Source organism: Tyto alba, unplaced genomic scaffold (genome assembly GCF_018691265.1).
Source record: "Tyto alba isolate M040663 unplaced genomic scaffold, T.alba_DEE_v4.0 Super-Scaffold_30, whole genome shotgun sequence".
Classification (NCBI taxonomy): Eukaryota; Metazoa; Chordata; class Aves; order Strigiformes; family Tytonidae; genus Tyto; species Tyto alba.
The window spans coordinates 3270802-3386189 of record NW_024881305.1 but is presented as its reverse complement, the minus strand read 5'-3'; the positions used below and the strand labels follow the sequence as shown (position 1 = coordinate 3386189).

The 115388-nt window shown below is 54.8% G+C and overlaps 6 protein-coding genes across 17 annotated transcripts; 2 read left to right on the top strand and 4 right to left on the bottom strand.

Annotated features, from left to right (window-relative positions):
• Nucleotides 1–20032: 20032 nt before the first annotated feature.
• Nucleotides 20033–29587, top strand: HMGA1 (high mobility group AT-hook 1). Of its 4 annotated transcripts, XM_042800255.1 has the most exons (6): nucleotides 20041–20130; nucleotides 20373–20587; nucleotides 25466–25583; nucleotides 26394–26477; nucleotides 26975–27025; nucleotides 28365–29587. In XM_042800255.1, the coding sequence occupies exons 3-6, from the start codon at nucleotides 25482–25484 to the stop codon at nucleotides 28419–28421; spliced, it is 294 nt and encodes a 97-aa protein (XP_042656189.1). In that variant the 5' UTR covers nucleotides 20041–20130; nucleotides 20373–20587; nucleotides 25466–25481; the 3' UTR covers nucleotides 28422–29587. The 4 variants fall into 4 exon arrangements, with proteins under 4 accessions (XP_042656191.1, XP_042656190.1, XP_042656188.1 ...); XM_042800257.1 differs by having other exon boundaries at nucleotides 20033–20587; nucleotides 28368–29587; XM_042800256.1 differs by having other exon boundaries at nucleotides 20034–20587; nucleotides 26397–26477.
• A 387-nt stretch (nucleotides 29588–29974) lies between these two features.
• SMIM29 (small integral membrane protein 29) lies at nucleotides 29975–31848 on the bottom strand. 2 transcript variants are annotated; one of them, XM_042800253.1, is made up of 5 exons: nucleotides 31813–31848; nucleotides 31248–31405; nucleotides 31111–31136; nucleotides 30911–31016; nucleotides 29975–30409 (listed from the first exon to the last, which is right to left on the bottom strand). In XM_042800253.1, the coding sequence occupies exons 2-5, from the start codon at nucleotides 31356–31358 to the stop codon at nucleotides 30347–30349; spliced, it is 306 nt and encodes a 101-aa protein (XP_042656187.1). In that variant the 5' UTR covers nucleotides 31359–31405; nucleotides 31813–31848; the 3' UTR covers nucleotides 29975–30346. The 2 variants fall into 2 exon arrangements, with proteins under 2 accessions (XP_042656187.1, XP_042656186.1); XM_042800252.1 differs by lacking the exon at nucleotides 31813–31848 and having other exon boundaries at nucleotides 31248–31684.
• Nucleotides 31849–35370: 3522 nt separating this feature from the next.
• NUDT3 (nudix hydrolase 3) lies at nucleotides 35371–68260 on the bottom strand. 2 transcript variants are annotated; one of them, XM_033009566.2, is made up of 5 exons: nucleotides 67758–68260; nucleotides 53817–53927; nucleotides 45787–45831; nucleotides 44909–44993; nucleotides 35371–44099 (listed from the first exon to the last, which is right to left on the bottom strand). In XM_033009566.2, exons 1-5 carry the CDS (start codon nucleotides 67854–67856, stop codon nucleotides 43930–43932), a joined length of 510 nt encoding a protein of 169 aa, XP_032865457.2. In that variant the 5' UTR covers nucleotides 67857–68260; the 3' UTR covers nucleotides 35371–43929. The 2 variants fall into 2 exon arrangements, with proteins under 2 accessions (XP_032865457.2, XP_042655832.1); XM_042799898.1 differs by lacking the exons at nucleotides 35371–44099; nucleotides 44909–44993; nucleotides 45787–45831; nucleotides 53817–53927 and adding exons at nucleotides 65064–65413; nucleotides 65593–65685; nucleotides 66419–66518; nucleotides 67268–67598 and having other exon boundaries at nucleotides 67758–67824.
• A 2378-nt stretch (nucleotides 68261–70638) lies between these two features.
• Nucleotides 70639–77036, bottom strand: RPS10 (ribosomal protein S10). Its single transcript, XM_042799899.1, is given in 6 exon segments — nucleotides 70639–70727; nucleotides 71293–71348; nucleotides 71739–71816; nucleotides 75205–75390; nucleotides 75826–75982; nucleotides 76925–77036. Coding segments are annotated over 5 exon segments (519 nt in total). The 5' UTR covers nucleotides 76925–77036; the 3' UTR covers nucleotides 70639–70685.
• Nucleotides 77037–78064: 1028 nt separating this feature from the next.
• PACSIN1 (protein kinase C and casein kinase substrate in neurons 1) lies at nucleotides 78065–95635 on the top strand. 4 transcript variants are annotated; one of them, XM_033009374.2, is made up of 10 exons: nucleotides 78065–78208; nucleotides 90392–90524; nucleotides 90914–91070; nucleotides 91213–91448; nucleotides 91617–91772; nucleotides 92123–92298; nucleotides 92615–92735; nucleotides 92819–92943; nucleotides 93257–93450; nucleotides 93806–95635. In XM_033009374.2, exons 2-10 carry the CDS (start codon nucleotides 90462–90464, stop codon nucleotides 93913–93915), a joined length of 1338 nt encoding a protein of 445 aa, XP_032865265.1. In that variant the 5' UTR covers nucleotides 78065–78208; nucleotides 90392–90461; the 3' UTR covers nucleotides 93916–95635. The 4 variants fall into 4 exon arrangements, with proteins under 4 accessions (XP_032865265.1, XP_032865266.1, XP_042656015.1 ...); XM_033009375.2 differs by lacking the exon at nucleotides 78065–78208 and adding an exon at nucleotides 78261–78279; XM_042800081.1 differs by lacking the exon at nucleotides 78065–78208 and adding an exon at nucleotides 83985–84045.
• A 1222-nt stretch (nucleotides 95636–96857) lies between these two features.
• On the bottom strand, nucleotides 96858–112108 carry SPDEF (SAM pointed domain containing ETS transcription factor). 4 transcript variants are annotated; one of them, XM_042800331.1, is made up of 6 exons: nucleotides 111804–112108; nucleotides 100740–101216; nucleotides 99624–99821; nucleotides 99485–99532; nucleotides 98886–99029; nucleotides 96858–98794 (listed from the first exon to the last, which is right to left on the bottom strand). In XM_042800331.1, the coding sequence occupies exons 2-6, from the start codon at nucleotides 101185–101187 to the stop codon at nucleotides 98616–98618; spliced, it is 1017 nt and encodes a 338-aa protein (XP_042656265.1). In that variant the 5' UTR covers nucleotides 101188–101216; nucleotides 111804–112108; the 3' UTR covers nucleotides 96858–98615. The 4 variants fall into 4 exon arrangements, with proteins under 4 accessions (XP_042656265.1, XP_042656268.1, XP_042656266.1 ...); XM_042800334.1 differs by having other exon boundaries at nucleotides 98886–99026; XM_042800332.1 differs by having other exon boundaries at nucleotides 100740–101213.
• Between the last annotated feature and the right edge of the window lie 3280 nt (nucleotides 112109–115388).

Genomic DNA, 115388 nt, shown 5'->3' with positions numbered 1-115388 from the left:
GCCCAGCAGCGCCGGGCGCGACGGGCTGGAAAAGCGCTGGGAAGGGGGATGGACATGGCCCCTCTCATGCCCTGCTGCCCCCAGCACCTCTCCCCTCCCCGGGTCTTTGCATCCCGATGGATTTTGCTTGTACTTGTCCTTCTCCCCCTGCCCATCACATACATCGCGGCCATAAGCATGGCAGCAGGACTGACGGAACCTCCAGACCCCGCGGTACGAAAGACCTTCCTGCAGATCATATCCTCTAATTTCAGCACTTGCAGAAGCGCAGGCCCACGACAGCTCCCACGGGTGCAAATGCACCAGCCTTTGCCAAGCCCTGCAAGAGCGGGGGACATGGAGGGGGCACAGGAAGGGTGCCCCACGCCAGGCTGCTGCGAGGCTCCAGCTCCCACAGCGTGCACAAGCAGCCATCCCCAAATTTCCCCTCCCCATGGTGGGAGCAGCTCCTCGGGGCAGCGATGAGGGAGGAGGCTCAGCACCCCAAGCCCTTGCCCTTCTCTTCAGCCTCCCGTAAAATTATGCCAACACCCTGCTTCGCACATGTGCCTGCAGTGCACGGCTCTTGCAGCGCCTCTTTTCGCTATCAAACCACCACCCCCACCAGGCCCCAGCAGCTCCGAGGAGCCCATCGTGGTGTGTCGATTCATTAATCCAGAGAAAACACAGCCCCCTAGTAATGGCCATTGACACATTAACTGCTCCGATCCATCACGGTAATGACTGCGAGATAATCGGTCACCGGAGCGGTTAGGGAGTACACCTGCCAGCACGCGGGGCTGCGAGAGCACCCAGCCCATGAGGGGACCCCGATCCCTGCACACAAAGCGGGGGGTCTGGCTGCGGGGAGGGCTCTCTGCAGCTCCGCCTGCCCCTCTGAGCACCAAAAAGCAAAGCACAGCCCTTTCCAGCCTCGTCTTCCCTAAGGGTTGATTTGTGTTGCTTGCTTGGAATAGTGAAATACCAGTCCCGGGGAAGGAGGGTGCTGCTGCGAAGGGCTTGGCACGGGCAAGTGCAGCCCCGTCACCCAGATCCCAGTTAGGAAGCTGGAGATGAGCTGGTTTTCCAGAAGCACTCAGGACTGCCCGGCTCCCAACACAACACCCTGGCCGGGCCTTTGAAGGAGCTACGTGCTCTCCAACGAGATGCACTTGCCTGAAAAGCTGGCCAGCTGCCCTCCTGCCATTAAAATAAGTGGTGATATTCCCATGGATTCAGATACTCGTGGGATCATGCCCAGAGCACTGTCTCCTGCGGAGAGACCAGGCTGTTGCAGTGATTTCATTTACAGCGAGAGCCGGAGCAATTCTCATTGTTATTCTGCTCTGGTGCAGGGGAGGGCAGCCCCAGGAGGGGGACAGCCCCTTCCAGCCCCCCCATGCGTGCCCCCATGGTGAGCAACCCTCATCCACAGCAGCACTGGTGCCAGGGATCAAAGCAAAAAGATGGGGAGGGGACACAAGGATGGATGATGGTGACAGCCCAGCTCTTAACTGCCATCTACCCCACCAGGAACCACCTCCTGTCCCCAAGCCGGGCTCCAGGGCAGCAGATTTCACCCAGCATCTCCCTGTCTTGGGGGTCCATGACTTATTTCCAAAAGGCTCTCAGAGAGGGGTGGGGGACAAAGATGTGCCTGGACCCTTCTGCATGGGGACCAGAGCAGCTGGTGGGAGATCCAAATGTCGAGGAGCCACGTTGTCCCCACCACCGGCAGCAGCTGAAACACTCCAATGGGTTTAGGAGAGCCCCCTGAGACCCAACCAAGGACCCACATCTGGAATCACCTGGTGACCCGATGGGGCTACTTGGGCTGGCATGATGTAGGGCAGAGAGTCAGGTAGGGGTTTGCACCCACCAGTGCCCAAGGCTGCCAAGCCCCTGGGACAAGGGGAGCCCCCACCTGCCCCAAAGAGCCTCGGGGCACACCGGAGGCACCGGGCAGTTCCCCAAGCTGGTGGGTCACACACAAAGCTGGGGCTGTGGGGGCTCCAGCCACCACGGGATAAGCTGGGCACAAATCCCTTCACCAAAAGCAGCTCTCAGAGGCATCCTCAGGTCAAGCTCTCTGCTCCAGGTCGGGTGAAGACCTCAGCTCCAGGGGATTTCTAAGACATGTGTTTTGCCTTCAAGGAGAAACAAGGGCATCCCGCTCACAGCCTGGGGTCTCGCAGCACTGGGGCAGGGCTATGCCCGCAGGCCAGCCTGCTCTGCTTTGCCCAGGTCCCAGAGAATCTCTGGAGGACGGTAGCTGGGCTAAATTACGTAGAAATTTGGGCTGAAGCATCACCTGAATTTCTCTGATGGAATATAATCACCATCTGACCCCTCCACCCGGTATTGGGAACCTAAGGCCCAGGGGTTTGGGGGATCCTCTTGCCGCTGTGGCTGCAGCTGGCAGCATCTCTCTTCTCTGAGCCTCATGGACCACACACCTCCCCTTCTCACGCCCCTCTCCCTGCCATCAGCCAGAAGCCAAAATATCATCAGCAGTCGTGTCACCGTCGAGAACATCAAAGCACAATTAACATTTAGAAACGCGGCTAAAGCCAATGCCGCCGAGCTTCCCTTGGCACGACGGGAAAGGGCCCACCGTGGTGGCTGAGCAGGATGGGTATGAGGGCAGAGGGATGGACGGGAGATGCCCCAGTGATGCCAAGGAAGCAGCTTGTTCCTGGGGTTACCCTGTGAGCAGTTCAGCAAATCCCACAAAGGTTGCTGCTGCTGCTGCGGCCAGGGCTCCTCCTCGGCACGTGGGACAAAAATGATCAAATACTCCAGGAGAGTTGGATACCGTCAGCAAATGGATGCAGTACCATCCTCCGCAGGATCAATACGGCTTCATCAGGCTCAAAACAAGAGGAACTGAACAAGTGACTGCCTCTTCCATCCTGGAGGCAGGGTTGGAGCCATACACCCCGAGCCAATTCCCAGCTCCGTGTTTATGGCCATCCAGGGATTGCAGGGTGCCCCAGCATCTCCAGGGCCACCAGCAGCCTGTCCCTGAACCCCCAGGGCTTGCAGAGCCCGGGGTGGGAGGCTCTGGCATGCCCCGAGCCCGCTCAGCCCACGGCTGCCTCCCAGACAGGCACAGCTCCAGCCACGAAGCATTCAGCATCCCACTGCCCTGGCCCCCATCCAGAGAGGAAGGTCACCGTGTCCACTGCTAAAGCCACTGAGCACCATCAGGAAGACATGCTGATTGCAATTTTTTTTTTTTTTTTTTTTTTAATATAGGAAAACATGAAACCACATCTTATGGACTGGACTTTCCGGCTCGGCTCTGCAAAAGGGCTTTGAATAATTTATGGCCAAGCCACTGCCTCCTCCTTCCTCTTCACGGGTCACTCGTGTCAAAGAGGCAGGGGCTCAGGAATCACACACGGTCCTTTTTACCTGTGGGTTGCGTTGCCAGAGCCTTCAGTTGCGTTGCGTGTGGATTTAATTCCCTCCTGGATAGAAGGGTGGGGAAAATAAATCTTTAATTCAAAGTGAAATATTAATAGAACTGTAATTAGCTGCAATATCTACACAATTAAAGAGCAAGAGTCCCAGCAAGAGCTATTTTTGTGTGTATTTAAAGCAAAATAAGTTTGCAGGGTAAGAGCAGGGGGGAGCTGGGGATGTTTTTCTGGTGTCCCACTTGCCTGGGGGAAAATGTAGTTGGGAGGAGTGTCAGTGGAGGGAAATGGTCTCCAGCAGGTCAAGGACTCCTGGCCAGTGTTGGAGACACAGGAGGAAGTAAAAGATGGGTTTGCAAGAAAAGAAAAGAGGAGGAGAAGGATTTAAGAGGGAAAAAAAGAAAGGAAGAAGAACATCTCAACACTTTTGTCCTGCTCCTTGGGGTGTTTCTTGCAGCAAAGCCTTAGCAAGAGGATGGGGAATGGGAAAAGTCTCTGCTGGAAGTCTGCAGGGTGTTCCAGGCTGGATACGGAGCAGGGTGGCCCAGGCTCAGCCCCTGCTCCAGCCATTTGCCAGCAGAAGTTGCATGAGCTGCTTGCAAAAAGCCATTGAGTTATCCTGTGTGGGCATTTAAAGCCAGAGATTGGAGTTACTGAAGGAATAAACAAAATTGCAAGATAAAACCAAACAACAAAGGAATTCAGCTTGCCCCCTCCAAAATACCTAAATAATAGGCCTGGAAAAAAGAAAAGTCAGCCTTGGATTTCTTTCCACAAGAAAAAGACTCCTACACACAAACAGCACATGAATATGGGTAATAGATATGGATATTTCAGAGAGCAAAAATGGTACTGACTGCGCTCTTATTGGATCAACATTCACACATCGAGTCCATGTTTCTCTTGAGGAGTGAGGATAATGGGATGCCGAATGTCAGACCATTTTAAATATATATAAAACTCATTATACGCTTCATGACTAACCAGATTTCGATGGAAGGAGTTGCATTTTAAAGAAATGGGGGGGGGGGGAAAGCCCATCCGGGCTTGCAGGGGGGAATTAGCGACAGAAGAGGGATGATTCGGCTACAGGATGTGAGAGATGACAACTCCTCCTCCTCCTCCTTGTGAGGAAGGCTGCTGCAGCTGTGCCAGCTCCCTGGCAACCCCCCTGGTTGCCCCTTGCCCATGTTGGGAGCTCCCAAGCCCCCACCAGCAGCTTTCCTGCAGCCCAGAGTCCCGCCTGGCACCCCCATCCCACCCGGCAGATGCAGGACCCCCAGGAAAACCCTGTTTGAGGCCAAGCAGCCAGACCTGCCTCTTGGAAGCCACCAAGGGGGGACATTCCCTGGGCTTGTGGGTTTTTCCCAAAAAACCCCATGCCAGCACTGAGGGGATGGAGTGTGCACTGGGGACCCAGCTCCCTGAGTGGCCGAGGGCAGCAGCAGGCACCGCTGCTTCGTGGCAATACCCATCCCTGGCCAAACCTCCTCCAGCTGCAAGGGCAGAACCTCTTGTTGGGGATTTATTCCTCTCTCCTGGATGTATCCAGCCTAAAAATTCCCCCTTGTATCTCTATGTTTCAGGAGGACAAAGGACTCGTGCCTGGGTTTCGCCACTCAGGGAGCCCGGATTCGGGCAGCACCAGTGCTCTTCTCCTCTACAACACTTCCACCTAATGGCAAGAGTGCCAGCAAGGAGACAGCCCTCAGCAGCAGGGCACCCACCCCACAGCCACCTCAGCACCCACATCACACCCCCAGGTGCTGAGCAGGGGCTGGCACAGCTCACTGCCCTGATGGATCCAGCCAGGCTCAGACCTCAGTAAAGAAAAAGCTGCCAGTTTTGCCCCCGGGACTGACCTTGTGAGCAGGTACCAGAGGTTCCAGCAATGGGGAGTTTTTCTCGATTAAACAAGCAAGTCAGCTTTGTGCTAGAAACACGCTGACCTGGCACAGGTTGCCTGGACGGCGTGACACTTCACCACATGCTTTGCCACCTTTTGGCACTCCCCGCATCACCGGGGCTGCATTTATTCCCCGCACAACCCATAACTCATATTCCCATGTTATATCCATCTGAGGCCAAGCCCTGCACCCACAGCCCTTCCCCAGGGAGCCGCAGCAAAGCCATAACCCTCACAAATCGGGTTTTTCCACCCCGTTGCTCCAGCCCTCGGCTGGCTCCATCCTTCCAGCAATGCCCTGCTTCCCTCTTGTGGCTGCTGCTCCAGCATGGCCACACCAGGAAAAGAAAAGGGATTTGGGAGCCTTGCACCCCACTCTTGCACCCCGCTTTGCTGGTCGCTGGAGAGCACGAGCCGTACTCTCCAGTTTGACCCACTCAATGTAACTGGTGTTTTGGTCCCAGCCTAGTCAGAAGCTGTTGCTTATAAATGAGAGTGAAAAGGAGCCATTGCCTAATTCACTAGGGCTCCCCCAAATCCAAGCTGCCAACCTGAGTGCTCAGCAGCTGGGCTGGTGGCACAAAAAAGCACAGGGTTATTTTACCCACCACCAGCACGAGACAGGCTGGGACATCTCCAGAGAGAGTCAGAGTTGTCCATGAACACACATGAAAACTCTTCGACAAAATACACTGATTTAATTTTTCCCCCCTCCCTACCAGGATCCATGGCTGATCAAGTTGCCAGCCCTCACTTGGAGGCAAAGAAAACTGGAAATGGACCCAAATCTCCCCCCCTTCCCAAGAAAGCTGATGGGGAAAAGAAGGGAAAAGGGAGAAGACTGGTTTCTGGTCCTACGAGCAGCTCTCTGCAGCAGGATCCGGCCCTGGCATGAAACATCATCGACCCTTCTCCAGCTAACACCCCAGAGCAGCTTCCTGCTCTCGCCTCCTCTAGTATCCATCTCTCCTCAATGCTAAAACCCTTTAAACAGTCTTCAGAAACAAAATAGCCGTGACAGATTCAATGGTTTCAGAGGAGTTGCCGTATGTTGGAGAGTGCAGGCCCAGGGACACAGATGAGCAAGTGATTACTCCGGATTTGGGGTCTAAACAATACAGAAACATGAAGAGCCGAGGCACAACGTTACTTTGGAAAGCTCTCATTGTGCATCTTCAGCACCTTTTTTCACTGGTGCTCCAGAGAGCCCAAGACCCACCTCTGAACCGGCCCAGAGACGGCTCAAACTCCTCACACCCGTGCTCAGATCACCCCACGTCCCGCAGGAGCACAGATCTGGGGATGCTGGTGATGCAGCTTTGGCTGAAGCCACCATCCTGCTGCCACTGCAAAGATGTGTGGCCGACGAGGATTGTTAAGTAAGAAGCAGGCAGCACTGGCCACACTGGTGTCATTAGCACATGTATTTTTTGCTAAATATCTCACCAAGCAGAAGTCTATTTTACCTGCATTTGAAGCAGGGCTGGAAGCAATGAGGGTGGGATTTTATTCCCATCCTATTTTTAAAGCTTCATCTGGCAGCAAGAGCCTGGCACAGCACAGAAGTCACCCCCCCATATAGCCTCAGAGGCGCTGGGGTCCCAGCAATGCTGCCCTGCTCCCCTGGACCCACCTTCCTTTTCTCCTCCCCTCAATTTTCTCTTTAAAGCCAGAGATGTTCCCCTGTCCCCTGTGGAACATCCTGGGGGCACAGCCCTGTCCCTTCCCCAACCATGGCATGAGGGGGGTGTCCAGGAAAAGAGGGGCAGACAACTCTATCTGCATTTCCACCTGGATACAGGAGGGGGGTTTTCCACCCACAGGGATCATGGGCAGCTGTCTTGAAACAAAGAAGAAAAAAATAAGAGAAAAGAAAGGAGAAAAAGGAAGGACAGAGTACATTTGGTGGTAAAATTAACTGTGACAGCCAGACAGCACATACTCCCTCTGAATCAAAAGGACAATTACAGGAAAATCTTTATGTATTAACTAATGTGAAAGCCACTGGTAGTGTGGAGAGTTTATCCCCGTCCTTTCTGGCCAGACGTGCCAGAGCAGAGCAGCAGCAGCGGCCGGGATGCAGGACAAGGGCAGGGGATGGGGCGGACCAGAGAGCAGCGCATCACCAGGTCCCAGCCAGAAACAGCCACGAGCCGTCAGGGAGGGACTGGCACTGGGAATGGCGGGATGCAGGATGGGCCCAGCGCTGAGCATCGGCACCTCGAGCACCCGGCCACGCACGAGGACACACACACGAGATGGGGGAAAGCAAGGACGAGAGCATGGAGCAGGCCAGGGAGGCTGCTGTCACCTTGCTTCTCCCCTCCAAGTGCCCGGGGAAGCCGCCGCCGTACCCCTCTCAAAGGCAGCTGAGGCATTCGCCCCGCGTCCCACCCCGGGGCAAAAATCACCCTGTTCACTCTGCATGCGCTAACCTGTTCTGCTGGAAAGCAAACTGCCCCAAATTGGGATGGCTTTGCACCAAGGGCTCCTCCAGCACCCCCCTGCCTGCTGCTGGGGCGGGGGACAGACCTCTCCCCCCACCCACCCCAGGAAATGGACCCCAGGAAAGCAAAGCCCTGCAGCACCAGGGCAGCCTCCACCACCGAGCTCACCCCGTCGAAACAACACCCGTCTTCTCCTCCCGACTTTTCCATAATTCATGCAACAACCTCCTGAAAGAAATATCTTCCTCGGGCATAAAATATTCATGGCCTCATACTTTGCAAGGAAACACTGTCTTCCTTGGAGCGCGACCAAGCAGTCAAGGCTGGCACGGATTTACCTTTGCAAGAGCAATTATGTTCCTCATCGATCCGGTGCTGCAGCGAGAGGGGCTGCGTGGGGAAATCGGTATCAGTGTGTCCCCCCACCCCATGCAAGAAAGCAGCTTTCAGAAAAGGCATAAAAGGGCTCAAGAAGAGGTGGGGGCTGCACCATGAAGTGGCATCCCAAGAGATTCCCCATCTTCGTGGCTGCATCTCTTTCCACCAGCAAAGCCACCCCAGAAGGGACCACCTCCCCCCCGACATCACCCCAGATCCGATCCAGTCCCATCCCGGCCGTGCCCACCACCCCTCGCACACACGCACCCCCACGTGCCTGTAATGACACCCCTGCCACCGGCAGTGCCCCCAGCCCCCACCTGCCTCTTTCTCCTCACAATTTGGATGCTGGTTAAGCTCCTTCCTATTTTGCTCCATTTGCAGAGTTCAGCAGAGTGTCCCAGCCCCATTCGGCTGCACAATATTTAATTATTATTTTTTTTTTTTTTTGCTTGCTTTTTCTCTTTCTCAGCACTGTCAGCACCACAAGCCATGAGGGTGTGGGATGGGGAGGTCATGCTATGAAGGGAGCAGATGGCCGTGAAGGAGCTCACTTCTGAGCAGCATTTCAGGACAGTGAGGGTCCCGTGTCCCCAGCCCAGGACCCCACTCGTGGCACAGAGTGGCCCCGGTGCCCAGCCTGGCAGCAGCCAAGGAGCACTGAGCAGCCTGCCCACAGCAGTGCTTTTCTCCTTTGCTCACCTCAGCTCAGCACGAGCCGCTGGCGCTGGCTTTGCTGAAGCAACAGCAGATGAAGCTGCAGCCCTTGCAGGGCGCTCAGCCGTGCTGCATCCGTAAATTTAGGGATGGCACCATCAGCTGAAGATGCTTTTATTGCCAAGAGAACAGCTTCCCACAGAGAAAGTGTTCTGACCTAGCTATTAAAATTAACTAATAACAAAGTCTCACCCATAACCCGATCAATCCCAGGCAGTAAGCCAAGCCCCTGCTCAGGCCAGGCTGCCACGGGAGGTTCTGGCACCCAGATGTGCTCAGCAGCCACCAGGCACCCAACCCCTGGGGCAGGAGGGTCTGGGGACCGCTGCCATGGAGGGGACACCTCCCCGGCCACTGACAGGGTGTGCTGGGGCACGTGGGGACACCCACATTGAAGCAGAGTCCCCAGCCTGGTGACAGAGGGATCCTTTAACTGCCACTGCTCGGGGACAAGCCCACGCTCGAGCGGGGCTGAGCAGCAGCGTGCATTTAATTACTCCCATCTTGTCCGGTGTAATATGCACTGTAATAAAACACGGCCCAGATTTCACGGTTCTTCACACTATAAACCAATTGGAAAAAAAAAAAAAAAAAAAAAAAAAAGGCTTTGCCACCAAGCCAGGCTTCTGCAGCCAAACCTCAGCCCAAGCCGGGTGCTCTGGCCATGCCAGGGTGGCACAGCTCCCTGCACCCCGGGCGAGGGGCCCCAGGGGTTTCTCCTGTGCATTGGCTGTAGCAAGGGCCAGCAAAGGCCCCATCTCCTGGGACACAGGGGGAAGATGAAGGTAGGTGTATTGCTCAGCTCCAAGGGGGCTTGGCAGTGGGAAAGGAGGGGGGGGGGGGGGGCTGCAGGAGTGAGAGAGGGCACCCCCGCAGCAGGGGACGGGGTTTCCAAGGAGGGAGGGCGCTCAGCATGGTGGGTTGGTTTTCACCAAGCGATGAAAAACAATCCAGAGAAATCTGTGCAGCAAGGATCAAAAGCCAGCCTTGGCCAGGGCTGGGAGCAGTGACGAATGGGTCCCACGGGAGCATTGCCAGCCCCCAGGCCCCCCAGGCTGCCACGCACCCCAACCCACGGCCACGCTCCCCGCACCAGCGCTCCAGTCCCAAGTCTGGACTCAGCATCTCACATCTCTGGACTCCCAGCAAAAGGCACCAGTGCCTTCCTGTGGCAGCCGTCCTCACTGCAGCCGTGCAGTGGGATGGATCCAGCCACGCTGGGCTCCCTTCGGGCCAGGGGGGAAAAGGGAGGAAAGTTTTGGGGGCGATTCACTGGCCTAACACCCCACGCACAAATGGCTGAGGTGGGGACCGTCCCCTCCTGCCCCACATGCAAAGGGTGTTGCGCAGAGTGAGCACGCAGCTCCCGTGCAACTGGTTTCCCGTCACCCTGGGGCAGCGGGTGAAACACAAGTCACATCCTCAACACCCCCCACCAGGAGCCTGCCCTAAATCTTCGGGGGAAAATCCCCCCACCTCCCAGCCGATGCACCCCAAGAGCTCTCCCCAAGGATGCTGTGGAGCAGGGACCCTCCAGGCGTTCATACACCTTTCTATTGAAGGGTGTTGCGTGGGTGCTGGCCAAGGGTGGGCTGGTTCAGGGGTGTTCACCCTCCACAGGGACCCTGGGACCTCTCGCTGGGAATGGGAACGCTGCTGTCCTCCCCCAGCTCCCAGTCACGCTGAGCCACCCCCAAACCCGTGCCGTCGTGACGCTCCCCTCCGAGGGGAGACACGCGGGCTCCTCTTTGGGCTTCAGCACCTACCTACGGATTAGCAGTTGCTAAGCGAGCAATTAATCAGGCCCCAGAGCTGGCTGGGAAGGTGGGTGACAGCCTTGAAAACTCCCACCCAGCTGCTCTCGTGATGGAGGGAGGGGGACCGCGGCATGCGGGGAGCCTCCTGCCCTCCACCATGAAGGCAGCAGGCGCCGTGCGGGACCCCCCCCCCCCTCCTGGGTAGGGGCCGTGGGGGTAACCACAGCCCACTGCGTCCCGCTGTGGGACTGGGGGCATGGAGGGGTGGGATATTCAGCCCCATGGTGGCTTCCAGCTTTGGGGACCCCTCCCCAGCCCTTCACTCCTTCCCTTTGTGCCTCCCTGCCCCCCCCCCCAAGGTCCCCTGCCAGTGTGTCTGTGCCATTTGAAAGGTGACCCCCCTGGCATGGCCGGGCAGCGCCTGAGCCAGGCGCCACGTAACCGGAGCTGGGAGCGACCAGTGACCACCCGGCTCGTTATAGCTGACCCTAATCCTCTGGCCAGGCTGGATGTCACGTCCCCAGCCCCCCTCTGGGGATGGACAAACCACATCACAGGGTCAGGGACGTGCCCCATGCCTGGGCGTCCCCTGCTAGGGACAAACACGCTGCCCCTGCGGTCCTCAGGGGGACAAAGCAAGCAGCCTGTGGAGGGCTGTGCTGCCACCCGGATCACCACCATCCCCCTGTCTGTCCCCTCCCCAGCGGACTAAGCAAGCCCCCGTGGGGACTGACACGGGTGGGCTGCCTGCTGGGAGGGGCAGGGATGAGTTTCAGCCCCCTCTTCCCCCCAGCACTATCCTGCTCCCCAGGGAGGGACGCCAAGACTCACCGCAGGGACGGGCAGTGGCAGGATGTGGAGCCCTGGGGGACAGGGCACAGGGCCAGGACTAGCCAGGGTGAGGTGGCCCCTGCCCACCCTGCCTCTGGGGAGCCAGGACCAGCTGCAGGTGCAGCCCCAGTTTACACCGCTGTGGGCTCCCAGCTGGGCTCCATCTGCTGCTCCCACAGCCCCAGCCCCAAGGTGGGTGCAGCTGACCCAGCTGGAGGGTGCTCAGCAGCACCCACGCGTGGGCTGGGATGAGCACCAGGACAGCCAGCTCCCTCACCAGCCGCAGTGCAATCAGCCCCTCGCAGTGTGCCTCAGTCTCCCCTCGCCGCAGAAAACCGGGCACAGCTCCAAGGTGATGCTCCCTTTGCTCCGGCGTGTCCAACCGGCTGCAGGGAGGGGACAGCCCTCGGGTGACTTGCACCCCCACGGCAGCGTGCACCCACCCCACGGGGAAGGAGGGCCCCGGGGAAGGGGTGTCCCCCCGCCAAGCCTGTCCGGCTGCCCAGGGGCCTCTCCCCATTAGGTGGCAGCAGGGACCGCGGTGTCACCGCCGGGCTGGCGGAGACACCAGGATCGGGCCCCGGCAGCCCTCCACCCCGGGGAAGGGGGGACGAGGCCGCATCCTGCCCGCTGGCGCTGGGGTCACCAGCTGGGTGGGCACATGGGTTTTCCTTCCACCACACAACGGTTTTTCAGCCCCCGTCAAAACATGCCTTGGCGAGGGGAGAGTGCGTTCCCCTCCAGGAAAACCTGACGGTTACATCTCATCCCATCCAGCCCGGCTGCATTTGGGATCATTTATTGGATCCATAAGGTGCTGCACCCACTGCCTGTCGTCACCCATCTCCCGTTAATTAAACACCCCGGGGGACACAAGTCACAGCGTCTGCAGCAGAGACCGGGGCTGCTCTGGCTCCCGGCTCCCTCCTTGGACATTTGGCCCCGTCCCCCATCCCGTCACCTCCGGCATCGCCTCTTCCTCCTCCTCCTCCCGTTTCCCTGCCTCTGTGGTCACCCCGGGCCCCCGCACGCCTCCGGAGCTGCCAGCGGCTGAGTCACGCATGACCACCACCTGAGTCACCGGGACGAAGGGAAGTCCCTCGATCCCGGATGCTTTTCCAACCGGAGCTGAGTAAAAGGGAAAGTGTCAAGGAATTTGGCTGGGAAAAGTGTTTTCTTGGAGCCTCGACAAGCAGCAGCCTCTCCGGTGCGTCCCCTTTGCCACAGTGAACTTGGGGTCACCGGCAGCGAGCACAACCCCAGGCAATCCAGTACACGGTGCCTGTGTCTGCACCCCGATGTGTGCAGGGGGGGCAGTGCCAGGGACACCCCTGGAGGGGTGGGGGGGATGTGGAAGTGACAGCGAGCAGCAGTGGCTCCGGACATCATCATCCCCTGAGCCGGGTCTCCTGTCCCAGATGCGACTGCAGAACGTCCCCTGGGGCGCTGCCCCGGGTGGGAGCTCAGGGCATGCCCCCACACAAAACTGGGTGCCCACTGGGAGCAGCTCAGGGTGCTGCCAGTGTCCGGGGGGGCTCCTTCCCCATCGCACGGGACCTGCAGAGACACCCGGGGCCAGAGGAGCAAGCCCTTTGGCTGGGAGGGGCAGGAAAAAACATGTCCCTTGTCCCTTGCACCGCATGTCCCCCATCCCCTTGCACCAGACATCCTCCAGCCCCACTGCAAGCCCCTTGCACTATGTGCCCCCACCCCTTGCAGCACCTCCTTCCCACGTTGCCTCTGCCTCGGCCCGCACGGGGATGCTGTGCCAGCTGCTTCGCTGCCCTGTTTAGTTTTGATGTGCCACTTGCAATAAAATACCTTGATTAAAAAAAAAAAATAAGGCAGCCAGACTCCCCTGCGAGCCAGACAGCAAGTCCTCAATTAATGACCCTTCGCATTCCCTTCCGCCGCGTTCCCCTGTTAATGATTTACAGCGGTTACTCCCCAGCCTTGTTACCCCCCCTCTTTTTTAGTCCCCAGCCCCAGGCAGGCTGGGCTGGGGCTGTAGAGGGAGAGGGGGGTACAAGGAGCACCCGAAGGTATTTTATCACCCACTGGCACGCGTTCTGGGTGCCCCCGGGGAGGACTGGGAGCAGTGGTGGGGAGCTCTCGGTCTGCTGGGGATGAGGAAGGTGCTGGAACCCCCACCATGGGTTGGCCGCATCCTCGCACGGAGGCTCCCACCAGCGTGGGAGCAGCACACGGCTCAGTTCGTGGCGGTCCCCTGATTTATGCCACCCCCTTTTTAGCAGGAGCCACACGATGCAGGACCCCGGCTTGGCTGGTGGCCGCCCACCACCCACCTGAGCCCCAACACGCTCAGTGCACGTGTGCCAAAGCTCGGAGGAGGGAGGGGGGGAGAGAGCTGAGAACAGGGCTGGAACTGCCCCCCCCCCCGCCCCCCAGCAACCCCGGGCTTTGTGTGCGGCAGGCAGCCCCGAGGAGGTTTCATGTTACTGGGAAACTGGGATGGCGGGATGTTCCCGGGGCAGCCCCGCAGACAAAAGGCCATTGTGCGCGGCAGCCATGGCCGCAGCCCCCGAGCATCTCAGCTCCCCTGCCAGGGCCAGAGCCCAGCAGCCCCCCCAGACCCCAGGAGCTGGCACAGCCGGGCAACCCGCCTGCACGACACCGAGCAGCTCCCCAAAACTAATGGGATGCTCCACTTTGGGGTGCCTGAGCCAAAGCAAACCCCCCCCCAGGCTTCACCCCCCCCTTCCCTATCCGGCTGACAGTGGCACCCAAAGCGCATCCTCGCCAGCCCAGGGGATGGGAGAGGCCCACACTGGGCTGAACTGGGTAAACCGGACCCTGGTGCAGCCGGGCAAGGGGGGACAGGCGGGGACACGTCCCCAGGGGTGCGGGCAGGTCGGGGTGGATGCCCGGGCACGGTAGGAGCGTCCCTGCCTGAGCCAAAGCTACTTCCCAGCCCCCCCCCCCCAGCTCAACCTGTGCTGCGCGGGCTGCCGTGGCTCAGCGCTCTCCGGGAGCTGTGTACCAGGGTGTTTATGTCTATATTTACATACATCGGGTTATATATACATTACAGACCCTGGTAGCACCGAGCCCCTCCAAGGCCAGCTCCTGCTGGCAGGGGATTAAAAGCAAATCTTAATTTTTTGTTTAAAGGAAGGGGGGAAATTAAACCTCACTTCTGGGATCGAGGGGGATGAAGCCCCAGCCTTGCAGCATAGAAGGCAGCAGCTCAGCACCCAAGGGTGCTCAGAACTCCTGAAGCCAGGCTTTTTAAGGACTGTGAAGAAGAGGAAGGATGAGACACGGTGTGTGTGGGGACAGGGACAGATCGATGGTTTCTCTGGCTCATCAGGGGATCAGGAGGCCATGCCTGCCCCCAGCTTCTGTCCCCCCATCAGGGACGTTGTGCCATGGGAATGAGGGTCGCTTCACCTCTGGTTCCTCTCTCCTCTAAATCCCCAGCTCCCGGAGTCAGGGGATCCAGCCCCCATCTCCTCCCAGTTGCAAACACAAAATGCTGCGTCCAGCAGCGTGGCTGGAGGGACAGGCGGGGGGAGCACCCAGCAAACACCCGGCAGCGCCGGGACCAGCCTTGTGACTCTCCGCCCAGGCGGCCAAGCCGTCCCAGGGGTGACTTCCCAGCAGAGCTTTCAAAACAAGACAGCACCTGACATGTTTGGCTTGGTCCGGACAGATTTGGCCACGTCTTTCCAGGCACAAAGGGCACCCACGTTCTTTGTCAGCCCAGGCCCCTCGACGCTGGAGGGCTGGGACAGGCGTAAGGCATAATTTTCCCTTTCTTCCCCTCCAACTTTGCCCCAAGGTGGGCTCCACAGACCCACACACACCCACAGCAGCCCTTCTCCCCAGTGCTCAGCCCCCCCATTTCCAACCCCATTTACCCACCCTGGGCTCAGACGGGGGGCAGGCTCTCAGCAATCTGGACACCTTGGCCCCGTACCACTCTCCAAAAGTAATCAGAGCAGCCAACTGCCAGAAATGTCTTTTCCTGGGGGCTAATTATTGATTGTAGCCAGTAATAAATATTTAAGCAGGGATTTGCATGCAAGCTGCGAGGTAAGAGCAAGGGGAGGTAGGATGGGTCTTGTGTGCCCCACTCTACTGCTGCTTCTGCATGGACCTGGGCAAGTCCTTCTGCTTCTTGGAAGAAGAAGTATTTCTTCTTGTCTGCTGGGAACTCTTCAGGACATGGCGAATCTCGGGAAAGCCCTTCCCAAGGGCTGTGGTCTCAGGATGCTCCACACCAGAGGTGTCCTCCCAGGAGGAGTTCAGCCCTGAGGTGTCTTGAGAAAGTCAGAAACATGGAGCGTGGTGAATGTGATGCTCACCGTATCACACTGAGCAAGAATTAATGTAGACAGTTAATCATCTCGGACCCATCTGCAGAGCCCTCTTGCTTGTGCAGCCACTTCCACTCATCCCTGCTGCGATTGGAGGGACGCTGGGTCCCTTAGAGCTGTGAATGTTGAGCCTGGTCACACAGAGCTCAGCCAGCTCCTGCATTGGAAAACGAACGTGACCAAAGCAGTAAGCCCAGCCCTGGGTCAGACCTTGCTGCTGTCCTCCTGTTCAACCTCAGGCACCTCCTGCACCTGAGATGTGTTTTCCCTGCTAAGACACGTCCCCTCCCTGGAGATACCAGGGGCATCCGAGAGGCTGCAGGGATTATATATTTATATATATATATATATATATATATATACTTGCTCCTATATAGAGAGGAGCCAAATACATGCTTCCCTGTCTCCCAAGGATGCTGGAAATGAGAAAACTCAGCTTCAAGGCAAGCCAGGTCCTGCCTGCCTCTGACTTTGTGTTTTGCAAAACCTCTTGCACAGAAGGAGAATCTTCAGCAAATGCTCCTTACAATGCAGCCGGAACTGGGGTGGTGCACAGGGATGCTCCAGGCACAACGGGAAACTTCCCTGGCCAGCAAAATCCTGGCAATGCTGAGTAAATACATCTACAAGGGACATGGTGCAGCCTGAGCACTAGACCAGACTCTAACGCCAGTGAAACGTGCTCTTCACCTGGCCTTGAAGAAGTCTCACCACCTCTGATCCGCACGTTTCCCCATCTGTGAAATATGGGTAACGACACCTGTCTCTGCAAGGCCCAGAACCATGAGGATTAATTAACTGTTGTTCAAAAGGGCTCTGGAGGTGACAAACACACCACGCTCTTAATTAGTCAGGTAGCCCTTCCAATTACCCAGCAATGTGGGCTGAGATTTTTTTCCAGAGCTGCCTTAGAGGATCCAGTTTCCCCTTTCCCAGGGAAATTAGCAGGAATTAAGCATCCAAATCCTGAACGCAGCTTTGTGGGGCTTGGTGGCAGTCACTGGGGTGTGGGGCAGCATGGGACAAGATGTCCTCCCCCTCGGGGCCACCCTCTGGTCCCCATATACCCCCCCCCCCGAGGTAGCTGCATTTTGGGGGCGCATGATCAGTGCCTGCAGTTTTATAGAGCCCTGCTGAGCTGAAGCAGCAGGGAATGATTTCAAGCACCTTCTTTTCAGGGGAGCTTGCAGAGGTGCAGCTTTTCCCAAACACAGGGCACCCATTTCCCCATCAAATCTCCTCCTAAACCAGAAACATTGGCTAAAAAAAATAGGGATACTCAATATTACATGTGTGCACCCCCCATCTGCAGCACATGCATCCCACAGTGCCGGCATCAACCTGCAAGCTCAGGGCTCATGCTCTCAAAAGCAGCAGCCTTAAGCCTATAATTTATCAGGTGATTTAGGAATTTGTCCCCGGAATAGGGCTACAGGAAAATACTGCGCTGGTGAGTGTTAAATCCGCCCTGCCTTGGTGGGTGAGAAGGAAGGAGCTGTTTAATGAAATTAAAAAGGCTGTTTCGGGGTGGGGCTGGGGCTGTTTGGCCACATGGGGCTTCATCAATGGGGCCGTTGGGAAACAAAGCCGGGAGGAGAAACAAAGGCCCCGTCCCTGTCCCCATCCCCATCCCCTCGCGCCATGGCCCCGCAAACACCCCGAGCGGGGCCACATCCTGCCCGTGGCCCAGCCGGCTTCCCTGGATAACAGCGGGCAGCACCGCGCGGGGGGATGACAACCCCAGCACAGCACAGGCTGCTCCTCTGTGCCCTGCATCAGGCGGGAAATAAAAGAAAAAAATTAAAAAAAAAAAAAAAAAAAAAAAAAAATCACTTCTTGTTTCCCTGTTTCCAGCCATTTTCACTTTCTGGTCTCGCTGCAGAACTGAACTGCAGGTTGGGTGAACCTCGCCAGTCCTGCTTGCGAATCCGCACGAGCCGCAGGCTCTAACTTGGGAAAACTGCAAAAACAAAAGTGAAAATGATCTGCCCGGGTTGAAGTCCTGGGCCCAGCACTGGGCTCTGCACAAATCCAAGCGGCCTTGCACTGCTCTGCATCTCACCTTGCTGCGTGGGCATCGCACATACAGATTTCCTTCTATTTGAAGCGGGGGGCACTGCCCTGTGTCCCCCTCCCTGCAGGTGCAGATCTTGCTGCCAGGCTATTGCCAAAATCCCCTGGGTCCTCCCATCTTGGCAAACACTCTCTGAGCACCAAACAAATCCTATTTCCCCAAATCCCAATTTTTTCCCCATTTCCCCTCCCTGCACTCAGTCGTGTGTCAGTTTCCCATCAGAGCATTGCTCCCAGCTGCTGGGAGCATCTCACCACCTCTCTTTAGTTTCAGGGGACCGTGGCAGCACTATTTTGCTTTAAAGGCCAAATGGTCACTCCACGGGTGAACCCACCCCAGGGAGGCACCGGCGTGGGCTCAGCAAACGGGGAATTGCCAAAAATTTCAGGGATCAAAGCGAAAAAGAGCAGCCCCGGTTGTTTGCAGCAACCCGCTTACAGCCATTAAGTGCCACAGCAGAATAAATAACGAGGGATATTAATAACAACAAGCCTCTGCCAGGGACAGAAACCAAATTCCTCGCCAGGCTCATGGCAAAGGGGGGAAGCCTGAGCGCGGCCACAGGCTGGGCTGGGCAGAGGGTACCCTGGCACCTCCAAACCCAGGCAGGGCTGTCTGCAGCCAGAGAAAACACCGATTTTAGCCCCCAAAAATAGGGTACTCAGGGTCTGAAAACAACACCTTGCTGGGATGCAAGATCCTCAGATGGAGGAGATCCACCACCATTCCAGGGTCGTGGAGCTCAGCCCCAAAACGCAGCGGCGCAAGCGGGGCGATGCCTGCTCTTTTTGCAGGCGTTTGAAAACAGGTCAGCCTCTTACAACGGGTTTTTTCCCCTCTCTTTGCTTTCGTTTTTTAGTTGTCAGAAAGGGACACTGTTTTGATAGCGTTTTAGTCAGGGGAATTTGCAGGGGATTTTAAAAATTCAAATAACAATTAGCCAAAAAAGTGCCACAAGCCTGGCTCCATTTGATTTGTTTCTTTTTACAGCGTAAATCTTCCCTGCTGATGTTTCACACACACAGATATTGATACTTCCAAGTTTCATATTTTTCAAGGTGCTTTTTTTTTTAATAAAAACTTGCCTGAAACTTAAATCCAGCATCAGCCAGTCTAAAGCTCAGCTCCTAACTCCAGATTTTTGACCTTTGGTGTCAGGATGGTCAAAAGCACCGAAATTGTAGTTTCCATTAAATTTGTGACTGGAGTTTCTGCAGGAGTTTGGGGGAATTTTGCACAGCCCTGTCACCGAGAGGATGCTGAGCTCTGGATTTCCTTGTATCCCATCAAAAAAACCACCATGAGACCCCAAATGCCTGCCCACGCCTTGGAAAACCTTGACACAACGAGGGTCTGGGTTTTGGGGTACCTACCTGGAGAGCTGATCTTGGCTCCCATCCCAGACTGACCTAAACCACTTCCAAAACAGATCACAGGAATTCAGATAAAGATTTTTACTGCAGACCAAGTCCATCGTCTGATGAAACCCCGGGAGAGCCTCAGGGCCGCTCACCGGCTCCTGAAACCCCACGGTGCCGAGCCGTGCGGGACTCGCTTCCACACCGGCCTCCCATTTCTGCAGTGGTGCTGTAATAAAAAATAAATACCGTGACAAAAGCCAGCCAGGCCTGGGAGGCCCCGGGGCTGGAGCCCCCACTGCTGGTGCCTCCAGATGGGGACCGGAGGCTCTTTTGGGGGGGTTAACCTGGCAGGGAGGCAGCGAAAGGAAAAAGCATCGTGTTTTGCCCACGGGTGCTGGATGTGGTGTGTGGCACAGCCCTGGCCAGTGTTTACCCCCACGGTGATGCCAAACGCACTCCCCCCCACACACACACCCCCCATGCCAGCCCAAAACACCACTGCCCACTCTGCGAGGAGCTGGGGGGTGGAGGGGAGCAGCCGGGGGTTGATTTACTCGGCGGCATCGCGGGGTAACCCGCGCCCCACCCACACCCCACACACCCCCCCCCAACCAGGAGCATCCCCGCAGCATCCCGGGGGGGGGGGGGGGGGGGCAGGGGGGTTCTCCATCTGCCCCCCGGGGGACCGGAGGCTGCGGGGGGGTGGGGGGGAGAGGAGGGGGGAGCAGCCGCCGCCCGCCCGCCGCAGCCCTTTGAACGGACCTATCGCTCCCGGCCCCGCCGCCGCCCGCCCCCGCCGTGATGCAGCCGGGCTCCTCCTCTCCCCGCTCCGCAAGGGCTGGGAGCTCCCCTTAGCCTGTTTGCCCTTATTTAATTTCGAGTGTGATTTTGCTATTTTTAGCAGCTGGATCCCCTCCAGTAAGGCTGGGAGCTCGCTCCTTTTTTATTTCCCCCCCCCCCTCCCCCCTCCTCCCCCCCTCCCTTTCCTATTTTTTTTTTTTTTCCTCGTTCCCTGCAAATGATTTTGACCCAGCTTCCTTCCTCCTGGAGCATTTTTTTTTTTTCTCTCTCTTTATTATTTATATAAATAAGAGGGGGGCCTGGCTGAGCTGTGGATGCGTGTGTGAGTCGCAGCCTCTCTCTCTGCCTTCTCCTTTCAGATCCGCATTTGCGAGCAGCAGCAGCCGCCGGGAGGGGGGGGGTTTAATTCGCTTCACAACACAGACACGCCAGGAAAAAAAAAAAAAAAAAAAAAAGAAAAAAAAAAAAGGAGAAAAAAAAAACAAAAACAAAAACAAAACCAAACCAACCTAAAAAACCAAACCACTCAAAAAAAAACCCACCCCAAGCACCCAGCTCCGAGATCAAGCTGACTGTGAGTGCCGGCCTTCCTCTTTCCTTTCTGCTCCGGGGGGTGCGGGGGGTGGCCGGGGGGTGCTGGGGGGGGGGGGGGGCCGGGATTCTGCTCCCCCTCTCTCCGCATGCTGTGCACGATCGCCCCCGGTTTGCTCTGTATTTGCAAGGACGCGTGTGTGCGTGCGGCGGGCCGGCTCTGCAATGCCTTTTTTGATTATTCTTGTTATTAATTATTGTTATTAATAGGGTGATGCACCTGGCGGGGCTGCGGGGGGGGAGGTGGGGTGGGGGTCCCCGGTGTCGGTCGCTCCCGGCGTGGCGGGACTTTTCCTCCACTTATTCGGTTTCGGGTGATGCAAACGCCCTGCACGGCCCTGGGGGTGCCGCTCCCCCACCCGTGCCCGGGCTCGCAGAGTGCGTGGGGGTCGGTGTAGGGTGCGTGGGGTCGGGACCGTGCTTGGGGAAGGGAGGACCGTGCAAGGTGCGTGGGGCCGCGGGCGGTGCGTGGGATCAGGGACCCGTGCGTGGGGCTGGGCCGGTGCAAGGTGCGTGGGGCCGGTGCAAAGGGCCAGGCCATGCCCGGCTCGCGGCGTGGGGGAGCTGAGGCAGGGGTTGGGGTGTGTGTGGGGTCACACATACGGGTCGGTGCAAAGTTGCAGTGCTGGGGCTCAGCCGCCCCCCAAGACAGCAGCCCACGCTGCTCCCCGCTGCGAGACCGTGGGGCCCCGCACCCCCGGCGGTGGCGGGGGGGGGGGGGGAGGGTGATGCCACACAGAGCTGGCTCCACCCGGGGTTTTATTATGCCCCGCAGGACAGGGGCTTCACAAAGCGTGTGATGGTGCCCTTCCTGCCTCTTTTCTTTCTCCCCCACCTCCCTCCTTCCTTTCTTTTATCACTTCCTTTTATTATGCATGCCCAGGAAGGAAGGGGGGGGTGGACTTTCCTTAATAGCAGGCCGGGGAGGGGGGGGGGGCTTCAAAGCAGCCCCATGGAGGGCTTGTCCTAATGAGGAGCCGCGCACATCCCTTCCCAGCCCTCACCCCTGCGGAACAGGCTCTTCAACTTCTGCTCCACTATTTCTTCCCCTCCTCCCTCTCCCGTCCTCCCTCTGCCAGGAGGTGCGGCCGGGATCCTTCTCTAGCTGCAATCAGGCTAGATTTCCTGGGCGTGAAGAGATTTTTTTTTTTTTTTTTTGTAAGATCTAAGCCACCGCCTATCTCCCTGGTTCTCCTGGGCTGGTTTGTTTAATCTAAGAGTAGGTGGCGGGAGCAGGGGATTTGTGGGGTTATTTGCAGGGAGAGGTGTAAGCCAGCGCGGGCGGGTGGGGGAAGGCAGGAGCAGGCCCAGGGGCAGCAAGGAGCATCGCTCCGAGAGGCCAGGTTGTCTCTTTTGCAACCCAAACAGTTGCTTGGGCTGCTGAGAACGGCCCAGCTCATGTCACAGAGCAGAGGGAGCGATGGGGCTGGGGGAGGAGAGTCCTCCAGCATCCATAGGGCTGGAGAGGGGAGGGGTGTTTCTTCCCCCAACTCCATCGATCGAGAGGCAGATGTAGCCCCCCCACCTCCACACCTTGCAGAGATTTATCCCTCCCAGCCTCAGGGAGCCCAGCAGCCCCCCTGCCCTCGTCTCCGACTGATTCTTCCCTGCATGGAAAGGTTTTTCTCTCTCAGCTGCTTCCTTTCCTCCATGGCAACACAGCTGCTCCCTCCCTCTTTTGATGCGTGCGAGCGGGGCCCGAGCTGCTGCCCGCGGGGTGCCCGGCCCCAGCGCGGGGTGCTCCGGGGGCCAGGCGGGTGCCACTAAGCCGGGGAGCATCGCACCCAGCCAGGGCCGCTCTTGGGAAGATGGGTGCTGGCTGGGGAGGTGCTGGGGTGGGAGAGAGGAGCATCCCCATCTCCCACTCGGGCATCCTCCTCATCCCCCGCTCTGCCAGAGCGGGACATGGAGCCCCCCGGTCCCCTCGGGGTGGTTTTGGCTCTGGAGCCCCTGGGGAGAGCTTGGAGGTGGCGGGGGGGCCGGGGGGATGCGCACGTGCTTTCCCCAGCACCAACAACTTTGCAGCGGCAGGCTCTGGCTGGGGGGGCCATACCCGGTGGCATCCCCACGGCAGCGAGGGTCCCCTCAGCACCCCCAGAGCCGCCGCGTGGGGGCCGTGCCCATCCCCAGTGGGGTGGAGGAGAGCACGGCAGGGTGGGGGCCATACTGGGCCCATCTGTTTCCAGCTCCAGGAGAGGGTACAGCAGGGCTCGGAGGCTGCGTTTCCTCTGGCAAAGATTGATTTTAAAAGAGACAAACCCATCCCAGCCCCCGGTCAGCCGGCCGGCGTTTTTCTTTCCTAAATCTAAACCATACTTTTTTTTTTTTTTTTTTTTTTTTTTGTCTAAGAGACTCCTTGAAGGGCTCTGGGATGCTGTGAGTAATATTTTCGGGCTATTTACACAACAGCATGGTTTCTGTCTCCCAGAAAAAAAAAAAAAAAAGGAATCTGAGGGTGGTTTTTGTTGTTGTTGTTTTGCACTTGTGAGTCACTTCCAGAGGGGAGCGGGAGCTGACGTGTGTTTTTTAAAAAGCCTCGAAGGTCTGAGCACAGGACACATGGCTCCTCGCACCGCACCTCTCGCCCAAGCAGCCATCCTGGCAGTGCTCAGCATCCTTGGGTGGGCTCAGCATCCTTGGGGGGGGGGCTCAGCACCCTGCCAGCCCCCCGCTGCCCCCAGTAGCACTGTCCCGGCAGCTCTAACACCATCCAAATAGAAACCAGTTGCTCAAAACGAAGCGTTATTAACCCTGTAGGCAGAGGTAGGGAGATTGTCTCCGTCCTTGCAAGCAGACCAGGCGCTCAACCCTGTACCTCTGGGAGAAGCCGGGCCGGGGGGCTGCTGTGCTCCGGAGATGTGGGTCAGACCCAGGGCAGGGGTGCAGGGACTGTCCCCAGAGGGAGAACTGGCCCCGGGGGGTTGGGGTTGCATCATCCATCCCAGAGCAATGCTGTGATTTTCTAGCCGAGTCTCCCAGGCAGCTCCGAGCCCCGCGCTTAGGGGCGGCGGGACCTGGACGCTGCTCTCGTGGCCCCATTTCTGCTGGGGAACATCACATCACTGCTCTGAGCAGGTGCCCCCCCCCCCCCACACCCCTCATGGCCATAGTCACCCGACCGAGGAGCAGAGCAGGAGCCCTGCAGCTGGGGTTACCTGTAGGTGCTGGGGCTGTGGTAGCAATCCAGCCTGGAGCCCATCCTCCTGGCTCCTGGGCTGGGAGCTGGGTGTGGAACCGGCCCCACTGCTCTGGAAAAGCAGGTTTTCCCTACGCCCCTGGGGGAAGCATCCAGGTGGAGAGGGGAAAATGGAGCCTTTTCCTCTGTGGGATTTCGCCTTGAGCAAGGAAAGCCGTCCAGCCCTTTGGGACATGCACAGGGGAGGGGACAACCCAGCCTGTCCCTAAACCCAGCCAGGGTGGCAGGGGTGCAGCATCCCGCCCTGGGTGCCGCGGTGCCGGGTGTCAAGGCAGGGTGGGGGGAGCAGGGCTGTGGGAGCCTGCACCATCCCCCCAGGGCCCTAGGACCCCCGTGGGGATGCGCGGAGGCCCCCCCCCCCCCCCCCCGTGCTGTGCCACCACTTGTCCTGTTCCAACTTGCCGGTGCCGACGGTGTGTCTGGGATCCCAAGGACTCCAGATTAAATCTGGAACCGCTCTCCTCCTTTTGAGGAAAGGGGATGGGCTCTGCAGGAGGGCCCGGCCAAGCTGCTGCTCCCCAAATGCCTGCTGGGGACCCCGGGAACTTCCTTAGCACCGGGACACCCGCTAATTCAGCGGGGGGTCCGTGCCATGGGCTTGGGGCAGGATCCTGCCTGGCAGCCGGTTCGTTTTGCTCCCCAGCCGGCGATGAGAGGGTGCAGTTTGCATCCTGGGGAGGGACGAAGCTGCAAACCCACCCTGGGGGAAGGCAGGGAGCGGGGGACGAGTGGGACAGGGAGGTCTGAGCACCCAGAGCCTTACCCAGCCGGCGTCAGAGCAGCAACCGCCACACCATGCTGGTCTTTCAGGCCACGAGAACGGGGAGCAGCCCTGGGGTCCCGCTGCCAGGGGCCGTGTCTGCAGCCTCAGACACGTTGCTCCATCCCCGTGGGTCGGCGCTGGCCCGGGCGCGTTGCACCCGGACATCGTCACAGTGCCCCGGCGGTGCGAGAGGACGTGCGGTGGGGACCGTCGCGGGCCAAAGGTCTGTTTGCAGGAGGGACACGGGTGCAGCAGGGGAGGTTTTGCAGATACCGGCTTTGCAGCAGCGGGAGGGGAGTCCTGCCTGCCCAAGGTGCTCCGCAATGGGCTGGGGGGTGTGTGTGTGTGTGTGTGTGTGTGCCAGAAATACAGGGGGGGAGGTTCTCTTCTAAGCATAACTCTTTGTGATGCTTTTGATTTCTCCCCCGTCGGTCCTGGCAGTGCTCTGGGCACAGGCTGGTCCCTGCTCCGCGCGGAGAGGAGCAGGATGCGGGCAAGCCTCCGGGAAGGGCTGTAATGGGGCAGAAGCTGCTCATCTTGGCTGAATTTTAATTCTAAGAGGCATTGTTAGAGGGAGGACGCTAGTCCTTGTCCACCTCCTGTCCATGCTGGTACCTCACTGGCCACCCCCAGCCCCACAAAGGGGCCAGGCGGCAGTTGGGGGGGCCAAGCATCCTCACCTGGGGGGGATCGGGCATGGCGGGGGGGATCGGGCATGGAGGCGGCCGGGTTGACCCCGTGAGAGGCTCCGGTGGCTCCTCTTGTCCCTCACAGCCCCATGAGTCACTTCTGTGACCACCAGCTCCCGCCTGCCCTGGGGGGAGGGCTGGGGGGAGAGGCATCGGCCAGCGTGGTGAGCCACTGCTGACCGACCTTCCTCCCCCCCTCCCGCTCCTCCTCAGCGCTGCTGGAAGGACGATGAGTGAATCCGGCGCCAAATCCAGCCAGCCCCTGGCCTCCAAGGGGGAGAAGGACGTGTCGGAGAAGAGGGGCCGGGGGCGGCCCAGGAAGAAGCCCCAGGTACGTGGAGTCCCCTGGGAGGAAAGAGGGAGGGGGCACCCCCAGGCTACGGGATGGGGAAAACCCCCCCACACTTGCACCCCAGCAGCACCCCCTGGGCAGGGACAGGGATGCTGATGGGGATGTTCACGGTGCAGCCCCCATTACCTCCCTTCAGGCAGCACCTCCTGGGTCCTCACTGGCAATAAAACCCTCCTGGGGGGGGCCTCACAGCCCCCCCACCCCCAGCCCGGCAGCACCCCAGAGCTCTGGGCCTCCCCTTGCTCCTCCCCAGGCTGCAGCTGAACCTGCCTTTGCAGCCCAGTTATTTAAAGCCCCATTAGCAAAAGCTGCTCAAGGGGATAAGATGCTGTTGGAGCCTTTATAATGCCAACAGCCCGCCCCCCCCCCACCCTCTGCCGCCCTCCCCTGAGGGCAGGTGGGGTTTGTGCACATCCTTTTCCCACAGAAAAGGGGATTTGCTGGTTCCCCAACACTTTGCCCAGGCAGCGGCACTGGCATGAGCTGGGATCTGGGGCTGAGGAACCGGTGGGGACCGTGCGGCTAAGCCGAGCGATTAATGCCAGGGTGGGACAGGTCACGTACGTGCCCGGCTGAAGGACACGCAGGAGCCTATCCCAGTGCAACCAGTGGTCTCAGTACCACACGCAAGAGCATCCTTGCCCTGGCAGGGTCTGCTGGGGAGAACAGGACTCCCAACCCAGAGCATCCTGGGGTGCATTGATACACCGGGAGCTGCTCTGGGCATGCATCCCCTCCTGGGGACCCCTAATCTGCAGTGACACCCCCCCCCCTCTGCTCTCCCTCCAGCAGGAGCCCAGTGAGGCCCCGACCCCCAAGAGACCCCGCGGACGGCCGAAGGGCAGTAAAAACAAGGCCACTCCGAAAGGCAGGGTAGGTGGCTGGGGATGGGGACTGCTTCAGCCAAGCAGCCATGTGCTGGGACAACGGGTCAATTCTGAGCTCAATTATAGACAATTCAGGGCAGATCTACCCCTGGGAGGGGGGTGTCTCGGCGCTGGCCCCCAGGAAAGGGGGTTGGGAGCTGGGGAGCGGGTGTGTCAGCATGTGGACACCCGTGATAAACCTGTTTGCAAAAACACGCGACTCACATCCTGCGCCCACCTTGTGAGTCACGGGGCTGGGGCTGCCCTGGGGCTGGAAGCTGGGGGGGGGGGGGGATGGTGGTGAGGGGGGCCCGGAGCGGGGGCCTGGCTGCAACCCTGGGGCCACCTGGCTGCAGCAGCCCAGGAGATGCCACTGGGGTGATGAATTTGGCAGTCGTGGGTGGGAGGAAGGGGAACACCACCCGCCCCCCGGCAGCATCCCGGGGACAAGGGGACAGCCCCAGCCTGACCAAAAATGTCCTTTTTTTTTTTTTTTTCGGTCAGAAAGCTGCAGTCACACCAGGGAGAAAACCTCGAGGCCGACCCAAAAAATCGGTGAGTGGGTTTTTCCCTCCCTCCTCCATCCTGGCAGAGTGCTGGGCGCCTTAGGGGCACAAGCAGCCCCCCCGGCTGTCCCCACAAGCGTGGGGTACCTATTGCCAGGCTGGAGGAGAGCAGAGCAGTGAGCAAAAAGGGGACAAGGTGCGGCACAACGTGGGCTCCAAACCCAGCCAGACCGTGCCCTGGGTGCTGGCACTGGGGGGGGCTGAGCTGCCCCAGCTCCCCCACCTCCCCGCAGCCCCGGGAAAGGGAGGCAGGAGGCGGCTGGTCGTGCCTCGGTGGCACGCCGGCACACGCCAGCCCGGGTGCTCGCTGCGTCACCGGCGCAGCATTCCTGCAGCCTGCGTGCGCAGCAACCCCCCCACACCCCCCCCCCCCGCACGCTGCAGCCACCCTCTTATTTTGTGCTTTGCCTCCTCCGTTTCATTTTCCACCCCCCCTCTCCACCCGCCTCGGTTTGCAGCCCAGCGGGAGCTCAGGCAGCTGCTGGGCACCCACAAGCATCACCCAGACAGTCGGGAGAAGGTTTCATCTCCCTTCCCAGCGTGCACACCCCCCCTGTCCCCAGCCACTGGGACACCCGAGAGCATCCTCAGCACGCGGCTGCTCAGCCCCACGCGGGGATTTCCCCCTTCAATTCCTTGCGGAGGGCGAGGGGTTGAGACCAGCCAGGGCTGCAAAACAGGGAGGGGGGTCGCACCCTGCAGTCTCCTGCGCTGGGTCTGAACAGCACCGGGGGGCTGTTTTGGGGGCTCCAGGGCAGGGAGCTGGTTCGGAGGGGTGAGACCGAGCCCATCCCATGCCGGCAGGGCCGTGGCAGGGACACGGCGTCCCGCTTTGGCGGCAGCCGCCGGCCGCGGTGGCTTTTTTTTTTATGAATGAAGCGGGAGGAAGCGGGGGCCGGCGCTGACTCACGCTCACACTCAGCCCTGACTCACCGCCGCGTGCGGGGCCACCACGATGCTCACGGCCGCCCGCCCCGGCGTGCGGGGCCAGACACGGACAGGGGGTCCTGCCATCGCCAGCACCCCTCTGGTGCTAACTGGGGACGCGGCAGTGGCGCTGGGGACCGCGGTCTCAACCCTTGCAGGGTGTGCGAGCCCACCCGGCGGGGGGGTTTGGGGGGGTCGTGCGTGTGCTTACCTGGGATTTAACCCATAACGGTTAAACGTGGAGCAAGGGGCTGTCCCCAAATCCAGGAGGGTGCTGGTGCCTCAGTTTCCCCTCATTGCACATGGGGTGGGACGTGCCTGGTCAGCCCTTCGTCCAGGGATGCTGGGGGGTGCCTGCAGCCCCCGGGGCACCCCCCCGACCACTCTCCCTTGCCTCGCAGCAGCAGGACGAGGAGGAGGTGAACATTTCCCAGGAGTCATCCGAGGAAGAGCAGTGAAACCTCCCGAACCGGCGCTACCTCATCACCCGACGGTCCCGCGTCCTCGGCGGCCGGGGGAGAGGGACAGGGAGAAACCCACTGCGCCGCCCTGGCTTTCTCCTCCTCCCTCCTCCCCTCCTTCCTCACCCTCAGACAACGGCAGCACTGGAAAATGGCCCAACCCGGGCGGCCCCAGCAGTGCCCCCGCTCACGGGGTGGGGTGTGGGGGGCACCCACCCCAGCTCCCCCCTTTCCTCAGCGTTGGGTTTTGGGGCAGCCCCGCTGGCCAAGGGGGTGCCTGGCAGAGAGCCGGGGCTGCCCCCCACCCAATGCAGTGATCTCACCCACCCAAACCGGGTGCTGGTTGCCCCCCCACCCCCCCCCCAAAGCACCAGGTTTTGCCCTGGGGCCTCTGCAGGGAAGAGACAGGGGGTCAGCAAAGTTGAGACACCCTCCCCCCCCTGCCAAAAAAAAATGCATTACACCTTTGCTCTGGCCTGCTGCTACCCCAGGCAAACCCCCCCGCGTCCCCCCCAGTCCTGGGCAACTGCACTGTGTGTGGGAGAGCAGCTCCCGTGGTGATGCCGGGGCTCGGTGCCCGTCCCGGGGGTGCCCGAGTGGGGCCGGCTCAGGGTTGCCCTTTCCTCATAGGTTCCGGTATATATATATATATATTAATTTTTTTTTTTAGTACTTTTTTTTTTTGTTTTTTTCCTTTCATTCACAACTACCTCTGGATATTTAAGTTCCACTCTCTGAACTCACAGACATGCTGCTGCTGTGCCGGCTGCCGGGGCACCATTGGCTCCGTGTTTCCTTTTTTGGGGTGTCGCTGGGGGCCGTGGGGTATTCTTTTTCCCTCCCCTTTTTTTGGGCTTTTTTTTTCTTTTTTTTTTTAAAAAATGTTATTTTAAGGTCTAGGCTGCTCTGCTGCTCCAAGGGATAGAGGCTGGCAGGATGGTGGGGTGGGGGGGATCGTGGGTTGCTCCCCCTACCACACCACCCCCCCTGCAGCGGGACCGGAGGTCAGTGCTGGGCGGCCCCAGCGGGAGAAAATTAGGGTTTGGTTTTGGTTTGTTTTGGGGTTTGGTTGGTTTTTTTTTTTTTTTTTTTGGTCCACTGTTAACGACCTTTTGGTTTCCTATTTGCAGTTACTTGAATAAAACATTTTATGGATGTTTGAAGCCTCTGCCCTGGGCTCTGGCTGGGGTCCAGCCCCCCCGCAGTGGGGTGGGAGCAGGTTTTCCCCACGCAGGGAGAGCCCACCAGCACAGAGGTACCTTCTCCACGGGGACATCCGTGACGGTGCCAGCCATCCAGCCATCCTCGGCGGGGACGGACGGGAGCTGACGATGGAAAGAGAAACAGGCAAAACCCCACTGCTCCCACCCCCGAAACTCCCATCCTCAGTGCCTTTTTATCACCAAACCGAGTCACGATGCTGCTGAGGCAGGGAGGTGTGATGCTGGACCCCGCCCCTGCCCCGCTGACATCGAGCTTGGCCCGTGCTCCGGCAGCGCCGGCGCTGCTGAAAACCCTCCCTGCCCGACGCGGGAGGCTCTTGGGCCGAATGCAGAGAAACACATTTATTTGCTCCAGCACCCGCCGCGCTGCTCCTGCCCTCCGCGCCCTGCAAAGCCCCCGCAGCCCGGCTGCTCCCCCTGCCAGGGTGCCAGCCCCAGCCGTCCTGCTCGGTGCATTTTAAGGGGCTGGCGGGGCAGTTCAAGCGAAAAAATGGGCCAAAAGAGGCGCCGAGGTAGGAGATAACCCGTTATCGTCAGTGCTCACGCAGGGTGGGCTCGCTCCCCGGGCAGCGCCCACCAGCATCGCCACGCTCCCGCAGGAGCATCCTGCCCTTCCCAGCAAAGGTGGCAGCGCCGGTGCTGACACCGTCCTCCCTTGGCTCCCGCGGGCAGGATTCGGCCCCAGCTCTCCGGGCAGCATCAGGCTTTCCAGTCCCTGCGTGGGGGCCGGTGGGGCGAGGGCCCCCCCCAGCCGGGCACCACCTGCAAGAGAGAATGTGTCCTCAGCACGCCGGGCAGTTTTGGGAGGGGACAGCGGGTGGCCCCAGACCCCCCACTGGTGCTAAATGGGGGGGGGGGGGGGCGGGCAAAGCAACCCCAAATAGCGTCAAGGTGGGTGGAGAAACCCCCGGCTCGCAGGTACCGGCTGCACAGCCCAACCTTCCCCAAAACCTCTGGATTGTACCCAAACTCTCGCCTGGCTCCCAGAGCCTGGTGCTCCCGTGGGGCAGGTTGACTCTGTGGGTTCTTCCCCCCCGCGGGGGTCAGCACCCCCCTCACGAGCTCCCGAACATGGTGCTGCTTAACACTAATTCTCCATGCCAAAAAAAAAAAAAAAAAAAAAAATAACAACAAACCAAAACAGAAATAGCAATTCCCTGCAGCACCGTGCGTGGCTGGCAAGGCGTCCCCCCACAGCCACCTCACATATAGCTGGTCCTCAAAAACCAAGCTTCTGGCCCCAAAACGCAGCGGCTCACTCACCCGGGTGTCCTCTGCTTCCACCAGCAGCTCCTGCTCGGACTCCTGCAGCTCCTCAGCCGGGTCGTAGCTATACATGGGCAGCAGCCGGTGGCGCAGCCGGTCAAACCTGGCAGGGGGGAGAGTGGTTTGAGCAGTGACAGGTCCAACACCCCCCTCGAAACCTCCCCCCCACGCACCCCCACACCCCCCCATGCACCCACCTCCGCTTCTTCTGGATGTACATCACCTGCAAGGAGAGCAGGGGAAGGCGTGAGTGGGCGCGGGGCTCTGGATGGTGTTTTGACACCCCCCCACTTCCCCGCCCCCCCCCCCCCCAGCCCTGTGCCCACCCACTCACCGCGGCCAGGAGGGCGCCGAGGAGGGTGACGAGGAGGAAGGGTCCCAGGACGTAGCCCACCAGCGAGTCACCCGCAGTGCCCGGGGCCGTGGGGGCCGTGGCGTTGCTCATGGCCCAGCACCGGCTCCTCTCCGCATGAGGGGGGGGCCCACGGGTGTCTGTGAACCCACAACCGCCCCGGTAACAACCCCCGGGGCCGGTACACGCACCCCGGGCGGGATGATGCTCCCCGGGACACGGCAAAGGGGTGCCCGGCCCCTGGGGAGCCCCACTCGGGGCCTGCCGGAGTGTGTGTGTGTGTGGAGGGGGGGGTCACCCCCCCGCCTCCCCGCAGCGCTGGGGTTCGGGGGGCTCCGCCTCCACGAGCAGCAGGACGGGAGTTGGGGGACACGACCCACGGGCGAGGGCCGGCGGCATCCCCTCCCCCCCCAAAACCGTACGCGGCGCCCCTCCCCCTTCCCTAATTCAGACACTCCCCCCCCATCCCCCCCCAGCACCTCAGTCGTGCCCCCCCCCACCCACCCCCACCCCGCGCATCCCCACGCGCGGCCCCGCCCCGCCCCACCTGCGCGCGCCGCGCACCGCCCGCACCCGGAACCCGCGCGGCGCGTGATGGGCGGGGCGCGGGTGGGCGGTGAAAGGGGCGGGGCTTGGAAGGGGGGGGCGTGGGCGGTGGCAGAGCGCGGCCGGTAGGGGGCAGCAGAGACCGGGCGGGGGGGGGGGGGGCGGAGGGGGAGCGGCGGGTGAGGGAGAACGGGCGAAAAGGGGAAAGGGCAAGGAAAAACCGGAAAAAATGGAAAAATGCAAAACAGGGGGAGGGAGGGAGGGAAAAAAAACGGGAAGAAAAGAGAAAAGGGAGGGAAAGGACACGGGGGGGCACAGGGAGGGGTGGGGGGAGAGATAGAGGAGCAGGGGGGTGCACAGCTGGGGGCACAGAGAGGGATGGATGGGTGATGGACAGATGGACGGATGGTGGACGGACGGATGGGTGCACACCAGGGTGGGTGGGTGTGTCCCTACACTGATGGACGGACAGAGGGATGGGCAGATGGATGGATGGATGGACAGATGGATGGATGGATGGACAGAGGGATGGATGGATGGATGGATGGACAGAGGGAGGGATGGATGGATGGAAGGATGGATGGATGGATGGATGGATGGATGGATGGATGGATGGATGGATGGATGGATGGATGGATGGATGGACGGAGGGATGGATGGATGGAGGGATGGATGGATGGATGGATGGATGGATGGACGGAGGGATGGATGGATGGATGGATGGATGGATGGATGGATGGATGGATGGATGGACGGAGGGATGGAGATGTAGACACAGGTCGAGGTGACAGCCCCGCGGGAGCAGGGGCAGGCCGGGGTCCCAGTGGGTGCCCTGGGTCCCCTCCCAGTCTGGGGGCTGGTGCTGTGGCTGATGCCCCCGGGCAGGGGCTGCCGAGGTGCCGCGGGTGGGTGCAGCCCCGGGGTGGGGGCAGTGTCCCAGCCCTGATCCCCGGCCGCAGGGCTAATCCGCTTTGCCCGCACGGGGACCAGATGGCCCCGCTAACTGGGTCAGGCGGAAGCAGGGGACACTGGGGAGCAAGGAACCCCGGTTTGCTTCCTGATAGCTAAAGAAAAATAAGAATCAAGTGAAATGAGGTGGAAGAGAGGAGCATGGGAATGGTGGAGCTGAGGGGACACGGCCCCCGGTGTCCCCACAAAGCACCAAGAGCGGTGGGATGGCAGCGCTGGGGAAAAAACAGTTCCTGCTCTGCAAAACCCTGGGGTGAAGCGTCCCAGAGAGAAGCCACCAGCCACGGTCCTCCTCCTCCTGCTTCTACCATCCGCCTGTACCGCCTGCCCTCACCCCCTGCCCAGCCCACCCCAGGTTATTTTCACCCCCTGGTCCCTGCACCAGCCCCAGGACAGGGCTCGGGGACGCGCTGATGCACCATGGCCGCAGGGGACTGGGGACACGGGAGTGGAGGTGCCCTCAGCCACACGTGGTGTGGAGTGGGGGATGCCAGAGCCCCTCGCAAAGGGTGGGAAGGGGTTGGGGTGACGTGTCCCCACACTGAGGGATCCCCCAGCCCAGAAAAGGGCACCAGTTGCCCTGAGAGCCCCTGACCCTTGCTGTTCCCAGTGTCCCATTTTCCCCAGTGGTCCCACTGGCCCTGGCAGCCCTGCTCTCCCCTCGCTGACCCAAACAGCCTTCCCAAACCAGCCACAGCCTCAGCACCCGCCCCCCCGGCCCCCCACATTCCCCAGCCACGGAGCTGGAGGAACATCACCTCCACCCTAGCACCCATCTCACCGCAGGGCTTTGGTACCGGGGCGGGGGGAGGAGGCAGATCTTGGGGGTCAACGCTGGCGTGAGGGGTCTGGGGGAGCCTCACACCCTGAGTGGGGCAACACCCCTGTGTGAGCAGCAGCAGTTCTCCTTGCAGCCCGTCCTCATCCCCTCCTTCATGCCCAAAGGGGTCGGGATCTGGCCGGCACCGCTGCTAAGGGGGGAAACACAGAGTGGGGCTGCACCCCCCAGCACCCTCCAGTCACGGCAGGAGCTGGCCACGGCGGTGGGAGCGCATCCACACCCCGTGGGCTTCCCGCTCCGCCGCCACCCGCCGCTGCCCATCCCCTCCCAGCCCGGCGCTGCCGTGCTGCGGCTAAAAATAAATCCAGCAATTTCTAGGAAAGTTCCTTAGAGAGAGCAAGCGAGCGGGGGCTGGCGGGAGCGCACTACCAGCCCGGCCAGGCTGGAGGAGCCTGCGGGGGCCTGGGGGAAGCGGGGTGCTTTGGGAACAGACCAGGGGAGTCACCAAGCCCCTCTGCATTGCCAGAGGCAGCCCTCGACACTTGCAGTATCCCCCAATCCCAGGTGAATATTTTTTCTCCATCCACCACTGCCCAGAGCATCCAGATGGGGAAAAATGGGAGTCGAGGCTGTGGCAGCACAGGGGCTGCTCCTCCTCGGGGAAATCTCCCCGTTACTTAACCCCAGGGTGGGGGAAAGATGCTGGTGGGCTGAGGGGCAGCACTGCCACCCATCCTGGGAATTTCACCTTTGCGACTGGAGTGGGAAGGGGATCAGCCAGAGGTGGCAAATTTTTAGCAGGCAATGAGAGCTAGAATAGTGCCACAGGGTATTTCTCCTCCAAAACCTGCTCTGAGAGACATCAGCCTCCTCTTCTCTGCTGCTCAGCCCCCAGCAGATAATTGGGGACAGCTTTGCTGAGCCACTAAGCTCCAGTTTAAACAGTTAAGCACAAGTGGCTGGATTTCCAGCCAGCACATCCCTCCGGCTGCTCACCCAGACAGAAATACCCATGGTGGGGGAAGCACCGCTGCCCATCCCCACAGAGGCACAGCCTGCTCCAGCTCTGCCTCGCCACTCGCCTGTGAAGGCATTAACTCTGCCGTCAGCAGAGATTCATTTTAGCCTCAGCTCCACGCCGCAGCTGTGAACGTGAGGGCATTGTGCACAAGCCCGTGTCTTTTCCCTCGTTGCAATAATGCGGTGGAGGAGGAGCCCGGCTGCATTCAGATCCCAAAGGGAATTTGCAAAGACGGGGAGTGGGAGATGGATCTCCAAACCAGGACACGTTCACTTCACAGATAAACGCAAGAGCTCCCATGGCTGGATTCACAGCCTCGCCGCTGCGATCGGGCTGCACGTCAGTGGATCCTGCCCAGCGTTTTGTTTCACATCCCAAAAGGAGAAGAAACCCCCATCTCAGCTGAGCGAGGGTCAGAGCCCTGGAGCTGGGCAAAGCCGGTTCATTCTCCCCCAGCTGCAAGGCAAATCTGCGGCACTGGTGCAGCAGCAGAGCCTGGACCCCAAATTGGGGAGAAACGGGGGTGTTTGGGGTAAAGGACCACTCCGAGAGGCCGCGTTGGGCACCCGTGGGGACACGAGCCACCCTGGCACAGCTCTCCCCACAGCACATCTCGACATCAGGCTGTTGGCAACATCCTTCCAAATTTTCTTCTTCAGACTGTAAAGGTACCGAGCCACTTCAGGGAGGGCTTTCTCCTCCAGTGAGACTTTATGGACCAATCTCCAAGTTCATGTACGAGGGTAATGGCACCGGGAAGAAGAGAGACCACGCAGAAAGCAGAGCCGTGTGTGAAATACTGGCGTGTTTATTGGTTGGCACTAGATTACAGCCTACACTCTTGTCAAACTTGCATCCATGAATTTTTTTTTTTTTTTTTTTTTTTAAAGACAGTGATGACCTCCCTCTCACACACAACTCAAACAGAGGAAACACCTTGAGAAGGGAACCAGACTGGCAGCGGCCGTACATCAGCGCAGCTTCACGCCGTCTCAGCATCTGGCTCAAAACACGCCAACGACTCATTGCAGAAGAGGGACGGGGGTTTGTAACGACACCAGAGCTGAGCGTGAAGCGGACAGAGCCCTCCGGTCTTTCTGGAAACACTATGGATGAAAAGGTCAGAATTATGTAGGTATACACTATACCTGCCAGACTAAGCAGGAGCAAGAGAGCACCTGCATTATTTGTAGGCTCAAACTAAGATGTGAACATCAAAGAAAACAAAATGTGTTTTCTACTAAATGCATTTGACTTTGAACAAATGTGTCGTAAGTAAGAACAAGTCCAAGTCAGTAAGAAAAAGCATCAGCTGAAATGCTAGATTTCCAAAGTGCCCTTGCAGTTGTAAAGTGTTTTTGCAAATCATTTCAATTTAATATATCATAAAAAACAACACATTAACTTTACCAGAAGATTAGAAACACAAAGCACTGGAGTGAGGAACAGAAATCTGCAGCCAGAAAAATAAACCAAAAGAGATTTAGGGAATTGCAAGACCAAAACCACCTAGAATTCACAGAGAAATTAGTATTTGTTACTCATGATTCAATGAAAATCACTGACAATCTCAGGCTTCTTTTAACCCTAAGAAATTAGTAAATTTGTTCTCTCCACCAGTTTTCCTCCTCTGAACTCCCTGACATCTCCATGTGAAAGCTGGGCAGCAGCAGCAGCAGGACCAGGAGCCTCCGCTGAGACGCGCCGGCCGACACCACCACGTCACGCGGGAGCGGGACACCCCGGGAGGTCACTCACCGCGCCCTGCTGCTGCCATCGACCCCCCCACCCCGGGCCTGGACGCTTGAATGACTTGGAAAATTATCTGCAAGGTTTAAAACCCCATTTTCCAGCGGGACCGCTCGCACCGGCGCTGCCAAGGGGGGTGGGAGTGGGTCGGTACCTGGAGCGGTAGCAAAGTCCTCGGTCGCGGAGGCGAATTCAAACGTCCCAGCTCAGACACGAGCAGAAGAGTCGGTCAAAGCCCCGCAGCTTTCATCTTGGAGGTATCTCGGTTCGCTAAGGAATGGAAAGGCCTGAGGTGGATATGCTCCTACCCACGGACACCCAGCTCGTGCCAGGCGTGGGGTGATGAACCCCGGTTGTTTGTCCCACTGCCAGGCACACGCGTGGAGGGGGTTTGGGATTCGGCTCTCCCGGCTTGGGGGTGCTCCCGGGGAGTCGCTGGCACAGAGAGTTTGTGAAAAGACTGAGCAGAAAATGCAAAGTGATCGTTCCAGATCTTCTGATTTAATAAATAGAAAAAAGGACGTACAGCAAGTTCAGCAAACACTCTTGGACCTCCCAAGGTTAATGTCTGAGGCAATTCTAGAGCCGATTTCTCAAGTATAACTTCAAAATTCTCACTTATCCACCAAAAAAAAAGAAAAAAAAGAAAAAAAAAAAAACCCTATCAACTAGCACCAAAAAGAGATTTTATAAATCTCCTAAATACATCTTCAATCCAGTTAAGTGTTCTTTTTCACCCATCTACACCTCTCTCAATTATGTACAGACCTCATGACACTATACCCAGTAAAACACTACAGGTATCTACACACCACCTCCCACCCCTGAAGCCGAGAGCCCTCTCTAACTGTATTAAATTCATTCTACCACTGAGAAAAGTGAGGATCATATATACATACAGGTATGTTATAGTCTCCAACACCGAGACAAGATGCAAGCATCCACCAGAAGCAAGGTGACCCGCATCCCCAGGCTGGGATGTAGCCTGTAGCCACTAGATGATGCTGTCTTATTAAGCACTAAGATCAGAGCCAGGAGGGAAAACACATTTAAAAGCAGGACCAGAGCAGTGAGTGAATTACCCAAAGTTCTTGAGTGTCTTTAGAAGATAAAAGCTCTTCACACCAACGAGCAGCTCAAACAACTCCATTTCTTGCTGCGAGTTTGGCTAAAGAGACCGACAGATTTTGATCCCCTCCCCAGAATCGGCACCAGCTGTAGCTTCCACTGTGGGAAAATTATGTATTCAAACCTAACTTTCACAAACTCCCAGATCACCCACGTTTGCTTTTACTGGATGCTTTGCACAGGTACAAACATTGCATCTGGCTGCCTGAAAAGCACAAAACATTATCAATTTGGGATAAAACAGTGTTTGTAAGAACAAGCAAGAAAATCTAGAGTTGTTACAATTGGGAGAGGCGAACATTTGATCTGTGCAGATTCAAATATTTTGCTCTTCTGGAGCAATCAGTGCATTGGAAAATGGTGAACACATTTTCTGCATGGAAAAGTTGAGGCAGAGACCCGAAGTTCAGGCTAGATCTGGGAAAGGAACTGAGGATTCCTGACATTCCCTACCCACATTTTCAGCCACCGAATACTTTGTCTGCACAGGGGAAAAAGCAATACTAGCAGATTCCAATCCCTCTTAATTTTTCAGTTTATAGAATTTGCTTTAAGGCACATTGAAGGTCACGCCGAATTGAATTGCCTTCTTGCTCAACAAAAATCTGGGAAGTGCACACAATGTCTATCTGCTGAGTGAAAAAGCTGATGTGAATGCTTAAATTGCGGTTCCTTTCCAGCCCCCAACCCCTGCTCTTACCTTCCTCCACAGCAGCGAGACCGAAGGCCACCAGCAGAGGAAATGCCGCAGGTTGTTCGGGTGCAACCCACCCGGGACAGGCTCTGCTCCTTCCCCACCAGCACCACTCAGCAGTTTTATTTCACAGCACAGCCATTAGAGAACAGACCTGCCTTGCTAAGCTGGAACAAGATCAACCTAAGAAGGAACCGTGTCCCCAGAATGGAAGAAAAAGGGAACATAATCCCAAAGGATGTAATTTAAAAAAATGCAGAGACAGCACATGCATTCACCTGTCCGTGCCACCTTCCTACAGCAAAGCAAGGCAAGAGATGTTATCTGAGGAGAGCCTGGCTGGGCTCGCTTTACCTGTAAATCTAATAGTTTCTTATAGTGTAACGTACACAGAACTCAATCAAATCACAGCAGGTTTACTATCAAGAACCAAAGGCCACTCCCAATTATTTCTTGCACCTTACTGTACTGAATGTGAGCAAGGGACGGGGGAAAGAAACAGCAAGACTTTAACACGCCAGGTATACTCTCCCCATCTGATCCACGCAGCAGCTTAAAAAAACGCATTATGCAGTGCCTCTCTATTAAAGCCTCTATTTTTATCTCCTTCCATTTGGTTTTCATTACAGTTACTGGCTAATGGAGTTTTATCAATAATACCAGTCTATGACTTTAGCTCTGTTTAACAGCATTAAACACAAACAAGTGAGCTGACTGACCATCAGCAACTTCCAAATTATCTTTTTGCTACAGGTGATGCAACTGCCCCTACACTTACCAAACAGCCTCCTTCCAATACTCACTCTTTGACAGATTCATCTCAAGATATTTCAGCTGTAAAACTACTCAGAGGCTACAAACCTCGTTCTGAGAGGTCGAAACCACACGCAAGTAATATTTACCCTGTCCAGTGCTCATGGCACAGCAGCCAGTGAACAAGACTGCCATCATGTCCTGCACCCTCTCAGCTGTCACCACCTCAGTCCCGAAGAGTTTTTACAGTTCGAAGTCTAACGCATTTTCAATTTGAAAAAAATATCTCATTTTTAGTTTGCAAAGCAGCCATTAACTCGAAGGAATGTTTTGCCAAATGGTATACCTGGAGAGGCAAATGCCAAACGCTCGTACTGACAAGAAATCCCTGCAGTTCTGAGCAAGGGTTTGCTGAGCTCTGCCAGAGCAGCTCTGGCTAACCCTGCAAGAGCACAAAACAGCTCGGGAAGTGCTGGTAAGAAGGAGAAACACTCTGCAAAGATAAAGGAGGAACAAGCCTCCCCTGGCTTTATCACAATACCGAGTTTCTCTATCGCCAATGAACTACTGTCTAGAATTAAATAATCCATCTTTGTGAAGCGACCAAAAGTACTTTAATAGCACTGAATGCTAGATTTCAGGGAGAATGGAAAAAAAAAAAAACCAAAACAACTTTTCACTCTTCTCTAGGCATCTCCCAGGAAAGGTGTCACCTCCCGGGCCCAGCAGTGTCGTTTCCCAGCCTCCCACAGCCGCCCCAACACCAGCACGCACAGCCCTGCCACACGCCTGTTAAACACAGGGAAAGATTCAGCAAGCAGAAAATGGTACGTTACTTCTAACTGAAAAAATGTGCTTCCTTTTGAAACGTTCCTTTGAAAAGCCTCAGCATGAGCAAAGTCAAATTTGACACCCAAAACCCATCTAACAGCAACCACTTCAAGAAAAAGGTGCCATACATTTTCTACCACACGCGATTTCTAAACTGACATTAACGGATGCATCGAAATCCCTGTTCCACCAGACCAAAGCCTTATTTGAGAAAGATCTCCTAGAGCTCGACAGGTATGATTTCAGCTCCACTAAGTTTAATTACACTTGGCACTCTTCTGCAGAGGGACATGCACCTGCCTCTTGAGTTTTGCTCATCAGTTAAGGACATCAGAAAGGTACGGGATCTGACAAATCCTGCTGGAAGAACCAAGCAGCAGCTGCTGGAGACACTGATACCCCAGGGGTGACTTTTTTTTTTTTTTTCCTGCTCCCATATTAGAGTCAACAAATGCCAGGACTCTCCCCAGCATCAGCTTAAACCACCAGCTAACATTTATCCTGCCACAGCAGTAATCCAAGCTGGTCTGTCAAACACTTCTCGTGACAGAGATCCAGATTTCCGTAAGTATTTTGCGGTTTAAAAGATCATCACACTAAGCAGTCGTGTCTGCGTGCTGAATGCACTTCTCACATTAAGGTCTCAAACACGTTTAAAAATCCAGATGGCAGAATGCAATCTGCTATATGAGGATTTCTAATTTTGACAATACCAGAGGAAGTGAATGAATGCTGAAGAGCAGGAATTGCTCAGAGAACCTCCCTGTGCTGAGCAGCGAGTCTCCCTCTTTCTCTTACTTCATCACTCAGCTTGCAACCCTGAGATGACACTTAGGTGCATAGAGAAATCCAGTACTTGAGTGTTTCAAGGGCCCATAATTTTCCCCCTCTTCCTCACTGCAGGCAGACTTGCTTTGTGATGTATCAAGAGTGAGGTGTCCCTGTATATACTGCAAATACATGTATGAAAAGCAGCAAGGGAAAAAGTAATCTTACTAGCAAAATGACTCTACCCCTCAGAAGTTGCAGAGGGCACTGCAAGTTTTTCATGACATCCCAGAGTTCAGGTGTGTCACAAGGTAATTAACGATAGCCCCTCTGAGGTGGATACTGTGCATCATCAACACCCCTGGCATTTATCCCAAACCAGATTTCAAAGAACCAAGACAAGCGTCAGAAACCTGCAACTTGAGTGTGACTTGACATGGTTGCTGCAAACTTTCAGGATGTCTCAGTGAAGCATTCGTATTCCTCTGTTTTACCTACAAACACATCACTGCCAAGTATGATGGAAAATAAGCTGAAAGCCAAACTAAGAACATTATTCTTCAATGGGAAGCTGAGACACTTTGTAATGCTCCATTTAAGGGGTCAGGCTAGACACTACATTGTCTGAGGTAAGAATCCCACTATCTCCAACACTAGGCTCAATATAGCACCAGTTTTAGCAACGCTGGAAGTCTGAGTCTAATCCTACAGGGTTTTTTAGCAGTTGGTCATAACAGCAGCCCTAAGCAGTTTAATCAAGCAGGCACTAGTCTTTACTGCGAAACCCAGAGCACGCGCCGTCCTTGGAACAACTCTTTTGTCACTAATAAAGGTAGTTTGATTGTCGGTCCCGAACCAATTTAACATCATTTTGGATAAAATCATTTAAACTGCTAGGGCACACAACTATACCAGTTACTAGAGAAGAACCTCAGATGCTGAGGAAGACGGGAATTCGTGTGGTGCAGGGAGAGATTCACAGGACTAAGGCCCATTTTGAAATCCACGTCTGTTGAGTAAAGGCTATTTCTACCCCAGGAGCTATTTCCAGTTAAGAAGGCATATTATCAGCCATTTGATGTTATTGTGTTAACAGCATCAATTCATGCCACATTAAAACACTTTCTTGGCACAATTTATTTTTCTGACCCAAACAAATAAGCCATTAGCAAGTCATTAACAATATTCTACCCTAAACTGTCAGTTTAACAGCCCTGTAAAAACATTTTTAGTTTAAAAAGAAAAGTGTGTATGCTGTTGATATTAAAACTGCAGTTACCCTTTCAGGAGTACCAGCTGTTTTGTTGCAAACCTTTTTCAACACACTAATCTGTACAGGAAAGACAAAAACACAATTGAAGGCAGTAGATGGCTGTGCTAGGTGCCACTCACAGCTCGGTAACAGCAGACTGTCTGAATTTCTTGTACACTTCCAGATACAATATTCAAGCCCTTTTGAGAGTTTGGTTCAGGCCGATCAGCACAGAGTAAGAAAGTATTGTACATTCGTCTCTAAGTTGAAGTGAACTGAACTGGTGTAATTTAGGCTCAATTCCAGATGCTCAGTTTCAAGCTACTTCTTGAATAATGCCTCTCAGCTTTTTCTTATGCATGGTTTTTCATGTTAGTGATCACTGGCACTGCTTTTGGCCTTGCTACTCCACACTGATGAAAGCAAGGAGAACAAGTAAAGGAACAGAATAGGATCTTAAAATGAACAGCTTCTTGCCAAACCAGCAAGGATACCATTCCCCCTTGTCCCAGGCTCCATGGATATTTCTATTAGATTTTCATATTGTAAGTGCTTCTCGGGAACAGAGAAAACTCTGGAACAGTGAGTATTTATTAGAATATTTTTTGTTAAATAAAGAGGAGGAAAAAAAAAAAAAGAAAAAAAAAAAAAAAAAAGAGTACTGCAGATTTAATTTCACATCTTGGCTATGCTCCGACAAAGGAGAAGTTACTGCATTCAGCAACTACTTCTTGTCCCAAGCCAGGGATTAATTAATGCCCCTCCCAAAACTTGTACCTGTCCCAACCCACCCCCCAGCCCCAACCCTTCCCACTTTATTTCCCAACTAGACAACACTGTTGGCAAATCAAGACAGCATGAAACTTACATCAGTAAAAACAACAACAAAAAAAAATAATAATGTGAAGCGTGCCAATGCATCAGGGGAACTACCCTATTAAACGGTGTACTTCTCTAACTAGCAATTCTGCTCAGGAGTCAGCTGTACCTTTCACAGAGGGAGAGTTTAAACATTTTGAGCGTGCTCCATGGTGCAACTGTAAGTGCTGCAGAACCACAGGACAAGAGATTGAACACCTGAATTTTTCCCCCAGGACTTCTTTTCAGGGACACACATGGTTATCCAACCGAGGGTTCATGCAGTAACACTCAGTAATTACAATCCGACGCTTTAGCACAAATTACAAGTATCCAGTTCAGCACGGTATAAGGCATGTGGACAAGAAGAGACATCAGCAGAACACAGCAGGATCAGCAGAACAGCATTGGTGATCGACGCTCCAGTTTGTCAGACTTTGACCCCACTTCGAATCCCCAATTCCTACCACAGACAATGAAATTCAGTTTCTATCGTAGCATTTCTGAGGCTATTTATTTTTGGCCAAGTGTTAGAAGACCAACTCCTTTTTGTTTCATTTTGATGTAAATGCAGAAACATTGGCGGAAGCTGTAGGAGAAGCAAGGGAGCAGCAGGGATGTCTGCAGGTGATCAAAACTCTGCCCTCAACTTCAAGTGTCACTGCACTAAATCAGGAGATACTGAATGGGGAGTAAACTGGCCCAGCCACTAGCACTGTCACAGAACGTGTATTTTTTAAAAAACAGAACAAAAGGCAAACAGATTAATTATGAACCCTTCTTTTCAGAAGCAAACAAGGATTAAAAAAATTCCCACAAAATTAAAATGTTAGATTCTCCATCTAAAAAAAGTTTATACATATGTGCTGAAAGTGACCACCACGCAGGTCTGAACAGCACCTTACAGTACAGACTAAGACTTAAAGAGCTGATCTCACATTTGAAGTCTCTCAATTAAAAAAAAAAAAAAAAAAAAGTGGCTATGGCTGGGATGACACAAACGGGACACTTCAGAACACAAGGCAGAGGCGAAACTGGCAGCCTCGCTCGCCAGCCCATGGAAGCGGTGTAACGGGAAAGGGGCACTTCATGCACAAAATGTATTTTACAAAATACATATCCAAAAAAGCAAAAAAAGCCAACAAAAAAAAAATCCCACCTTGCACTAAACTGCAGCACTCTTAACACTTGCTCTGCCACAGGCTGCTGCCCATGCCTTGTTTGATAGAGGAGGCATGTGAAAAAGGGGAGAGGGGAGGGAAATCCATGTTTCAGTCTTTTTCTCAAAATTTCTCTCATAGGGGATGTCTTCAGTCATCTGATGTCAGACACGGAGCTCTCAGAGTACGTCGTGGTCATGACAGGAGTGCCGTTGTTTGCCAAACAACCTTGCCTCAAGGTTTCAAAATATGAAGCCTGCACTGGTTTATGATACTGCAGAACTTTTATGGCATCTTCTATCTTAAACCATTCCCTTTTCCTTCCTGTGGGTAAAAAGAAAAATCAGTAGATGCAACAAAACAACGCTATCCTATGTTTAAACATTACTGTTGATTAGCTTTCAATCATTATCACATGCACTAATGCTGCAACAACAATTTGTGTAGCAAAGCATCAGTTCAAAAGACACTGGGAAATTTTCTCTTGGGTTTCTCTGATCTCGAGGTCCATCTACTCCGAACACCATACTGACAGCCCCTCTACCCCCACAACCAGGTATCTGTTTAGGGTAGTACATCCACTGTCCAAGCAAACCGGTATTGCCTGTCCCAATTTAAAACAAATAAAACAAACCCCCCATGTTTATTTTGCTATTTCTGCAATTTCTGTTCAAGTCTTCATACACAGCCTGAGGAAAGTCAAGTTACAGGTGCTACAGTGCTATTGACAAACCTCCTGCAGAACAACACGTTCATTTTCATTTGAGAATCCAATTTAAACACAAATATTTCTAAAGACAATGAGGAATAATTAGTCCCACACTCCCCAGACATATTTTCTTCTAGTCTTAGAAAGGACAGCTCTTCGTGCTCTTTGCTTAGTATCTTAAAGTGCAAGAATTAAATACAAAATTGCTGTAGAGGCAGCTGTACAGCTGAATTGACTTCTCTTGGGCCACATGGGTTACAAAAGCACCAATTTGACCAAAATTTTTTTTTCACAAGCAACCAAAGGACACACCACTGCAACTGTTCTTGACCACTCTCACAAGGATTCCAGATCCCAGAGGGATGCTAAGCTGACGCGTTTTGTCTGCACCAAACCAGTTAATGCCAGCAAGCACAGAGTTTACCTATATTGACAGAGTCCTCCCAGTCTTCCAACACTTCTGTGACGATAAGTACGTAAACATATGTCCTGTGTTTCCTGTCCCGATTCTAGAAAGCAAAGGGAACAGAGTAACAACAAAGCTGCCAAGGAAAAAAAATGCAGGTGGGCACATGGCGACTACAAGTTGCAAGCTGCCTCACCATGATGCTGCAGTACCCTATGTGCTGTTTCCCTCACAATATAACTCGTTCTTAGCTATTAAAAAGTGTTGCATTTTAAATGAGAGGTCTGAAAGTATTAACAGTCAAACAGCCAAAAAGTTTAGTGCCTAATCTGGAAAACAGTATTTGGTGGATGGATACGCCTATCAATCAGTTCCTCTGCTGGTAAAACAACACAAAACACATGAAAGATTTTTATCTATTTCACACAACTCTGAAATAGTTAGTGAAAAAACAACTGTAAAAAGACCTGTGTCTGGTACCTGCTGACTATGCGTCCCAGTAGTACTCATCAGGTGTTACCGCACTCCTAATAGGAGCGCACACACTTCACCAGTTGCAGAGGCCAGTTTGGCAATGGGAGACGGCAGGTGCTAAAGAACAAAGGAGAGGCCCTGCTCCCCAGCAGGTGGGTGGCCTTTTCTGGCAGCAAGAAAGGTATGAAGGCACTGAGAATATTCACTGTTACACTGACTTATCACTCATGATTGCAACCGAAGTGGAAATTGCAGATGATCAGCATCACTGAAAAGATCAGCATACATTTTTATTTAAACCGGGAGTTTTAGGCTTTTTTTCAAACAAGTTATCTAGTTAACTTCACAAACTGGGAAGTGATTTTTATTCCAAGACAATTTTTTTGCATTAAAATTTCACAGCCTCCATGTCTGAAACTTACCTCAAAAATTCCCACTAATCTTCCTAACGTCCCTTTCACTCCAGCCTAGGAAAAGTTCAAAGAGAAAAAAAAAAAACATGCTTTAACAACAGGTCAGTACACACTTCCTTCTTTGTTGTGCAGGAGCAGTTCCTTTAGAACAGGAAGCAAATGCTGTAAAACTCTGTCAGTCTGAAAACAACATGGTTACAAGAAAAGCGACTGAAATGTATCATGAGCTCTAACCATGCATCCATTCCCAAGAGTTTTTTTCCTTTTTTTTTTTTTTTTTCCTACATTCAAACAGTTTTGATTTCAATCTGGATGAAACAAAAGAAATTATTTTATGAGCTACTAATTGTATATCAATATGCTCCAAATGACCAGAATCTCCTCTAGAGGTTATCCATACTTAGGCTTTAATAAAATTTGCTTTGGGGTTTAGCAGTTTTACCCCTTTAAAATTATAGTTTAAGAAAATAACTTGAAAGTATGTATAAGACATCCACTTACACCATCAAACCAACACGACAGTAACCAGGTATTTCAGGGATGTTCTGCATACATTTGAAGCAAGCCAATACAAACATAAAATACTTTCAACTTTGTAAAGCGGCCCCCACAACAGGAACAAGACTACTTTTGTTAGAACACAAAATGCAGATGCGCATTGAAAGAAGACTTTTGAATCAAGCACAGACACAAATCAAGAGAAGATCTAAGCAACAGTTTTGTCTTCTATTTGAACGCTACTGAGGATCTACCCGCTTTATCTGATTTGCTGTCACTGTTTATACATCCACTCACTGCTGTGGCTCAGTCACTTTCTCAAAGTGCTGGTTTTCGCCTCTGCTCTCTGGTGTTGCATCATGCATGCATGCAAAATGCCATCCCAATCTTCTGCCCTCAGACCCCTCCTTTTTTCCCAATAATTTACATTCCCTTCTTTTTACGACTGTAAGCGGTTGGAACTCAAATGTTACAGACAAGATGAGATTTTGCACCATGACTTAATTGGTCTGAAACAACACACGCAATCTGGCATACAACCCAGCCACGTTTGGAAGGTGAATTCAGCTGACATCTCTGGCAGCTGGAACACATCCTAAACAGTTCAGGAAAATAGTGCCTCTGCTCTTCCAGACAAGTTAAAGAGATATGATTATGTCATGCCTTTTTTTTTTTTTTTTTTAAAAAAAAGATGTTTGTGTGAGGGCAACTAAATATTTAATGATAAGACAAATTCTCTGTCCTGAGCAGCTGAGATACACCGCTTCCCACTTGTTCAGCTACTAACCAGTTGCTGTACAGTCATGTGTTTTCAGAAGGGAAGAACTTTTATTAATCAAAAGATTTTCCTAGTTAAGCTCCCAGCCTACAAAGTGAACAGACAGATAATCAAGCACAGCCAGACCACACCTCGCTATTTCTTCTAAGCATAGCTGATGGCAGAACTGCCCCAAGAGAAAAGGATTTCTAGCTCCCCCTACTACAAACATTCAGAGAAATCTGTAATCCTTTCTGTAACATGCTCCCTGGCCTCTACTTCTAGGAAGAAGCTTTTCAACTGAATCTTTTATGTTGGTTTTGGATGAAAATTTATTGTCTCATCAGTATTTCTGACATTCTGCTCAGCCCATAGGTGGACCACTGACTATTAACCACAAGGCTATTTCTGGAGTCAAACAGCAATTCCATGAAGGTCAATGGACGCGTGTATGCACACACCAGCATGGCTAGGGGGAGGTAACTGGTTTTGACCTTTGTGGATGGATGGTTTTACTTCATCTGCAAAACTGTTGCTGCTAACCTCGAGTAATCTCTTTTAGAAGAGAACTGGAAGGCATATACTTCAAAATAATTTAATTCAAAGAACTCCTCCAGCAGCCTCAAACACTGGGCTTTTTGGTGTTTTTTTTAGATAAACAACCATGCCAGCAATAACAAAGAAAGGAACACAAGGCTTCCACCTTCACAACATACATACATAAATGTACTAAAAGGCGAAGTGTAATCAAATGTTTCAGATAAATAACTGTCTTAAGCTTCACTCGTTCCTGGAGAAGGCTATTGAATTTCTGTTCTCCTTACCTACCTGCAAAGGCACTGAATCGAGAGCCAAGGATGATGTTGGGATGATTTAGTGACCTCTCAGGCCTGACTAGAAACAAATTTATCTCCAGGCAACTAGCCAGCCTGGAAACTAAACATGAATACTGCACAACCAGCCTCCCAAGCAGTTTATCCCCAGCTCTAAAACTGTGTTTGAAGTAATACAGGCAGGTGAGGAGCCCTTCCTTCTGTTCTGGTTAAACAGAGAGGCGACGGAAATAACACTCTGCCTGCAAGCGAAGATCATCCTTCTCCATTCTGCCTAGTCTTATTCACCCAAAAAGGCACAAAAAGCAATGACAAGATAAACATGTGCTGTAGGAAAACCATGTTGAATTATCATTAGACAGTTCAAAAAATTGGTAAGGTTTTCTTCACATATGAATTTACCACATGTAGTAGTAAATGGTGACATAAACTAATGGTTTGATACAAACAAATACTGGGTTGTTTTTATAAAGCAACCCCTTACCAAAGACAGCAAAGTACATCAATCATTACCTCATGGAGACCAATAGCTCTCTCATCCCATTTTACTGGTATAGTGGATCTAAAGACAACTTACAGGACATCTAACATAGACTCATTGGATTGTTATACACCTATTTTTGATAAAGCATTTCATTCACACACAAACAGGAAAGTCATAATCTCTATACAATCACATACTTCATTTAATGGAACAAAGAAACATGAAAGTGGAGTTCACACAAGTTTCTAACATAAAAGTTGCCCAAGACATCCAAGAAAATAATCTACAGCTGTTATCACTAACAAAGCAAGCCAAGTAACGAGCAACAAAACTGCCAGGCTCCTCTCTGGGCTAGCTCCATACCTCTCGCCTTCCTAGGGATCAACCCCTCAGCACCTTCCCAACTCATCCTCACGGCAGGACAACGAGCATTTTCTTGGAAAGTTAAAAGCATAGTCACAGGCTCATCCAGGATTGAAACTGGATCTAAATCTTAATTTGCACCAGATGACTCAGGAATCTTCTCCTCCACAGTAAATGGATTGAGAATCTTCCGCCCTCATGGGCCACAACAGTAAGTGCCTGGCAGAGGCAGCACAGTTTGGGCCCAAGCTCCCCCTCCAAGCACTAGCACTGCTGCACACAGAGCCCATGCTACAATCCTCAAAACAGACACACATTCTAGGAGGACGCTATTAAATCGATCAACAAGCGGTGGGAAAGCACCAGCAACAACTGCTCCATCTGCAGGTGTGAAAATAAAGCAAATCCCCAGGAAGAGGCACACTCAGGTATAAAAGAGGGTAGACAGGCCTTGCAAAATGAGCTGCTTTTTCACTACTCTGCAGATACAATGTCCAAGGTAGTCCTCACCAGAGGAAAAGACAGATCTGGCAAGAGTGCATCAATGTCACAGCAACAGCCAGCCACCCCAAAACAACACACGACTTCAAACCCCGCTGCTGCACGCCCCGAGGGGTGGGCTGAGCGTTCAGGACCAGGAACAAAAATCTGGAGGAAATGAAGCTTTACTAGTTCTGCTGCTCATGGAACAACTTGTTTTAATAAAGAAAAATTACTGAAGACATCCAAGAACAGCAGGTTCAGGTTTCAAAGCTGAAAATAAGTTCGGGTCAGATGCAAAAAGCAGCCTGCAGCAACACCATCTGTTCCTAGGGACAGCTTTTATTTCCTTCCATCTGAGCTAAGGAAAATGTGGGTTGGAATTTCAGCTATTTTACTTTGCTCTATTAGGCTCAAAGCCTGCATCTACTACAGATTACTGCTGGGCAAGAGGACTGTGGTAAAACACCCAAATCTTTGCTCTAATACTTGCAGTGAAGGTAGTAAATCACACCCATAAAGACTGCTAGCTTAGACAAGTTCTAAAGACGCCAATTACAGACCTGCTAGGCAAATTTTCTTGCTGTCTCTACTGTGTCTCAAAGAGGGTTATACTTATTCATCTAATTCTTTACTGCATTACAACCAATACATGCTTTTACATTAGTGAAAAAGAAATTAAATACCATGACAGAGTGAAAAACTTTTTAAGACATTGCACTCATTTTTATGACGTTTGAGTACCCAGAGTAACAGACAGCAGTGAACTTGGTTCACTATTTGCACTGAATATTACTAAATCTAGGAAGAGTTCAACACCATTATCTCAGTCATTCATCCATGGTCCTTGCAATATTTAAAAAAAAAAAAATTAAAAAAAAAAAAAAAGTCTTCCTATTTTAGTGCTGAAAGACATCAATATTCATATCCTAAGCCACTAACAAAATACATGAAACAGGAAAGATTATTTATAAAGCATGTTTAAGAGAGGAAAAGAAAAAATAAAAAGAGGTCTAGCAACTAGATCAAAGTACTATCACGATGGACTATTTTTGATATTGGCATCAATCGCCTGTTTGATCACAGATCAAGCACAACTTATGTGGCTTTTGATTCCCATGAAGAAAGCACGACTAACACTCCCATAATTTTATAGAACTTGACATTTACTAAGTATTTAAAGGTCAGGATGTGAAAGATGCTGTAAGTGCAAAATGAAATGCCTTTGGGTTTAACAGATGAGTGTGGAGGCTTTTTTCAAAGCCACTCTATAATAAGTTTAATTTAAGGCATCTATTTCTACAACATGTTCTTCACCAGTTGCTCACACCCATAAAAAAACCCTTATTCCTAACATAAAATTAGTTTTGGGAAGAGAATGCAACAGCAAAAAAAATTCAAGAATGAGAAGCAAAAAATACACTAGATTGGCGCTAATGACTGTTTTAAAAGGGCACATCACTTTCTAGAAGGTGAACCTTAGAACATACCTAGAATTTACAGCCATGTTAAGACTGACTACATCATCTTTCAACAATCTGGCAGAAATAAGTGGGTTTATTTGAAAAGGCTGCTCTCATTCAGCGCTAGCGTGCTTGTCTCTGCTACTTTGCTTAAAAACAATGCCCAAGAACTCAAGTCACTTTGAATTTTATGCAGACAACAGCAAGCATGACAAGTGTTGGTACCTGTCTACTTTAATACTTCTGCTGGTACAGATTAATATAGATAAGGACTATCTCAAACTAGGACAAGGACTTCTAACTCAAACTGGGGCAGAGGGATCACAGGTTTCACTCAGAATCAACATTTCATTTTTGAAACAGTCTTCTAAGATTTTGAAAATCAGAAAGAGGGAAAAGTCAAATTTCTTTATATGACAATCATTCCAGCAATCACATGGATAAACTCAAACAAATACATGGTGAAATTAAAACAGCAAACACAGATGTGAAAAATCTTAGTTTAGAGAAGCATACTTTAAAAAGCAAATGCATACCATGCAAAAAAGAATGAATTGAGAAAAACCAGCCTATTGTCATCTTCAAAGACCACAAGCAACTGAAAGGGTAATGAGTCCTTCCAGCTCTTCCAACTGTCTCTTATTATAACAGAAAAGGCATAACAAAGTCAGTGAAAGAACGTCCACAGATTTCTTCCATAATTTTGACCAGCATGCAAACCACCTTCTTTTAGGATAAAAATTACTTTGTGTTCATCGACATGGAGGAAACTGGATTTTCCCTCTCCCAACACAAGCAGCAGACTCTACCTGCTCAGCTAACCTCTTGGGTCCTTGCGAGTGACAGCCATGCCTGTCCCAGACGAGGGGCAAAGACATCAAACCTACTCAGAAATCGGCATCAGCTACAACCTACCCGAAAAAGCCTAGACTCACATGAAAGGATGAACAAAGATTACCAGCTAGCATGCGCACCAGCTGCGCAGCAAGCAGCCTCCTAAAATACCTCCCCCACCAAATCAACAGCACAACCTGGGAAACTGGGTGCACAAAAGTCCATTACGGCGTTACAGCTGCAATATAACAAATATTCCCCTCCCGCACACGCATTCCCCAGCAACATTTTACAGTAAACAGCTCGCTGAGTTTAAGACGGCTGATGTACATCATAATTTTGCGTGCGGATTGTAAGCAGCGCATTGGAACACAAACCTCTTTGAGAAGTGCCCTACACACCTAAAAGCTCGCCTGTGTTTTCCACCCGTGTCAGCTAGCCTCATCATTAGCTGCAGAAGCGCTCAAGTAATTTTATACACGACAGGCTGCTCTTCTGCAGATAGCTTCCAGGAAGGCCTTTATCGTAACAGCATCTGATAGCTCCATTTCAGATTCCCACCCTGCATTCGCATCACAGGCTACTAGGTGTTGTGGAAGTTAGCCGTTGGGGTAACCCTGCCGCTTTTGGAGCTCTGGATGTTTACTGTTTGTCGAGTGGCATTCAAGCAGATAGGTGCTTCTCTGGGAATGACTCAACCCTGCCAGGCTGCCACAGTTTGAATTACATTCTCATTCGGCACAGGTCCACGTGAGCGAGGGAGCACCAGCTGAGCGAGAGGGGATTATCTCAGCCAGCCCAAACCAGTTTCTTGACTGCAGACTGAGCCCATGCCAAGGCTCCCTTTCAGCCACCGAGCTGTCATGGAAAGAGAGCGACTCTTCCAAGGCGCTGCACTGCCCGAGGAGGGGAGGGTTGATACAGATTTATTTTAAGGATTTGAAAGGCGAAGCCATGCATCCCCTGAATGAACCCTTGACTTCTGTATCAAATAACTTAATTATTAATAACGATTGGGCTGTAAAGCAGGAGTCTCCAGCTAAAAATACGTCTATTGTTCTGGTTAAACTCACTTTGGCTTATAATGGGTTTGAAAGATCACCAAGTTAATAAAAAAGCTGGAGCTGTATTACAAGCTGGAAACAAAATTTCCAAGCAGCAATCCCCAGTACTAGAGGGACCCTAAGGACACTTAAAAAAATAAACCTTGAGTGTGTAATCTTTCTCATAAACTGCTAGATTATAAAAACATCCAAAGAAAAACACAAAACTCGGGAACTGCCACATTAAATTAGTCCAAAGGCCCAAACATTCAGCATTTTGTTAGACATCAGCACGTGCTTCCCCAAATACTTTTGAGAAAAACCTTCACATACCAAGCAATTAAATAAAGCAACTACTAGAGAAGCTTCCTCCCAAGTCCAATCAATTAGCTCTTGATTTCTGTTCTGCAGCACAAAGATTTATAACACTCCTAAAAGCATTTTTAATCCTGCCCTATGTATCTGTGAGCCTACTTGGTCATCCATATATAATATTTTAATTGTTTCTGAATCTAAGCACCTCTCCAATGTGATAATATTCAGAAGCAAATTCTAAAGACATGTTTTACATACAATGTAGTCAACTGCCATTTGCTGTCTTTGAATTCCTTAGGAAGAATAAAATGGTTCTTCCAGCTTTAAGAGAAAAATATGCCTTCTCCATACAGATCACCAATCTGTTTCATCTGCTGTTTGATCTCCTTTCTGAAATAGCTTCAAGTTAAAAAAAATAAAACAAACCACAACACAACAAAACCATGACCACATTAGGAATTGTTGTTTGTAACTCATATAATCAATTCTCTTATTCACATAAAACTGAAAATACTACTACACCAAAACATATTGAGGTCCCCATATTTGGAGTGTCTTTAGTGGCTCGTAAGGCCTTTATTTCTACCTTCTAGCTGAGGATTAGCTCCACAAAAGCACAGCTGTTTTATGAAGTTCTCTTAAGAAACTCTTCTTCATATAGAAAAAACAGAAATGAGAATATCATCGTATGTATTGAAATTACTATAGGTTAATTTTACCTATTTTCAATTAAAGGTATTAGGCGAGGAAAAGTTCATTCTGACTGAGAGCCTTAATTACATTCCTATGCTATCTTTATTTAGGACTCTGGTTTCCCTCCCACGTACATCACCAGGGATATCACCAGTGACCATATATTCCTCTTCACCTTAAGGAAAACAAGCAAGAGCAACGAAAACAAATTCACAAAGCCTTGGCTAGCAATCAGCAGTGAAGCTCCAGGAGCTCCCATTCTTCACAAGCACTCACCTCTTCACAGACTTCTCGCACAGCGGCCACGTTGGGCTCCTCCTCAGGCTCCATGCCACCCCCAGGGACAATCCATCGATCAGGATGACGACTACTGCTAACCAGCAGCACCTGCGGAGAGTAGAGCACAGCTGATGTATAAACTCAAGGCAACACTCCTTTTCAGAGCCCAGCTGAAGAGAAGTTGTCTCTGCGTCTCTGGCATCTCCAAATGCGACCAATCCAATAGGGGTCCTTGAAAATACTCCACTTTTTCCAAGATGATTTCCTTAGCCCTTTCAGGCAGCTGTGCAAACTACAGTATCAGTGACACCAAGGCTCTCCAACACTCCGAATTATTTCAGCCATTACCTTCTCACAGCTTTGACGCATGGTAGAATAAATTATGCCTCTGCAAATCAAACCAACAATTTGTATTTAATACAGCATCGCAATACTTACAGTGTAAGAGTCCACTGCTGTACTCAAAGTCACTACGTAGTCTTGACAGCTTGGGATACACATCATGCAACAACGTAAAATGGCACAGAAGCTGCTTGGCACCTTCACTCTTTGCAGAAGTAGCTTGATTTAACTTTATTGGTACCTTTGGCCTCGTCTGCCTCTGCAGTTACACTAATGACATACCCAAGCCAGGTAACTGCCCACTAAAATATTTATGTGCAGTTGTTTTAACAGAGATTTTCAACTTCCCTGCTTGCCTATTATTTTGCAGCAGAGAGCGAAGAGTTCAGAGCTAGAGCCAGCACTTGATTACTTTTGTTTTAGATGAAGTTGTTCAATGAGATATAAGCAAAATATAAGCCTACGTTTAACCACTTCAAAAGCCCTGGGAAAAGGCTGCATAGAAGGACAGACTTTGAATCAGGAAAATAGTGCAACCATTTTCACAGGAGTAGTTTTCCATAAGCATGCTCTGTGGCAGTTTTTCTTGAAACACATTTTATTCCAGTATAATTCTGCTCTGTACAATTTCAGTTTTTGTTCTGTTGTCTTCCAGAAACAAAAAACTAAACAATCTCAACTGGCTAAATTTTTTCCCAAAGAATATTGAGATACTGTGCTTATTAAATCTATTTGCAATACATCCATGAGCAGAGATGGAAACCAAAAACAAAACTAATAATGTTTTTCAGATCTCTAAGTAAAGCTTGTTCATTAGAGACATCATGCTATACTTCATCATTTCACTGGCACAAAGCTTAGAGCCAAAGCGACTTGCTCCAGAAACTTTCCAACATACCAGTCTAATTAGGTTACGGGCCAGCTCTAACAGTTTCAATCAGACATTCCGAAGTTAAACTGTGCGAGACACTAAAATCCCAGGCTTTACTGTGTAAATGCTGATTTATCAGTAGGATATGAAAAGATTGCACTAATTATCCAGAGGAAACCTGCCTACAGAATTCAAAATTAAACTTCTGAAACAAAAACAAATGCTTAAGATTTCCAGGGTTTCACAGTTGTTTTATTATTTGAAAATTCTCATCTGCCAACTGACCACCCTGCAAAGTGATTTTTCATGTTCTATGGCTGCCCAGACCATACCAGCTCAGCACAGGGAAAAGAGGGGGGGGGCAACAGACTAGAACACGCCGGGGTGAGGAGACAAGGGTCAGTTGTGGGGGTCCAAAACACAGCTCAAACCAGGAGTAGCAAAGCTTAAGGCAGAAACTGAAGAGAGGTCACAACAAATGTTCTGGCAACTGCTGGTCTAACCTTTCCTAAGTCTGGAACTAAACTTGGTGTTCTCAAGTGTCAGCACTGCTCTAATCAGCAATTTTCTGTTGATCCCACCAATACTAATGTCTCAAAGCCCTTCCTGCTTCAGTCAGGACATCCACACCTCAATCCTGCAATGCATGAAGCATCACTTATCAAACAACCCCATTTAAATCCCTGAGCACTCCCCCGTCTGTCTACTGAATTAAGGCAAATGCACACTAAAAACAAATTAAGCGGAATGAGCTACCTTAATTCTGCAGTTTCCTAATGGAGATGGTTACTACCTGACCCATCTTCTGGCTTAGGCTGCAATGGAACAGCATTTGCTTCATAGTGACATCCCATGGTGTTTGGCCTTCTTCAAGAAGAAGACAGAACTCCTTCCCCCCAAACATCCGATCCATATAAAACGCGATCAGTAAGCCATGCCTAAATAGGGAATATAAACTTCCTTCATCCTCAGAGCCTTCAAGGCTCAGGACAGCAGCCAGGTACCGCAGCGGGACAGCAAGGCCGTCACCAGCAGCCACCTCTGGTTTGCCAATTTTTGGCCACTGCAGGCTCAGCACACAACGCACGCCGCTGGCCTGTGCCAACTTATCACGGTACCTTTTCCTATTACGTTACAGGACTTTTACTGACTCATTACTGCTATTGTACACAGAAGAGCTTGGACTGCAATTCCTAACCTCAGGTCAGCAGGTGATTCTGAGGACAAATTTAAAAGAAAAGTAACAGACATTTTAAGTACGTTTTCTTCCTAGATAAGGAAGCATCATCTTTGTCATTTCCAATTTCAATTTGGACTTCCTGCTCAAATTAAAAAAAAAAAAAAAAAAAAAGGCAAAAAAAGCTGCAGAAACAGATCTTTGAAACTCAGCACATCACACTTCATGCCACTGAACTCCTGCTACCATCCACTTGTGAGAAAAAGTATCTGCTAAGAAAATCCCTGTACAAAGGCTTGTACAGGAAAGCCTGCTGGACCACTCAGACTAAGACAATGCTTTAGCAACACACTAGTAGGAACTTTTAGGTGTAAACAAGTTTTAGGCAAAGTAAATTAACTTCAGCTGCTCTGGCAGTTGAGCATTTTCTGAATAGAATTAACATGAACAACCCTCGCTGGGAAGGAAAAACCTGTCATTCTCACACTTTTATGTAATCAGACTATTTCCTGTTTAATAAAAAGGAAATCCCATCAAGAGCGAGCAGGAAACATGCCCTACAAGGTCATTATTTTAAAACAACTTTAAACAGGATATTGCTACCAATGAGCTCTCCCAAGACAAAGGGGCCTAGTTCAAAATGAGGGTGAGACAGTGCTGTGTTTTAAAAAACCCACACATTTTAAAAAGTCCTGTGTCCCAATACATGCAACACTTTCAAACGGATCAAGTAAAAAGGTCATTATAATCTAAATCATAGAATGGTTTGGGTTGGAAGGGACCTTTAAAAGTCATCTAGTCCAAGCCCCCTGCCATGAGCAGGGACACCTTCAGAGAGATCAGGTTGCTCAGAGCCCCGTCCAACCTGACCGTGAATGTCTCCAGTGATGGGGCATCCACCACCTCTCTGGGCGACACGTTCCAGTGTTTCACCACCCTCATCATAAAAAATTTCTTCCTTAGATCTAGTCTGAATCTATCCTCTTTCAGTTTAAAACCATTACCCCTTGTCCGATCGCTACAGGCCTTGCTAAAAAGTTTTCTCCATATTTCTTATAAGCCCCCTTTAAGTATTGAAAGGTAGCTATAAGGTGTCCCTAAAGCCTACTCTTCTCCAGGCTGAACAACCCCAACTCCCTCAGCCTGTCCTCACAGGGGAGGTGTTCCAACCCGCTGATCATTTTTGTGGCCCCCTCTGGACCCACTCGAGCAGGTCTATGTCTCTCCTGTGCTGTGGACCCCCAAGCTGGACGCAGTACTGCAGATGGGGTCTCACCAGAGACTCACCTCCCTCGACCTGCTGGCCACACTTCTTTTGATGCAGCCCACGATACAGTTGGCTTTCTGGGCTGCACACCTTATCAGCCACCAGCACCCGCAAGTCCTTCTCGGCAGGGCTGCTCTCAATCCCTCCATCCCCCAGCCTGTACTGATACCAGGGGTTGCCCTGACCCATGTGCATGGGTCCACTTGTCAAGCTCACCCAGGTCCCTCTGGATGGCATCCCATCTCTCAGGTGTGCCAACCACATCACTCAGCTTGGTGACATCTGCAAACCTGATGAGGACGCACTCAATCCCACTATGTTCGTTGATGAAGATATTAAACAGTAGTGGTCCCAATACAGACCCCTGAGGGGCACCACTTGTCACCCATCTCCAGCTGGACACTGAGGCACTGACCACTACCCTCTGGATGTGACCCTCCAACCAGTTCTTCATCCACCAAACAGTCCACCCATCAAATTCATCTCTCTCCAATTTAGAGAGAAAGATGTTGTGGGGGGCCATGTCAGAGGCCTTACAGAAGTCCCGATAGATGACATCTGTGGCTCTTCCCTTGTCCACTGATGAAGTCACTCAATCATGGAAGGCCACTAGGCTGGTCAGGCAGGACTTGCCCTTGGTGAAGCCATTCTGCCTGTCTTGAATCACCTCCCTGACCTCCACGTGCCCCAGCGTAGCTTCTAGGAGGATCTGTTCCATGACATTCCCAGGCACCGAGGCGAGGCTGACAGCTTGGTAGTTTCCAGGGTCCTCCTTTCTATCATTTTTAAAAATGGGCGCAATTTTTCCCTTTTTCAAGTCACCAGGGACTTCACCTGAGTGCCGTGACTTCTCAAATATCCTGGAGAGTGTCTTGACAACTACATCAGCCAGTTCCCTCAGGACTCTGGGATGCATCTTGTCAGGTCCCTCAGGCTTATATATATTTAGGTTCCTCGGGTGGTCACGAACCTGATCTTCTCACAAGGCATATTTTCACAAGGCAACATCATTCAAATATTTTACAAACTGGCCCAAAGCCAGTAAAATGAGATCTGCTGGAAAACAAGCTCCCTCTGAAAACCATCAGTATTTCAGTGGAACAGCCCGAATGTTGTTTCCAAGATAAGAAATGCATTCCCTTCCAGAAACCTTTTCCCCCCAGTATCTGGATGAGTGAACATAAATACCTGGGAAAGCAAAGACACCAGCTAAGCAGGTTGCAGAGGAGAGATGTAACAGTTTGTATTTCTACTACAAGGTCAGAATTATTTTCTAAGTTTCAGAACAAGCATATGATATAGCATAAAGTTAACTTATACCAAAAAGCCAAGACAGAGAATGGCAACTATACATTAAGTTTACAACATAGTATGACAAAAAAAAATGTTATTCAATTGCCCAATTAGACTGAACATTTTCCTATACAACTGATTTTTACAAAATAAAGAGTATGTTTTTTTAAAGGACCACCTCACATGTCCCCGATACCTGAATTTTTTCTCATTAACTTATTTATTGCATAAAAACATTTATTTGAGCATATCCTAAAGAAGGTATTTTAATTAAAAGTCAGCAAAATATACCTAAAGTTACTTATTTTATTTTTTTACGTCAGGTCAAACCACAAAGGAAGGCAGACATTTCCATTTTGTTCTTGCCAGGCAACTGTGCTTAAGATGGCTACTGAGACTCTTGGTCTATAAGGGATTTTGGGGGCAGATTTTGGAGCCAAGTCTCACAGTCTTTTTGAAAAAGCATTTGCAGGTATCACATCACATGGCCAAGTTCTGTTTTCCAGGATTTGAAAGGCAATTATGTCATTTCAAAGCAGGGAAATGAGCAACACAAGCCTCTTTGGCAATGCACAAGGCAGCCCTGAAGTAGCTCCCACACACAATCAACGAAATAAGAGAAAGGTTAGAAAAATAAGCAAAGTTTGAAGTCTACAGCAGGGGCTCCTAAACAGTGCTAGCTTGTAGCCCTCTTGGTAAGCAACCTTCAAAGCAGCATGCAAACAAAAAATCCAAACAAATCTAGAGCGGCCTACCAACTTTCCCCTGGAGGAGACAGGAAACACGCCAAGACATCTAAGGCTGCCTGGACCGCCAGATGTGAAGTTTGGAGTTCCATGGGAAAAGGGGAAAAGCATTTGTCACCGGGATAAATCTGGGAGTTCTTGATACACAATGCTGACCTTAAAACAACCTAATTACATACCAATCTGTTGTATTCACATCAGGGTTTTTTTTTTTACTTTTTTTCCCCCCAGAAATAATGGCGCTCTGCAAAACAAAAAGTAAGCAACCAAAATAAGGCAGAGAATTAATTCCCAGTTATCAGAAAGGAGATCGAGGGATCCCCAGGTTCCTTCATGCTATGGTGGATTTAAAACACCACCACCACCCATAAATAAAACAAGAGCAGCTACGCTGTAAGGAACATGATTCCTAGAAAGAAGGTCCATAGAAGCATTACAGCAAAGATGAAAAGGGTTACAGCGTTGTTATAAGCTGAGCTACAACATTATTAGAAAAGGAGTTGTGAACCTTCCAGACTTCCAGGAAATGACAGTCCTACCCACACATGTCAGCCTAAGGACAATCAAGCTGGCAGACTTAAGAAACAGCAGACAAGATGTTAAATACATAGGTTTTGGCCCAGCCAGCATTCTGCTGCCAGAAGACAATCTATAGCTACTGGCTACTGAAAGGACCTCTGTGCTTTCTGTCATGCTTTCTAGCAACATTAAGCCCCAAAATCATGTATTTTGCATAGCGACTAAAGCATAAACCTCCCAACATTTAAACTCATTTCACACTTCAGCATTATTTATCAGAACACGGACTGCAAGAAAATAACATGTCTCATAACATGCTGTAGTGAGACTGGTGGAGAAGATGGCTGACTTCAGTGATTTTCGCTTGTACAATCTGTCTTTGTTTGAAAGTTTCAATTTAATAAGAGTCTCTGTATTCAGGAGTTTGGAGTTCAGCTGTGCTAGCGACTCTCCGATTTGCCCTATGACCAGGCAGGATATTGTAACCGGTGCAGCTCTGTGTCCAGCATAATAAAGACCTTTTATGCTTTACTCAAAGTTAACAAACGTTCTCACAATCCCAATATATTATTGTTACTGTACTTAATGCTTTTATATCTGACAAAACTGGGATCTTGATTCGACCACATCAGACTACCTTTAAACATTAAGAACAGCATACGCTGACAAATGGAGTTCAAGAGGAGCAGGAGGGGAAAAGAGACACTGTAGTTAGCAAAGCCATGCAAAAATTAATCTAATTTAACCAGCAGAAACACCGCCTCAATTATACTAAAACAAAACACACATTTTTCCAAACTACTACTGCAGAATGGTCTAAACACGCACTCCAAGGCTTACACGAGGGCTTCTCCCACCCTCTTACTATTCAGGGCACGTTACAAAGTTCGCACATAGTAGTAACAAGTACAGCCTGTGGTCAGCACGGCTACAGCCGGCTCTAAACATGACAGTGGCTTTAGCCAAGACAAGAATACACACAACCTCAAGAGCAAGCCACAGAAAAAGTCTGTCCTGACCATAACAGCATGTCCTTGCAGGAGCATTACTGTTCCTCAACAGTATACATTTCCTTAGACAAGTGTTATTTTCACACACACACCCGCACCTTGCTCCATGGCATGATGTGATTTAAGCTACAACGTGGTACCTAGAAACTGGAGGCAGGAAATTAACGGCAGAAAGCTAGAAAGATGAAAGTATTCACACTACAGAACTTGACAAAAGTAAAGCACAAGTCTTGAAAAAGGAGTGAGAGGTGAACTGGAAGAAGTTCAAGTAATTTCAAGCATTTGGATCACACCTACAGTACTATAACCATAGAGGAAAAAAAATCAAGAAAATCCTGTTAGTTTTTAGGCTACTTCTTAGAATAACAGTAATAAACCATCACGTACTGCACTGCTACTCTGGCTTCAAAATACCAAGGGTCATATTACTGTTACTACAGTTTTCTTGTGACTTTAGAGTGACTGCTTACTCTTACCAAAAAAACACCACAATCAGGTGTCCTCTCCATCAAAATTATGTTTTAGATAACCACAAAAATTATCTGCAACATGCCTTTCACAGGAGGGACAGGACAAACAGCTGAAATGCCAGAACCAGCAGCCACTTGTTTCAGAAGCAAAGGGCTGATAAGGAGCCACTCCCATCAAAAGACCCCAAAACTGATAACCTATTTCTGTCTGTCAAAACCAGTTTGTTGACCACTCAGTACTTACACAACTTGTCCAGGCAGAATTTTTCCAGAAGGAATGCTAGCTTATAAACCACCTTTTTTAATAAGCAAGATAAAAAAAAAAATGAAGGGAGTATTTTGGCCTTTTACACAGACCAAATGACTCTGGATGTCGGCAGTTGTGTATGTATACACTTACTGTTTTGATTAACAAGTCCTATTCATAAAATAAAGCATGCAAAAACCCTACAGCCACGAAAACTCTTGAGAAGCTTTTCAAATATAAGTAGCTAATTCTACACAAACATCAATATATGTTATTTACACAAGAAAAAGTAACCACCCAAGTCAATATGAATGAAAATAACATTCAAACCATCTGAAGCATCTTTAAATAAAAAAAAAAAATCTACCCAGTAGGTAATTGTATCCCTCTGAATTTCACATGTTAACGTGAAATTTCTGAGAACAAAGAGTTAGTGTGCATTATCCACTGCACAACAAAGACAGCTACAGAGACACAAATTCTGATATAAATACGCACAAAATTTGAACGATCCTTGACTAGTCTGTGCAGTCAGTCTCTCGGACTGAAAAAGAACTACTGTTTGAAGAAACTGAGTACCTGCTTCCCAACTGCTGGCTATTAGAGACAGCATCTGAACACCGATGTTTACTATTCATAAGGTAGAACTGAGAGCTTCTTGATTTTGTTCTACCCAATCTTTCTGGGCGACCCCATCACAGAGGTATGCAAACCAGGATAATTTTCCTTGTTTCAAAAAAATAATGATAAAATCCAAGCACATGAACATTTTCCTGTGACTAAGAAGGGGAAGAGCTGTTTTTCCAGATTTTGAGACCATCCATGGAAAGATTAGGTCCTTTGGCAGCAGTCCCAGCTGGACACACCTCCCAACTACATGTACCCGGCTCCACGCTTCGGTAGCTTGTCTGAAGGGTGCCCAGATGAACCAAGCCAGGGAACTGATCACGAGCTTAATAAAAAAAAAGCAGGGGACAGGACACAATGAGTGAGGAGAGAAAGACAGGAAAAACACCTATGGCCTCTGGTCAGGCAATAAATGAATCTGAGATGAAAGATATTTCAGAGAATTGTTCTGCAGAGGAGAAGAGACAGCGGCCACCACTGTCGGGTCCTTCTCAACAAACCTAGGGGTAGAGTCCACTCTCTCCTCTTCGCATATTCATCACCTTCCCCACTTGCAGCACAACAAAATTGACTCAATTCCTGAGTTTCACAACAGCTCACAGAGCTTCCAGTAAATTACATGAAAATTTAACAATTTTCATTCTTTTGTAGTTTGGGAAAGTGCAAGAGACCATGGAATTGCTTATAAATTTGTTTATGAAAGCTGCCTTTATGAAAAGGCTAAACACTTTTTAAGATGAAAGCTAGGTTTTGCAGAGGTTTATACTCTTGCTTTTGGAGAAAACTAGCTACAACAACAGCTGAGAGGGACAGGAGAAGCACAAGCAAGAGAACTATTTCTAAACTGCCCTATATCCTACTGGAGATGTGGTAATGTGTTAGCAACAGACAGGGAGAACTTGATTTGGTTTCAACCACAACCCTTTTATGTAGCTGAAGGGAAGGTACAGAGACAAGCCTAGCCATCGGAACAGAGATTCTGAGACTATATTCCATGGAAAGTACGATGATCGTATGATGCTGGGCTCCCTTTATGTCCCAACAGTGAAGTACTCCAAGCATTTTTAGCTTTTATTATTTTTATATTGAAGCAAATACACAAAGGATGGCCCAGGAACACCATGTGATCATCAACGCAGTCTACAGTTAAAATTTGTGAAGTGCTGTATTACATCACAGCTTGGTTTAAAACTGACCCAAGAGAAATAAGAAGAAAAAGGTTAGTTTGCATTCAAATTACTTTCCCCAACTGAGGCTGTTGTGGGGCTACATAAACGTAGCTTTTGGTGACCGTGTTGGCTTGGCACGCTCACAGAGCGGCAGAGCCAGGGAGCTCACCAGACGCTGTGTGAAAGTTCTGTTTTCTCATCTCAATTTAGACTTCATTCACAATTAAGAAAAGACGACCAATCCTGGATCCTATTCTTTCCGAAGCATTTCCTCCAAACGTCTTTAAAAATACCAGTTGTTAATGAGCAGCTTGTCCTTTCACCAGATACAATGCAGGCATGCTTAAACCTGTAGCTACACCAGTGCAGGACTTAAAGCCAAATGGCTCCTTTTTATTTCTCTTAAAATATAACACAGAGATGCTGCCATTGAGCAGGCTTCCATCTGCTTCTTACTATTAAGACATTAGTGACATTTTCTGGAACGTTTTCTCATTGAAACAGCTGGTCTACACAAAAAAATACTTGTGTTATTTAAAAATAACACCATAATAGCAATATTGAGAGGCACTGACATCACGAGCAATAGAATGAGCGATTTCAGAGATAACACAAGACTTGGGATCTCTCGATCCGCACACCCTCCTTCCCCATTTTTGCAGAAGCAGCAAATATCAAGGGAGTTTACTTCGTTTGAACAGATGAAAATAGCAGAGTCCTGGTGTTTGGTCTCCAAAAGGTCCTTTGAAGTCTGTTCACACTCTCTTTGAATTAATCCTGTTGATTCCCCTGTTCTCCCTCCTGCCTGAAGAGACATCACTGTGGTGGCTCACTGTTTATGGAACAGCACAGATACCAATTTTTTTCCACACAGCCCAATTAAGAAATGTATTTTTTGCTCCATTTGAGATTCATGTTTAAATGAATTCTCCCTGTACTGCTTTGTAAAGGAATATGTAACAAAGGCATCTTTTCAGCCAACGTTTGGTCTTCCAAAAATGTTCCAGAGCTTCTTTCATGTCCAAAAGTAGTAGCTTCCAAATGCAATACAGAGGAAATGTGCAACCTCGAGCAGCATAAGGAAAAAATAAATCACTTAAAAACTAAAAAAGAAACAAGGTATTATTATGTTAGAACTCTTTATTTGCAAATATAATGCCTAACCAAAGACATGCTATTTTAGCAATCTTCATTGATTGCTAAGATTCTAAAGAAAATTAAATTAATGAACTGAAGAGTTAGAGAGTAGATCCCTAAAAAGAAAAGTAGCCTGCCCCGTAAGTGTAAACAGAATTTTTCTTATTTCTTCTTGCTCATTGACAAAATTGTTTAATTCAGGAACTAATTAGGGGTTCAAAAAGGGGAAAACCTTGGGTTTTTTTAAATTCATAGCAGGAAATGAAGAAGAAATGCGAGAGCTAAGCTCTACTATTTCTTAAACACCTAAAAGAAACAGTAACCAGAAACAGCCAGTCCTAGAAAAAAATAATACTTTAATACAGCAAGTTTAAATTATTTATCAAAACATGTTTGTTTTCTTTTTAAACAGTAAGCTTTTAATAGATCTTTAACTAACATACTTTGGTTCTGTTTCCCCCCCCCCCTCCCTGGAGAGGCCTTTTAAATAGATCTCAATTTCCATTTAAATAGAAGTAATCAATAATAAACTATGTTAGTAGCACCAAAAAAAATATATTATTCTCCAAGAGAAAAATCTTTCAGACACATATATACACAGACTATATAACTGTGTACAGATAACACCTTTCTTGTTACCGAAAAAGTGCAAGTAGCAGTAAGATCAGACAAGCAGACTTCTCTCAAAGTTTTTTAAACACCAACAGATGAGATGTAACCTAAGAAATAATTAGAAAGAGAAATTAATAAAAATTAACGTTTCCTGCTTGCTGATTTCAATAATCAATTCAAGCATAATTTAAACAGTTTCTAGGCCTTTTGACTAAAATCAAGAGCGGTATCTGTGGAAGGAGTCCATTCTGGTGTGTGTATTTAGTACAGTATGACTTGACAATACCTTTCCGAAATGGGTTTGTTGAAAAAGTCCACTTCATGACCGACTATTGCAGTAGGTATGTAATAGATGACAACACAGGATGCAGTTTCAGCTCTGCATTAAATACACAGATACCATAAATAAATACGGTGTTTGAAAGCCTATGAGATGTCCTCAGGACGCCAATTCAAAGCAAACCAAACCTGTATTCATTGCTTCACTATTTCTGAGGCTCACTGACAAAAAAGCACACATATGCACATACTTGAAGAAATCAATCTACATCCCATGCTGCATCATTTACAAAGCAATTAGTGCTCCTTTATGTGCCACAAAACAGTACAACACCCCACCTGATTTTACTGGGGAGACCAGAGACAAAGCCAAACACTAACAGTGACCAAAGCTCAAGTGAGAAAATGATGTTCACGTGAGAACCTCTATTGCCTTGATACACAAAGTTTTCCAGAACTTCACTTGCTGCCTTCATAAGAGACCTATGGAAATGACAAGGCACAATTGGCACAGGGAGACAGCTACCTCTGAACTCCTCCCTCTGAAATTAGAAACAGATTTTTCTACTCTAGGTCTTAACTAGAAACTAAAGCCTGAACCTGTACCAGTTTAAATTAAATGAGCTTTTCAATCCACTGAAAGTTGTTGCAAACCACAACACAGACACAACTTTGATACAAGAATGGCTTTAAAGCTCAACCTTAAACAAATCCAGCCACCTTAACCTACACCAAAGTAAATTTGTCACAAGTTAGCATGCCTCTAGAATGAGTTTATTTTTCCTTCTTCAACCATCTCACGCCAGTATTGTGAAACTGCTATGTTAGCAAACCTTTGTGTCATCAACACCATAAGAGCTCTGGACACCAGTTCCCACTGGCCAGAAGACGTAACAGACCACCACCACGGGGTAAGCTGGAGCCCGCATGACACTGCAAAATGAGCTGTAAAATAAAGCCTAACAACCAGTCAAAAGCTGACTGCATCAGGTAACTGTTAAAATGATATTTCTATTTTAACTACACTCTAATAAAACATGGTCAAGGATCTAACTCTTGAGAAGAATTGCCACACTTGCCTCACAAATTGTGTAAAATTGCATCAGGAAACTCAGATGCCTTCAACCACCCAGGCTGATTAGCCCCAGTATTACTGCATGATATGATTACGTTGTTCTTCATAGTTAGTTCAAAGTATCATAAATTTCCTGAAAGTCAGTGGGAAGGACCAGCTACAATGAACACTTCACCAAAACATACTGTTTTCATTTCAGACCATTTATGCTTGAAATGTTGACGCTCTTCACCATGACAGCACAGCTACAAAGGATTTGTCAAGTCTCCTTCACCATGTTAATAACTGAACAGTATGCTAATTTACTTTCCTCCAGTGAACTTGTCTGCATTCCCTTTCGATTTCCTGTAGCTACAAATATGATAATCAGGAGAACAAAGACTTTAGCACAGCCACCCAGGAACCAGTAAATGAAATGAAGTATGCCTGACTCCAGAAGCAAAAAAAGACCTGCAGTCTAGCTTGTCCTGAGTAGCCCAAGCCGATATTAAGAAGATAATAAAAAAGAATAGTCAAAAATTGCACATCTGAGCAAAGTTGCTCATTTTAACTTCATGGACAATACAACCACTTAGCAACACGGCCGTTCTTAAACTACCCAACCTACCTTTAATTCCCACTTCCTCCCAAGCCTCTCTGGACAGCAACTTCTGGCACTCCATCAGTCCCCTTTTATCCCAGTTTCTTTTTATAAATCCAAGGTCAGGTTTCCTCTCCCATCTCATGTGATGTGCTGGACTGAAGTTCTGCCAGCGTGGTCGGTCCACTCGACTGCCAAATCCCATCCCGTGCCACAACACTCCTTACCAGACTGTTCCACCACCCCACGATACACAACCTTTCATTCTGGGCATTTTTCTCATGTTTAGCGGCGAAAAATAAAGGGGGGGGGGGGGGGGGGGGGGAACACCAACTTTCCCAGCGACGCTTAATTGCACCTAGGAAAAAAAAAAAAAACGCTGCAACCAAGTCACACCCGGGCGGCTCCGGGGCCGCAGGTCGCTGCTCGGGGGACCTCTGCGGGACCCGGCTTCGCCCCCACCCCTCTCCCCGGGGGGGAACGTGCCCCCGGCCGGCCGCGGCCCCCCGGCCCTCACCTCCTCCTCGCTCTCGCTGCGGAAGCACAGACAGGCCGCCCGCTTCTTGTAGCCGTCCCCGTCGTAGGTGCGCGTCTGGTTGGACTTGAGCTTCATCATCCTCCGCTCCGAGGGGGCGGCGGGGGGGGGGGGGGGGGGGGGGAGGCGGCAGGCCGGAGGACGGCGAGGCCCGTGGCCTAGAGGGCGGGGGTGGGCAGGGTGGCGGCGCCGGGAAGGACCCGCCGGGGCTCCCGTGAGGGGCGGGCGGGGAAGGACGGGGAGGGGGGACACACACACACACACGCACACACGGAGGGGGGCCGCCTCCCCGCGACAGTCTCTTTCTCGGTCTCGCTCTGTCTCCTGCAGGCCGGGAGCCGCCCGCTACGCGCTGCCGCCTTTCGCCCGCCTCATCCCGCCCTTCACTTCCAGCCGCTCCGCCGCCGCTGCCGACGCTCCGGCCACCGCCGCCGACGACGACCGCGACGCCATCTTGGGGCACGCTACGCAAACGGCGTAGAGCCGCCGGGCGGGGGAGGCGGCGGCTGCCCCCTGCCGCTCCACGGCGCGCCCGCCACGCAGACGGCGCAACCCCGCTTCCAGAATCGCTCCCCCCGCCTTCCCCTCCCCTCAGCAGACGGCGCCACCACGCCTCCGCCCCCTCCCTCCGCCTCAACGCCGAGCCCTCTGCGCCAGCGGCACGGCGCAGGCGGCCTTCGGGAATAGGGCGGCTGTTCGTAAACTGCGTGCTGGGGCGCCCTGGCAGTTACGCAAAAGGCGCCGGGGCCTCCCCAGCGCACATGGCTCGGCTTTGACAGCGGCGCTACGCAAAGCGCGCAGACGCTGGGGAGGGAAAGAATGCCCGTCTTGCGCAAGGCGGGGGGCGGCTTACGCCAATGGCGGAGCGCGGTTGCGGGGGTCCCATTGTACCCCGCGGGCGGGAGCGGAACAAAGGGGGGGGGGGGTTGCACCCCGGGGCAGGGAAGGGGGGGTCCTCTGCAAGCCCGGGGGACACCTAAACAGAGACACCCCACAGGGCCCCCCACTAGTGCACACACACCTTGCTCCTCAGGGGCCATTCAGCTTCAAGGCCCGATTCCACCGGACAGCCTGTAAGCCCCCCCCAAAATTGCACCCCGGGAGCAGCTAACATCAGCATCACCCTGCTGCAGACACACCCACGTTTTGCCCGCACCCAGGGTTTGGCTCATTCACAGGGTGCTTGCAGGTAGAGGGGTGCCACCCTATGCCCCAGCCCCCGCTTTTGTGTGCTCCCCCAGGAGGAAAACCCTGACAAAGGGTCAAATATTTCTCTGAGCGGTATTTGCCCAGCTGTGGTTTGGCTTCAGCACCTTTGCTGCACCACAGGAGACAGCTGAAAATGGAGGGTAAGCCAAGAAGCCTTTATCATCTCCTGACTCCGCACACGGGTGCAATAAAAGGCTCTTTGCCAGGCGAGGATCACACTAGAGAGCACCCAGGGGAGGCACCATTAATAGCCATGCCTTCCAGACCACCCTCCATCAGCTCATAAATGCTAAAAAGCTTTGAGAGGATGAGGATGGGATCCCTCTGCCTTGCACAGAGCTCCCATCCCAGGCTGCAGGGTTAGAGACAAGTCAGAGATTAAAAATGCGGATGCAGTATTTCCCTTGTGGAAGTCTATTTAGGCTGGGGCTCTTTACACCAAAACAAAAGCAATTTTTACTTGCTCATTTGGATCTTCCCTTTAATGAATCAAATATTCTTTTGGAAGAAAACGTAGCACTTCACACACCAAAATAGTCCAAGTGATTTGAAAGGGTTGCTTAATTTCACATGAAGCTAAACATTTTGCTGAACACTGCTTCCCAAACAGAATCACAACTATAAATGTGTAACAGCAAGCATAAACATTACCACTACAGCATAGGATAAAATAAGCAGAAACTCCAAACAAAAAGCCCCAGTAGAGCCAGACAACCCAGAAGCTCACCTGCAAAGTTGAAAAAAATGAGCTTTAATGCACATTCCCATTAAAGGCTAGGGTGGAAAGTGCATTCTAGCTAAATCCAGAAGGTTAGTCTTCATGAGATTTAGCTAAATCATAGCCTACACGCTTCAACAAAGGCAGATGGATCACTTAAAGATTTGAATCACCTAGTATCTTCCTACAGTGCCAACTCCCTCAGAAATAAATTTTATGAAATAACCTCATGCCCACCATTTCTCTCACCCTGAACCAGGACTGGAATGAACTCCTTTCCCCCAGGTTAGCGTCTAGTACTTATGAGATATTAAGGCTGCCCTGAACAAGGTACCATTTACCAGGCTGCAGAACTCCATTCCCAATTAGCATCATCCCATCATTAGCTGGCGAGTGACATCTACTGGCAAGCTGCACACTGCAGGGCACCAGCTGTGCTCAGCTCCCAGGGCAGGTGCTGCCACAAGCACCCATCTTTCTTAAGCCATGGTTAATTAACCCAGTCATTTCAGAACTGGGAAAAGGGAAATGCTCACCTGCCTGCACTGGCTGGGTCCGATTCACAGGGGGTCTCAGGCTGACACAGCTGAACTTGCTAAATTTGCTGTCTGCAAAATAGAATTGTCTCTCAGCCCAGCTTTACTGCATTACTGGGAATTACTAGAAATGAGCATCTTCCTAAGCATGAGTGACTGCCTGCAGCACTTCTGCACTGCCATGAACCAAGGCTCATTCCTCCATAAGAAACACCTCTATACACTACCAAAACCCTACATCAGTAACCACCAAACCTACAAAGTTCCTTTTCTATAATCTGTTTTCTACTCACAAGTTATTCCACTACTGTTGTTACACATGCCAAAGATCTGAGTCACCTCTCTGCTACATGAGCTCTAGATTTATGCACTTAAATAAGACACAGTGATGCAACCCAGGTGGAATTTTCACCTATTTTATTATACACAAAACATGAGCAGGAAGTTCTACTGAGGAGGCTGACCACGTCCACGACCAAATCCACCTCTCTGCAACAGAAAAGGAAGAGCATTAGAAGTCACCGTATTAAGCAAGTGACAGCAGCAAATACACAGCAGCAAGAACCACCAACATCATAAAAGAGCTAGCTGTCTTTCCTCAACTTCACATTACTTTGCTAAGCACACCCTGCTCCAAGCACAGCCTAACTCTGATCTGTTTGAGACTAGCTACCTGACACAGGTTAACCAGATGAGCAATCCTAAGAACAAAATCAACCCATCCTAGCCAGCTCTGTGGACCATGCCTAAAACTTTTCTGAGGTATAAAATCATACATTTCCTCCAGAGAGTTCAGCTTGCTTCTCAGATGTGTCACTGGCTTCCCCCCACAGTAGCGAGGCCATGAGGTAGTTTCCCCAACAGGAAGGCAGCAGGCAAGTTGAGTGTAAACAGTTAACAGTCCCCAGCCTCTTACACAACTGAGAGCCAAATACCTAACCCCGGCCAGCACACCAGAGAACCACCACTCTGAAGAGCATGCAGATACCACTTATCCACATCCTTCTCATCAAAAACTCAATAAAGGAAGTAAATCTCAAGTGCAAATACTCACAAACTGGAATTCAGTGGCTGCTCCAGCACCAGCCTCAGCTTTCTTGTCAGCACCAGCTGAAGAGAGAGAAGCATGAGTTACTAACCAAGGAATCCACTCCCCAAGTACAGTGCTCCTGCTTGGAATCAAAGCTTTACAAAGGCAACTAAAACTGAGGTGAAATATAGCAAAGTAAAATAGCTATTATAAAAACTGCTAGAGAGTTACTGAACCCACCCCAGAGAAAATCCAACAGTCCAGCTTGACAAAATTCAAGAAGAGACTCCTACCCATAAGAAGATACAGATGAACTCTGTTGCATAAATGACCAAGCTAAACAAAGAGTCTAATTTTCCCCTTTTCTTTTTGAAAGGAGGCCAATACTGAAGACAATTCACCCAAAGAGATAACCTGCACAAAGAGCAAGGTCAGCCTGATATTCATACAGCAACACACTGGACACTCACGTGGAACAGCACTGCGTCTGTATGTGTCCCTGTCAGCTTCTCCCCGAGTGAGACGCGCGGGGCGTTCACCTTCCAGACCTGAAAGTGAAACAGCAACTTCAAATACATTGCTTATCCAGGACACAAGCGACTCATTCCATGCGTGATCCTGCATCTCAAGGTGGAAAAAAGCCCTCCAGTTAAGCATTAGATCTACCAACAGAGCTGCACCTTGAACAGCTCAATATATATAAACATAAATAAAAACATGATATACTAAGGAAAACTTCACTTTAAAGGCAAAAATCTGCTAAAGCACACCAGCTAGTGCTTGGGTTGAAGTTAAGTAATGTGAAAAATGGATTCATAGCATCATCTCAAGAGTCTTCTGGACTTCAAACAAGAGACAAAAAATTAATGATAGTTAAAAAAATCAGAAATACAGAGACTTTGTCATGCGTGTCAAGCTTGTTCATAGCTGAATCACAAATTGCATGACATTCTGATCCCAACCTAAAATACAGCTACACTATCAGTATCACAAATCCTCCACGATGGAATAGATTAATAAAACTAAGAGCAGATTATCTATGTAACATCAGATTAATATTAGACAGAACACTTGCAGGAAAGAAACAGATGTGGTGGAACTGGCAGCCTCTGTGCCACTCACAGGGTTCGCTCTGAGCACCAAGGATGAAACACACTCCCACAGCACCAGGCCAAGGTCTTCACACTCAGGCAGCAAGACATATTTAAGGTCAGTTGCTGCCTGGCACACCAAAGTGTACTAGCAGTCTCACACATGTGGCAAGAAACACAAATTGTGCACTTTTAGAGGCTTGATTTATACTATAGGCACTAGTTTTCCCATACAAACTGTAGTTCTTATAATAGATGCTTTTATTACAAAGAGAAACATTACTCACTGCTGTGCAAACAGACTAACATTCTACAAGTGCTTCTATGCCCTTTGTTTGTGTGAGGTTAAAGCATTATAGCACATCTCCTAGCCAGTGGATTATTTTAAACTTCAGACCTGTCCACCCTTAATTTCTAACAGCTCAATTACATCTGTAAGGGAGACACAAACTGCACATATCATGCAGTAAGGCCAAACCCCCTTTAGACTAACTGTTCCAGCTTTTGTACCAAACCTTACTGGAAAAAGTTGCTAGCACTGCATGGATGTACCAAAAAAGGCCCCAAAGTCCCAAGAGGTCAAGCAAGACCCGTAAACTTGGATTCTGTACCACCATCCACACACACCCCTGCAACTCCTCATCTGCTGCAGCCTGAGGCAGGTAAGCCACAGAGAAACAACACAGAAACAGACAATTTGTGCAGCCCTGCCAGCTAACCCTGCCCAGGCATGAACTGAATGAGGTCACCGGCACTGCACTGCAAAGGCCTGAGATGCTGCAAAGTGAAGCTTCCTCGCAACAGAAACCCCAAGTAAATTTTAGCCAGGAACCGTAAGGCCCACCCTCCCATCAGATATGCAGCTTCTTTAGTTCGCTGGATAAACACCGCATCTAAAGAATAAATTTGATAACCTTCAAAGCTATTCAGAGATCAAAGAAACCATCATCTTCCTAGTTTCAGTGCAATTCTTTCTTTTGAAGCAGACGATGCTACAGTTTTGTTAGGCTCAAGAACAAGTTGGAGAAGCATGTGAAGCCCTCAGCACCCCATGCCCACAGCTTCCGTCCCCAGTGCAGTGTCCAGTACTTGGGGATGGGATAGCTCAGAAGCAGGAGTAGACTCCTACCATCTACCAGAAAGAGCTCTGTCACGCAGGAGATTGCTTTTCACAAAGCAAGTCCTGCTTTAAGGGCAGGATGTCATCCTACATTATTCTTGGTAAACACAAGAGGCAACTCCACACAAGGCAGAAGACCCACAATCTCCTGCCTTGAGGGAGAAGAAACATTTCTTTCCCCTAGAGACCTGGCAATGCTGTTCTGCCAACCACAGCTGCAGTATTTTTTTCTCTCCTTTCTTTAAGTTTCCAGAAGTTTTTATCTCCCCAAGGATCTTCTGAGCAATTTTACAATCCATGTTCTGTACTCTGGTGTTTCTTCTCTACTGCTGGACAAGAACCCATGAAAACTAAGCAGAAGGGATTTTGCAGAGCATTTCTAAATGCCTACAAGCAACATAACCATCCTTCCTATTCTGAATTATTAGCATGGAACACAGTAACCTTTTCAGAACTGAACCGAGACACATGGTGGCTTCAGCACGTTCACTTCAGATTTATTTATACTGCACTACTATATGACATTACTCATAACAAATTGTATCAAAATGGTTCACAAGCCATTCACAGGTCAATACCAAGCATCCACAAGGAAAAAGTGTAGCTTCTGCCTTGTGTGGACTTAACAGGCAGGTCTGCAACCCAAGATTATTTAATATTGCTGTTTGCAACCAGAAAATACCTCCTGGAAATACATTTCAGCCATCTGCAGGTGGGTCTACGACACTTTTTGCAGGGAGGCACCTGTGGGCAACCTGAGAGGTCAGCAGCAGCAGCAGCAGCAGCACACCTCTTTGCATGACCAGCATCTTCTTCACTTTGGGGTATGAAAAACCCACCAAGAAAAAAAATCAGAACTAGGAGCCCAATATACCACACATATTTGTTGTAAATCTTTTAAAAAGCGAAAGCAGCTTTAATAATCTCACTTGCCTAAGAGCACATCAAGTGCATGTGATAAAGCCGGAACTGTGGATATCCAGCTTGACTGCAGGTACCACAGCTGAACCCTGCCATGAAGCACAGCCAGCACCAAGGCCTATTTCTCAATTTTAGTCACTGAATCCCGTGCCCACGTGCTACACCCGAACACAAGTTTGTTTCCTGTCTCAGCAATCCTAGCCAACACCACGCAACTTTTACACAACAGCTTCCCAAGCAGTTGTTCTAAGGATAACTCAGCCAGAGACAAGGTTCTCTGTACCTGCTGGACTAGACCAGCACTGCACACACCGTCTTCCTGAGGGAGAACTGTAGTGACTGCTGCCACAGGCTCTTCCCAAAAGACAAGAATAGTTTTTGAAAAGCCCCAGGAGCTACAGACATCCCTTCTCGGATCTCAGCCATGTCTGGGCACCAAATGGTACCTCGATCCACAGCCTGCAGTTTCAGTGTACTCGTTCTCAGTAATTCCAGTCACTTGTGTTACCAGAGAAGGACAAGACCCACACTCAAAGCGTTTCTCCCAGTTACTCACAGCTTGGTTTAGCCCTCTCCAACACTTCAGTAGGCCAGCGACCACCAGACTGGCACTGAATACAAAAGCACTAAAACTTAAATGTGTCTCTTTGATCTATTAACACTTACACATCCCAAAATCACAGCAACTCACAGCAGTCTGGACTGGGAGCTGTCCGTGCATCACACCAGCGCTGCGTAACACGTTTAACCTCCCTCCCTGCTCCCTCCTGCTGACTCAGCAGTCACCTCTCAACCACCGCTCACCTTTGGGCCGCGGTCTCCCAGTCTCCGGGCGGCTCCGGCGCAAGGTCGCAGGGACGATCTCAGGGGGGAGGTGAAGGTAATCGCGCAGGTACTGGATGCCCTCGTTGGTCAGATACCAGTAGAAATGCCTCCACGCAAACTGCTCTTTCACATAACCACGGGATTTCAGAGACTAGAGAGAGAATTCTCAATTACTTCATGTATGATCTTTCTCACTGTTCCAACATCTCCAGTCAACACCTTCACTAGGTGCTTCTGTGAACACAAGAGCTTATCAGGGGCATGTGGGGAATGGAAACTTAGAAACAGGTAAAAGTTCACATGCACGGGACAAAATTACAGCATCATTTCCATCCTGTAGGAAAGCATAAGGCTACCACACACAGATATCACAGCTCCAAAAACAAAGCTAGAGATGTGGATCCACAAAAGAAAAACCTTCTACAGTCCACGGAGAACAATAAACCAAAGAGCAAAACTCAGGAAAATGGGAAAATAACTGACGGCAAAAGCAACACAACATCTGACAACGTTTATTTGATAACAGCTGCTGATGTTTATTTGTAGGTACGCAACAGTCCTGCGTGCCCAGATCCCAGCTGGCCGGCAGCCCACCCTCACCCCCATACCTGCATGCTTTCATGACGTGGAGGTTGGGCACGTTCTTGTCGACGAGCTCGGGGTGCTTCGGCATGTGGACGTCTTTCTTGGCCACCATCACTCCCTCCTTGAAAAGGAGCTCGTAGATGGCGATTCGGTTCTTCTTTGGCATCAACATCTAAACATGAGGTAAGCCGTAGACAGGCAATAATGTTGATTTAAAATAAATTAATTCAGGAGCCTACCCAAGAGACATAGTAACAACGGTGCTAGCTCACACAAAAAGCCTAACGCTTAAACACCTCCTCGCACATTACTGTCTCCTCTAAGAACTTTTTGAACTACTTTTCAACACCTGAGCTGCTGGGCAACCCTTCCCATTGTCTTCCTGTGAAGGAAAACTGAGCAGTCCAAACTTTTGATCGTCAACATTACATCACACGGCCATATTAAAGACTGTTAATTATCTGATGTCGGTCAAAACATGAGACAAGGGCTGACGCAGGTGGGGCAGCGACGCAGATGAGGGTGTTTTGGCTCTACCACCAGCGCCAGGGGCTTAAAAACATTTGTGCTGTTGTTGTTCCTTTGCACTTAACTCGTGAGCTGAGGGAGCCTCTCGCCCTCCCCGGGGGCCGGGAGCAGATCCCGGCAGCACCTCGCTCGCACCGGAGCCCCATAATTACACCCCTGCGAGGGGACACCCGGCTCCGGGGCGTGTTTCCCCGGGACGCCCAGACTCAAGCAGCGGGAAACCGCGGAGCTCCCGGTGCTCAGGGCCCGGCAGCGCGCAGGCAGCGGCGGGGCACCGTACCGGCCCCGGGCAGGGTTGAGCCGGAGCTTCTCGGCGTGGAAGATCCCGGTGTCACCGCTGGGAACTCCCGCCGCGGCTCCTCCCTGCAGACGCCGCAGCGCGGGGCCCCCCAGCCCGGGGACCAACCCCCGGTAACGGGATGCCCCCCCACCCTGAAAGCTCGGGGCTAGATCCCCCCCCAGCCCGGAAATCCCCCCGCGGGGGGGGCCAGGCCACGGCTCCCCACCGCTGCCGGGCCGCGGCCCCCGGAGCCGCCCGGGGATGGCGCCGATGCGGGGCCGATCGCGGGGCAGAGCGCGGCCTCACCGTGTCGGCGGCGGCGGGCCCAGCAGCGGAAAGGAGTGCGCCTGCGCCGCGCCGCCGCTTCCGGCCTCCCGAAGGACCCCCCTCACCGGCGCCGGGGGCGGCCGCGGCGCTGCCTGAGCGGGGCGCGCAGGCCCCCTCCAAGGTTGAGGCGTGGGGGTGGCCGCGGCGCTGCCTGATGGGGGTTGTCACCTCGTCCGCGGCGCCCCGTGGCACCCGCATCCCCCCTCCACGTCCCCACTCGTGTCACCTCCGTGTCTTCCACCCCAGCGTGGCCGCGGGGGAGCGACGCCAGCGCTGACCCCGTCATCACCCCCCCTGTTTCGGAGGGGAAGGGGCTCCGCGGGCCAGCCCGCAGCCGTGTCCGTTCGGGGACACGAGTGACATCCCCACACAGCCCAACCGATGTCCCCAACCGTGGGACGCTTCCCGAGACCACCCCGGGCGGGACCGGGGAGAAGAGCCCCCCCCCCCGAGATGGCTTCCACCCCCCTTCACGCCCGGGGGCGGCTGCTTTGTGCCCACACACCCGAACAGCTCGGCGCTCACTGGAGGCACACAAAGTCCCCTTTTGCACCCCAAAATGCCCGGCCGGGAGATGGGGGCCACATGCAGTCACCCCAACCAGGCTCTTGGTCCGGAATGGGGGGACACGGTGACCCCCAGATGGGGTGGAATGGGGGGACACCGTGACCCTCAGATGGGGTACACTGGGAGGACACAGTGACCCCCAGATAGGGCACAATGGGGGGACCGGGGCTGTTGTCAGGGCCACGCTGTGCAATGTCCCAGGGCTGCTCCTGCCCTATTTGGAGGTTTGAACACCCCGGGAGCAAGCTCCTGCTGCCAGCAGAAAGGAGACATCCCCGCTGCCCCCATGAACACCCCAGACCCGGGGGGGGGAGCATCTCCTGAATCCCCCCCTGGATGGCGAGAGGAGAGGGGAAGGGAAGGGAGGCTGCTGAGCAAACACTCGCAGGGGAAGGGAACAGTGAGAGGGGACAAAAGCTCACGGAGGAGCAGAGAGGTCGGGGACCCCCCGTCATCGCCACCGGCTGGGGCTCCCGGCTTATTCCCATCCGTCTCCGCAGTCGTGTTTTCACCTTGTGCGGCCAAGAGAGTCGTTCTGCCGGGACGGCGATTGGTTGGCTAAAAATGCCTCCCTAATCTCCGCGCTGATCTTTACCCCCCTCCTCCCCATCTGCCGTGACCTTCCCTCCGGTGTGCAGAGCCAGCCCCGGCGAGAGGCAGCCGGCCCCGCTCCGCCAGCGTCCCCACATCCCAAAGGTACCGCCGTCCGGCTCCCGACAGATTTTGGGGCTGACTCGGCTCCCGATGAGGCGTGGAGGTTGGCATCGGTGGGTTGGCCGGGGCTTGTCGCGGCGAGGGTTGCCGGCGAATGGTGGGTGACAGCGGCGGTGTCCCCAGACGGCAGATGGGATGCCGGGGGCTCGCGACAGCGCCGTCACCCTGAGGTCACCCCGAGTCCTCTCTGGTGGTCCCTGGGTGGTGGGTTTGAAATGGGTGTTCCCCCCCACACACCCCGTTGCTGGTGGTTGCTTGCTGGGAAATGAAACCTGCGTTGGCAGAGCAGCTCCCTGACCCATTTTAAGTGATTTCCGAACGTCTGACAGGGTTGTGCCGTCCGGGGCTCGCTGTCCACCTCGGGTTCCCCCCTCAAAGTTCGGGTTCACCCTATTTTTTCTGGTCGTGCGGTGTCTCTGGCAGGGGCGAGATGGCAATGTGGGTGCTGCAGGTCCCTGCCTGGCTGCCTGCACCTCCCGGGGGAGCTGGGGTCTGGGGTGAAGCGGCAGCAAGGGGCAGGGGTCTGGCAGGGGACAGAGCTTCTGGGGGCTCCTGAGACATGGCAACCGTGGGGCTGGTGGGATGTAGCGTGCTCTTCACGCTCTTCACGCTGTGCCCATCACCCCCATAGCCCACCCAGGCACCTGCCTGCACCCAAAGTTCCCAGGGGGCTTCTGGGGGGGGGGGAGATGCTGGCCCCACACACTGACCACCAGTGTCCCAGGGCCATGCTTGCCCTGCCAGGCTGGGGGCTGGCACTACTGGTGGATAAGCTGCTCTCAGCTCCAGGTGTGGGGTCCCTCCAGCCCCCCGTGGATGTGTAAGGGAGGGCTGGGACCCCAGCTGGGACAGCCGAGGGTTGGGGGCGCTGGCAGCAACCGGGCTCATTTTCCCCACCACCACCTCCCTGAGACATGTTCGGCATCATCTTACCCGGTGAGAAACACAGGCTCCTGCTCTAAGCCCTGCAGTCCAAGCGGTTCAGCCTGTGCCGGCAGCCCCTGCCCAGATCCCCGGGTGCTCTGGGCTCGCAACAGAGCCCCCCCCGGAGCACCCTAATCCCGTCAGCTTTAGGCACACAGCCAGGCACCGCAATGCCCGAGCAGCTGGCAGGGAGCTGAGGCTCTGCAAGACAATTTAGGCTGAGCCCAGGCGCTGCCAGGGGGCTCTGCCTCCCCAGCCACAGGCAGGGCTCAATGCTTACCCTCCCCCCCCCCAGCCCACCTTTGCCCCCAGGGTGTGAGCTCTGAAGGCACACAGGGGGCAACAGAGCTGCGATTTTGGGGCTGCACTAGTGTGAGCAGCGTGGTTGGAGGGACCACTGCCTGCCCTGGGAAGCCAGAGGGAGCAGCGGGGTCCCTGCGGGGTGCATGGGGCTGGGGGAGGCTCATACCCACCTCGGGGTTGTGCCTGTGTGATTCAGGCTGCCCAGGCAAAGCTGGAGTTGGTGCAGACCTGGAGCAGGAGCAGCTGAGGGATGCGGCATGTCCCGAGGCGCCTGGAACTCCCTGGTGCCATTCTGGGGCTTTGCTACCATTTTATTGCCTCCGTTCTTCCTCTTCAGGAGACTAGGGATGGAGCTGGGGGGAGGAACCCACCCCCACAGGGCAATCCCTGGGATGCTGCGACAAATTGCAGCAACCCCCAGGAGAAATGCATCTCCCAGCTTGTCCCACAGAGCGGGAGAGCTGCCCTTGCCTACCTCGTCCTGCCATGCTGCCAGCCTCTGCCTGCATCTCCTCTTTGCAGCTCTTGCTCCTGCCTTGGAAATGGCAAAGCAAGCGCTTTGCTAAACGGATTAGAGCTTCCCTGGCAACCTCTGGGGCTGCTCTCACTTCCCTCAGCCCCTGCGCCACTTTCCCTGGGCAAACCCCATCCCTAAGCCAAGTATTCAGGGTAAGGCCATCACCACAGCGCCGCTGGCCCAGGCCAGGGGACCACACCACCGGCCCCAAACAAGAACTCAGTGCCACACTGCAGCTCCCACCACTCCTGACCCCAAAACCCCGGCTGAAGCCCTGAGGGTCCTTCCACCTCCTGGAATTTTGTGTTCCCTTTGCAGGAGCCCCCAAAAAACTGAGGAATTCATCAGCCGCTGCTCGGCCACTGCTGATGGTGCTGAGCCTGCCCCGGGGTCTGCAATGATCCATGACCAGCACTGGCCCCCTCCTGTTCCACCCCTCCCCAGGGTGCGTGGCTGCTGAAGGGGCTGCATCAAGATGGAAGCTGGATTTAACTGTAAAATGATTGGGGAAGGCAAGCCCAGGCAGCTGGCAGGCACCAATTTATGACGTGCACAGGGGCAGGGTGAGAAAGGGCAGGGAACATCAGCACCGGCAAAGTGTGGCTGCACCGGGGCCACATCCTGCAGCACGCCAAAAGCTGCGTTTGGTTCTGTGTGGGATCCCCCTTGCTGTGTCCCCAACTCTGGTGGTCGCTGTAGCTGTGCTGGGAGGCGATGCTGGGATGGAGCTGGGCTCCTCTGGCACAGCTCGGCAGGAGGAGGAGACCTCGGTGAGCTGCTCTGCCCAGGGACAGACTTTGTCCCCGCAGGGCAGCCAGCCCGGCTGGTGTTTGTGCAACACTTTGAGGGCAAACACAGGACCCTGCTGTGCTTCTGCAGATGAGTTTTGGAGAAGGAGAAGCCACATCCAGCCGGCACCCTCCTGGAGGGGCCGAGCTGGCATCTGGCTGCCCTCAGCGTGGCACAGCACGGGGGGGGGGGGGGGGAAGGAGGCAGCGTGGCCTCAGCACCGCCGTTGCTGTGGCCGTGGGCAATACATACAGGTTCCTTCCCAAGCAGCTGCCTGCACCGAGCTCCACACAATTTCCCAGGAAAAATGGAGCCTTTATGTCCCATCCCCAGCCTCTTCCCCGGAAGGGCTCGGAGGATGCCCCCAGGGCCGGTTATGAGCAGGACAAGAAAGGGATTGTGCTGGTGGGAGCTGGGTTTCTGGCAGCACCTGCCCCGCGCTGGGGCCCTCCACAATGGCTGCCTTTCTGTGTAATCGCTGCAGAGTGGCCAATTATCCTCTGCAGCTAATTAGAGATGCAAAATAGCCCTGCGCTTGTATTCTCCCAGCAAGCCTGAGAGGGCTCCTGGGACCAGCAGCACATCTGTGGTGGGGGCATAGCCTGGGTGTGGGGCGAACACGGGGGGTCTGGCCCCGCAAGCCCCCACTCATGCTCCTCTCTGCTCCCAGAATCAAGTGAGAAGGGGCAGCACGAGGATAGGGATGGGCTCGGGATGAGTGGGATGCCAAAATCCATCTTTGACCCCATCCCCAAGCAGCCATCCCTGGAGTACCCATGGGCTGGGGGCTGTCCCATTGCTCCTAGTGCCAGCCAGTTCAGCAGAGAGCACCATAACCGGGGGCTTTGCCCTGATTTAGGAAATGCATTTTCCTTTCCATTCTCAGGAGGCAGGCAGGAGCAGGCCACACTTGAAAATCCTCACCTTATTCATGCAAGGGCTGGCACTCGTGGCCGGGGTGATGGGCAGAGCTGGTGGCATTTCTCTCCTCTCCTGCCCGCACTGTCTCGCTGCGCAGGCAGGCTGCTGGCAGCTGCTAGAGCACGGTGTGGGCTCATTTCTTCTCCTTCTCAGTTTGCCGTGCTGCTTGAAGAGCCATAATTTCAGAGCGGCAAGTGGCCTGATAAATCAGGGCTTATTTCCTGCCAATACTGGCCGCTGCTTCCCACAGGAAACTCATTTTATAGGAGTGGAATTGGCTTACCACAGGAAATAGTAAAGCAGTGGGATGGCAAGAGCCAGGGAAAAGTTTGTTGTGGCTGAGTTTTTGGTGAAGGAACTGGCTGACGCTCATGCGAGAGCCTCGTGCTATGGAGGCAGGGCTCCTGCCTGCAACCGGCACTGAGCAGCCTGAGCTGCCGGGAAGGGAGACATGGATCGGTCCTACCTGCATGGACCACATCTGCCACAAAGCTGGTGGCACTGGGAACACCCCCCTGAGTCACTGAGGTCCCCACCCATCACCCTCCTGGAGAGCGTTTGTCACCCAATGCTTAATGCCAAGAACATTTGCTCCGCTGCAGCATGGATGCTGTCAGGGCAGAATGCAGCTGGGACAGCCTGGCGCTGAGAACTGACAACTCATTGCATGCAAGGCTGATCACCCTCGGGTTCCTTGCCCTGAAACGCCAATGGGCAAAAATCCCCTGGCACTTGAAGGAGCTGCAGTCCATCCCTGCTCCCGTGTTGGGATCGGGGAAGCATTATATCTCTCGGGTCTCGCACACTGCTGCCAGCTGCAGCCGGGCATGAAATATTTTGGGGGCCTTTCTGTCCAGCTGTGAGGTGGGAAGACACGCTTGGCTGGCACGAAGCTGGAAGGAGCTGGAAGGCGGGCAGGATGGAGAGCCCACTGAGCTTCATTAAGCAGTCCAAGGTGCTCGTTAGGGGAAAGCTGAGCCGGCGTTGGAGGCCGGCAGAGCCTCCCGGGACTGGGTCGCATTCTCTGGGCAACCCGATCCCGGCAGCAGCGGCCCGGCAGCCTCATTACTGCAGCTTCTGCGGGCGGCTTCGGTTACTCGGCTGGAAGCGCTCGTCTCCAGCTGGCTTTTAATTTCCCTGACATCACCCGAGAGATGGGGGAAATGCAGGCGCGGTGCACTCGGGCAGTTGAGAGGGGGAGAGTCTGTCACCACCCCCACCCGCATCCTCCCCGCTCCCCCCCAGTGCCAGCCGTGGGGCAGGAGGGCTCCAACCTCTTGGGCCCCTCATCCTGCAATAAGCCCTGGTGACCCTGGACACAAGCCCCAGGGCTCAGGAGGAGGCAGGTGGCAGTGGGGACAGAGCTGCCTGGCCTCAAAGAAGCCTTAGGTGGGGTACAGCCCCCCGTCACCCCCTTCCCCAGCCCCCCTTTCCCAGCACAGTCCTGCCGGGTGGGAAGGACGGTTTCTGCTTCTCCCGCCAGCTTGTTTCCAGCTGGCACATTTGGCAAAGAGGCAGCACCGGCTGCCTCTCTGAAGGCGTTTTGGGGTGTTTGTTTCTGCAAAAGCTGCGGCTCAAGCCCTAAAACCCTCCCTGCAGACCCTTCCCGGGGCCCGCGGAGGTGGCAGAGCGCCTGGGAGAGGAGAGGAGGGAGCACATTGCTCCGTCCCGTCCTGTACTGGAAAGACAAGGACCCAAGGAGCAGCAGGATGAAGACTCCCCCCTGGACTACCCTCACTCAGTTCCCCCAAACCCCCCCCCAGCAGTGCAGCCTAGGAGGGAAGGAACCCATTTGAGGCCCCAACAGGGTCCCACAGCGTCAGGCAGCGCTGCTGGGGCCAGACACCCACATACACCCAGCTGCAGGCTGCTGGCACCCCACTGCCGCCCCCCACCCCCCCAACTCCCAAGGCCACAGCACCCCCCATGCAGTGGGGTAGCTCTGACTGCTGGGTGCTGGGTGCTGAGCACCCGCCTGGCAGCGGGGACAGCTGCCTGGGGACCGTGCGCTGGGTGAGGGTCCCGGTGGGGATGGCAGCGGGGGGACGGAAGGGGCTGGTGGGAGGGATGGAGCGGGGCGGGGGGGGGGGGAATGTGTTTATGTCCATTTCCCCCCCCCCCCCCACCCCGGATGCTTTTTGCAACCTTTGCAGGCAGCGGCTCCATCCCGCGGTTGCCATGGCAACGGGCGGCTGCCAGGCAGGGTGCGCGCCCCGCGGCCGTGCGCGCCCCCGCTGCTGCCCGGCTGGTGCGGAGCGCAGCGCAGCGCAGCGCGGAGCCCGCCCGTCCCGCCGCGCCCGGCGGAGCCCCCGGGCCCCCCCCCCCGGACCCCCCCTCCCCCTTCCCAACCCCCGGCCCGGCCCAGGTAAGCGCCAGCCCCTGCGGGGCTTTACTGGGGCGGGGGAGGTGAGGGGGGGGGAGCCTGGGATGATGTTGATGTCCGTGTTCCCTGCGGGGATGGGGCTGCGTGGGGCCTTTGCGCGGGTGGGGGATGCCTGGGCCCCTTGCGGGGATGGAGGAGGGACGGCGGGGGGGGGGGATGCTGGGGAAGGACCAGGCAGTATGGCGTGGGTTTGCAACACCACCCCCCCCCCCCCCATCCCCGGCAGGACACGGTGTCCCCTGATCCCTTTTGCAAACTGGGGGGGATGGGACGGGACTGTGATCTTCACACCCCCCCACACACACATCTGATGGGGTGTCGGGGCGAGGGACACCCCCTCTGTGCCTCTGCCGTACCCCCAGGTTTGTGCCTCAGTTCCCCCAGCTGCAAATGACAGGGGGACATATGCTGTTGATGTCATTGCTGTCCCCCTGCCCAAATGAGTGCTTCACCCCATCGCCAAAGCCCCTCCTTTTGCCGTTGTCACCCCAGCTTCCCCTTTGCTCTCCTGCCCCCCATTCCCCCTGCTTTCCTACCCCCTCTCTGAACCCCCTCTGGCTCCAAGTCTCCTTCCCCCACCACAAACAGCTAAAATCCCACTGTCCCCCCACATCACCCTGCTCCCGGCAGCCCCGTTCGCCTCCTGTCACCACCAGCCCCAGGGCCCTCCTACCAAGGCAGAGGGGACGGGACCCCCCCCGTGCCAGCATGTCACACTCTGTTTTCCCCCCTCCTTGATGCCAAAGCAAGGGGATGGCACCACCGTATCCTCCACCACCGTTGTTCGCTACTTCTCAGTTTAATTGCAAACCTCATATTTGGATTTCTGCCTAAACCCTGCTCCCAGGACCACAAAAGTCCCTGCTCTAGAGTCCGAGCATCCGTGTTGACAGTGGCCAGCTAAGGCGGCAGGCTGCGAAAAGCTGCAGAGCTGGAAGGCGAGTCGAAACCCCACGAGCTGAGGCTCAGCCCCATCTCCCTTCCCCAGGCCTGAGCGCACGCATGGGGTTGAGCACCCAGGTTCTGCACCTCACCGTGGTGCCCATCCACATTCCTGGCACATCCGCTGTACCTGAGCCGGGCTGCAAGCTCCCCTGGAGAGAAACACTTGCGTTATCTGCAAAATGCCATGCAGATTTCCAGAAATCTTTGCACAAGGCTTGTAAAATCCCTAAACGACTTTTGATGGGTGCCCTGTGCTCTGAGCAGGGTAACTTTGGGGAGCGCTGGAGGGAGGCGAAGGTTTCTGCAGGGCGCACACACACAAAATGCAAAGCGGTTTGCTGCCAGGGCTCGGCAACCTGGCAGCACCCACAGCGGGTGGCCCCCACCCCGGCCAGCGAGGTGGGTGCCCTCCCATCCCATCTGCAGGCAGGACACGTGGCTCCCAGTAATGGTCCTGGATTGTTGAACCTCCTTTGCAAATGCTTCAGTTCTGGGGAGCCTGCAAGCCCTGACCTGGCGGGGTTCAGCAAGCCCCTGTTGCAACCGAACCCCCCCCAACCCCCCGCTCCCAATCCTCAGCCCCCCTCCCCGGTCAGCTCAGATGAAACAAAGTGGTGGCCACAAGCGCCATCCCGCAGAGGATTTGTTGGAAAAGCGGCTCCCAGAAGTTTCCCACCACTGCCTACGTGTCACCTCCGGGGACCTGCTGCCCTCGCAGCCACCTCGGGCGCTGCTTGAGCAACCGCGCGCACCGGGTCCACGCCAGCCCCACGGTGCAGCCCTGCCCTAAATCCCACGGAGGAGAAGCACCCGCCGGACAGGGGGACACCCGTCCCCTCCCGTCTGGCCTGGCCACGGCTCTGACCGAGCTTCGGCTGCTTGCCCCAGGGCTCCAACCCTGCTCATGTTGCAGCCAGAGGGGTTTTGCCCGGGGGGGGGGGGGGGGGGATGCAGGATGGGGCCCTGACGCCAGCGGTTTGCAGCCTGCTGGCATGGAGCTGGTGGCTTGGGGAGGCCCCCCCCCGCCCCGGCTGTGGGCTTGGTTTGATAATGAGGAGGGAGGATGCGCGTTGAGGCCCCTCACACCCCTCCAGGCTGCTCAACCCTGAGCCCTGGGCTCTGCTCCTGCCTCCTCGCCCAGTGCCTGGTGCGGAGCCGCCAGCGTGAATCAGCAGCACCCACTTAACCGTTTCCTCACAGTCAGGGGAGGGTTCAGCCATGCCCCAGCCCAACCCCTCCGCATCCCCCTCGCTCCCTGGGCTGCTCCCCTTGCCCCACGGGAGCGTTTCCCTGCCCCACAGCTTGCACAAACCAGCCCCACGCCGGCAGGAAACCCACAGCCACCCTCCCGGCTGAAAACTCAGCAGCAAACCAGACGGCAGCTCCTGCAGCCGCAAAGCCTCTTGCGAAGCGCATCAGCATTACCGGCTTTGCCTCAGGACCTGTCATTGCACCGGGGGCATCTCGCACCCCCCCCGCCCCCCCCCAGTTGGCAGTAGTGGGAGCAGCACATGGGCAGTGGTCCCCGCGGGGGATGCGGTGCTGAGGTCAGGTACCGTGCAGCCCCAGCGCTGCCGCGGCGCGGTGGGAGATGCTGCTGCCAGGCTCCCCCTTGGGCTTCCTCGGCCGTTTCTAGTCCATTTGTCTTTGCCACGAGTGGTTTTCATGCGGCGATAGCAGCGGTGCGTCGCGGTGGCATTTGGTGCTGCAACCCCCGCAGACCCTCAGCCAGCCCTGTGCAGAGATAAGGGAGAGAAAACATCCTTCCCTGTAGCCAAAAACCTAAACCCCAGCCTCACTCCTTCCCCTAAACCCCTGTGCTCATCCTCGGCCTTACAAAAGGAGCCAAAACATAGTGACTATTTCACATTGCAGCCTCGTGGATGGTTTGATTTGACAGGCCGGGTCAGTCCTGGTGTTTAATTGCAATAAAACTGGCTCAGGCAATTGGGTCCTTTCCAATTGCTGAGCTTCGGCTTTACTGCCGGGAGCCCCCGGGTAACTACAAGGCAAGAGTGTGCAGCAAATTACCGTCCTGTCCCCAGCTCACGTGCTCCAGCAAGCGAGGGTCCCCGGTGCCCTCGGCTTGAGCAGCACCGGCCGGGCTGGGCTGCAGCTCCGTGTCGGGGCTGCGGCTGCAGAAGGGATTTGCACCAGGGAATTGTCGTGTGTTGCATCGGTTCGTGCTCGGGGTTGGTGTCCGGGAGCTCCCCGCTTGCTCTGATTCCCGCAGATCCAGGGCAGATGCCAGCATGGCTTCCCCCTTCCCTGGATGCTTTCACCAATAATTAGTCGCCAGCTCCCCCCTCCCAGCCCTGTTAGTGCTCGTGCTCCCACAGCAGGGCTCACACCCGGCCCTCTACCATTTACCACGAGTGTGACCCTCCTGCCACGGGACGGGGTGGGGACGGGGATGGGGTTGGGGACAGGGATGGGGACACAGGCTCGCTCCGTGCTCCTCTTCCCTCCTTGCAGCACATTTGCCTTGGCAAAGGGCTCTGCAGCAGCAGAACCCGTACCCAGAGGCTCTGCAGCCCCTCCTGGCCCCCTGCCCACCCCCCCTGCCCCCCCTGCCCCGATGTGCAGGCAGGCAGGATGGGGACACACGCAGGCGGCTGCCTGTTCCCTGTATCACGTCCCCATCACCTGCTTTTTTGGCTGCAGCAGAGGTGCTGGGGCCAGTGGCAACCAAAAAACCTGGAGGCAGAGCAACCTGCTGCCCGGACGCAACCTCTCCCCAGGGCTGGGGCTGGTGCCTGGCACCCCACCGGGGACCCCAGAACCCAGGACGGGGGCACCCCCCCATCCCACAGCGCACCCCGAGGCTGCTTGCAGATTTAATGATGGTGTTAGAGCAAAGGCAAAGCTCCTGCAAATGCAAAGAGAGTGGGGAGGGTCGGGGGCCTGGCTGACCCTCCCTGGGGGACCTGGCTTGTCCCTGTCACCCTTCCCGGGCCCTGGGGGGCTGCGGAGGGGAGGCAGGCAGCTGGCTGCTGCAGCAGCGCTGGCCCAAAGCTCTGCAGCCCCTCTGCCAGGGGCAGGGGGGATGGCAAAACCAGGCTGTCCCTGCCTGCGCGGGGCCAGGGCAGCGCCGGGGAGGCTGCGGGGGTGCGGGCAGCTGCCCGTGCCCGCAGCGTAGGCAGCACCAGCTCTCTGCATTGCAGCAGCCTCCTGCCTGCGCAGGGTCGGCGGCCGCGGCCCCTGTGGAGGGCAGGGACCCCCCCTGCAACGCTGGCGGTGGCAGGAGCTGCCCAGTGGGTGAGATGAGCTGCGGCAGTGCTCAGCAACGAGCTGAGATGCAGGGGAGTTGGGGGGGGGGGGGGGGGGGCGGCGGCTGCTGCGGGAGCAACCCAAGGGCGAGCAGGGGCAGGATCTGGGACCAACTTCACCGTCACTCGATGCCAAATGCTCCGTGGCTTCTCTTCAGCAGCTTCGTGGAAACGAAGGGGGTGTGTGTGGGGGTTGTGGAGGGCTGTGAAGCGGACCCCCCCCCCCCCGGCCAAGGGTGCCCAGCGCATGGCTGGGGCTGGCAGCAGCTCGCCTCGGCCGCCGGCACCGCGGGCACCAGGCATCACTGCCCAGCCGCCTCGATGCGAGGTGATGGGCTGCGCCGGCGGGCACGGGGCTGGCGTGTGCTGCGCGGGGGGGGGGGGGGGGGGGGCTGCGTGGCAGGAGAGCGGCAAGGAGGCGGGAGCATTGTAGCTGAGAAGTGATGCAGAGCCAAAAATAACACCCCCCCCCGGGCTGCGGCTCAGGCCAGGTAATGGTGAGGAGCGGGAGCTGCGGCAGCCGTGTCCCGCAGTGCCCCACGGCCTGGGCTGCTGGCGGCTTGGTAGGGGCAGCTGACATGTCCGTGGGTCCCAGGGTACACCCAGCTATGGGTGCGCTCCCTCCCCAGGGTCCCTGTCCCAGTCCTGGGGCTGTCACCCCAAGGATGCCCTTGCTCTGCCGGCTCAGCCTCTGCAATAAAACGAAGAGCCCAGAGCCCAGCAAAACCCCTGGTGCTGAGCACTGCGCCGTGCCCGGGGCTTGCAGGAGGGACGGCCACACATGGCACCTTGCAGGGTCCCCTGGGGGTTGTGCCACCTGGCTGCTCCGCCACCGCTGCGGGTGCACCGGGGCAGCCCGTGGGTGTTTGGGTCGGGCACTTTCACGGGTGGGGAGGGTGGTGGTGGGGCCGTGGGTGCCAGGCAGGCGTGGGCGCCGTGGGCTGCTGGCTGCGGCGGGGGACGGTGCTGGCTGCGCTGCGCACCGCCGCGGTCCCCCAGCCATCTGCGTCTCGGCGGCTGAGCGAGGGACAGTCACGCGTTTATTTTTAACCGGCTGGGGAGGGCGGCGGGGATTGGTGCCTCCCTGGTTATATCACTAAATCCCTGCCAGGGCCTGTTAGTTCCAGCACAGCGAGCCCTGCGCCGTGCGCCAGTAACTGTTTCGGCCCCCCATCCCCTTTGGGGCCGTGCCCTGCCCCAGCCCATGGGCTCCTTGGGGTCAGCTGTGCACACAGCTGGAGAGCGTGGGCACCCACCACCCCACGGGTGGGCACCGGGGCACCAGGACCCCGTGCCCCCAGCCCTGCCCTCCCACACCATCTCCCGCTCCCAGGAGTGGGGTGGGATGCAGGCAGCCAGGTCTCCCGCTGCCTGCTCCATCTCCCTGAGTGAAGTGACAGTGGCATGGGGACCACAGCCCCATCCCACTCCTGCAGGCCTTTTGGGGATGTAGCAGGAGGAAACTGGGGCAGTTCACGACCACTTCGTCCCCATCCCAGTGGCAGATGCCATGTGGGACAGGCCCAGTGCTGTCCGGATCCGGGGCAGGATGGGGATAACGGGGATGCTCATGGCCACCGTGGTCCCCTCTCCATCCCCATTCGATGCCACCCACCAGCCCCCAGCCCCAGCTGTGACTCTCAGCAAAGTGGCAAAGGGTTAAGCCGTGCAGCGGGGCCACGTGACTCTCCGGGGATGCCGTTTTTCTGAAGATCAGGACGGATTAGGGTGGAATATCAGGACGTGAATTTCTCTGGGCAGTGCATCCCCCCTCCACCGGCCCTGCCACGGCCTCTTGCCCCACACCGCGGCTCCCTGGGGACGCGCAGTGCTGAGCCAGGCCCCCAGCTGGTGAGCTCCCCTCTGTGCTGCTCCCCACCATTCTCCCTCCCAGTACAGCCAGCTTTGGGGGGGGGTGGGGTGTGTTTGGATGGCACCAAGCGGGTGGCATGTGGTGGGCACTGGAGGGGTCTGTGGGTCTGGAGCTGGAACGGGCACCATCCCCATCCCCTGCAGCTGGATGCTTCTCCTGCAGTGCTGCGGACAAGAGGGATGGGGGTCCCCCGCTCACACCCCCCCCTCCGCCATGACTCCCCCCCCTCTTCTCCCCTCAGTGCATGAGGCTGGTGTTTGCCCAAGAGCCACCCAGCGCCCGCACTGACGCCCGAGGCAGCTCCGGGAGCCATGTCGGGTTCCTACGACGAGTCAGCAGCGGCCGCCGAGGAAACAACCGACAGCTTCTGGGAGGTGAGTCCTGGCCACTCTCTCCTCCCACGGGGCCCCCGCCACTGTCACTGCATCCCAGGGTGTCCCCAGGGCTTGGGGAGGCGGGGGAGGGGGGGGATGGTGCTACCCTCTCTTCCCACAGCAAGCTCTGCCTGCGGGCATCCCTGCCGTCGTGGCTGAGGCGTCCAAGCCAGCTCTGCCGAAGGTCTCAACCTTGGCTGTCCCTGAGGGACACAGAACGATGGAGGGGACTGAAAGGACTTGGGTTTGGTCAGCCCCAAGGCAAAAGCTCCATTCCTGCACTCCCAAAGTGCCTGGTGCTCCCCCCGTCCCCACCCCAGGCCAGCTGGGGCTGAGCCGGGCAGCCCGGCTACAGCTCCCACGTCTGCCTGTCCCCGTCCCCATCCCAGGTGGGGAACTACAAGCGCACGGTGAAGCGGATCGATGACGGGCACCGGCTCTGCAATGACCTCATGAACTGCGTGCACGAGCGGGCCAAGATCGAGAAGTCCTACGCCCAGCAGCTCACCGACTGGTCTAAGCGGTGGAGGCAGCTCATTGAGAAAGGTACCATGGCTTCCCCAGGGGGAGGCTCCCCCCAGGACACTTGGGTCCCAGTGGTCCCCATGCACCATCACAACTTCACCTGGTAGAGTTGGAGGGGATAAAGGCCGTGGAGTGACACTCAGCTGTCCCCTCTGCCCGCCAGGTCCCCAGTACGGCAGCATGGAGAAGGCGTGGGGTGCCATCATGACGGAGGCGGACAAGGTGAGCGAGCTGCACCAGGAGGTGAAGAACAGCCTGCTGAACGATGACTTCGAGAAGGTCAAGAACTGGCAGAAGGACGCCTACCACAAGCAGATCATGGGAGGCTTCAAGGAGGCCAAGGAGGCTGAGGATGGCTTTCGGAAAGCCCAGAAGCCCTGGGCCAAGAAGCTCAAGGAGGTAAGAGGAGAAGCGCCGCACGTCCTGGGACACCCATGCCATCTCCCAGTTCTGTCTGTGGGTGCCCAGCCCAGGCGGGGACTGCTCGGTGTCACATCCCTGCAGGCAGAGGGATGGGCAGCGGGCTGTGACTGCTGCTCTGATGTCCCTTCTCTCTCCTCACCACAGCTGGAGACAGCCAAGAAAGCCTACCACCTGGCATGCAAGGAGGAGAAGCTGGCAATGACCCGGGAAGCCAACAGCAAGGCAGAGCAGTCCAACACCCCTGAGCAGCAGAAGAAACTCCAGGACAAAGTGGAAAAGTGCAAGCAAGACGTGCAAAAGGTGTGAGCTGCTGCCCTGCTCTGAGGTCACAAGGCATCGGGCAGGGAAAACCAATGGAAATGGCCACCGCGCCCCTTTCCCACCCTTTATTCCCATTTTTCCATCCCTACGCTCCTGTAGAAGGGTGAGGACTTGCAGGCAGTGCTCAGGGGAGTGTGAGCAGGACAGAGATTTACCCCTCTTACTGTGGCAAAATCTCTCTGGCAACCAGACTGATTTCACCCACAGGGGCTTTTGGCTCAATCTGGGCTCCCCAGTGTGGTGGCCCACAAACCAGAGCCTCTCAGCACCCAGGAAGGGCCTCTGAGGTGCTCGAGGTATAACCAGGGTACCTTCTTGCACCTTTTCAGACTCAGGAGAAGTATGAGAAGGTGCTGGACGAGCTGAACAAGTGCACCCCACAGTACATCGAGAGCATGGAGCAGGTCTTTGAGCAGTGCCAGCAGTTTGAGGAGAAGAGGCTCAACTTCCTCAAGGAAGTGCTCCTGGACATCAAGAGGCACCTGAACCTGGCTGAGAGCAGCAGGTAGGTGCCTCCTGAGCTGGCTGGGCAGCAAGTGCCCACGCAAGGTCCCCTCGTGCTTCTTGCAAAGCAAACCAAGCCCTGGAGGGACCAAGTGCTTCCAGGACAACCCGTCCCCTGCAATACAAATGTTTCTGGCCAACACGATGGTCACTAAGAGGTACCAGAGTGGCAGGAGGGCTGTGCAGGAGCCTGGCGCCCCCCAGTGCCTTGGAGGTGACACAACCTGGGCACATCCTCACCCCACCCCATCCCCGAGGCACCCCACCAGGGTCTGCCCCCGCCTGCAGCACCCCGACCCACGTCTCGCTCCCTGCAGCTACGCCAACGTCTACCGAGAGCTGGAGCAGACCATCCGCCTCTCGGACGCGCAGGAGGATCTCCGGTGGTTCCGCAGCAGCAGCGGTCCTGGGATGCCCATGAACTGGCCCCAGTTTGAGGTGAGGCTGGGCACCTTGGTTGGGGTGCTGGCAGCCCCACGAGGCGACTGGGTGCTCAGGGGCCGGTTGCTTTGTGCTCGCAGGAGTGGAACCCGGACCTGACACACACGATAACACGGAAGGAGAAGCAGAAGAAGGGCGAGGGAGTGACCCTGACCAACACCAGCAGCGCGGGCGAGACGGGGGCACCGGCGGGCGAGCGCGGGAGGTGAGGGCCAGCGGGGAGAGCAGATGCCCTGGGAAAGGCACGGCATTTTCCTGTGAAAACACTGCCAGTGCTGTGGGGACACTCAAGGGGATGTGGGACATCCTCGGTGACAGCCGCCACTCTTCTCTGTCCTCCCTCCACATCTTGCTGGCCTGTCGTCAGCTGGGGGTCCTGCTCCTTGCACCCCAACTCCCCTGAAACCTCGGGAAAGCTGCAGCATCCCCCCAGACGCCGGCGGCACACGGTGCCTGCCCACCCCACCACCCCCCTGCCCTCTCTGACGGCCTCTCTCCCTCCTTCCCCCGTGCCCCAGCGTGAGCAGCCACGACCGTGGGCAGACCTACAGCGCCGAGTGGTCCGATGACGAAGGCAGCAATTCCTTCAACACCAGTGAGGCCAACGGTGGCACCAACCCCTTCGACGAGGAGTCGGTGGGGAAGGGCGTGCGGGTGCGGGCTCTGTACGACTACGACGGGCAGGAGCAGGATGAGCTCAGCTTCAAAGCAGGTACGGTCCCTCACCGGTGCCAGGTTGGCCGGGGCTCGTCTGCTGGAGCTGTAGGTCCCTCACATCTTGGTGTGAAATCCCTCAAATAATTTCTGAGTTATCCCAGCCCTTCCAAAATTTGAGCTGGCAGAAAGCGGAAGGCACAGTCTGAGCCCAACGCCGGGTGGGACCAGAGAGATGGTGGGACAGGGCACATGAGGTTTCATGGGTCACCCCTTGCCTTTCTACCCTGCAAACCGGCGTGCTCAGGATCAGTCCTAGAAACCCCCAGCAACTCCATCCAGGGGAGAAACAGGGTGGTAGAAAAAGCTCCAACACCTGCAACAAGCTCTCCCCTTTCCACCTTCTTCTCCAGGTGATGAACTAACCAAGCTCGGTGAAGAAGACGAGCAAGGATGGTGCAAAGGGCGCTTGGACAACGGGCAGCTAGGTCTCTACCCCGCCAACTACGTGGAGGCAATCTAAGTCTTGTGGTGTGCTCCTCGTTGCCGTCAGCAGATAAATCCACCCTCCGTTGTCTCCATCTCTCCACCAGCCAACCAGCCATTTTGCCGTCTGGTCCGTCACTCCTCACAGTTAGAGATTCAGACATATTTTCCGACCAAGCTTTTATTTTTTTAAGAGTTGTCTCCAAAGAGTATTTTGCATAGTCGCTTTCTTCTTCTTCTAAGATAACGTGAAGCGAAAGGTGACGTTGTCCGTTCGTCTACGTTAGTTGATTTTTTTTCCGAGCGAAAAGCCGATACCTCAAGATCTTAAAGCCCAACCAGTGAGAGCTCCTGATTGGTTGGTTTTTAAAGATACTGAAATCATGAGCCACCTTCTGATTGGCTGGAACTGTTCCGAAATGCACGGCGCTGAAGCTCCTGGGACCAAGCAAATTCACCCCAAAAACCCAAGAGGGACTGGAGTCTGACTCCATTTTTTGGTGTTTCCATGTTCTCCTCCTTGGTTCATTCTCCCTCCCCAAAGGAAGGGGATGAACGTCCCCTCCTGTCCCACAGCCACCCAGCCCCATCCGTGGGCAGGTCCCTGCTCCCGGGCAGGGCTGGTGGCAGATTGATGCCCAGGTGAGGTGCGACCAGCCCTGCCGTGGAGCTTGGTGGCATCTCCTCAGCTTCCTCCTCCTCCTCCTCGTTGGTCAACATGTCTGGAGTGGGTGGAGGCTCCCGAGCCGATGCCCCACGTGTGCTGCAGGGAGCAGCATCGCCCTTCACGAGGGCGGGTACCCAGCACACACCGGACCCAGGGAGAGGTGGCCCTCAAATGCTGTTTGGAGAAGGACCCCCCGCAGCCCGATGCTGCTGGGAAGCACCTTCCCACCCAGCTTGGGCCAGCGGGGACCAGCTTGGATGCTGCTGGGGACGATCCCCATCCAACTCCCTTCCTGAAGAGAGGCGGGAGCAGAGCAGGGAGGGGGGGATAAGCAATGTCCAGCCTTGCACGGTGCCGGCAGGACCTGCAGCCAGCCGGAGGATGAGGAGGGCTCGGTGCAGGCAGCAGACCCCGGCCTGAGCAGCAGAGAAGCTGCCTGGTGAAGACGGCTGAAAACAAGACACGTCAAAGCAGGGGAACAGCCGCAGGCTTTGCCCTTTTCTTTCCCCCCCCAAGGGGCTCTACCCCTCCTGCACCTGGGCTCTGCAACCAGCTGTGGTGTGGACAGGACCCCCTCAGCACCCACGAGTGCTGCCACCCACCACGGTCACCCAACCCCTCTGTCCCGGGGACATTTGCCATCATGAGCTTTTCCCTACAGATCATCTCTCATTTTTTTCCATACCATCACCCTCAGCAGCATCAACGCCACTGTCTTCTCACAAGATTCTCCCGCTCCTCTCCTGCCCCCTCCATTGGTTTGTGAATTTTTTGGCCCCAGAGATCAAGTGTTTTCGCGGAGGCAGGAGATGCACCATGTGCAGGGCACGGTGGATGAGAGCCACCCGGCCCAACATCCCCTGCCAAGTACTCAAATGGGAAAAAAAAAACAAAAAAACAAAAAAACAACACAAAAAAGTCAGAAAAAACCCAACCAACCACCTGTCTCAGCAATGCACCCCGGTTTTTTGTACATTGATTGTGTAATTTAAAAAAGTATATATATAATATATATATATATCGTGATTGTATTACCGTGGATACAACAACAAAAAACAGCAAGCGAAAATAACTGAGCTCTGTAAGCGTCCTTGGGGTCTGGGTCCTCGTTTGCCTCCGTGCGCCGGTCTCGCCCCCCGTGGGGGTGGCTGTTGGGGTTATGGACCCCCCCCTCCCAGCCCGGGGTGGGCACTCGATCCCCCTGCGCCCTGGGGAGCCACAGTCGCAGCCGCTGCACCCCCAGGTAGGGACACCCCCACCCTGAGGCTTTGGGGTGCAGCAGGATGGGGGGCTCGGCTGCATTGCTGGGGTCCTGGGGGGTGAGGGGGCTGCGGGAGGGGGGGAGTGGTCGCTGCCTTTGGGGACTCCTGTGCCAATGTGCCAGGCGAAGCTTTGCAAAAACCAAGAAAAAGAAGTTTTGGGAGCCATTCCCAGCACCAGCAGCAGCCCCTGGCCCAGCGTTCCCCAGTACCCTGGGCAGGGGGAGATTGGCGAAACCCCAGCATGGCGAGTGGATGCTGACTGAGGGAATAGAGCCCCCCGGGGCTGCCTTCGAGCCTAGAAGCCTTGGGAAAACCAATTTGCAGGTCACCCCCCACTCGCCCATCTCCGGAGAGCCAGGGCAGCCCCAGGCCAGGGCAGTGGCCAAGGGGGATGGGACAGAGAGACCAGGACCCTCGGGGACATGGGGGCCACTCCCTGGGCTCCTGATGGGGAGGGGGCAGAGAAAAGGGATTTATTTCCTCTTATTTAAGGGCTGGAGCTGCAAAAGGCTTGGGGAGAAACCCCGGCTGCCCATCCCGCCGCAGTGGGCATCTGCTGGGTCAGATCCCCAGGCCCCTGGGGACACCGGATCCCCGGGTGCACCCTCCCCAGCTCGCAGCAGCTTTCCTCACCGTTCAACCCTCTCCCTGCTGACCGTCCCCGCAGGGACACGCGACCACCTGCCTTCACCCACCCCGCCAAAGCGTCTGCGAGAGGGGCACAAGATCTGGGGCACCAGCACCCCCAGCCCGCTCTCCCGGTGCTCCTCATGCCATCTGCGGGAGCATGGGGGGCACACGGGATATCACGAGACAAGTTTTGCTTTTCCACACCCTTCCCTTTTTTTTTTTTTTTTTGCTTCCCCTTTTCCAGAGGCCAAGGCAGTTTTCCTCCTTCCCCTGCTCCTCTCCTCCCTCCAGCCACCCTCCATCCCTCTCCAGCTGGGATGCTTGCAAGGCTGGCAGAAATGCATCCACTCCTCTGCTGTGCAAACAGTACAAAACAGACAGAACAAAAACAAAAAGGCAGGAGCCATCACAGGCAGCTATTTTAAGTTAAAAACAAAAGACCAACAACCAGGTGTTTTTTTTTCCTTTTAAATTCCCACAAAGCATCTCGTGGCTACCCAGACCGCCTGCCTACCCTCGTCATTTGAACCTAAACCACAACTTGCTGCCAGCCAAAACCAAAAAGCAAATAAACAAATAAAAAAATTATAATATAAAAGATCAACATTGCCAGGTAACTTAGACTCTCATGAAATGTGCAGTTTAAGCAACCCCAAGTTTTCCATCCCAGTCCAGGGCCAGCGGGTTGCGTTTCAGATTTACTGTGCAGAGGGAAATGGCAAAGCTGCTATCTCCCTTTTCCTAAATTCAGGAATCAGGCAGTTCAATTAAAATCCAAATCAAGCGAAGAGACCTGTGCCAGGGCCAAGGACCTGGGGGCTTTGGGGAGCTTTGGGGTGTCCCCATGCCCAAGGATGGGGGACCCGGTCCAGAGGACCCCCACAGCTGCAGGGATGCTCCAGCGTGCACGGCCCCGTGCCTGTGTTTTACAGCTGCTCCTTTGCAAAATGCCCCTTTTCAGCCCCGAATCCCCGTGGTGAGGAGAAGCTGAGAGTGTCCCGGAGCGAAGGTGGGGTGCGCCCATCCCGAGGGGATGTGCCCAGGACACAGCTACCCCGTGGCAGGCAGCACCCCTGGGTGCTGCGGTGCTGCCGGTGCCAGGCGGCTCCTGCGAGGGTCGGGTCAGCGCGGGCCCAGCCAAGGGCAGCTGCGGGTGCCATTGTCCCCGTGGGTGCCATTGTCCCCGTGGGTGCCATTGTCCCCGCGAGTGCCATTGTCCCAGCTCATGCCTGGGCTTTGTCCTCCCCGAACAATGGCTGGGGCAAAGCCACCCGCAGCCAGCACCCAGGAGGGAGGGGAGGAGGGAGGGTCAGGCTTAGCCTCCACCCCCCCTCCCCAGATTCAGGCAGCCCCTTTCTTTGCAGCTGAGGGTCGAGGTGCAGCAAAGGACAGAGCCCCCCCCACCACGCTGTCCCCCCACCCCGAACAGGGCTGAGGGCCAGGAGCTGCTTGTTGGGGTAAATCCAGAGCTGCGGCGCACAGGGTCCCTCCTGATGTGTACCGAGGGCAACTGGTCCCACAGCCAGGCTGGTGGTGGCATGGGGACAGGATCTGGCCCCCACGGTGTCGTGTCCCCCTTCAAATCAGCCCTGGGGCATGATGCCATGGGGATACTGAAGTCTCCTGCTGGGACATGTCCTGCTTGGTCCCTGTGTCCTGACGATGCCCCTGGGTCTGTGGCGTAAGAGGAAAATGTGCTGAGGGGGGAAAAGACATGGGGGCAGGAGTCTTGTGTCCCCCAGCCCCTCCCCTGGGTGACCCCAGCCTCTCTCCCACCTTCAATCCCTGCCGAAGGGCACCAAGGTTGTGGGGAGCCCCGTGACAGCCATAAATTCATCTGCCTTTATCCCACCCCGATCAACCCCGCGTCTTCGCCGCCGGCCCCAAAGTCCGTGCCCACCCTCCCCTGGGAGCGCTCGCGGGAGGCGAGGGCTCTGCATGGTCCGTGCCCCACACCAGAGCACATCGGTGGTCCCTCAGCTGGGGGTCCCCGCCGAGGCTGGGGGTGAGGGGGGTCCTATGGTCTGTGGCCAGCAGGTCCTGGAGGGGTGGTGAGCCTCTCGGCTCCCCAGCCACGGTCCCTTAGAGCTGGGAGACGGTTTCTGTGGCTGGGAGGCAGAGGGAGGTGGCGAAGGTCCCTTGTCCCTCCCGGGGCTCAGCCTGTCCCATTGCCACCGGTCAGACCGGGTGGACAAACTGGTAGACGAGGCGCTGGGAGATGTCGGGTTTCCGGATGATGCCTTTCTTGTAATACTGCCGGATGGAGCGGCTCAGCTTGTCGTAGTTCATGGCCGGGCGGTTCTTCCGGATGCCCCACAGACGGGCCACTTGCGCCGAGTCCTCGATCTTGAAGATGCCTAAGAGAGGAACAGGGCCTGGGAGGTTACAGCCTTGCCTGCCCCTGCCCAGCACCCACCCCGGGGGCTGCCAGAGCACCCACCCACCCACCTTTCTCCTTGTTGAGCCAGCGGATGAAGCGGCCGTAGTTGTGGGGTTTCAGCAGCAGCTCTTTGAGGAACTGCCAGAGGTGGATGGGTTGGCCGGCGCAGGATGAGTCCACCTCGCTGTCCGCCCAGCTGGCATCACCTCCTGCTGTGGGAACGGATGGGGACGGGTGAGATGGGGGCGGGGAGACACCTCTCTGCTTTGCGCCACCCCAGGGACCCGCACGGGTCCTCATCTGGGAAGTCGCAGCTCGATGCCTGGGGGTCTCTGGAGGCTCAGCCCAGGCACTGGGTCTGGAAGCATTGCTTTCTCCTCCTCGCCTTGGAGCAGGGAAAGCAGGTCGGTCTCGCCCTTGAGGAGCCCCGCAGGGATGCACAGGGTACAGGATGGGGCCAGCGAGGGTCTCACGGCCGTTTCCCCTCCGCTGCACCTCGCAGACGGGCCAGGGGCTGCTCCAGGGCAGGGGGAGTGCAACCACATGGATGCAGCAGCTGATCCAACACACCAGCTAATTGCAATTAAGCAGGGAGTGACCTCTCAAATACCCAGACCTGTCTGAGGCAGAAGCGAGGCCGGTGGAGCTGAGCCTGCACAGAACTCACCGCAGTATCTCACATCTCCTGGGGTGGCTTTTTCCTTCATCCAGGCGGCTGGAAGGGAGGAGCGGGCGGTCAGAGGGGCATCTCCCGCTGCACAGCATCACTCATCCTCCCCAGCTCCCTCCCGGTCCCCGGTGCCTACCAGACTTCCAGATGTCGAGGTGGGCATGCAGGATGTCCCCGCAGGCGGGGGAGCGCTGGCAGAACTGCTCCTCGGACATGGCACACAGGTCCTTTCCCGACAGCTCCTGGAAGGACTTCCCGATCTGCGGCAGCCGGTACTGGTGCTCCGTCCACAGGATCCACTTCTGCACGTTGCCGGGGCTCCAGTCTGCGGGGTCTGGGGGCAGAGGGTGAGCATGGCCAGCGACAGCCCCGACAAAGCCCGGGGAAACTCAGCTCACCCCACGGCAGCTCCAAGAAACCATCCTCTTCTGCCACCCAGCAGGATGGGAGCATCCCCCTCTCAGCCTGCCATGGCAACCCCGGGGACAGAACCATCCCCTCAGCACCTCCTCCACTTTGGGATGCCTCATCCAGGCATTTGGAGCCCCGCTAGCTCCCCGCACCATCCCGGGTGACACTAAATGCTTCAAGGGTGGCAGAGCCTGCATATAAACCCCGAGAATACCCCAGCCGTGCCCCATGGCAGCAATACCCCAGGGAGCTCGGTCCTGGGCTGTCCTGCTCCCCTTGAACCCAACCCCATGCCCAGCTTGGGCAACACCACCTGGCTCCAGGCTGTCTGCAGCCCCGCACACTCATCTGCCTGTTCCCGATGTCCCAGAAAAAATGGGATAGAGAAAAGGATAACTAAACTCCTGCTCTCTGCTCTTTGCTACCACACACCCTCCCCAAGATGTGTACAAGGCTGAAAGGTGCCTCGATAACGATGCCCTGGGAGGGGAAGGGACCCCCAGCTCCAGGGAGGGGACGGGCTCAGCATCGGGTCTCTGTGTCCCCGCACCTCTCTGGCTCTGCGGCACCAGCTGGGTCACACCGGCACCCCACACCCAGCACAGGGCTCTGCGTAAAGCTCTGCTAACCCCTGCCTCAGCTTAACTTCAAGCCAGTGAGGCTGGAGGAGTATTTTACTGGCATCTCTGGGCGTTAGCCGTGCCCAGGAGCGATGCCCGGGGGAGCCAGGCAGCAGCCGTGCTTTAGTCCCCGCACTGGCACATCCCTCCCTCGCCGCACCCCGTGATGGGGCCCACCCTGTCTGCAGCCCACCCCCCCCACCCCCGGGTACAGCACCCACCTGCGGCGATGTTGAGGAGCTTGCAGGCTGTCTCGATGTCCTTCAGCACTTCGCCCACCACCATGCTCTGTACCTGCTCCAGCGAGTGCTCCTCCAGGTGCAGGCTGGCCTGCAGGTCCCCCTCGGCCCCCAGCCCCAAGCCCTGGCTGTCGATGATGGGACATTGCTCCGGCTCCTTCTGGGCCTCCCCTCGCCCCCCCTGGGCATCGCTTTGGGACGGTTCCCCCATGCCTTTGGTGGCCCAGGCGATGTCCTCCGAGTAGAGCATGTCGAAGTAGTGCAGGCAGAAAGCAGGCAGGGGCTGCTCGGGGGTGGCGGGGGGGCTGGGGCTATCCGGGCAGCCCCAGCTCCAGGTGTCGGGGTCCTGGGGGGGGGGCAGCAGGGCAGCGTCTGGCCGGGCGAAGCGGCTGGGGGGCAGAGTGGTCAGCCCGGGGCTGGCACTGCCCATCCCTCCGCTCAGCACCGGCTCCAAACCTGCTGGGAGAGGAGGAGAGGAGGAGAGGCTCACCCCGGCACCGATTCCTGCCTTCCCGCCCAGCGGCCAGGCACAAAGGGAGGAACTAAGCCTGTTAGAGGGGAATAAACCTCCAAAGAGACCCACGGTGCCCCACGAGCCCCCGGATAAATGCAGGCTCGGGGTCAGCCATGGGGCTGGGAGGGCTGTCCTGGTTTTGAGAGGAGCAGCCACAGCAGCCGGCAGGGAGAAGGAGCCCAGGGGACAAGTAGGTCCTGACCACCACGGCTTTTTAGGGTCTTCCCATGAATTATACCCCAGGTTGGCAGCAGTTCAGTCTCAGCTGGTGTTGAACGCCCTAGCAAGAAGCAGCGGGGCATGCTGGAGGGGCTCCAAGGATGCCCGTCGGCATCAAAGGATGCCTAAACCACACAGGCACGTTTCTGTGCATGGAAAACATCACCCGCTGCTTTCACCCGAGGATGCCCCAGCACAGCAGCACCCAAACCCAGCTCTCCCAGTCTGGGGACCAAGCCCAGCACCACAGCACCCAGCTCTTGGCTGCTGCTGCCAAGTCCCAGGCAAGAACTTTGCTTTTACTCTCTTGCAAGAAAAGCTACCCAAAATCATCCTGTCCCCATCTGTCTCCAGTACACGGGGAGTCTTGGAGGCCGTGGAGAAGAGGATGAGCCTGCTGAATTTCCATGGCAACACCAGGGAACGGCTCCATCCGTGGAGAAACCTCCCCAAGAGCCATCCTGAGGCTTTGGGAAGAGAAAACCCCTGCCAGGGGAGACGCTGGCAATGGGCACGGCCAGGGCACTGCTGAGATCCTTGCCTGCCTCTGGCATTTCTTTTTAGAAGAAGGAAAAAAATCCCACACCAAATTGGTGATTTAAAAGCAGAAAAAGTAGCAGCTTTTGCGATGGAGCCTGCAATAAAAAAAGGAGCATGGAAAGCCTGAATGAACCCCAAACTCTACCAAGGAAACCAAGCAGCCCCCGAAGGGGAATAAGGGAGAGTGGCCAGGGAAAGAGGGTGCCCTGTTTGCTCTAAATCCCAGCTGGGGGAAAAAAAGGGTTTAAAAGACTAAAGAGGAAAAGACACTATTGGGTTCTTCCAGACAGAGAGCATCCCTTGGGCGTGGGGAGCCAAGCAAGAGGCTGCTTGGGGTAGGAGGGACACGAGTGACCATCCCTGCAGCTCTGCCGTGGCAAACACTGCTCGGCCCACGCTGCTGGGCCCGGCTCTGCTCCCCACGGCGCGGCGGGTTGTTAAACATCAGTAATAGCCAAGCACCGCAGCCCCGTTAACCACAGCGGTGCCAGTGGGGAGCACTTGCCATGTCCCACTCTCAGGGATGAGTTAACGCAATCGCTGCGGATTTTAAAGCCCCCAGAAATATGGGTTTTGAAGCTCTGCACCACGAGGAAGCTCTGCCCAGCGTTTCACCCCTGGAAAAGCCCCAAAAGTTTGAAAAAACTCATGGAGGGACCATGGCCACCTAAACAGCACCCACACCAGCCTGACTCCACGGAGACCCAGGGAAGGGTTGCAGGTTTGGGAGCTGGAACCCACGTCCCCGAGGGGTTTTGGTGGCACTGCAGTGAGGAGGACGAGGGAGAAGGGGTGCCTGCACCACCCAGCTGCCCCCATTGCCCAAACAGTTTCCCTGAGAGATGGCGCCGGCTTCCAAACCTCTCCTTGATTTGCTCTGGATTAAAAGAAGAGCTTTAGGAGATCAGCCTTAAATCCAGCCTCATGCTGCTCCCGGCACAAAAGGAAAGTGGTAACAGCTTGTGCAGCTCCAGCCCACCGCACAGTGCCGGCCCCGGGGGCTTTCTGGGGAGGGGACGGGGGTCTCATCCCCAGAGTCTCTGGGATGTTTTGGGGTCGTGGGTGCATCCTCCACCCATCCCACCTCCGCTGGGCCTTCGCTCCCACATTCATAAGACAGACACATGGAGGAGCAGGGCTGCGGAGCCATCCCTGGGCACGTGGTGGGGTGGATGGCCTCATCCTCATCCTCATCCTCATCCTCATCCTCATCCTCATCCTCATCCTCGTCCTCGTCCTCATCCCCCTCCTCCCGGCTGGGACCAGAAGGACCCGATCCCTTGGGCAAGTGGCCCCAGAAGCCTGAGCAATCACCCGCCAAACGGTGCTGTACTCTCAGGGCGGGGGCCTTTGTTTGACTTTCTCCAGCTCTGGCACACAGGTGGCGGGGCTGGGCGCGGACCTGTTTGCTCGAAGAATCCGCTTTGGGTGGCTGTTTCCCTTTCTGCATTTCCCTGGAAAAGGAGAGCTGGAGGGGCAGCCCCAGGTGCACCGAGATGCTCCCTGACACCCATAGCACCCCAAAAACCTTCATGTTCCCCGTCTGAGCTACATGAGGCTGCGCTGGTAATTGCAGCAGCCCTGGGAAACGCTCCCTGGCTTGTGCCCACTGCTGGCGGTGAGCCCGGCCCCGGCCCCACGGGCTTCACACCGGAGCTCGCCTGCCCCAAAGCCACAGTCCCACAGCCCCGTGCTCATCCCACCACTCCAGGCGAGAGGGGAAGCGATCAGGCTGTTGGCTCCTGCAACTCTTCAAACAGCTGCCACCAAGCTAAAAAAGCCCACCAGCCCCCTGAGGTTTTGCCTCCGTGGGTGCGCAGGGGCCAAGACACGGTGGCGGGGGGCTCGGCAGCCCGTGGGGAGGCTCCAAGTGAGAGCAGTGCCATCCCTGGGGGGCCAGGCAGAGTGGGGTGCTGCTTGCGGGACACCCATCCCAGCACCCAAATCCTTGCCCAGCCCTCCCCACACACCGGTGCCGCCTGCAACCCCATCACAGGCAGGCAGGGCTCTGGCCTGGACCAGCAGAGGAGCAGACCCCAAATTGGGATGGAGCCGAGTCCCCTGAGTGTTTCTCCATGCCCATAACAAAGCTGCCCCACTGGGGCACAGCCGGGAGGTACCTGCTACCCCCGAGCCCCAAAACGATGAGTGACGCTGCATCGCTCCCCGGTGTTACCCACGGACACGGAGGGGACAACTGGGACGGGCGCGAGGTGTCCCTGCTCCCCGCTCTCACCGGCACCGCGGGGATGCTGCGGCAAAGCGCCGAGCTGCCGGCGTGAGGGCTGGATCCCCACGGCAGCACGGAGCAGGGCGAGGGGGAAAAGGCAGCAACCGGCGCCAAAGGGCACCGTGACGACCTGGCCCCGAACGGCTCCAACGGCAGCTGGGAAAATGAACACACACGTTCCCTTCGAGCAAAAAGCCCCGGGGCGGCGGGGCTGGGACAGGGCTCCCGGTGCTCCCCGAGGCATGGGACCAGCAGCAAGCCCAGGGGTTTGGGTGATGCTGGGTCCTGGCTCAGCTCCGTGGGGTTGCAGGGACTCAGCCCCATCCAGAGCCTGGGGAAGCAGCAGGTGCTGAAGCCAGCGGGGATGAGGATGGGGACAAGGACCTCCTGTATCACCCCGAGATCCCCCAACAAGTGCAACCCACCGTCGCTCAGGGTAGCAACGTGGGCACCGGTGACGGTGGAGAGCTGAGATCAGCCCTTGGGAGCAAGAAAAAATAAATAAGAAATCCACCCAGCCACCACCCTCAAACAATGGGTCTGTTAATTAAAATTAAATCTGCGGTTAAACAGGTTGTGCTGGAGCACAGCTCACGAAGCCCCGTGGGACCAGCGCAGGTTGGCCGGCTGCTGGAGGAGGTGCCGCCCGCGGCACCCAGGATGTCTCCCAAGTCCTCGGGTGTTTCCGAAAGCCCTTCCCAGGCAGCTGGGCTCGGGGGGGGGCCAGGTCTGGGCTCCAGGGTCACACCCAGCACCCAGGCTGAGGATGGGGACAGGGACGTGCTGAGCTGTCCGGGCAGGAACCGGAGATGTGTAGGATCCAGAGCTGCCCCAGACTACCCAGTGCAGCCCCACGGGCAGTGGGGTTTGTCTTCAACTGATTCTTCCAGCTTCACCTGCCCCACGTGCCTCAGCACAGCAAGCCGGGACCCCGGGGGTGGGAGAGGACAGGGACCCTGCAGACACCGCAATCCTCTCTTTGGCCAAAAGCCCACCTGGGGCTGCAATCTGGGTGGGTTTTCCCTGTTTTCTGGTCTGCCTCAGCACCTCTTGCCCTGGCCACCTCCCTGGGCTCAGGTCCCCAGCTCGGTCCCCCACCAGCCCACCCCACCATGCACACCCCGAGGCCAACAGCACCGGGGCACAAAGAGGCAATGGAGCCCGTTGGCTCTGCCAGGCGGCTGTCGGCCAGGAGAAGACACGAGCCATTTTATGGGGGCCCAGATTAAGCAGAAGAAGCGACCTGGGGTCCCTGCTTGAGCCAGGGCTGCAGCAGACACCCAGGTGACTCAGAGGCTGATGTCAATTTGGGGTCCTGCCAAGCGCATCCCACCCCCCTCGCCAGCCTCACTGTGCTGGCCATGCCACGTCCCTCCCAGGTGCCAAACCCTGCCCGCCTTTGCCACGCACCCCTTTTGTCTTTGGGTGGATCAGCCAAAACCTTCCCGCAGCCAGAGCAGGGGCTTGGGATGGTTCTTGGGGGTGGCTGGGGATGTGACAGCCCGAGGGGCTGGTTCTGGTACCCGTGGGGTGACAGGGTTTGGGCCAGGGCAAGCTCACGCTGCGTGTACACCCAGGAGGGATGCAGCCCAACCCAGGGTCCTGGACCCCCATTTCCCACCCCAGTCTTCTCCAACACCACCAAAGTCCCCCCGGCTCCTCCTGCTGTTACCTGCATGGCTGCTGGCACGGGGACCAAGCGTCCCCATGGGTCCCCACGCCCCGGGTCAGACTGCCCTCTCCACCAGCACAGGGAGACAAACAGCAGCGAGGGGAGGGGAACGGGAACAACCCGCCAGTGGCCTGAGCAAAGCCCCAGTGCTCAGTGTCCCCCAGGTGAGCAGCAGAGCTTGGTGTTCCCCATGCAGGGCCAGGGAGCCCCTATTTATAGCAGCACCTTCCTCCCCCGTGAGCTCCCTGCCCATGAGAAAGCCCGTATTGTGGGGGATTTGGCAGCCGAGCGGCGTTTGTGTTTCACTAACCGAGCAGAACCATAAAACCCAAACCTAGAGCCAATGTGCCTTTAGCACTGACAGAAAAAAAAAAAAAAAAAAGAAAGTAGAAAAGCAGAGCAGCGCTGAGACAGTGCAGGTCTGGTAAAGGGGTTCAAAGTGCTTTTATAGGGACACCCCTGAGCTGGCAGCTCCTTGATGGCTGGGATGCTCTATAAAGGGCCCCGGCTGCTTATTGGTCACACAGTGCCCCAAAACACATCGTCCCCTGCCTCCCGCCAGGCACAGGGGTTCACGGGACCCTCAGTGTCCCTGCTGGTACGGCGTGGGCTCTGGCTCCCATCCCACCCTCCTCACCAAGACACAAAGTTGGCAAATCCCGTTTTATTTCGGGTGCCACCACCCCGAGAAACGCCGGGAACCTCACGCTGAGGGGACAGCCTGTCCCTGTTTAGCCCTAATGGCCCCTGAATTTCCAAGGAGCCGTGGGGCGGGATGTTTTCACGGGACGGCACCGTGAACGCCCCGAATCGGTGCCGGAAGGCTGCAGGAGCACCAGGAGGGAGGGAAGGTGGGTGCTGGTGGGTGCTGGTAGAGCACTGGGCAGGCGGGGAGGGTCGCAGCAGCAGCGTGGGGCTTACCTCGAGGGTGCGCGGGTGGCTCAGAAGCCACATGGGTCCCAGCGTAGGGTGGGAAGAGCCGTCCCCGTGGCACTCGGCACGGTGGCCGGGGCGGGCATGACCCAAAGCGGGGTGCCCCGGCCCCGGCAGGGAGGGTGGCCAGCAGCACCCTGCCCGGCTCAACGCCGGCCCCGCGGCGACAGGGCGAGCGGGCTGAGCCACATGGGCTCTGGGCAGGCACCAGCGGGCTGGGGCTGGGGCTGGGGAGGAGGACGGGGCACCCCGAGAGGCTCCGAGGGTGGCGGAGGGATGAAGCCAGCCGGCGGCCGAGCCGAGGGATGCGAGGGGGAAGCCGGCAGCCAGTGCAAGTCGCTCAGTGAATGCCTCCTGTGCCCATTATATCTAATTCCTTCCTTATTTACCTGAACAAACAAGCTGGGTGCTTACCTCAGCTCGAGGTGTTTGAATAGCTCAAGCCGGGGTTAACCCTTGAGGGGTGTGTCAAGGCACCAGGCTCAGACCCAGAAGGGCTCTGGGAGGGGAGTGGGGCAAATCCAGGCACCATTAACCCCTTCCCACCCTCATCTGGGTCACCCACCCAAGAGATGGGGATGCCACGGAGGGAGAGACCAAAGGCTCCTCGTGGAGCCAGACCCTGCAGCACAGAGACCTGTTGGATGCATGAAAGTCCCTGGCCGGACCCTGCAGCACGACGTCGCTCCCCCAGCACAGGCTGAGCTGTTTTGGGGCCAGGAGCACCACCGACCGACAGCATCCCCTGCACAAGTGCTGCAGCCGCAAGGGGCTTGTGCTGGACACTGCAGGCGAGGATGCTCAGAGCCGTCGGGGACAAAAGGAGCCCGTCACACCAACCAAACCATCCCTCCCACCAGGGATATGGCACTGTCACCTCCCCGAGGGCCAGCTTTGCTGCTGGCTGCAGGCAGGATGGGGCACCGGGGGCACGGCCGGAACGTGCAGCACTCCGGGCCCGGGTTGTCTCCACCGGCATAAGCAGGAAAAAGCTGTTTTGACCGAGGTAGACACCAAGTTGGTATTTATTGTCTTTTTTTTTTTTTTTTAACATGCGAAGAACGCAGGGCAGTTCAGGCGGTTCTCCTGCGCACGTAGCGCTGCCAAAACAAAACTCCTCCATCTCCTAAAAACCCACGTCAGACAAAACCCCGGCCACAAACACCCACGGTGCAACCCAGGTCGGACCCACGTCACCGTGTCCCGGCGGCTGCGTGGCCGTCACGCCTGGGCTTTGCATCCCCAGCCCATGGAAAGTGCCACGGCAGAGCCAGCATCCCTCAGCCGCCCTGACCCCGGGGCCGGTGCGCGGCGGCGGCGCGGCACAGCTGATAAGCCGTCCATCGGAATTGTTTGTCGGGAGAAAAATAAAACCCCATAGGCAGGCGACCCCTGCGTTACGGCTTCCCCGGCCTGCCCGGCGCGTTGGCAAAGGGCTTCGCCGCGCTATCGCCAGCGCCAGGAGTTTCTGCCTCCCTTTTGAAACGCGTCAATGTTATCTTATCGGTGGGGAAAACGTTCCCCCAGGATTAGGGCTCCTGCCGTCCAAGGAGAGGTTTTCTTCCCTGTTTTGGTAAACACAGCCGGGCCCAGAACATGTGATGGAGGGCTGGGGGGAGATGTGGGCTGGGGGGGGACACGGAGGGGCGAGTGGCTGCAGTGGGGAAGCCACCAACCCCTGGCTGGGCTTTGCAGTGGGGTGGGCGCATGGGATGGGGTGGGCACAGCCAGGAGGGGGGTGTTGGCCACCCAGTGCCCCCCCGCCAAGTGCTGCAGGCTCACGGCAGCCACAGCACTGTCCCCACCCTGCCACTGCTTGAAGCATCTCCTCTCTGCTCACATGCACGACCAGCAGCACCAGCAGCCCCGATCCCGCATCCCTCGAAGCCCATCGCAAAGCTCCGGAGCGCTGCAGCGGGTCGGGCTGCCGGGGTGCGGCCCCCCCAGATCACTCCCACCTGGTTTTGACCCGCGACACTGGGCCCAGGCCAGAGCTGCTGGGAGCAGTGGGCACCATGCTGGGGCTCTGCCCGGCTCAGGGGCTGGCGCACAGCACCCAAACCTGCTCCTGTGTCCCCACTCAGCATCCCCACAGATGCAGAAGAGCCCCAGCACAGCCCCGGAGCTGAGGCAGTAGCCCTCCAAGCGCAACTACCCTTATCATAGCATAAAAATGCAGGCATCTCAACCGTGGAAAGTTCAAATATAGAGTAAAAACATGTATAAACTCTGTACCCACGCACACACAAGACACGCTGGAAAATCACTGCAGCCATCCCACACCTTCCTGCAACAGCTCCACGCTGCTGCCCCACGGCCGGGCTGCTGGTTCAGGGGAAAGTTTGTTGAGCAGGTTACGGTTTGCACAGGTTGTGTGAGCTGGATTTGCACCTCCTCGCTGTGACATCACCTGCAGATCTCCCTCGCTTATTCGGTTTAATTACGACTTGTTACCAGAGCAAACAGCAAAACTGCACCCGAAGGAGCCGGGAACAAAGCGGAGGAGAGCACGATCGGGGACGCAGGGCGAGAGCAGGGTGTCACCAGGCAGAGGGGATGCACTGGCCATGCCCAGCACCACGTCCCTGCCCCAGAGCATCCCGGACCCAGCTCATCCCTGTCTGTCTGGGAACCTGTTGTCTGACTCACATCTAGGTCTGAAAAACCTTTCCCTGCTCCTCTTATCGGTAGCACTAGAGATTTCGATAAGCAAAATAGATTAAAGGGAAAAACATTTGTTTTGCTGTGCTTGGGGAGAGCCTCCCAGCTGGACAGCAGAACGCGGAGTTGCAAAAACAGGCAAAAGGCCCCAAAATGAGGTCTGTGCTTTCCTCCCCAAAGCAGGTTTGGTGGCTGCAGCCGCCCGACGTCACGGGCCATGCCGTGCTCTCGCTGCCGCCTTTCGCAATCGGCGGCTCAGCACAGCTCTGCTTGCATATGCAAACCAGGAAAAGGAGACATTGCAACACCTGAGGAACAACAAAAGAGGGGAAATAAAGTCTGACTTTTCTGCCCCGTGTGCGCAGTTTTCAATGCTTTTTCCTTGTCCTCCCCGTCAACCCATCGACTCCCATTCCGGTGCCTTTTGCCGTAGCTGAAACTTCAATGCTTGGGAACGTGGCCGAAAGGGAGGGATGGAGAAACAACTCATGAATCAGCCTGGAAGAATCTCTCTGCCCACCTGCCTGCAGCTAATCTCTGGCTCCATCACAAGAATAATAGATAAGCAGCCATATAATATATAATAAAACTATTGAAAGCGCTTGATGTCATTGAAAAAACCACAGAGGCCATTGAGCCTGATTTGTCCCCGAGCTGAACGGTGTTTCCTGGTCCCTGCAGCAGTGAGGTTTCCTCTGCTTTGGCTCCCGCACGGTGTTTGGGGACAGCGGTGGTCCCCGCACAAAGCTTGGGTCAAGAGGCCTCATCCTGCATCCCGTGCCTGTGCCTCTGGGCTGTACAAAGGCGATGCTCAGAGGGGAGCTGAATCCCCTCTCCCAGGCTGCGGGATGGGCTCTCTCAGCCTTTTCGGCAACCCAGGGAGGCTGGAAACGGTTGAAATGCCTTTAACGCATCCCCCGGCTCAGTCCTGCTCCATGGGAGCCGTGTCTGCAGCACTCAGCACCTCAGCCCACGCCAGCCCCAGATCTGGAGGGTATTTTTGTCCCAAGGAGGGACGCTCCCGCGCCGCCACCCGACCGAGCACCCTTTGGTGCTCCAAAGCACCCAGCACCATCGCCCCCACCCCGGTACTCGCGGGGGCTCTGGGCGCAGGGGGATGCTCCCAATGCTGGGCTGAGAGCAAGGCAGAAACCAGCCTTCAAATTAACCCGTAACCATCGGGAAAGCCCCAGGACGTAGGGAATCCCTGCTGAGAGTGAGGGACAGCTCAGGATCCCGGGGCCAAAGCCACCGTGAAGGAGGAGGGTGCCAGCGGGAAGCGGCGGCGGCTCACTCCCCTCCTGCCGCCCGTAATCTTAATTGCTCTTCACTGACTGTTTGCTAACAGCAATTCGTTTCCTCCCGGCCTGCACCAAGAGGGTTTATCACCCTCACTTGTGTGTTATTTCAAGCTAACACACGTATGGAAGGTCAGAGCCTGGAGTGCTCCCGGCGATCCTAGAAAGAGTCTCGATGGCAGGAGCAGGGAGGAGCAGGCAGAGGGCCTGGGAGCCAGGGGGTCTCAGAAACGCTGCCTGAAAGCTCCTCTTTCCCCAAAAAGGGCAGCGGGCTTGGCAGAAGGTGGGAATACTGGCCACATTTTCCATCCCAGCTCCCATCTGCTTTGCAGTGCCGACTCAGTGCCCACCCTCAGAGAGGTGCCCTTGCTTCTGCACAGCTCAGCGCTCAGTCTGCGTGTCGTGCTCCCCAGGAAGATGCTCTGGGCAGGCTGGTTTTTGCAGATGAGCTTTGATGTTCTGGCGAGAGGTCCCGGTGCAGAGCAGCATCCTCCTGCACTCTCTGGCCCTCTTAAATTCCTCCTCATCCCAGTCAAATATACCCATATCCTGAGCAGCTTCAGTGCCAAGCAGGGCCGCTCCTCTTTATTACCTCCCAGGTCGCCTCTGCTGGGCTTCCCCATCTCCCAGATGTTGCCATAAACCCTATTTACAGGGACGCGTGTATGCTCGAGGCAAACACCCGCAGTTATTGCTGCTGGCACCCGCCTGCAGGGCCCACCCTGATAAAAGAGCTGGGGCTCCCAGCCACAGCTCCGTCATCACTCGGTCCCTGCTGCCTGAGGCAGCTCCTGGAGTTCCTGTGCTTCGGTGGGGAGACCTGAGCAAAGGAAAAAAACAAAACAAAACAAAACCAAAACAAAAAAACAAAAACAAACAAACAAAAAACCCAAAACAAACAACAACAACAAAAAAACAAACAACAAAAAAACCCAAACAAACCAGCAGTAACAGAAGAGTTAATGGCACCACAACTCACCTGCATTTCAGGGCAGCCCTTGAGGGTGAAAATAGGGGGTGTTGGAGAAGTCTGCTCCACCCAGAGGTGCAGGGGTGGGTGGCTGCTCTGCACTGGTGGCACGGGAGGTCCCAGAGCCATCCCTTGGCTGAGCACAGAGGTGTCGGTGCTTGCCTGGCCCCGTGCAAAGGCTCCTTCACACCCCACGGTGGCAGGAGGTGCAGAGATGTGGCTCCCAGGTGCCACAGCCCCACTCCTTCAGCCCAGCTGTGCCTGGGAGGGCGACTGGGGACAAGCTAGTGGGGGATGAAGACACCAGGGTGACGCCAGCACGACTCTGACCTCCCACCCTGGACCACCAGCTCCCCACCCAAACACCCCTCCCCGCCCTCCTTGCCTGCTCCCAGCACCCTTCCCACCCTTTTGCCTTCACCCCTGCCCACAGCACCAGCTCCCCGCTCCCCCCTGGGTTCCCCCCCACCAGGCTGGGTGCTGCCAGTGCCAGCCCCGGGTGACGCAGGCGGGGAGGTCGCAGGGCACCCGGCCGGGCTGGGAGCAGCGGGATCCACCGGCGTGTTTGCTGTTCCCTGCTCAAAGCCCTGCTCTTTTCTGCCTCCGGTCGCATTAAACTCCTGCTTTTGTCTCTCGGGATTAAAAGCCTGGAAATGGCTGCGGGTCGCCCGGTGGTGCCAGGAAGAGAGGGCTCAGGGTGTCGTGGGTGCGCCCAGCTCGGCGGCAGGGTGAATCCTGGCAGAGGGAGGATGAGGAAAGGTCACAGCCCCCGCCCTGTCCCCTCACTAGTGATTTGGGGGGCAGAGTCGGGGAAACCCACGTGCAGGGATGGCTCCCGGTCTGGGCTCTCCGTGCACCGGCCCGTGGCTTCTGCATCAGCACGCAAACCCCAAATCCCATCCAGGGGGAGAGGAACCCCCCTGAAAACAACCCACACCAGCGCCGCAACCCCCCCCGTTCCCTCATCGTCCCCCATTCACCCCACGGGCACGGCCGGGTGATTGGGCCAGCACCCCCTCCGCGTGCCGTGGGCTCGGGGCCGTTCCGTGGCGGCGGTTCCCAGGCACACAGGGGCAGCCAGGTGAGACGGGCCGGGCCCCGTGCCAGCAGACGGGATGTTGTCTTTTCACACAGCACCGGTGCGGGGCCGAGCGGCAGCGAAACCCTCGGCGGCTTTTTTTTCCCACACTGGTTGCCATTAAGAAATGCAAATTCATTCTTCTGCTGCTGCTGCTTCTCCCTGCATGCAAAACGATCCTCGGGCATAACGGCCCCACAGAGTGACAGCCCTGGAGAGCGTGGGAGCTGCTGGGGCAGGGAAACACCTCCCGGGTGGGAGCAGGCAGCATGAGCAGCTCCAGTGGTCTCGAAGCCAAGGAGGGCCAGGGCAGCACGCAATGCTCCGGAGAGCAGGAGAGGCTCCTGGCTGCTGTTTCCCCTTCAGTCCTCCACTATCCACGCTGGGAGAGCCTGCAGAAGGTTTTGCCCCAGGGGGGAAGTCACTAAAAATAACCCTAAACGCCCCACTCAGCCCTATCTCAGAGCTGGTGGAAGGGATGGATGGAGAAGGGGAGACAGGGGACCAGCAGGGACCAGAGACACCCTGCTCCCATCACAGTGGGGCTCAGAAAGCCCCAACCCCACTGAGGAGGGTTTGTGGGTCCTGGGGAAACAGAGGAGGGAGGACTCCTCTGTGCCCCCCACACACAAAGGGCAGGGACCCCACGAGGGATGAGGCTGTTCCACGTCCCTGGGGAGCCGTGGGTCTGGGGTGAAGGTGCTGTGCTCAGAATCCCCCCCAATGGGGACAGGGAAAAACCCTCGGGGCTGGAGAAAGGCTGGGGATGAAGACGGTGCTGAGCTGCGGCAGAGTGAGCTGTGACTCAGCGGTGAGTCACCCGGCTCCGAAGGAAACGTGTTGTTCCCAGTGAGCATTGAGCATCGCCCAGTTGAGGCACCCTCGTCCCAGGGGCTCAGCAAGGAACCAGGACTTGGGGGATCAGGTAGGAAAAAAGGGGGGGCAGGACCCCAAATGAGGGCCTGTGCTTAGAGACAGGGAGTTGCGGCAGGTCTCCAGGTGCTGGGCTGGCCTTGGAGCTTGGAGGAATTTGCTTTTCCTCAGCAAACACAAGCTCCTGGGGGCAGTTCAGGGGCATCCTCAGCCGCGCCAACCTCCCCAACGCTGTGAGGAGTGTTGGTTCCTGGAGAGAAAAAAAGCTGTGACCGAATCTGGGAGATGCTCTCAGCAGACCTGAGCCACCAGCACACACCAAAGCCCCATCGGAGATGAGCGGCATTCCTCGGTGGCATCCCTGGTTTCACAGGACAGGCTATCAAAGCAGAAGGCGATTAATGCTCTGCAAGGGAGCAGAGAGCCGGAGCCAGGCTCCAGCCCCGGCACGGGACGTGACCCGAAATGGCTCTTGCTTTCCCCAAGCCTGGCTCTCCCATCCCGGCGCTGGCTCGGGGCACCGGCAGAGCGAGGACATTGCTTCTCTCCTCAGTGGTGGATTTTGAGGGCAGCAAAATGTTTGTTCTGTCAACACGTGCCTAATCCCCAACCAAAAGCTGATGAAAAAAGCCATGGGGGGGGAAGGATGGGAATAAGCTGCCCTTTGAAACAAAGCCCCAGTGGTGACAGCCACGGCCCCGAAGGGCGGGATGGCATCGCTGGGGTGCACGGCCCTGGGGTAGCTGGGGAGACGAGGGGGGTGGGGATCCCCCCACCAGCACCTGGGGGCACCCTGCAGCCCCAGCACCCTGCAGGGCAGAGGGAAGGGCTCTCCAGGACCTCCAGCTGCAGCCTGGCCCTGCCACAAAACACTGCGGCTTCTTAAACCCGAGCAGGACCCTGAGCCCCACGTAGGAGGTGCAAGAAATGCATTTTTGCTCCAAAGTGATTGCCTGGCATCAGCAGCAAGTCGAGGCTTCTTTCTCCCTTGAACTGAACCGAAGCCAGCGGGTGCAGGCAACGCGCTGCAGTGTCCGTGCGCAGCCTGGGACATCCCTGTCCCGTGTCCCCGCTGACCCAGCACTCAGCTGTGACACCCTGAGCCCGGCACGAACAGGCTCAGCTGAGGATTGGCATTTTCAGATGACCCATAAAGGCTTTTTCCTGGTGGGATGAAATGAAACTTTGTCATGGCAAGGCTCGTTTCCAGGTTGGCTGGGGCTGCAGGCTGAGTAAGCAACGCTTCCCCTCGCTGCCCACCCCAGGGTGGGTCCTCCAGCCCAGCCTGGCCACCAGCCCCGGCCAGCACTGGCCACAAGACCCAGCCCCTGCAGGGACCCACTCCCAGCACTCAGTGGCAGCAGCCCTACACCCTCCACCCGAAAAAAAAAAAAAGTCCATTTAGCAGTTTCCATTTGTTTGCTCTTTAAATAATTGTTTCCTTATCGCTATTTATTTAGATCCCTTTAAAATTCTGACAAACCTGCTTCTCAGGCACCGTCACCCGCTTCCTCCCAGCCTGCTCCCTGCGCTGCCTGCGGGCAAGGCTCGTCCCGGAGGAGGGTCCCCTGCCCGGGGAGGTACACGCAGCTGTCGAGCCCCTGCTTACCCCCTCCTTTCCGAGATGGACAAACTGGGATGCC

Bases quoted from the DNA above. Each gene is read 5' to 3' on its own strand.
- HMGA1 (XM_042800254.1), top strand. From the start codon at position 25,482: ATGAGTGAATCCGGCGCCAAATCCAGCCAGCCCCTGGCCTCCAAGGGG. The intron at 25,584-26,393 runs GTACGTGGAGTC...CTCTCCCTCCAG, and splicing joins GGCCCAGGAAGAAGCCCCAG to CAGGAGCCCAGTGAGGCCCC. The intron at 26,478-26,974 runs GTAGGTGGCTGG...TTTTTCGGTCAG, and splicing joins AGGCCACTCCGAAAGGCAGG to AAAGCTGCAGTCACACCAGG.
- SMIM29 (XM_042800253.1), bottom strand. From the start codon at position 31,358: ATGAGCAACGCCACGGCCCCCACGGCCCCGGGCACTGCGGGTGACTCG. The intron at 31,137-31,247 runs GTGAGTGGGTGG...CTCTCCTTGCAG, and splicing joins TCGGCGCCCTCCTGGCCGCG to GTGATGTACATCCAGAAGAA. The intron at 31,017-31,110 runs GTGGGTGCATGG...CCCCCCTGCCAG, and splicing joins TACATCCAGAAGAAGCGGAG to GTTTGACCGGCTGCGCCACC.
- NUDT3 (XM_033009566.2), bottom strand. From the start codon at position 67,856: ATGATGAAGCTCAAGTCCAACCAGACGCGCACCTACGACGGGGACGGC. The intron at 45,832-53,816 runs GTGAGTGCTTGT...AACTTTTCCTAG, and splicing joins TGCGAGAAGTCTGTGAAGAG to GCTGGAGTGAAAGGGACGTT. The intron at 44,100-44,908 runs GTAAACTCTGTG...TTTTACCCACAG, and splicing joins GGAGGACTCTGTCAATATAG to GAAGGAAAAGGGAATGGTTT.
- PACSIN1 (XM_033009374.2), top strand. From the start codon at position 90,462: ATGTCGGGTTCCTACGACGAGTCAGCAGCGGCCGCCGAGGAAACAACC. The intron at 90,525-90,913 runs GTGAGTCCTGGC...TCCCCATCCCAG, and splicing joins CAACCGACAGCTTCTGGGAG to GTGGGGAACTACAAGCGCAC. The intron at 92,944-93,256 runs GTGAGGGCCAGC...CCCGTGCCCCAG, and splicing joins CCGGCGGGCGAGCGCGGGAG to CGTGAGCAGCCACGACCGTG.
- SPDEF (XM_042800331.1), bottom strand. From the start codon at position 101,187: ATGGGCAGTGCCAGCCCCGGGCTGACCACTCTGCCCCCCAGCCGCTTC. The intron at 99,822-100,739 runs GTGGGTGCTGTA...CTCTGCCCCCAG, and splicing joins GCTCCTCAACATCGCCGCAG to ACCCCGCAGACTGGAGCCCC. The intron at 99,533-99,623 runs GTAGGCACCGGG...CCTCCCTTCCAG, and splicing joins CCTCGACATCTGGAAGTCTG to CCGCCTGGATGAAGGAAAAA.